Raw genomic sequence first — 142,807 nt, 5'->3', positions numbered from 1 at the left:
CAGGACTGGGTGAGCTCACCCGTTCTGAGGTCAGGACCAGCCCTGGGGCTGCCAACTGGGAGAGCCCAGGGTGTCACATGCCAAAACTGTGGCAGGGAATGTGTTAACAGTTAAAAATCACAGAGGCCTGCATATGGCTGCTTGAGGCTGACCATCTTTGGTTTACTGTTATAGATACTGTCACTGGAAATAAGAAGAGCTGACGGAAGCGATGCTCTGCTTATTTGTAAATGAGACCAAAGCTTAAATTATTGTCCTTTCCCCAGCAAACTGCCTGCCTATGCAGGCTGACTGGGGACAGCTTTCCTGTATTGCATGGCTGCCTGGTCTCTTCTCCGCCCCAGCCCCTCTCCACCTCTCCTCCCTGCCCACTCACCAAATAGATGGGAAACGTGGCAGAGCCATTGGGCACAGCAAGGCTTGCCTCTCTATGCCCAGGAAAGATGGCAATTTTACAGCTCTGCGCTGTTTACGGAGGAGCTTGCCATGGCCTCCCTGCTGCACCAGGGTTTCTGTCGCGTGGCGTGGCTGAACCCAATCCCGCTGGTTGAGCTGCATCTCCGTGTAATCCTGACGGCTGTGCGGGCAGCCAGAGTTCAGAGCCTGGCCGAGCTGCTTCGCTTGGATGACAAAGGCGTGAGTCAGTTACAAGCTTGGTGTAACCTACTTATTTATAAAGACTGTATACAAAGATGATTTTTTTCCCTCGGTGGCTACTGAGGACACTTCCAGCAGGGAGAAGCCTCTTTGCCGTGAACTCATGAGTCCCCCAGCTCTGACAAGGCCTCGCTTCTCTTTGTCTTTACAGGATCCAGTTGGACGATTTGCAATCCATGGAGTTAGCAAGTGAGCCACGCACGCTCATTTGCACTTTCCAATTAGCAGTACGTGCCCAAGGCAGAGCAATGGCTGCAGGAGTCGGGCTGTGGGCAAGATCATATTGTGCATGTAACTACCCACGGCATGACTGAGAGGGAACCAAAACTCTCAAGTCCAAAGCTGTGACCCCTCCAAAAAACCACACCCTTTCAGCTTCCACCTAACTCTAGAGGCAGTAACATTCACTTTTGACCTTAGTTTTTTTTAAGCGCTGCATCTGTGTAATCTGTGTAGTTCAGTAGACCAAGTCTCCCTCCTGCTGTGTGCCAGGTATCGAAATGACATAATAGGGCAGGGTTTCAGACATGCCAAGGCCACATTCATTTGCCTAAATGTAGTCACGTAGTGCTATTTTAAGCACATTCGTTTACCCTGCCCAGCCTCTAACTGGCTGTTTTATACATCCTAAAATACCTAAAACACCCGTACAGGCCTGGCATGTCTGACACGCAACCCATAAGAGTCCCACGCCCTTCAGGACTGGCAGGGAAAGGCTGAGTGGGATACACACATATGCCTAAAATAGCACTAGACACCTCTGCTTCGGCAGCTAAGTCCTTCCCACTACCACCTTCAGCGTCTCCCTGGCTGGTCTGCACAGTCCTGCTGGTCCAGCTGCTAAAGCCTTACTAGCAGGGGCTAATTTTCCATGTCAGTGCAATTTTAATTTGCCAGAGTTGCACCTGGTTAGGACTGGTTATTTATTGTTTCAGCAAGAGCAGGACTTGATGAAATGTTCAAAGGCATATATAATAAAGTTCAGGATAACCTGGCATGCACAAGAGCGTTCAACAGTATAGAAATGCCAAAAGCAATATAGGGTTTGATAGGACTTGGCTGGCTGCATGGTGTGACTACTTACAGATCATGGACCTGAATCTTTATGGCGCTGCATCTTGTGCGGTCATTTACTATAGCATAAAATGGGAATAAGTGTTAGCAGTCAGCCTTAGAAGTACTTCATAGCAATATGCTATAATAATAAATGACTGCAAAGCATGCTACCATTTGGTATTTTAAATCTACTAATGTAACAAGAACTTCCTACCTTGATGTTTATGTTTTCTCATAATCGGGTTCCAGTTACATTTGCCTTTTGGAGGAAAACTGGCAAACTATGGATATGCCTGTACGCACAGGTAAAGCGATAAACTTGCCTTGCCAATTGCATCGCATAAGTAGGTTTTGATTACTACGCACCCCTCGTGCAAGAAGTACTTCATTACACAAACCAACTGTTCTTGTAATAGAAGAGGCAAACAGACCCACGGTCTAAGTAGGTTTGAGCCTGTGGGACATCGCAGCCCCATGGGTGACACAGTGCTCGCTCTCTGGTCAAGCTGCTCCAAAATGCTTCAACTTCTGGAAGTTTGACATCAGCAGGAAGCAAAGGGGGAAAAGGGCAGGTGTGCAAGAGTGGCTCCCCCTTTTTAGCACCCTCTGTTTAGCCAGACTGACTTATACTGCTGGGATAGGGGGTCCGTGTTCAGCATGCAAAAATGCATCAGCACCTCGTGGTTAGGCACTGTGAGTTTGAGCACTCGGGCGCAGGGCCTGAAATCTCCCTCCAGCCACAATATATCAGCGATCTCAGAAGTCAAGACTTGAGGGCCAGCTGAGACAGCTGGCCGGCAGCTTCAGCGGGCACCTACCCAGCCTTCAGCTCCATAACTGTCTGCTGCGGTGTTGGTGTTTCAGAAGTGGCCAGATGGGCAGGGTTATGGGGTTGGGGGGTGTGTGTTACGGCAGGGACCCCAGCCCACGGCAGGAAAGCCGCCAGCGAGCAGAGCGCCCTCCGCACCGCCACCCCCAGCCTGGCCGGGCTGGGCCAGCACCGCTCCTGCCGCCAACCCCAGGGAGCGAGGCTGAGCCTGGCAGAGGTTATTTAATCTTGACAAAACAGGGCACATTCTGACCTGTGGCCTTTTACAAAGTCCAGGTATGCCTGTCTGAGCCTCTTGTGAACTGACACCATTTCTTGGGGATGCAATGACACAAATGCTTCATTTTTGCAAGCAAAAAAGTCAAATATTAAAGGTCAGGACTCTTCTCCCTGCCAGCTGAAATGGTGAAACCAGGAGAGGGAAAGAAGAATAAACTGCAGATTTAAACCACTATCTTCTAATTCAAGAACCCAGTTGTACGCTGGGTGGTGAACGTGTTTTCCGCAAATGCAACGGAGCCGTGAAATGTCAGTTAACATGACAACTGAAACCCGTGGCCTATGGTTCTCAGCTTTTTTTGTTTCCTTTTTCTTTTTACTCTGCATTTCCTTCCCTCGCCCTTGTTGTACAAGCCGTCTGACAGCCCGTCAGGCTTAGACAAGTCACTGGGGCCGCAGTGAAAGCAGTACTTCCAGGTTAGGACAGTGGCAATCGTTTAGCTGTTACACAATATCACGGCAATCGACGTGCTAAAGCCCTGCTTGTCCCCCCGCCTGGCCCCCTCTTGGCACCGTGTGTCCCCACTTTAGCCCGGTGGTGCCTACACAGCATCTGTGCCGCAGCGACGCTGCTCGCTGTGGGTCGAGGCACCGTCCTGCCCCGTCGGGAGGTGGCTGGCACGGCGGCTTTCGGTCGACCTGCTGGAGCCGAGCAACACCTCGTCTCTGAACGTATCCCTGGAGAAGGGTCACAGGAAAGCTGGTAGGCATATTTTCAGGTTAAATAGACAAAATGCTGAAGATGGGCACGTTTAAGCTCTTCGCACTTTTTGTGATCTAAAAATTGAAATGTATTATTTGTTACTGTTGGTGTTAATGATAATAAAAGTAGGTCCTGATGCAGCATCCCCTGTGCAGATCAAACCCATGTTTGTCACAGAAGTAGGACTCCTCTGCCCTGAAAGATGCTGGATGTGTGATTAGATCCTCTTCCAGCCTGAAACTTGTTTTCCAAAGGCCACTCCCTGCAAAAGAGTGAAGAACAGCCAAAGAGAGAGGGATGGAGAAGCAGCATCTGCTCTTCCTCGGTTGATTTATGGCACAGGTCTTCTTGTGAACGGCAAAGAGTCTTCACACTGAAGACCAAATAGCAAGGGAGCTTTGGATGTGTTTAAATAAAGCTAGGTTTAATTACAACTGTTCAAAAATTAAATGCAGAAACAGAGTGTACTTATGTTTGCGCTCAAAAATATATTAGATCCTCAGGCAGATCTAGGTCAGCGCAGCTCAAGTAAAATTACTGGGAAACGCAGCGTGTGGGAAAGTATTCAGTGTTGCCTGTTCAATGCGAGTGGGTTAACTCTTACAAGTGCTGCAGTACCCACACCCCCAACGCTGGCCTTTGGCACCGCGATGCGGCACAGCCGATGCCAAGAATTCAGAAATCTTGAATTATTGCTCATACAACAACTTCCGGCTTGTTTTCCGTTTTGGTTTGGCTTCTTTCTCTTTCCCTCCTCGTGTCTCCTTTATAGCTACCACAATTCATATACCTGCATAGTCAAGAGATCCAGAAACATTTTCCTTTTCTTTCATTAAAGCTGAGATTCTCTTATAATCATATGACTCAGTGTGCCATAGGTCTAAGAAAAACACCTGATTTCCGAGCTTTGAGACAAATCGCCATATATTGGCACCTCCAAGTTGCATTGCTAAGCTGTTACGTACTAAAAAGTTAAAAATAGTAATAATTTTTAAAAAGCTATTTTGTTCCCTAAGAAATACTCAGGCTTTTGATTATGCCTCCTGCCTTCCAAGCGCCAGCCTGCAGGTCTAGACTCTGCCTGAGGAAACCAAGCTCCTTAGCCCTGAATCACTATTTATGTGGATCGCCTTGTTTTGGTGAGGTGGGGACTAGCCGTGGCAAGCGTTGCACGAGGCTGGCGGCACGGCGGGAATTTGGAGGCGCCACAGATCGAAGGGCCAGGGAAGGTCAAATATTTTGTGTGGATGGGCTTTGGGATCAGCTGGGCTTGAGCTAACGCCCCGTGGCTGCTGCAGGGAACGGGAGATCTCTCTCCTGTGGGCCCAAGAGGTTCCTCCTGCTGGCAAAGGAGAGAGCGTTTGTGCTTTGCTAAGGAATCAGGGCAACAGTGTAAATTCCAGGAGTTGTTGAAATTCCAGATTTTTGTGCCAACAAATGTCAACATTTTCTAATATTATTTCAGAGTGAATCAGCAAAAAGTCCACAGAATTCCTCATTCTTTATTTGGGCTCGTTTGAAATAAAAGACTTAATTTACAGAAATTATAACAGACCTAAAGGAGCTATTTGAATAGACGCTTGGGATGTAAAAAAAAAGAAAATTTTTCTCCTGCAAAGCACCTTGGGTTTTTTGCCTGGCAACTATTTCAAAGGGGAACTGTGTACTCAGAACTTTTTTGACAATTCCAGTACATACGTAACACTTGATTCTGTGCAGTGCTGCAGGAAGCGGGTGCTCAAGGCATCCTGCGTTTATACTCTGGGTTTCCCTCTCTCGCCCAGCTGCTGGTCCAGCCCCAAGCACACAGCCACTTCCAGCTCCCTTTGCCCTCCCCCTCCACTGCTGAGCGCCTGGCTGTGGTTTGCATTGTCATCTATTGACCCTGGTATGACACACTACTGACGTCCACAGTTTCAAGGACCTTATTTGTCTTTCCCACCCCACCTAATTCCAGAAATACATCAGTGGGAGTGTGAAATGTGCTGCTTTCAGCCCAGATCTGTACCCTCTACAAGGCAGGAGCATGGCTTCTGGCCTCCTCTCACAGCCAAGCGCCGGCCCCTTACGGAGCCACTGCCCTGAGTGGCCCCACACACGGACACCACCCGAGGGTCAGTCGGCAGCGTGAAGAAGCCATGTGGTGCAGAGCTGTGCAACACAGAGCAGAGCGTGCAATGCAACGCAGGGCAATGCAATGCAGAGGTAGCACAATGCGATGCAGTGCAGAGCAGTGCAATTGCAATGCAGCGCAGTGCAAGGCAGAGCTGTGCAATGCAACGCAACGCCGCGCAGTGCAGAGCAGATCTCCGCAGCGCAGGGTGATGCAATGCAATGCAAGGCAGGGCAGGGCAGGACAGGCCAGGGCAGAGCAGTGCAGTGCAAAGCAGAGCAAGGCAGGGCAGGGCACAGCACGGCAAACCCTCCCGCACGCACCACTCCGAGGGCGGGAGGAAGGGGCCCGATCCCGGGGCGCGCCCTGCCCGCCGCGTCCCGCTGGGGAACGCCTCCCCGCCCCACTGGCGCACCCGGTCCCGCCCCCTCCCACGTGACCCTAGGGCCCCGCCCCGCCATGCAAATCAGCCGGGCGGCGGCGGCCAATGGGAAAGCGCCCTCCGCTGTTGTATTTATAGACCCTATTTAAAGAACCCCTGGGAGTCTCCGTGCGGCACTGGTCCGGGCCGGCGGCGGGCGCGAGCGCGCGGCGGCGGGGAGGGGGGGGAGAGTGGGGGGGCACGTGCGCCCGGCGGGGGGCGCGCGCGGTCCGGGCCGGCCGTTGGGGCGCGAGCCCAACGGCCGCCTGAGGCTGGGGGCCCGGCGGAGGGGGTGGGTTTTCCTCGTGGGGGACCTTCGTTTCAGGCCTGCCCGAGCGTCTGTTGGCCTGTGGGATGTGCCCGCGCTGCACGTACGGACCGAAAGCTGAAATCCAGGGCTCGGCAACGGGAGTCTCAGCGAAAAGCTACCGACTTTCCAAGCGGTGGTGGCTTTCCTCTCAGGTCCTCCTCTTCGGACAGGAGCTTAGAGATGTGAGCATCCTTTCTGCCGCTCCCCTCTCTACCTCCTGATTCAGTACAGTAATAGCTCTGCGCTAAAATAAATGACGGAGGCAAGCGAGTGGCAATGGTGATTTGAGCCTGATCTTCCCGATCTTGCAAGCTCGCCCTTACACAAGTCCTCTCTGAGCAATCGGGACCCGAGGAATTTTCTGTCAGAATTTAGGCATGAGAAGAACAGCAGCTTTGTGACTTGTGTCTCCATAAGTACTGTGCGCACGCACCCCCGCCTTATGCAGCATTTGAGATGTAGCTTGCAGTCCTACTGAAATCGATAGCATTTTCCCCTTCACTTGGAGATGAAGCCTTCTGTTATTAGGTGTATGTATATTCGTACAAATCCTCTCATCCAGGAGATACCTGCGCTCCTCTCCTTCCCACAGTACTGTTGAGCACTGACTCTGTAATAAGAATTGCAAGCATCTTTACTCCTGTTAAAGAAAAATTCGACAACGTGCTGTTGGCAAGACAGCTTGGTTACTCTGCTAATAATGCACAACTGAGAGAAAGATGGGGATGGGGACAAGAGCTGCTCCACCTCCTACTGTTCAGCCCACCAGAGGCAGAACGATAGGTTTCCCTCTGGCTTTTATTAGGATTTGCCTCAAACAAGGAAAAGAAGAAAAAAAACCCACCAAAAGCTTAAAAAACCCCACAACTCCAAAGCCTACCCCTGTGTTGAGAGTTGACTGACTACAGGGCTTCAAATAGCCTCAAATAGGTGCTGCTGCTTTCTAGCAAGTGGTTTACTTAGATGATAATGTAAGTGTACAGACTGACTTGACCCCTGTTTTACTGTAATGTTTCCAGGATAAAACCTAAATGGATCTGGGGACGGGAGAGACATTGTGAGTAAATCAGCAAAAAGGACAACAGATTATTCATTCTTGTGCATTTAAAACTATAACCAATGCCCATGCAATCAGTGCAGAGACTTACTGATTCTGGTAGGATTTGGGTCAGGCCCTCGAAGAACCTCTGTGCTAAAATATTGTGATGGGAAGGTGCGTTTTACAAGGGCTTTTTGAAATGCTTAAGCTGCCCAGTTTTTTTTCTTGTTAAGGATCTCATCACTGCCGCAGTGGGAGAGAGGAAGAAACGTATTTCATAGATGGAATGTGCTTCAAGTGAGCTGTTTGTGTTTGGCTGTTTTTTTTTTCTCTGTTTTTTTCTAACTGCACTTTTGTTGGCATCTGCTTGAAAAATGACTGCAATGTTTACATTCAGTTTTAAAGCTGTAGGTTTTAATACCCTCTGCAGTTTAATCCAGTGAATATAGGAAAATTTACATAGTGAACTGGTTGACTGCTTTAGTGTGTGAGGTTGACTAGGCCGGTAATTCTGCACCTTCTTCATGCTCTGAATTGTATTTCATAACAAATGAAAGCACAAAACAACCAGATCCAAAAGAGTGGAATTAAACTGGTTGTGAAACATCACCTGCAAATGCCATCTGCGTAGTCAACATAGGCCAGTAATAGAAAGGATTCTCAATTCCCCACCCCTCTACTTGGCAAGTACAAAGAAATTAACTGCTTTCAAATTTAAAATGACCAGGTATTGGGGTGAGGGAGGAAGGATGGAGGCTTTTGCACATCCCAGTTTAAACATCATGGAGCTGGGCAGCAAGGAACAGATATGCGTACCAGTCCCCCGCAGCTGCTGAGCAGAAGGCCTTTGTTCTGCGTGGCAAGATCAGGTGGAGAGGCAGGGCCTGTGCTGGCAGAGGAGAGGAAAGCAAGCTCCATCTGTGACAGTGCAGCCTGTGAGGGTAACTGGCTTTCTGAAAGGCTTGTGCTGAACAGCCCCTGGTGTGTTCTGGCAGGGACTCGTACTCGTTGGTGAGCTGCCTGAATCGGGGAGTGATACTGAAATCCCTCTGTCCCTCCCCCAGGTACTCACCTATGTGTGTTTGCCTACCTCGTGTTATACTAAAGACTCATTCTAGTTATAAGCTCCCATACAGTTGTGAGGTTTTTTTAATCACTACCCCTGAAAGCTGAATAGCGTAGGTGATGCCTCAGGCTGTCAGTGCCTTGTCAGCAGGCGTGCAGCTCCACTGGGATAAAGTCCCCAGTAGCTTTGGGAACAGCACACGCTTGCTTACCATAATTGTGTCCACACTGAGACTTGTGCCCATAAAAGTCTTTATTAAAAGATACTGAATACTAATCAGTGTAGTTATACCTATATATAGGTGTATGTATTGAGAGGTATGTGTATATATGAATACCAAGGTGTGTGTATATATGTAAAGGGAAAAATCTGATTTTGCCTCTTTGCAAATGTTTCACAAAGGTATAAATTTGGGATTCTCTAAACTTAGAAGTTGCCTGGTTAGAACCACATTGGTAGAATTAAAGCACTACAGGTCCTGTGACAGGCATATTGTTACACCGATGTTTCCTATTAATATTTATTCTCTTAGATCAAAACAAAATAAATGTGACTCTGGAGTTTGCAGTTTTGTGGCAGGGGCTGTGTGGGTCTAATGGCTTGTTGGCACCAGAAAGGAGGTGACCCACTGTCACCCTTCCCTACAAGGCTCCATGGTGGGTGACACTGGCCTGTCCCATACATACATTGTCTCTGTGGCTTGTCTGCCCCCAGGTAGAGCTAGCTAAATTCACTCACGCAGAGGAAGGCTAATAGTACTAAGGCTAATCACAGAAAAAAGTCACTAGTTCTTTGCTGGATTAATGAGCTGCTTTATTTCCCATGTGTTTTGATGAGCAATAGCAGCAGTGCAAGGGCCAGACAGGGCAGCTGGAAGAGGGAAAAGGGAATGTGCTACCTGTTTTGGAGGCCACAAGCCACTAGCTAGGTGCAGGATGAGGCTGGGCAGCACAGCTAAGATGTTTTTATACCAGAACTGCCACATTTGCCTTCCCAGTGTGGTCATTTCAGTGAGGCTGTAGGAAGATGTCATTTTTCACATACAGCTTTTTGGCTGTTTATAATTGTCTCCTGGCTGAAGACTGCTGTTCCCACCGAGCTGCCGGTCTGTGGGAGCACATTGTAATTCCTTTCAGGCAAAAATCAGGCAGGCTGGTTTGAATAGTTGCAATAGTCGGTGTGAGTTCATCTGAAGTGAAAGGAGGAGCGCTTGCTGGAACTGCGCCATAGGCATTTGGATGAGGCCAACATCCAGCAGAGGGGCTCAGGGTGGTAACAGATTTTACCAGCACAGCCAGATTCAGAAGATGACATAAGTTCACAGCCAAAGAAAAAAAACCCACCTCTAGATCCAAAATACATCATACGCTTACAAAAAGCAGCATTCAAGCCTTTGTAAGAGTAGCACTCGGACTACTTTAGTGTACTTCTTGTTAAATTTCTCTGCCTGTAAGTTGCACTAGCCTTCGGATCCTTATACCAACTTGAGTCATGTCTATCAGTAGTGGGTCTGAGGGCAGTTGACCATATGAAAAGGAGTCAGAGTACAAAAACTGGACTTTGAGTTGTGGAGTTCAGCTTGCCAGCTGCCTGCCAGCGCCAAGGCAATGCAGGAGTAAGGGCATGCTGAGTAGGATCCTCTAGGAAACAAACCCAGTGGAGCTGTTGAGGAAGGTGGTTGCATTTTTTCTCTTATGCTAGAAACCTGAACAGGTTTGGGGTTTTTTGTTTGTTTGTTTGCTTTTGTATTTTTATTTTTTTTTTAACTGAATGAGGTACACTCCAAAGGAACACTGCGGGAATGGATTTTGGCCTTCTGGAGGTAGCCCTTGATGTGGCTTTCAGTACGATCTTTCTTTTATCTTCTTCCTTTTCTGTCCTTCTGTCTGTCTTGTTAATTATTAATCCAGTGTGTTGAGAACTACATTCTTCTGAGCAACTCCTCCCATGTTTCCAACCTGGGCAACTAGTCTTGCATTATTAGTCTGTGGATTAAAATTGCTCCTTCATAAAATATTATACTCTGGAAAGAAACCTAGGCAGCAGGGTGTACATAAGGTGTGTCATCCAGGCCTTGTGGCGTGTTACACAAACTGCCTTCCTTATCCATTATGCTGCCTTCTTAAATAACCTCTGCAGCATTCAGTGAAATGGCCTCAGGTTGTTGGGGACTTTGCGGTCTTTCAGCACATGCAATTAATCAGGAGGGAAAAATAAATCTAGCATCAGAATGAGTATTTTACTGGAACCAAATTGCAATTTCTGTGCATAATTTAACACTTTGGGGAGTGAATGTTCTCTGCTTGCTTGAAATAATTTAGAGGCGGTTTTGAAATAGAACACATTAGCGTAAACACGTCTTGGGATTAAAGATCTCATATTTAGTTTTCTCCAGCATTACGTCTCTGTCTATAGGATGTGCCATGCAGTAATCCCAAAGCTCTGTTCTGCAAACTGTTCCTCTTGTGAATAGACGCAAAATAGTCCTTTTGGCATAATTTCTTTTTTTTCCCCTTAAATAAGGGACTGTAGGATGAGACCCAATGCAGGGTTATTCTGTGCCTGTGTTTATAGATGGGGCAACAGGAGAAGTTTGGCTGAAAGTGGCCTCAAGGTATGGTTCACATTTTTCAGTACTCAGCAAGGAAAGCAGCTGTTTTAACATGTGGGTTTCCCCAAAACTGCAACCTCTGGAGTTACAGATTGCTTTTGAAAGCTTTCCCAAAGTTACGCGATTAATCTATGGTGGACCCAAGCGTACAGTTCAAAGGCCAAGTATATAGTTCATTCTGTGTCCTCTCCTACATTAGTAACACAGCCCAATTTATGGGCCCTTAGTGAGAGATCCCACACTGACAAAGTTGATACTTTTTGGCATGAAATTTGCGTGAAATCTAGTGTGAAATTTGCAAATATGTTCAGGCCCATTGACACATGCTATTTACAGACAGCTCTGTATTGCCCTTCTTTCTTGTTTCTTCTGAGACTAGGTAGCTTATTTGGGATCCAGTGTTGTTGGACTCTCAACAATTGTGTTCCAGGACTAAAGGATCTCTCGGCATGCACCACTGCAGCAGGATCTGAATCTCGGGCAACAAGCATTAGTGATGGCATTTAGAGATCACTTTTTGCTGTGATGATGTTGTGACTAAGAATAAGTAGTTGTAATAAGTTTTCCATATATGTTTTCAATATCAGTAAACAAAAGCTCTTTCAAGTAAATGAGCAGCAGTATTTTTGGTTAATGCATTTTTAAAGCTGGGTCTCATTTATTTTACAGTTAAATAAAACCTGTTGGGTAGGTCAGGGTGTAGGTTGCCACACTTAAAACTACAGTAATTTACACTCCTTTGCCAGTGGCCTCAGCATTTACCTTCACACATGTTATCTGTAAGAGAGCAGAAATTTTTAATTTCTCCAGGACAAGGAACCTCCTTGGTTAGTACAAAAATGCATTGTCAGATTTCTGGGTCAAGCATATTTTCTACAGCATCAAGTGGCACCCTGGTTACACCCATTGCATGAACAGAGCGGTGCTGCCGTACCTGGTGGGCCTTTTGTGTTGGTGACTTGGAGCTATGCAGAGTGCAGAAAGCCAGAACCAGTGAGTTCATTCACTGGGTGAGACTGAGGGTTATATCCGATATATGGTTTAGGGGCCAAATGAGTGTTTAAGTGGAACTGAAGGGGCACCAATCTAAGACTCACCTGAAAGTCCCTTGCTGAGCTGCCACTGAACTCCAGAGGTGTCCACACTCATATCGCACTGCCCTGTTTGGCTGTGTGGTTTCTGGCACCCGGGGTTCTGCCTTGGGCACTTGGCCGTCTGTCCCAGTCTGAGCCATCCTGCCCCTGGCGGGGCATGGCTGAGCAGGGTGTACACATGAGGCAGCCCTTTGCCTAGCTCACTCTAGGGCCACTCAGGAGGCAGCCTCAGCTCACGCCCAGCACTTGTTGAGAGGGTCAGGGTGTTTTAGTCACCTCCATCAACTCTGCAGAGGGGACGTAAAACCCAGTGGTTAGAGCACCTGCGCAGACATGAGACATAAAGACGAGTTAAGCCCTCTCAAGCAAAGGAGATTCAAAGCCGTATTTCCCTTTCCCAAGAATGTGCTCTTACCACTGTAGTTCCACGTCTTCTGAATAAGAGCCCTCTTTTCTTCCTCTTCTGAAGGCCCTGTGAGTTTGATTTTCTTTTTACTCCAAGTCTCCAAATGTTCCTTTTGCACACAGGTGAGTAGCTTAGCTGTTGGGCTTGGCATTTTGTATCCCATTCCAGGGAGCAAGCCCCCGAAGATGAAGTGCATGAGACTTTCATTGGACCCAGCTCTATGCATTTCCATTTGATGCCTTGGAGCTGAATCACTGTTGCTCAGTAGAAACCTGCTGCTCTGAAGCCTGAACCCGATAGCTTGTTTGTGGGGTTACGCAGTCAGGTTCCTGGTTCATCAGATAAGGCTAACCTTATTTTCCTATCGATCAGCTAAGCAAGAACTTTCAGTCTCCTGTGTTCAGAGTACAGGATATTCAGGACTGCAGCAAGGCATGCTCCTGTCTGGGGCAGGATGGGAATTCAGCCCTCCCCTGCTTGTCCCCCTGCTCCATGGAGGGTCCCTGCAGGGTCTCCGACTGACCTCCAAATTAATGAGGAGCTGCTGTGTTTTGGTTTTTTTCCCTGTTTTGTGCCTCTGTTGTAGGAATATCCAGAGCTGGCTTTCCTTCTGCCCCACCCTTGGTACAGCCCTATATATACTAGTGGCCCATGGTCCCTGGAGAGGCCCAGAAGGGAACCACAGGATTGATTTTCCTATAAGTGATCAAACTGGGCATTCTTAAACAGGTGTCACAACTGCTACTAGTAATAGGTTTTGGAGGGGGATGTTTACTTCATTGTAAAGCGAGTTTGAATTTTGCCAGGAATTAATTTGGCCAAGTGTTCTTACTAAATCTCACAACTGACAGCAAAACACCAGCAGTACAAACCCCCGTTTAGTCTGGTGAGCTGTTATTAATATTCAGGGGAAAGGCACTTCTGCAAAACAGGCATAAGCTGCATTAAGCTACCTGCATGGAGTGGCACACTGAGAAAGAAAAGCATGTTTTACAGGGTAGTGAAGTGTTATCTCTAAAACAGTGGCTAACTTGTGAGATTGATTGAATACCTTGAGCGCTCTTCTCTTGCCTGGCTGGATTGTGTGCATGCACTTGGAGCATGAATTCTTGCACAGTCAAATCTGAAATTAATTTTCTGCAAATACTTACGTGTACAACTGAGGAGGTGCACTGCCTGAGCGTTTTTGCCCAAGAACCTCAAGTGTTTGCAGAAACCTACCACAAAAAAGCTGGTGAAGACTGACAAAAAGATTAAGTGAACAAACCAAATATATTACAATATTTGTATTTTCCCCTTAACCCCCCACTATAACAATACCTTGTAGCTGGAATTTGCATGAAAAATGTGCAGGCAGGGAATACAGAAACAAAAACACAGCAGTTACCGACTGCTTCAGTAACAGGTCACGCATACAAAAAGTTAAGGCTAACAATTTCACATGGACAGCTGCTCTTCTGTAATGTGTTATCCCTCATCAAACTGTGAAGTAATGAGAAAATGATATGCTGACAGTTCCTATCATTATCACATAACTCTTGGGTTTTATTGCTGGGCTGTTGCAGGTTTAACTGTGTCATCTTGGGCAAGTGATTGGAGCCTGTAGTGCCTTGGTTTCCCCTGCTGCAAAATGGAGGCAACGCCTACTGCACAGGAGTGATTTGACCTCAGGAAGCAGCTTGCAAAAGCAGCTTGAGAGTCTTTGTTGAAACAGCCCACCTGTATGTGAGGTGTTGCTGAAAGCCTGCCTCTGTCACGCTTTCTGTACAGCCATGTCCATTAACAGCTAGTTCTTCAGGCCCAAGGCTCTCACATCTGTGGTGTAAGACACAGCGTTCTTCTACTGTGTCTTCTACTTGGTTCACTTTGTATCACAGGATAAGTGGAGCTGACTTTTTCCTTCCTTCCCTCCTTCCCTCCTTCCCTCCTTCCTTCCTTCCTTCCTTCCTTCCTTCCTTCCTTCCTTCCTTCCTTCCTTCCTTCCTTCCTTCCTTCCTTCCTTCCTTCCTTCCTTCCTTCCTTCCTTCCTTCCTTCCTTCCTTCCTTCCTTCCTTCCTTCCTTCCTTCCTTCCTTCCTTCCTTCCTTCCTTCCTTCCTTCCTTCCTTCCTGCCTCCCTTCCTTCCTTCCTCCCTCCCTCCCTCCTTCCCTCCCTCCCTCCCTCCTTCCCTCCTTCCCTTGACTGTAGTTTTGGTGGGGGCAGGGACCCATTTCTGAGTTTATCAGACACTTCGATTCAACACATGTAAAAAGTGTTGGAAAAGTTAAATGTTTCAGTTAATTCTGAAATACTGGTTTTTGTTTTGGCAGTTAGCAAAATAAAATAATAGCCATATTTAGGACTCTGGAAGCAAAAACCTGTTCTTTTTGAGATTTTTTTTTTTTTAAAAAAAGGTATCTTTGATCTAAATTGAATGTGTTAGGGGTTTTTTCCATATCCATACAGAAGACAAATGAAAAAAATCAAAAAGCCATGCTAATCATTGTGAGACATTATAAAGTAAAAATTTACTTATGCCAATGGTAAAGGAAGACAGAGTCTGAAAATAAGAGCTAATTCAAACCAGAGCCAGAGCTCCAAACAGTGAATGCTTTTGAGTGCTTCTGAAATCCAAACATTGGTACCGCATACTTAAAAAATAAGGCAGAACCATGTGAAATGTAAAAAAAATGAGATTGTTTTTTAACATTTGGCATTCTGTTCTTCAACCTTTTGTCCTTTTTTGTCTAATTCTTTTTCAGTGGCCACTTGGGGAGTCTCTTCCTTCCAGAGAGATGCTACAGAAGTGAAAAAGAGAGGGGGACTGTTCTGTCAGTAGAAGATTTCCCTTGAATCTCTATGACATGGTGACCGTGCCACTCCACTCAGCAGTACTGTCTTCTGCTGCATCGCAGGTGGTCAGTCTGCTTGGAGTGGCTGTATCGGAGGGCATTACAATAGGTTTTGACATGGTCTGCACCAGGATGCATTACCACCCTGGCTTTGGGAAATATCAATGGAAGGAGCTTTTGATTAATTGCTTTTATTTATGCAGTCGTTACTTCAGAGCATTCTACCATAATACTGAAAACACTCCCTTCTTTAAGTTGTGGAAAACCTGCTGTATTAGTGAGGTTTTGGAGAACTGCAGGGATGATTTCTCTTTTATTGAATGCTCTTTTGCTTATCATATTATCTTGTGATTTTTTAGATAGCCTAGTCTCTACTTTTATTTATGTCAGGCCTTATCTACAGCTTTTCATGTGTTTTAGTTTTAAATGGAGACAGTAGCAAATGGAGGGTATGGCCTATCTTTCTTTTGTTGTTGTCTTTTTGAAAGCATAATTTAGGCACGATAAGGGAGAGAACATCACAGAAAAGTTCTCTCATGGGGACTTCAAAGACTTTCTAGCACCCTGTGGCATTCTCTCGTGTGGTTTATTTGGGGGTGAACATTGGGAAAATGCCTTTGGAGACCTTGTTAGAGTTTTGATCGCCAAAAAGAGAATGGATGTTTGACTCCAGGGTGGAAATGAGAAACAAAGAGACCAGTTTACTCTTCCCCAACACTGTGACCCTTTAATGCCTGTGAAGCTCTTCAAAGGGGACATCACATGGTAGAACTGGCTTTCTTTGGAGTTCCATGCTACAAGAGAAAGTGAAGCCAGTCACCGGCTGCCTGTGGTCCTTCTGTCTTGCTCCCAACATGGGTACATGCCAAGCATGGAGAGGGCAGACGGGGCAGAGGTTACACTGACAGTGTTTGCCTACTCCTTCAGATATAATCCTCCAGCTGTTTTAATTTATGCTGAACACAGGGCTGGTCCTGTGATATGCCAAACATTAGAGGCCACTGTGGTGGTCTAGAATAAGGGAGTTGCCTTGATGTAGTGTTTGATACAAGCTTGGAACAAATCATACGAAATCCTTTCAGCTCTTTGAGCTTAAAATAAAGGTACTAGGGGTGAAACTGATGTCATTAAAACCCTTTCTGCTTTCTTAGTTGCAGAGCAGGCTGTTTACAGCAAAGATTATAGACCATGGAAAATTGATTCAGGGAGCATTGACCTTGAATCACACTGCATTACTCTGTTGAAATCATCGTAGGACTATTAGAATCAAGTACTAAGTGCATGTGTTTTCAGTGCCACATGGGACATAAAGAGACTTTGTCTACCCAAAAAGAACAGTCCGGATAGATGCATTATAGAGCTAAATTTCCCAGGTAACGCAGAACCAGTCTGTAGTCACACACATATTTTTGGCAGCTTCTGTTATGTAACTTGGAAGCGCTAAGATATACCAGCTGATAGGGTCTTCTTTGGTGATGTAGCAGAAAGTGTTTTTTCCAGGGAGAGTTGCACTGGGAAGATGTGGTTTGTTCCCACATATCCACACAGAAACTCCTGCTCTTCTGTAATGATACTGGCTTCATTTTTAATTGCAGACCTGGACAAAGACTTAGCACTTTCACAATTAGCAGTTGTAAACAGACATGATGTAAGGACTAACTTTTACTCACACAAAGTTCTATTTTATGCCTAATTTACATGTGTAATTGCCTGTGTAATCGCATGTACAGGCAGAGAAAGTATATGAGCCTGTGCTTCTTAAAACCCATTCTGTAAGGTAAATTTTCTTCCCCCTTTTCCTTTGCAATGAGAGTCTGAGCCTTTTCACTGGGACTTCAACAGGCTGTGCCTGAGCCCTCAGAGGTTAGCACCAAAGCTGCTGATGTTTCCCAGATAGATAGCCTGTTGCAGGTGGAGTGGATGGTTATAAAGCTCAGGGATGCTCTGGTCTGTGTTGACTCTCCTGTCCTAGAAAGGAGTTGCTAAAAATGCAGACGATATGCCATGGCACTGATGCTGAACTACGTGAGCTCTGTAACTTTAACTTTGAGGCAATCTCATGCCAGTTCTTTGGACGTTGGCAATGTTGGTCTACCTGTTTAAGTCTGTTAAGTCTAATAGTTTTTTAGTTCTTGCTGCTGTTGTTACTGTTGCCTTACAGAGATGATCTCAAATGCAGTTCTAGGTTTTAACTTCCCCATTTTTTTTAGTTCAGATTAAAGTGCATTGTTCAGCCCATCACCACAATGGGTGGAAGAGTAGAGAACAAAATGGGACAATATGTTTAAACACAGGAGATTAAATACTTGATTCTTTGTCTGTGTGGTGTTCCATGATGGGAGAAATACTGTTGTTTGGTATGAAACATGGTACTAATGAAGGTGAGGGTGATGCTGTAGGGCAGGAGACTGATGCCATCTTCAGATAGTCTCCAAATATTTAGCAGTACTGTGGAAACAGAAGTAGATGCAGGAGAGGACTGTACAAAAGCTAGCAATGAGGGGTATCCATGAGACACTTAGGTGAATGTACAAAACTCTGGAAAGTAAAGGAAATGGGAAGAGTCATTCTTGAAGAAGACATCATTAGGTGATACAAGAAAGCTGCCTTCTGCCAGCAGCAAACACAATTCAGGTGGGGATGCATGACAGCTGGAATACATGTGCATGGTGTGTAGCCTTTCTGTTTCCTTGTGAATCTGCTCCTGTCTAGGAGGTGCAGTCTTTGGCTCCAGTGTAATAACTGGGAACACATGGGCAAGAACTGTAGCCAGTACAAAATTTCACTTAAGCTGCTGATGGCTTGTTGGTGAGGAAGTTGCTCGCCTACTTTTCATTACAGGATCTGGGCCTTATCTGGCAAAGAATTGCTACGGAATTCTGAACTGCTACTCCTGGAATCTGTTATTTCTCAATCTTTCAAACATGCCAGAACTTGGCTGGCAATATACTATTCTTGCTGGACAGGAGCATGTAAAACTTTAGTAGAAACCTCTTTGACCACACTGATCCCTTGATTAGATTGTCTCCCAGGGAACTGATTTGGTGTAATAATCATAGTGAATGGAAGTGGCTCTTGCTTCACTGAAACAGGATTGTTCTGTTGCAGATCTGCTCATTGGCAGGTCTCTGTGGACGGTGTTCAAGGGTTACACTAATGGAAGTTAGCTGGTGTGTAATCAGGTGTTGAGTAGATATTACACTCTCAAGTACATTTTTGATCAGGGAATGAAAAAATGAAGATGAAATGTGAGTCTGTTTTTGCTTGTCTTTCAAGTAATCATGGCGTTCTCCTGCAACTTTTAGAAAATCTAACCTCTGAAATTGTTTGCCTCTGAAATATCTGAAGTAATACACCCAGCAGAGATAAACAGGGAGTACAGGGGGGCAGCAGGAGATTAAAACAGCTGAACAGGGTTCTGTTTGCAGCTCAGCTACTCATTTTTATGTCCATTTAAGAAGTTTACATACAACTTCCTGTGCTTTATATTTTTATACAATGGGGATAATAGTATTTCCTTCATTTAATAATTTATTTTAAATCTATAATAGTTGGATAATGTGTCATTGCAGCTAAAAGTGCTGTCCATGCATATTAACATGTATAGCTCCTTTATGAGAGAGCATACATTCTTCAGTGTATTCTGGATGGGTTAAGTCATCTGGTACTCCTGCACCAAGGTACGGTCAGACCTCTCCAGTCCAGGTTCTGCTTGGTCTGAAGGGCCAGAGACCAGTCCAGCAGCAGTTAACAAAGTGATGACCTTTGCAGCTGGACTCCAGCTGCTGGTTCCAACTGCCAGCTGCAATGAAGGGAAGGGGCTGGAGAGAAGTGCTCCTAGTCCAAAGGTAGGAAAGGCTCCCTGTTGCAGAACTTAAAGGTCTCTATGCTCATTTGCCTCCTGTCCTCATTGTACTTCATTTGCTGCCTTGCTCCCTGGGGAAGGAAGAGCCCTTTCTAAACTCGAAAGTATCCTGGAAAAGATAGAAACCATCCTTTGTAATGAGAGCAAACAAAGCACAGACAGTGCAGAAGAAGTGCCTGAATAGGAACTAACTTTCCCATACTGAAGACCCACCTATGCCTGACAAAACCTTGGATCAGCTCTGACTTCAGTCTAAGCTAAAATGGGTGGTCTTTGTCCCCATTTAACCTCCATTCACTTAAATGGAAGCTTTTTTCCTAGTGACAACTGAGCAACTTCTTCCCTAAAGCTGTATTTTTTTCAGATATATTTCTGTAGGGGGTGCAGAGAGAACCTTAATTGATTTGTGTAAAGTCTAGGAGTCGTAAACTCTAAAAAATGTTCCAGAAGTAATATCATTACCCATTTTTACTGTCAAACCTTGTTTCCTTAGAGACCTAGAGGGCTGACAGCCTCTCTTTAATGTGACATTCGGTTTTTACATCTCTACCCAAAGATCTGAAAACAGACTATATGTTCACTGTAATTATGAGTCAGCCTTTACTGAGGGTGACTCAAATATGCAACTCTGGCACCTGTTTCATGTCTGTCTGGGTTTCGGATAGGGCTGATGGTGGCACGTAGTGCAAAGGTAAACATGAGTTTGTTCCTTCCCAGAAGCTATTTGCTCAATGTGTTGGATGATAAAGAACAAAAGCTGCTATAAAAAGGTGCTTGCAAAATTGCAGCTGTAATAGTGGGGCTTTGTAGGGGGTGCCTTATATCACTTGCTTCATAGAGGGAGCGGCCTCAGGACTGGAAGCCAGTGACTCTAACACTTCCTTTGGTGGCTCAGTTTGCCTGTTCTATGCACATTCAGGGGGAAGGAGGAGGGATAATTAAGTTAGCTAATTGTATTAACACTACCAAGGCTCCTTGTGGATGAAAAGTGCTATTTAAGTGCTCAATATCATTATTATCAAGGGAAAAAATTTACTCAAGAGAGTCACACCACTGCAGACATGTGAAGGGGAAGAAAATCAAGGCACCACTTCATAGTTGGAAACAAGGAGGTACCAAGTGTTAAATATAGGTACACAGCGCTGGTTTTAATATACCCTGGCAAACTTACAGTGTGCACCTGCAAATAACAACCCCAAAACCAGAATTGGTTTCTCAGCTTTGCCATGTATATTATTGCCTCAAGTAATTAATTACTGTTGTGCGAAATCTCGGTCAGGAGCCAGCACTGCATGAAACAGGCATAGGTATCTGTCTGAAGTGTAGTTGCTGATGTGCACGTTCATGTGAAAAACAAGTTCAAGTGTAGGGAAATGCTCCTCACTGAGTATTGCGCTTTGTCCCACAGGTGAGAAAAGGCATTCTGCAGCTCCTCAGGGAGAGTGATGACACATCAGGCCTGGCAAAGGGGTTAATATTTCCAAAAAAGGTACAATTTCAGGAGGTGAAGTTTGAAACCAGTTCTTTAAGAAGAGATATATCATGACTGGAACCAGGGCCAAGATGGGAGAGATGTGGGATGTGAATTCAAGCAAGTCCCCAGACGAACCCCAAACAAAGGTAAAACTACAGAGCTGGTGTGGTTCTACCGCTTGCAAATGCTGCCCGAGGGCAGGAGTGTGCACAAGGATGAGTCCTGACCATGCAGGTTAAAAGTGGATCTACAGTTTATCAGCTTACGGGGGAAGGGGGAGAGGAGGATGATTTAAGGGTTTGGTCATGTGATAAATGGTTTTCTTTCTGTCTTCTTTGTCACCTCTGCCTTCATAAATATTTGCAACATGTTATGGATTCTGGATTTTGTACATAAATGCTCTTATTTGCTTTTACCCTGCTATGGCTTATGTTACAGGCAGTTGCAAGGTAAGAGTTTACCATCAAGATATACCCTACCTGCATGAGTGGCAGTCTTAAAATCAGGATACTAGAATACTATCACTGTGGCCAATAGCTCAAAACCTTTCTGCAGGATATCCAAAAGCTCTCCAGTAGATCTCTAGTGATCCACATGGGCCTGTTTATGTCTCATAATTCAGGAGTCCATGTACAAGTGTACAAGCCAGTGGTGGCTGGCATTAATGCCAGTTAATTAATGATAGTCAGAACAATGCCAGAAGCCCAGAGCTATGGAAGGGATTTTATGATTGTGATAGAATTCCGTAGCGGCTTTGTTTGCCAGTTAGCATGAATCACAGTCTACTCCTGATAAGTCCAGTAATAGCTGTAGTGTTTCAGTGACAGAAAGGGAAAATCACAGTAGTTTTGTTTTTTCTGTTTATTTTCAGTGTAACACCTTTGCTAGCAGAAAATACAGTTTCAAGAAGCAGCATTCTTCCAGGGAGGTGGGGCTCAGTCACAGAGGAAACCTTTGGGAGGGAAAGGTATGCTTCTGTTTATCCTAAGAAGCGCTTGTTTTGGTTTGTCAGGGAATGGAAGATACTATCTTGCACCTCCCATGTGTCATGAAGAATATTGTAACTGGGGAGGAATAACCCCATGCACCAGTACAGGTTAGGGGCCAACCAGCTGGAAAGCAGCTTTGGAAAAACGGACTTGGGGCTGGGGGACAAGTTGACTATTAGCCAGACATATATCCTAGGGACAAAGATGGCAAGAGCCTCCCTGAATGCATTAGGAAGAGCATTACCAGGAGGTTGAAGGCGGTGATCCTTCCTTTCTGCTCAGCACTGGTGACACATCTGGAGTGCTGGGTCCAGTTCTGGGATCCCCAGCATAAGCGAGACATGGAAATACTAGAGTGAGTCCAGCAAAGGGCCACTAAGATGATTAAGGGATTGGGGCATCTGTCAAACAAGGAGAGGCTGAGAGTGTTGGGCTGAGGAGGCTTGGTGGATTTTATCAACGTGTATAGATAACTGACAAGAGGATATAGAGAAAATGGAGCCAGGGTTTTCCCAGTGGTAGCCAGTGACAGGACACAAGAGGCAATGGGTACAAATTGAAACACAGGGAAAATCTACCTTAACTGTAAGAAAAAGCTTTTTTACTGTAAGCATGATCAAACACTGAAACAGGTTGCCCAGAGAGGTTATAAAGTCTCTGTCCGTGGAGATACACAAAACCCAACTGGGCATGGTCCTGAGCAACCTGCTCCAGGTGAGCCTGCTTTGAGCAGAGGGCTGGACTAGATGATCTCCAGGGGTGCCTGGAGAAGTGTTTAGCTTCCTGTAAAACCAGCCAGACAAATCATGATGTACCGTGTTGTGTGCAGTCAGTAAACCAGACTCAGAAAAATTTAGAAAGCTCTTCAGACGGAGAGGCATTGGTGGCGTGAGAAAAATGCATAATGAACTCAGAGTGTTGTTAATTGCACGTGACCGTACAGCAGCTGTTGGGTCACGTTTATCCCTGGTCAGTCAGCCATGATTTGGGATAGACAAAAGCATCTTTAGCTTACGTCTCTGGTTGTGTGGTGAAAGGGACTGAAATCAAAGCAGGTAACATGGCAGGCTTAAAGCTATTCTAAGTCAGATGTGGGAAAAGCAGATGCCTGCCAGAAAGCATCAGAAGTGAGGTTTGGGGAGGTGAGTGGAACTGCGGGAACAGGGACAAGGAGCCAGACAGCCCAAGTAGGACACGTTGCAACAAAGGCAAATTAGCATCCAGTATCTCAGGAGCAGCTCACCTCTTGCATCATCTGACTGTAGGGGACTGTGTTACAAGGAAGACTCCTGTCAGGGTGGTATCTTGCATCTTTCAAAAGGCTGGGTGTTGGGTCCATGTTACCTGCATTACCTCTCTCAATGAGAATCAGCAGGTTTGGCTGTTTTCAGTCCATAATGAGCATTACTTAGAGGAGCTCCTTTAGCCAAATTTTTGCATTGTTCCAGGGACATTTCACCAGAAAATCTGAAGCTTCAAGAAGCAAAAGGATGCGAGTATCATGGGAGTATAGGTTAAATTTCATATCTATGCTAAGAAATTACTTAATAACAAGACAGCTGTAAGGAACAATGCATTTTGCCTAAACAGGAGATGGAAAGGAAAGGAATGTGCGGTGATCTACTCTCTTCAAGAACACATTCAGAGAGCAAAAGCCCCTTGTTCTTTCTCCCTTCCCCACATCTAGCTGACAAGCAGTAGAAACTTCCTAATAAATACATTTGGACATTCAGTCCTAGGGTACATCCTGTGTCTTTAGATCATATTCAGATAGGAAAATGTCAGTCTGGGAAGACATTCTAGTTTCCACATTTCTCCCCACGCTTATTTATGTACCCTATATTTACCTCCAATTTGTATTTAAGGCAGGCAACTGGATTGAATTATTCCATTTCTACCCTTTTCCTCCCCTCCAAATATTGATCAGAGAGCAATTTCATCATTTCCCATTGATTATTAGCCAGGCTCAGTCACCTTATGGGCTTGATCCCTGATAGCCCATGAAGATATAAACTGCCCTCTGCCTTTCTCAGCAATGTGTTGATGTCAGTCTGAGGTGTGGCCTCCTTAAATGTATAGAAGTGTGAACCAATGACCATACTTCATGCACACTCACACCTGGGACCCATGCACCAAGCTCTGACAGAAACTACACCCCATGGCAGTCAGCTACTCTGGTTGACAAAGGGTGGGGGGTGAAGAACATTCTATTAGAGAGAGACCTCTACAAATAAACAGTTGGTGTTTGTGCCACATGGGTGGGCTGTTTGGGTGTTTTAAAAGGCTTTTTAGAGCATAGAAGTGTTTCAGAAGCAGTGGTGTGCTTTGCCCATAAGCAGAAATGAGAGCACAGGAAGTTCTTTATGTTGTGGAGACCCCAGTAGCTAATAAACAAGAACAACGTGCTCCAGATCGTGGCCTTGACCACACCTTCGCCTTCTGGGCAAAACCTAGGCAATCTGAGGAGGACACAAGGCAGCTCATTGAGCTGCAGTGTGCATGTGTGGAAAACTGCCATTAAAGTCATAATTTTTTGTGCTAAAACCTTTTCAACTTACAGAGAGAAATTTAATTCTTCCCATATACACATCAACAAACAACTTGATCCCACCCACGAATATGCAAACAAATGTATAAGTTATGCCAAGTATTTCTCCTTCTAGCTGCCAAATAAGAAAAGGAGATTGTTACTGTGACTTCTATTTTTAAATACTTGGGAGGTGTTCCAATACTACAGCTAGGGGGACTATATAATACCTAGACTCAAGCTGAAAAAGCTCCAGCAGCAGCTCAGTGGCCTGCTGGAATAGCTGAGTGGTGAGATTCTCCATCTAAACGATGTTAGCAGAACCATACCTTTTGCTTTAAGTGAACGCACGTATCAACTTCCTTAAGCGTAGCTACCTTGCTAATTGCAAACAGGCTGCAAATATCCTAACTGCTGTCCCACAGCTTTGTTGTGCATGAAACCCAGCCCATTAAAACGTAGCCCAAACCTTGCTCAGTGTCCCCCTCCTTACTCTATTCTATTTTGGGCTGTGGCTAGGTGTGTGGACCAAGCTGGTTTGTTGGACAGGAGCTTGAAGAAAAGGCCTGTTGTTCTGAATGGGAGGTGCACTATATGACATGCTGTACGAGGGATGTGTGCTTGGAAGGGCTGATGTGCAGAAATCATTAGTAGGGCGTGTACAGCACAGAGGGGGAACCCAGCCACAAGAGGAAGGAGCCAGGGAGGGGAAAGCAAGGGAGGATGGGGTGGGAGGAGCAGGGGTGGAGGTACAGAGACTAAGACAGTAACTGGGTCTACAAAAACCACTGTGGATATAAAACACCTGAAGAGAAACTTAAAGGCCTCACTTGGGATGCCTAAGAAGGTGAGAATTGCACTTAAATGCTGATCTGATCACCTTCAGGCCCAAATGAGCAGAACTGAATGCAGAACCTGTGGTGAGAGTTAAATCTGTTAGAGCCATCTTTCTTTCCCTTAAAACTTGGCAGGGCTGGGATCAAATTGGCTCGAAGATACTTAATCTCATAGTTTATTTAAAATGGTCTCATATGGGTGGTTCTGTTGCACAGGGTGCCTTAGGTCTGGCCCAGTCAGTGTTCTAAAGGGTTTCCTGGTCTGGGTTGGGAGCAGGTGGCATGAACCATCTTTATACCAAATCTGGATTTCACTTAGTGTCAAGCAAATGCCAGCTACTCTTTCAGGACAGCCCTTCACCTTGCTGGTACAACACAAGAAGATTAGCACTAGCAGCTAGAGCTGAATTTAGCCCACAATGTTAAAGGGAGTCTAAATCACAGAGGGGAGATTGTGCAGCAGAAGCAAACAAGAAGATGCAAGTTAAAGACCAGAAATGGACCCTCCTGTTTGCTCTGCCTGCTCCACACCTTTTCTGTCCCCCTGCTTAGCTATACCAGTGGTATAGCTCCTAGTCTCCCTAGAACCACTAATTCAAATCCTGGCAGGATTGACTCAGCCCCTCTGTAATTTTGAGGTTGAATGAAACTGTAAAACCGAAGATTTTGTGGCGAAGTGTTTGCCCCAGTATGCTTGACCAAAATTGTCCTCATGCTTTTTGTATGTGGCGTGCTGAGCCAATTGGTGTCTTCTCAGTGGTTCTTCATTTCTACTAATGTTTTAATTACTTTACTGCCTCAGTATTACTGAATCAGCCACATGTTTGAGGGAGCTAGTGTAGTATATGTTTACTATCCACATTCTCAGTGAGTCCTGGCTGATGTAGTTGTATTGCCATTCCTGGAGTTACGATGACTTACTTGTAAGAGCTGAAGGTCTGCTCATTAAACATAATGATTAAAATTCACAACAGTGCCTTGATTTCAGTTTTTAAGGCTTATTAGCTGAGATGGATTATTTACTCTTGAATATGAAACAGGCCTGTGGGCAATTTTAAAAGGATAAATCTGAAATACCTTTTATTATCTGTCAAGCTGGAAGCAGGTTGGATGGGGATTTTGTTGTTCTTCTTTAAGGGATAAAAAAGCAAACATGGGTGTCAAAATGTGACCCAACCCATGCTTTTTAAAACTCTCTCTTTAACTTTCTAAACTTAAAAACAACCTTCTATGTTTTTCTTTTTTTTAATAAAATACTGCTAAAAATATTCTCCTGACCTGAAAGCTCTGACTGCCAAGATTCAAGTCTTCAAGTATGCTTTTATAGCCAAGTTAAAAATCCATGAAAAATAGATTTATCACCTAAGTAGAAATTTTCTTGAACCTCCCTAAGCCAAGATCCACATGATTCCTTTATGTTTCAGGATGAAATGTCTGTTGTTCTCCCTTTTCCCTCCCAACTCTTGTAAAAGCTGTCTATAAAAGCTAGATAGTGAGACAAATGCTTTTTAAAAATATGTCATAACTCAGGTTGTTAACAGATAAAGCTCTCTAACATCAAAACAACTTGAAGCAACTTATCATTCAGTTCTTTCTCCAAAGGTCTTCCACGCTCTAAACGACATAATGAAAACTAACTTACGATGTTGCCAAATATGGTAGTGAGTAAGTGGACTCCTGAGCAATCACAGCGGCAGCAGCATTAGCATTTAACTCGTTGCTCAGGAGTCCGTTTAGTTGCCTTTCTGCAGATAAAATTCCAGGCCTGTGGGACAAAGATTTCACTCTCTAGGTCTGTGGGACTACTGGTGAGAACATCTACATCACTCTTTTGATGTTCTCCTTGGAGGTGGGGTGGTGGGGGTGGGTCCTGGCTGTGTACCAGAGTCTGAAACCCCTCAGATTATGGTGGTTTTCCAGAACATAAAGCTATCTTTATGGTACCTCGTATGCTCCACATCCCAGTCTAGCTCATGTTCAACTCTGAATTCAGAAGTGAACAAAATCATTAACAAGTAGCTTTGTGATGGATCTGCAGCTCACACAGGTCTTGGGGAGGCCCAGCGCCCCTGCAGCTGCTCCCCAGAGCCTGCTGCAGCAAGTCCTTTCAAATCTGTTGCTGAGGTCCCCGAAGTTCAAAGAGGCTCCACCAGCAGTAAGCAGTTTTGAACTGAGCTACTGTATTTCTAACAGTAAAAATGAGGATGAGAAAGGTAAAAGTAATAGATAGGGTAGTAGCATTAAATAACCCTAGTCACCCCCCATTAGACTGCAGATGTAACTGGGAATGCCTGGGAAGGAGTATGTCCCAGGAAAATCCAACTTTGAGCCCCAGGCACCCCAGCTATCCACCCATCTTGTCTCAGAGCCCTCCTGCACTTCCCAGCCAGAGCTCCCATGCACCGGTACTTCTGTTTTGGTTGCCTAACACCACCGGCCACAAAGAGGTCTGCCCCTCCTCCAGCACTGCAGAGCCCTTTAGCCCTTCCAGTTCCCCACTTCTCCCTCCCTCCTGCCAGCATTGTCCTTCCTCCAAAGCCCTTTCCCCACCAGTACACTCCACTCCTTCCTAAGCCCAAACCCCTTCCTCTGAATATGCCCCAGAAGCTCCAACCTCTCACTAATAATGCACGGCCCTGCCTTCTTGGCTTCTCCAGCTCTGCCTGCTGAAATGCTCTTGCCTCACATGTTGGATGTCCTTGCCTGCTACCTGCTGCTGCCATACTACTGCCTGCCAGGCTCAGCCGTAAATGCCAAAACCATGGACCTGCTCTCATGGGAACTGCAGAAGACTTGGCTCAGCTTGCAGTTCCTACAAGTGTGCCCAGATGGGTCGCTGGGGGAAGAAAAGGACACATCAGAGGAAAAACTGGATCTGTAGTAGCTCTCTTCAAGAGCCTCATTTGTTGGTTTAGAGTAGCTTTTTGGAGTTGTAAAAGCTGCAAGTATTTGTCATGTTTTTCCCCATCACAATGGCTGCAGATTAAAGCTGTTTACATTTTAAGTATTTCTATAGCAACATCTCATCAGCGTGAATTTTGCTAAAAAGCTGTGGTTTAACTGTAGTGTTACAGTAAAGTCTATAAAATATCACTCATTGAAGGCATTTCAAAATGCTTGTGGAAAAGGGAAATCAGGGAAGATCACATTTTATACAGTTGGGTAAAGTTGCTGGCAGTTGGTAGCATGAAACAGATAACAGCGACAAAGTAGATTTTTTAAAATGTAAAACTACCCAAGATTTAAGTAAGCAATTCCAGAGTGTAATTAGGGTGGGAATAGCCATCTCCACATGGGAAGCAGTAAGGAATACAAGCTATTACAAACTATTTTTCCATGTAGATGCATCCATGTGGCTTTAGTATAGGCTACTTTGAAAATGGATCAAATTAAACCACAAAAAAGGCACTTTTAGTACAGAATAAGAGTGTTCACGTGGGCACTTAAACCGCAACAACTAAATTCACACCCTGGCAAGTGTCACAATAGCTTCCCCAAAGAGTAACGCCTAATTCTTGCAAGCAAACTGCAGCTGAGGACAGAGACTTGAAGGACTCCCGTGATGGAGAGGTGGTTAGTGTCTGTTGTAGGCTAAAAGAGTTTGAAGCGACGGAAGAGGAAATGACTCAGGCTAAGAGAGGAAAATCATCCGATGGCACTGTTTATTAAAGGAGGTGGAGGAAAAATATTCATAATATCATCAGGTCCGTGCAAAATATTTTCAAGGTATCAAACTGCTGGTATAAATTACATATCAGCAGATCAGAGGTTCCTGTATTTAGAACATAGACAACAGCCGAAATGTTTCTTTTCCCCAGCCTCCCCTCCCTTTTCCTCTTCTCCCACCCACTCTTTTCCTTCTCTGTAAACTTTGGTGGTTCAGATAAACTGAAACATGGATCTTCCCTCATCTCCCATTAGAGTTTGCAAAAGGAAGTATCTGCAAGCAAGATGTTATAAAACCAGTACTTAGCCATGTGCATCCTTCCTTTATAGTGACTCCTCAGTTGTGGATTCAACCTTCAAGTTATGCGTTCTCAGTGCCAGTAGAATATAAAATTTGAAAATGAAAGTATAAATGGTTTCATTGTTATTTATTCATACCCCAATTTGTAAATGCACAACAGTGGCGTAACTGCTTACATTAGCCTGAGACAATAAAACACAACAAGAAATGCCTTTAAATGAACAAAAATAGATTTATGCATCATTTATAGAAATTCCTTCACAGAAAGAGATTTCAGAGCCATCGATGCACTGAACAATTTTTCACCCACTTTTGTGGCTATGTCTGAAGTAGAGCACATTTTGCCAAAGACTCAGTGCATTTATATTGTACAAACTTTGTAAAGCACAGCAATATAGAACCTGCAGCATAGTTTTTTCTAACTGAAACTAAGTATGAAAGCTAGGTAGGCAGAGTGCATTTATTTGCTGAAGTCTGGACAGGATTTTGAGACTAACACTACTCTGGCTAGACTAGGAAAGGCTGGGAATAGGCAAGGAAGTAGGATTTAGGTAAAAGGTACATTGATTCTTATGTAGGAGCCAGCCTCCTACATAACAGGCTAAAGGGCAAATAGGGAGTAAGCGTTCACAAATAAAAGCTCAATCTAAGCATAAAATTCTGTGTCTGGAAGTTTGCACTGACACAAGCACTTCACACGGGTTTTGGTCAGTCTTTGCATATGGGGTAGGGCATAAGTTTGAAAATTGTCCTCCATGCATTAGACACTGTAACACCGGCTTCTTTCCTCAAGATTCTGAGCTACTTATTTGCAACAAAAATAGAATGTGTAATTTATCCAAAGTTTTCTCTGTCTTTCATGCTTGTTTTTATCACAAGAAGTTTACCATTGAAGGAGTGTGCTTCAAAAAAGCATGTTTGAAAAAGACAATAGCATCTCTTAAGGGCTGAGGAGGCAGTCTTGATGTGACTTCATTAAATGCCACACAAAATATTTCAAAAATTTGTGAGAACTAGTTCTTGAAACACTGCTAAAGAAAAGATACATTCTTATCCTGCCTCCACATTGCTAAAACTCTGTTTTGTTAGGTTTAACCTTTGTAGCTCATGCATTCAGTGTAGGATTTGAGTACCTCAGCTTATGCTAAACCCCAGAAAATTCAAATAGTAAAATTCCTTCTCCTTTTCATAGAACAGCTTGTTTGAATGAAAATGCATGTTTGTTATTCTCAGCAAATATATCTTATTTCTACAATCTAATCCTCTACTTCTGTTCAAGACAGATCTCTCACTACCTGCTTCTGTCATAGCACAACTGTTAAGACACAAATGCATTTTAGGAGAGTGGCAGCAACTAAAAAAAGTAGGTATCGATTTCATTGTCAAGTGAAGCATGGATTCTTTTTTTTTGGTATGATCACGTACACTTCTGTGCGAATATAGTGTCACTCCAAGACTTGCATCTAAGTAAAATGGGTGTATCTGTAAATATAGGTGGAACAAATTTTGCATACAGACACGTGATCTGAAATCAAGGGAAGTCAGTGGAAAGACCAGCAATGACTTTACTATGCTTCATGTTAAGATTTACTTTTGTTAAAATTGATTCATTCTCCCTTTTGCCTTTACCGAGTTTCCAGGCAGGATCTATGTTTGTCTTTGTTTGTAGTGTCTCGCACAGTAAGCCTTTTGAATAAGATTTTACTATCTGAATACTGTATATTAATGTATGTGATATAAATTTATTCCTCACCTAGCCAGCCTTCACCTTTTTTCTCCTTGAAACAAAGGAACTGCAGCAGAACAGAACAGGCTTAAATAAAGTCAGCTGAATTAGATTTATGTAATACACTTTAACTGTACTGTTTGATCACATACAAGTACACAACCTTTATTTCTAACTATAATGTCAGATGATATTAATTCCTGGTCTGCCTTCAGTAAGTGAGTATTTTATTAATGAACATTTAAGGGAATGGATGGGCATAAGCTACAAAGTTCAGGTGCTAATATGAGTTTATATTTTCAAAAAGTAACATTAATTTTAACCCAACTAAGTTTTCTTCCAAATTTAAAAAAAAAAAGAAAATCACAGGAAAACGTTTACTTGAACATCATAGAAAATGAAAAATCCAGGCTGATTCCTCTCATGAAGTTCAGAGAAACTTAGATTTGAACTTTTTCTAAGGAGCGCCTCTCTGTTCAAAGGAAAACTTTGATAAAAATGTAAGAGTGATGTAAGATGATACTGGTCCATAAGGAGCGAGGGCTGGAGAAATATCTGTGAGACATTTGCAGACTAAAGAAGAAGAAAATCAAAAGGCTTGTGAAAACAAGTCAGAAATTACTCTTTCATTTAGGACTGTATGTGGCAAGGAGGAATTTTCATCTCAAAGAGAGCTATTGAGAAAAATAGCAAGCTAAGCTCATTCCCTGCTGCCTTCTGTCAGACTGACTATAGGCTCTCAAAAACTGTTTGAAACTGTAAGATCTTCTAGCTTTCAGATGTATCTTGATGTACCATCAAGAATGAAATGGAAGGGGAGAAGGCAAAAGGGAATGTAGGAACGTAATCTCGCATACCATGTGTTAGCTGTCAGGAAAGTGTGAGTTAAGTGAACTAACTGGATAGAGGTGGGATTTGATTTGTTTCTATGATCGAAAATCTGAGAGAAAAAGCAAGAGAGGAGAGAAATTATTCTATTGCCTTGATTATTGCCCACCACCCAAAAATGTCTTTGTTCTATTTTTCACAACCACAAGCCCTAAATAAACACCAGCATCCTCACTAATTATGTATGTCAAGGTGCTCTGAGAACTGCCTGGAGGCCAAATATATTCCATGGTGTCCTAAATGCTGTGTTCCACAGTCACTCCCTCCCCATAATTGTAGGGTGAGGACAGGGTAAGTCTTCAGGGTCTTATTTTTGGTGAACTACACCATTTGTACAATGACATCTTGCAGTCCTACATCATCTTCCTTTCCTGTCTCAAACAGACTTATAAGCTTTACCAGCAGTGATGCTCGATGGGATTTTTAGAGGAATTATTCAAAAGTCAGTAAATGACATTCCTTGTATATGAAGAATTGTTCTTCACAAAAAGCAAAACTATGCTTCTGCATTTGTCTTCTTCATAGAAAGTATACCTGTCAGCTCATATGCTTCCACTGATCTATTGCTATCCTTGCCTTTCACATCAGCAGGCTTTCACTCTTCCCTTTGCCTCATTCCTGCTCCCTGGTGAAGCAGATTGCTGTCCTCTCTAAGAGTTGTTCCTTGCATTGGCAGCAGTGGTGGCAGATGAACCCTCCCTGGCAAGCAAACTGGGGGAAAGAACGTAAGAAATTTCTTCTAGAGAGATGTATTTGCCTCAGCAGCTTTATCCCTTGATACCACAGAGCTTAAATCAGTCCATGGCATGAAGAAAGATTTAGTAGCACTAGTAGGTGGCTCCTTTACTGGCATGTAAAACCTCACAGACAAGCTCAGAGCTTGCTGCAGAAATGCCTGGGTGAGATTTCCTCTGTGTCTTGTGAAGGGTCACACTGGCCACCATCTGCAAACACGGTGAGTTCAAACCACGGTGGTCATATTGCTCATGCCTATTAACGGCTTACAGGATTACTGATTACAGAGGGCTGCTAACCCACAGGCAGAACCTACTGGGAACAGGGAGCATAAATGAATCATAATTGTCCCTTTCAGGCTGTTCTGTGAATGTGTGTAGCCGCTCCCTGTCCACAAAGACTAGAGTGCCACAGAAATGGTCTTGCCCTGTTAAATAGATGTGGAAACTTAAAGGAGGCTGTATGGAGCCTCAGAGTCCTGTGCTGCCAGGGTGTTCAGGCGCACTTATCTTTATGTGCCTTCTCAGCTCTTGTGAACAAGGCTTCCAAACGCTTACACAGTGCCTGTGATACATAGCTCATCCCAGTCAAGAGTGAGGTGGTTCCAGTAAGAAAAATAAAATATTTGAGGCCTTCATTAATTCTTTGGCTATACCCTCTGTAAAACTCTGCTCCTTAAACACCAGTTAACATTAGTAACCAGAGACTATATCTTCCAATCAGGCCAAGCAAAAAAGAAGCTCAGACAGTGATGTCTGCATCAGAAGCACATAGGCTATGTCTATACAGACAGTTTAGCCTGATTCTCAGTTCTCCAGATTGTTTTAACACTGTTTGCAATCGAATGGAAAAAAAGCTCCAAACTGCATAAACGTGGCATTCCCTAAGCACGCCTGTGAGCCAGTCTTATCTCCCCACATCCAAGACACAGCAAGCCTGTGTCCTCCCCTGTGGTCACAGCCAGGACTGAAGTCACCCATCGCACCACTGCCGGTGCCAATTTCCTGCAGGACCTGCAGTGCCCTGCAGGGAAGTACCCTGCTGCTCCTCACTCCCGGTAAGGACTCAGTTCAACCTTCCCGCAGAGGCCAGGTACACACTGGATTGTCTTACTTTATCAGGTATTGTCCCCTGGATGCCACTGCTCGTGACCATGGCACATGCTGTTGTCTCCACGATTGGCTATACCTCCCCATGGCTGCTGGGCTCAGTGGGAGCTGTGTGAGTCAGAAGCCCTGGCCTGTCACTGAAGTTAAGATCATGCCTCTGTGAGGAGCAGGGATGCCTGCCATCTGGACAGACTTCAGACATGGCCAGAAGTATGGCTTGGCCACAGCTCAGTCATGCTTGATCTCAAGCCGAATGTGGCTGTGAACACAGCAGTTGAAGAGCTGACAGGGTGACAAACCCAGTGACTCAAGCTTTGTCCTTAACCACAATACTTTTCATCCTTCTACCTGTTCAGGGAAGGCCCACTGACAAGGAGCTGTTCTAGTTACAGAAGTTCTCTCTGACACGAATTAAGTGACATGACAGCTGTTCACAAGGAGTTATTTCGATGTCTTTGGAAAGTGGGAATATGAATCAACAATACAAAGGGCAAATCTGGGATAGAGATGGGCCTTATGGCAGGAGGGCAACGTAAGGAATTATTGATGGTTGACAGGCTGAAGCATATGTTTGTAAAGCTGATTCCCCTAGACTGAGTCTTAGGAAATCTTTAAGTGTATTTGCATCCTCAGTACATCTCCTGCAAAACTAAATTGGCTTATTTATTGCATTTCCTCCAAAATATGTATTTCTATAAATGGCAGGTTTCTCAGGAAAGGCCAATCAAAATCTGACAAGTAATAAAAGGAAACGTATTAGAAAAATTTCATTTCCCCCACTCATTCTGATGTTAATGAAGTTTTGACAATTATATTATTACAGTTAGTTCTGATATCACTTCTGCTAGCATCATTCCCAAGTGGCTTCATTGACTTCAATATCCTCACTTCAGCTTACACAACCAGACTCTGATGTAAAATACTGTGTAAAAAGTCTAGCATGCTAATCCCTGTCTTCTGTTTCTTGTTTATAGTTGCAAAGTTCCTGGCTGCACTGAGATAGCAAAACACAGTTTAATGGATACGTGTAATGCTTCAGGTTGCCACACCTTTTCAGTGGCTTTTTTTTTTCTTCTCTATTGTAAAAGTGTACTTATATACTCTTTATAGTCATATTTTCCCAGGCGTCGCTTGGTTGTGAAGACGTCTTTAGAGATAATTATTTCAGTGAAGCTCTTTTGTGAGGATTATTGTCCCAAGCACCATGTCAGTTTAAAAAACTATGGTACAGGACTTTCTTCTGTAGGCTTTAAGAGAGGACGTAGACTATCTTGTCTGTTCTTCTGATCAACTGCAACTTTATCCTTATTTTGCTTAACACACTCTCTGGTGGTTTGTCTTGTCTAGTTTTAAATGAGTCATACAGTAATACTTAAGTATCAGATAAAAGAGCAGTAATTTCCTGGGACAAATATTTGGGAGCATAGATTTCCATTTTGAACAGCAATTAGTGAGAATAAATGAGGAATCCATAAGCTAATCAATTATTTGATCATATCCTTCTCGCTTTACTTAGGAAGCAGTTCCTTGAGGCTTGGTTCTTTTCTCATTGTCGCTTGTGTAATTATGGAGCAACTCCTCTAAGTAACTGGAGTCACCCCAGAGTAAAACTGACATACCTGAGAGCTGAACCAAGTGTGATGGAGCTACCTCTCCAAGAAAAACAAGCAGCAGTCAGGCCTTAGCTAAAATATTTCTGCCCCTTCACCAAGCGGCAGCAAATTTTGATGTCTTGTAGGTCAAGTTTCCTCTCTGAGAGCAGGATACAGAGGTGCTGACTTGGGTATTTCCTTAGGGTAATATGTCTATTTAAAGAACATACAGACACTTGCTGATTACCACAAGGGTGGTTATATACAGCACACAGTCAATTCCCCCTTGCAGAAACACCATGGCCTTGTCCCAAGAAACAGATGCTTTGGTATCCTTCCTTTTCAGGGCGCTCACAAAACCAAGAGGCAGCTGTTTAGACACATCCAGCAACCCTTTCTCCCCTCCCTCCCAGCCTCTGAATAAGGGAAACCTTTGCCCAAGGCTCTGACCCCATGGTGTGGAAAAGCAGCTGGATCATTAAGCCTGGCTTTTGTATCGGTGCACTGTTACACAAAGGACAGTCAGAAAGGTCTAAATGCTCAAAGACAAGAGGTTCAACCCACGGAGTATCCTTAACAATTTTGAGTGCGTGGTTACTGCTTGGGATTTTTAACTTTTCTGTGAAGAATTTTATCATGGGTGTGATACATCATGTGCAAACCATTAACTCCTTTCACCATAGCCATGTATTTTCACAAACAATAGTGCTCTTTATTAAAGCACTTAAAAATAGCATTCTAGTGCAAAAGGTTACCCAGTGCCTTTCTACTGTTGAGTATGTCAGCAACTCTTTCACAGTTTGCAGTGCATGTCAGTGATTTATTTGTGAAATTCCTAGAGAGCAGAGGCAAGCTGCATGAAAGCCTTGATGCGTCAAATTCAATGATGTGTAATAAAAAATATAACAGCTGATAATGCAAACATATTGAGGAAGTCGCAAAGAATACACTTTTGGTCTGCAGAGCTGTTGAGTGTTGGGATCTAAGGACAAGCAAACAGGAATCATTGTTGCAAAGCTCAGATTTTATTTTCATGTGGTCAGGAAGGGACTTACCGGAGTGGTGGAAAGAGAGGAAGAAGCTGATGGTTATTGACACCTAATGAGGGACAGGGGATGCTACCTGGCTGCACAGCCCTGCTGCAGATGAGAGCTGGATCTGATCCTAGGACACAGTCCTGGTCTTACCCTGATGCAGGAGTCTGGCAATGCTGACTCTCCTTAGGGCCTCAAATCACCAGCTAATGTAAATCATCATTGCTGTATTGCCTTCTATAGATACAGAGTGTGAGCTGGTTCCACTGATCTTAACCTAACCTGCAGATTTACACCAGCTGAAAACCTGGCTGCAAGCAGACTGTGAGGGAATTTCCTTGACTTTTCTCCCCCTTCCCTTTAGAAATAAATTACTGCTGCATGTTTTCCATTTTCATATAAGCTTTCTATCCAATGACCCAAACACTCCAAAATAAACACATACATTTCCTTCCTTGGTTCTCCATGTCAGGATCTATTTAACTGCCTCTGCAAGAGCAAGCAATCCTAAAAATCCCACCATTGTGATTAAACAGAAGTTTCTTTTATTTTTAGAACCATCTTTGAGTGTACGTGTTACACCTCAGCAATACGGCCCGCTGTATTCACATTCTTGCAGTGCTTGTAGGGGCATTTCCTAGGGCTGTACAATGCTATTGGACTTACTAACCACCATTAGACAAACTTTGCTATAACTTGGCTGGAGTCAATGCAGCCATTCCTGAATAATTCTGAGTGTGTAAGCTGATAAATGTACAGTGGAATCCCCTGAAATGAAACGGGATGAAAACTGAATTACAGTGCATCAAAGTAGGACTGGTGATCTCGACTACAGTGACCTTTTCTTAAAATGAAATTCTAGCATTGGAGTGTGTGTATGTGTGAGGAAGCGGGTAACCAAAGTGCTGCTGCTGCAGATACATATTACTTCTTCCTGTGTTTATTTATTATCGCTCATACTGTAGTAACAACCAAAGGCCTAAACTGAGATCAAAGAATTGTTTTGTAGGTTGCTATAAAAAACATATATTAACATACATAATTTATTTGGGCTGGCTCTAGATGTAGAGCGAGGACAGCAGACCAGGACTGTAAGGGAAGAGGCAGGAACACTGTGGCCCCACTGTCTTTTTTGCACAGGGCTGTGACAGTGTGTGGAAGCTGCTGTCCCGAGGAAGAACTTGGTTAGCAACCACTGCACCGTTCCTTCCCATGCCCTGGCAGCAAAGGGAACGGACAGTTCAACTTGCCAGAGGTTTTGTCCTGGTTACACATCCTTGTCTCCCACCACAGAAGTGGCAAGGCCCTCTCTGCCTCTGGCCAGTGCATCATTTGAGTTGCAAAACTCAGTTTCACCTACAGCCTTGGGAAACCCAGAACTGGCTGCAACAGGGTATATTGGTATCACTCCACACACACTGTATTCCTTTATGCTGGTGGAGGATCTGGCTGAATAGGTTGCCCAAGACAGTTTACCATCTGACTTAATGCATTATGTAACCAAGAAATGTGAGCACAAAATTTTATATATTCAAGCTTAGTTTTTGCTTTACAGAATAATCTGCTCAGTGACCAGATGTGTTCTAAGTCCTCCATGACTGGGATCATGGGTGCATTCTTGCCACTCTCCCTGTGTAAAATCCACCAATTTGGTTTAGTGGCCTTGTAAACGCACCCCACCCACACAGATTTTGGCACTGGTGTGCATGAATGCAGAAGTCACAGGGCACGGGGCATCCAGTCCTGCATCATTTGGATGGTCCAAAAATACCATTCAATAGGCCATATTTTAGCCTTTGGGACAGCAGTGAATGAAAATCTCTGACAGGTCATGAAGGTACTGCAGCAAGATACACATGCTTCTTCATAGATGGTGCAGCCCCACATCTGCCGTGGGAGGGGCTACATATGATGAGGCCAGCATGCTCCTTGCCATCTGTGTTCAGGGTGTCCCAGCCGGAGTTTACACAGCCCTGTGCTGACCAAGCTTCAGCTGGCTAACAGATGTATCCAGACTGTGGCCCCAGTCAAGAAACAGGGATTTGCCAACAAGAACTTCCTCTGTGCAACTGGTGATTTCAGTTTAAACTTCTTGTTTGCCTGTCCTTTGCCTTGCCAGGATCTTGGGCTCCAAACCTGCCAGGCAGTTCCCTGGACTGCAAGCCCGGGTGCCTCAGCTTCTCAGGCTCTGAGCTCTTCTGATGCCTGAGAGGTCTGTGGACCACTGAGATCAGAGGCTTCCAGCCTCCACTAAATCTGAAAGTTGTCCAGTGTCTCCAGTGGCTGAGTCTCCCAGGCTGGTTTATATCCCTGAAATAGCTGACTCTTAAGCACCACGGTTTGTGAGGAAGGCTGCCCTGGGATTCTGCTTCCAGTTTCCCAGGGGATCTGGGGAAATACATCCTGTTCAAGACAAATGTGAACTGCTACTGCTGCTGGAATGCTTTTTACTTCTTTGAAAAACGTTAGGTCTTCATGCGTTGTCCTGAGCTGTAGCAACGCAACGTGCTCAGCTTACAAGTCTAGGCAAAATAGGCAAAAGACTGTTGGGGTGGAAAAAGGGATGTAGTTTCCAAAGTGCTGACAACATTTTGATTTTTTTCCCTGAAGTAAAAAGTCTGCAGCAAAAGAGTAGCTGTCTTGGAAAGAAAATATTTCATTCTTTTTCTCTTTATGCACCATTTTAATATTTTTCCATGTGTTTCTGATCATCTCAGGGAGGTGTATAGTTTTACTAAACTCCAGAGAAATAAAACTCTTGGTAAGCTTGAAATCAGCTAGTTCTCAAAGATTTTAATAATACCAAGGGATAAGAGTGGATGCTAGTGATGCTGAAGGGTAGGCAATGCTAACTTGTAAACCCAAGCATAAGCAAGTGGCAGAATTACCAGCGACTGAGGGCAGGACTGAACTTTAGGCCATGCCAAAAGGCAAAGTTAACACAGTGTTTTACTTCAGTGTCACTCCCAGTCTGGCTGAGCCACACGTGCAGGTTCCTCTCACCTATGGACATGGTGCTTTTAAGCAGGATGGACTTAGCTGGAACCAAAGGTTTTGCTCAAGGCCTCTCAGCTCTGCATTGAGAGCACAAGCTCTCCTAAGGCACTAGTTATTCTCCACAGTGCTCTCCAGTCAAAGAAAGAGAGACACAAAATTCATTAGGGGAGCATCAGGGAGCAGCTGACCCTAGCACGACACAAAAAGCATGGGATGTAGCAAGGTATGACGCCATACAGCACCACCATGTTTCCTCAGCTACCTGATTTCTCCCACCAGCTAGAGCTGAGGGGCAATTTGCAGAGCTGGTCACTGTGCCGTGCCTGACACACTGACTCATGAGAATGGCAAGAGAAGAACACACAGGAGAGAGGTGGGAGCTGCTTGCGAGGAGTGGATCCTGCCAGGGCTGGCATTCTGTGTTCACCTCCTGCAGGTTCCACTTGAGGAGCAGATTTCTGGTGTCTCAAGACTACATTTTGCTGAAGCCAACCCAGTTGCACTGCAAGTGTGTGGAGCCCCCGGCACTGCTCTTCCATGCCGTCTTGGGTAGGAGAGATCTACTTACTGAAGTCCTTCTTCTAGTGTTTCTTTTTGGCACCCTAAAGGCATGGCTGCAGCGGGATGGTGAATTTGCCCTGTGTCTAATGCTCTCTTTTTCTCCCCACAAGCTAGTCTTCAGTCCCTTGAGAGACCTGTTAGGTCTGCAGCATTATATACTCAGTTTTGGGTCCGAGCTGCGGGTGCCAATAATAGAAATGAGGCGTCTAGTCGCTTGGTTTAGAGATGCAATTTGGACACCCCACTGATTTTTCCAAACATTTCTGGGCCTAATCGGAATGAAGCCCATTAACTTCAGTGGGCTTTGGATGATTTCCTATATACACAAAACTTGAAAAATTATGCTTTAAAAGGAATACCAAAGTTAAATTGGGAAATTTTAACAATTCTCTTTGTATTTTAATTTAGTGGCTGTATGCTGACAATATAATTAGAGAGATGCTATGTTAATTAATGCCAGATGATATTAGTGGCATGGTGAAAGCATCCAGTTTTCTAAAGAACAGTTCACAGTTGAACTGTTTCTCTCTCCCCACCCCATTTTTAGCAGAGAACTATATTCAAAGTCAGAGACAGCTGAATTAAACCAAAAGTCAAACCATTTGCAAATACAAGTAATGTGGTATATATCTTAGTATGTTACTTTCAAGCCAAATCTAATGTTATTGCAGAAAAATACATTAACCGTGTTTCCTTAGTGCCTCCATATAAACAAGAAGGAAGGTTTGCAGGACCTTGTGCTATTCTTGTGTTTAAAGTGGGTAGTGGACAACCTAGCTGCCACTGAAGCCAAAGGAACAGAACATGGACTTGCGCTTCAAACAGCCAAGCATTTAAAAGGTCATTTTTGGTTTAGGGTTTGTGGATTTCTTGGGGACCATCAGATAATTTGAAAAGAATTTGCAGTGACAAGGCAAGGTACGTTCACATTCAGTGTGAGTCATATATGCTGTGTTCATATACTGCGTGAGTTCATCTATGTTAAACTTCAATCTATACATGTCAAATCACTAGGAGGTCCATACCACCACAGGAAATTTGATCAGGCACAAAAATTAACACCTCATGAGAACATAGACTTTATTTTGATATAAACTTACATATTTAAGATTGCATATATAGAGGTATTTATCTATGGGTGTAAATGTTTATTTAAGTTCACTGTAAGCTGTCCTATATGTGTCTTGTAGATCCTGTCTTGAGTAGAGTTAGTGAGTTGAAAGTCTTGGGGAATATGATTGTATCCTGCTGTGTCAGCAGACAAAAATTTGTAAGGGCATTTGTACTGTGCTAGATAGGACTTAAGAAGAAAAATCTTCTGTAGGTGGTCTTAACAATGTTAGGGCAGCATAACGAAGTTGGCAGGACTTCCTTAAAAGTCTTAATTTGTCTGGGAGAAGAGGAAAAGGCAAAAACTGAAGGCTGGTACATCCCAAATGACAGGAATGTCCCAGATGCTGCTCCTGGGTGACACATGGAATCTTATGCCAGAGCAAAATAACGTGCCTGCATCAAACAAAACACACAGCCTTTATAAACTCACCCAGCCAGGTCAAATGTCTTCAGAAACTTTCTCATGTAGATGCTTGACATGTGCAGGCTGATCAGGTGGTGTCTGTCATTGCTCGAAGTGCCATAATGGTGGCCTAAAAGCAGGAAACCACCATTAATGGCAGTATAGTGGCCTCTGGCTAAACCGACTGAAATGTAACTGTGTGCTTTTGCTTGGCCAGGACCGAATTGGTGGTTATCTGATGACGTATGCATTGCTACTGGCCATACGGGCTGGGGACCCTTGGCCTATCTATGTGTGACAGAAGAATTCTCTTTACTAATATTCCTAATTCACAGGAGGCAAACTTGAAGTTGCACAAACCCACTTATCTTCCTGTAGTAACTCTACATTGGCTTTGCATCTGCTTTGCATAGAGTTCCATGCCAGGAAAAGCCACAGGAAAGTTAACTCTTGTCTCAGCTTGTCTGACACTCTCTGTTACAGGGAAAGCTCACTATTTATCTTGAGGCTGGAGCTGTATTTTACATTTCCGCCCCCCCACCTCGCAACAGCTGACGGGTGGTGAAAGCTCATACATTCTCAAAGTTAGAATGTCACTGAATTTATTGTATAATGTTCAGGACTGGGCAAATCTGAGTAGCGTAAATATGTGGCTGACGGGATTGTACTTGGCCTAGTGCTTGATATCATAAGGGAAGCATCTGGTCAGAGTAAGGAGCTGTGACTGGTGGCTTGCCCTCAAAGATCCGTATCCACAGAGGATCCAGAACACTGGGACTGGAATATTTTAATGCAAGTGTGAAGAAGCCTTTGAATGGATAAATATGCTTTAACTTAACAAAAGTATTTAGCTCTAGCACACTGGAGTGTCTCAGGATTTGAGGACGTGCATCTTCTTTGCCTGCGTTCTGAATTCTCCGTGCAAATTACACTGAAGAAACAATCCCTAAAACAAAGTCGGAACAGCACTTCTGCAAAATCTAGGGGGTTTTGCAGCGCTTTCACTAGCTTTCATATCAATGCAGTGTATGGGTTGGCACTTAATATTTTTGATTGGCTCATTTATTTCAGCTTGTTTTCAAACCACTTCACACATAAGCCTGAGAAGCTATTTCTAAATAAAATTTAATTAAAGCAAACAGCAATTTCATAATAGACATTTATAAACAAATCTGTGCACACACACAAAAAAAGAAAAAAATCAAGCTTTTCATTCTGCTTTTTTCCAGAATCCTGGAAAACAATTTACTTTCCCTCCCAATGATATGTGAAATGATTGTTTGCACATTTCATTGAGATCGTATGGAGATAGGATTCCAGCTGTCATCAGGACCCAAAGTTTTCACAGAGAAGGTTCTACCAAAGGCAGCTGCTCTCCGGATACTCTTCTGATCCCAGTGTGACTGTGTGGGTTTAAAGATGAACAGCTTCTCCCCATATAAAGCCCTGCAGATGAGAACAAACCATCCAAGCTGTTTGTGGAACACCAGCATTATGTGCAGAACTGGGAAAGTTTTCCTGTTACGCAGGCATTTTCCCACTGTGTTAGGAAGAACCACAACACTCAGTTTTCCTTGGGGGGGCAAAATACAAAAGCGGGAACCAGCGATACTAAAATTGCTGATCAGGGTGTTCACCTCAGTTACTGAACATCTGCATTCAAATCCTTTCTTTGCCTCTTTCACACCACCGATGGGAATGTGGGTTTCCCACATCCCAGGCTTGTGGTTTTACCACCAGGCTACTTGTTCTTTGAAAGCAGGTCTTTCTTTTGGTTTTTACATCTGCTCATGTGAAGTAGCCTGCTTAATAAGCAAACTGAATCACTCTCTTTTGACTCTAATATACGAGCTGATTTCACGTTACACCGTCATATGTATTTTTGTCGTTCTTTTTTACCGAGGCTGTTGGGAAACAATCTAATAAGAACATTTAACACAAAAATGAGCAGGTTACTAACACCTAAATCACTGGGAGGGGAGAAACAGGGATCATAAAGAGTTTCCCGATTTCATTTTCTCTACAGTTCATGACCATATATACCCTCCCACTACATACGAGTATCCTTACAGAAGCTCCCATAGGAGTCCATAGGATTTTTGTCACCGACTTCAGTGACAGAAAAGACTCGTTTCAAGAATACAAGAAAAGCTCTTGTCTCTGCCTGAAGCGACACCATGTTTCATACAACAGCTCGAAGATGTGTTTCTTTTCCAGGGAGTCTTAACACCTTAGCATCAGGGGGTAGTGCTGAACACCCCCACAGGGACATTGGGTTATTTACTTGAATTAATCACAGGAACACACTTTCTAAATTAGGCGGCGTAGTCCCGGAGGGTTGATGCCTTCAATGCTCAGCTGGGTACGGCCCAAAAGCAGAGCCCTTTGGATGCAGGCTGAGAATGAAAGAAGCTGGAAGTCATCACACGCAGTTGCAGAGAACAAAGCTCCAGCCTCTTAAATTAACTCTCGAACACCAGATGTGTAGACACAACATATTTATTTTTGAGCTTCCAATTTAAAGAGGGAGAGAAAAACCTGCCAAATTAATCCCTTGTGTGAGTGCCAGTTGACGTCGCTGGAGCGACCCTCAGAATAGGCTTCATTAGGAATAAGGTTCACTACCTTTGTCTGAGACTTGGTGATGTGTTTTGAAAAAATGTTACTGCTTGGGATGTAACACAGGCATGTAAATGACATTAATAGTATATTAATCTACACATTAGAGCCTCTCCATTACATGGAATTATGTTTCTTGGCTTTCTAGTAAGTAAACAGGCTTCACCATGCCATTGTTAACTTGCTTCCAAAAAAACCCCTGCGTTTATTAACTTTTGTACAGAGCATCCCAGTAGCTAATACCAAAACCTTGCATTTTATTTTGAAACGAGTGAAAGCCGACCGACTTCAGCGGGCACCTAAGTTTTCGCTACAGTTCCGCAAGGCCTCTGCTGACATTTTCGTGACCGGCCACGGATAAAAGTGCTTTTTATGTTTAGCCAGACGCTGCCTTACGCCTGCCTGGGCCGAGCGCTCCCCTCAGGGTGAACCGGCAGAAAAAGCCTGAGGGCGGCAGTTGAGCCTCTTCCCCCTCAGTCGCCCGGTCCCCGTCGGCGATGGGGGGGGGGGGGGGGGGGGGAATGGCGAGGAAACGCCGGAACTGTACTTATTTCCCTCCATCACCCTCGAGCGGACGCTTCCCAGCAGGGCTTTCCCTCATGCTGCCACACAAAACACCGCCTCGGAGCCCCGGTGCCCGCGACGGGCGGTACCCACCCCTCCTCCCGCCGCGCCGCCTCTACCGCCCGCGGCCGCGGGAGGAGGGGGAGGAGGAGGAGCCGGGTCTGCCGCAAGGGGTGGGGGAGCGCGGAGCGCATCGATCGCGCCCGTTCATCCATCCATCCATCCACCCTCTCGGCGCTCGGCTCCCTCGGCAGCTCCAGCCCTCCTCGTCCCCCGCCATTTCAGACCGGGACGGAAAGGGACGCGGAGCCACCACCACCACCACCACCGCCGCGGCGGGGCGGGCAAGGGAGGCGCCGGCGTGCTCCCGCGGCCCGCTGCAGCGCCAGGCAGGTATCCGCCTAACCCTACGTCGCTGAACCGGGACGAGCCGCCGCGCTCGCTTTCTTTCCCCCTTTACCCTTCGAGGTGGGGCAGGGGGAAGCGGTGCGGCTTCCCGGAGCCGGGCACCCCACCCCCGTCCCCCTTTTTCCTCCTCCCGGCGTCGCCCAGCAGAGGGACAGAAACGCCGGCAACCAGGCGGGGGCCGCCTCCCAGCTCCTGTCCCGTTGCCGCCCGCGGGGGGCTGCGCTCTGCCCCGCTTTCCCTCTGCCGGTATCCTCCGGAGCAGCCGCCCTCTGCCCCTCCGCCGCCGTCCTTCCCCGCGGGGCGGGCGGTGGCTCGGCGGCTGCGGGAGGGGGCGGCGGGACAGGTGGCCAACGCCCTCCGGGAGCCGGGCGCCCGGCGGCTTATGCCGAGTCAACCCCCCCCCTCCCCCCCATTTTCCTCAAACATTATTTAAAAAAAATTTTTTTTTTCCTTTGCTCCTCCCAAACCCCCTTGAGCGGGGCCGAGGCGCCGGGCCGGAAAGTTTCGGCAGCGGCGGCGGCCCGGCCGCGTCGCTGCGTCCCGGCTGAGGGGAGGCGGGGCGGGGCGGCCAGCGGCACCCCGAGCCCCGGGGCAGGCGGGGATCGCGCTGGGCTCGTCCGGGGAGGGGGGGGGGGAGGGCGGGGCGGGCAAATAGTTGGGGAGGTGAAGCCATCCCATCAGGTGAAGCGGAGCCTGCCCGGTCCCCGCCGCCTGCGGGAGGCGGGTTCCCGGGTCTGTGGCGCTCGGTTTGGCCCGGAGGTCGCCGAGAGTCAGCGGGGCTTTGGGAGAAAGCAGCGGAGAGCGGAATCTCAGCCCTGCAAGAAATACTCTTTGACCTTTTTTTTTTAGAATTTAGTGTATCCTTGCTTTTGTACCTCTTTGTAATCGGCGCCTTTTAGCTCAGCGCCCGCGCTGCGTTTCCGATGTGTAATTTTGTCTGAGAAATAGCATTCCCTCATAGCTTTTTGTCTTGTCTTTCAGGGAGGGAGTTGCTTTCTGGTAATAGTAAAGGAACGTGATATTGAATGAAAACGCACCAACAGCATCCTCATTAGTCGGAGCCTGACTCTTTCTGCTTAATGTTGGTTTCTTTGTCATCAGGTCTGCTAAAAAATGACAGAATATAAACTTGTTGTCGTTGGAGCTGGTGGTGTAGGCAAGAGCGCCTTGACAATACAGCTAATTCAGAATCACTTTGTGGATGAATATGACCCTACAATAGAGGTAAACGCTTTCATCTTGTACTTTTTGCGAAGAGAGATTATCAGTAACAATGGTAGTTGTTTGCTTTTGGACAGTTACCACAAAAACATAGAACAAGGCTTTATCTTTGAGCAATTTTTATTTTAATGGTCAGCACCGGACCAGCATTGGAGAGGAAATTGCTCTGCTTCTTGATCTGGCTGTGCAACCACAGCTGCAGTAAAAAATTAACAATTTTGATCAAAGTATGGTATTAATTTCCATGTTTTTTGGACAGTTTGGATACATGTTTTCAGGACCTCAGTGACAAAGTATTTGCCAAATTCCCTTGAAAATGCTTGGCAAAACTCTTCATGGCTTTGCATGCTACCTCTTAAATGTGACTTTCTGTCTTAATATCAAGGAGGAAAATTTGTAGTTCTGAAATGTATGTGTCAAGCTTTCTCAGCTCCTATCATTAGGATTTGTTTCACGTGGTGAGAAATGTGTCCTGGAATGTTATGGTGAATGAAGCAAAAATTTGGAGACTGAATTTATTTCCTTGTTTGTTTATTTATTTATTTTTAAACACACCTATTTCTGTATCTAGAAAAAGTGTTGTAAGATAGCTGCTGTAGTGGATTTTTTTAAAATACATGCCGCAGTTCCTCAAAACCTGAAATTGTATTTAAGCTTTAAAAGTTGTGATATTTTAAAGGCTTTTAATGAGCAGGAAAACTTTGTCTTTTAAATATAAGAAAATTACTGGTGTTGTCTGAAATATCCAGTGGATCATTGGATTTAATAACCTCAGACCTTATAAAAGGAGAAACGACACTATAATTTACCCAAGATTTTTGTGTTCCCAGCACTGAAGCTCTGTAGCTTATGACTTTATTTATAGTTTGATACGAGGCACTTGAAGGAATCACAAGGATTTAAATCTAGGCTTAAAATCACAAATTGGAAAATGGCTATGTAGTCATTTTCAGGTAGACCCAAGCGATAGGAGCCAGTGCCCTGAGATGGTGGGAAGCCGTCCTACTTCAGCAAAGTATGGGCCTGACAGTGCCCCAAATAGAGATGTGTTGGCTTGAGTTTACCTTAATGTGCCTGTATGTCTCTGTGGCATGGCCAAGTAACCTCATGCGTGCTTGTAGAAGATCTTGTGAATAGACCTACGGACAGAGGAAGAGCATTTGACTTGCGCTAGAGGAGGAGCTTTTTCAATTCCTAAGATGTGAAATCTTAACAACCCAAAGCACACTTAAAAAACCAGAAAACACACAAAACTCTCTGAGAGGAACAAGCAAAATGGGATTTTACTTTTTCTTGCAAAAGGAATTTTGGAGGATGTTGGTCTTCGTAATGCTTATTCATGATCATCTGTGTTCCTCGTAAGTTCAAGGTGTGTTTACACATTACAGAAGGTACTGTGGAGGTTCTGTGTTGTAAGTTGTAGTATAAAGCCAGAATGGTGTAAACAGTTGAGGAACACAAAGACTTAAATGCCTCTTCTGAAATCACTTGAAGGATTTTGCTAATCAACAAGCAAAATATTTTGAGGAATACCAAATACTTTTTAATGTAAAATAATAAAATGAAAATACAGTTCTTTCTAGAAAGAACCTAAAATCCCCAAACTGTGGCTTTTAATCAGCAGCGTGCAGGATTACTGTAACACAGTGGTGTGGTCCAGAATCAGTATGGTCTTCTGAAAGAAAGAAACCTTTAACCTAATGGGTTTTACCGGCATCCCCAACTTGTTGCATGCAACAGTATTAATCTTCTGCAACTCCTGCAAGTTCTTGGTCGAGTACTAGTTAACCATTTTTGTCTTGTATATTCTGAGACCTTGAGGATGGAGACTGTACCTTCCCACTCATGGTAAATCGCCTTGTGTGAGCGCTCAGTGCTATAATCATGTAGGGAAGAAATAATTCTGTTATAAGAGTCTGTGATTTGGAGTGGCAAACTGGTTGCAGCGAATGGCCTTCTAATTGGGTTTAAATGCTTCAGTCCTTGACTGAGCAGAAGCCCATTTGGCTGAGAAGGGTTGCTTGACACTGCTTCCAGTATAGATGCAATTGTGGTGGTAGGGGCTGATCAAAGAACAATAGCTGTAGAGTGATTTTTATGCAATATGAGGGAATAAGGCTAAAGTTGCTTTGACTGATAAATAATAACAGTTAAGATAGTTCAGTAGTGTCACTAGTATTGTTTCTCACTTACTGCTGTTTCTTTCGTTGTCACACAGGTGTTGCCAAAATACTAATTTTCCCTCACAGATAAATAATCAAGCTAAATAATTTGGGGTAGACAGAGTAAAGAGTGTTTGTTATCTGTAGTGGATTCCATAGCTACACAGTTATTGATCACAGGAAAGATTTAAAATTACTCAATAAAATGAAACTCAACACTTCTAAGATTCTCATGTTGTGAAGACATGATGCAGTTGAGGAGAGGAAAAAATATACAAGTTACTTAATCACAGATGCATTTACAATGTTAATGTTGTTGCTGTTTTCAGTGGAAGAGACTTAATGATTCAACAAATAACTTGTTTGGAAAACATAAAGTTTCATGGCCTGCTTGAGTATTTTATTTGCTTAAATCTAAGCATAGCAGATGACAGGGGGCAGGGGGAGGAATTAAAATGTTTGGGCGGTTACTGTTATTCAAATATACATGCTTTATATATGTTTCATAATTTCATATCTTATTTGAAGTAGATGTCCAAGCGCAGATTTATAGCCAAGAAATTTTTAGTGTGGTTTTTTTTAACTGTATGTACACTAACCCTTGTGTATCTGGTGTAATACACAGAACAGTTGGACTAATGCCCTCTGCTGGTCGATTGTTAAATCTTTATTTGCGATATCTTGTGTGATATGCTGAAGCTGTTTTAAAAAAAATTCTGTTGTTTTAATGCTAAATATATGTAATCTTTTAAATAACCTAGAGAAAGAACAGCTTTCCTAGTTGCCTATCAGAGGTTTTTCAATTGGATTAGCAAAATCCCTTGGCTGATTTAGAAATACTGATATTTAAGTCTGTGTTCTTAAATGACCTGTGCACCTGTGAAATTCCACCAATATTTAGTAATAGCTTAGTCTTAGTAGCTGTGATATTTTAATATTAAATCACTGGTATGACAGGTTTTTATAAAATAATAGTTACTTAGATGTCATTTATTAAGCAGTGGCGGTTTTTTTAGATAAGTTCCATATGTAGTTCATAGCTGAGATTTCCTATCACATTTTCTTATCAGTGCTTGTGAACAGATGGAATTATTACTCCTTTAGCATAACTCATGCTGATTTTTATGGCTTGTGAAAGGCCAATAAAAGCAGGTTAAGTGTCTAATGAAATTAAAACTTTTTGATATGTTGAGTCTGTATACTGGGGAAAATTGGAAATTCGTATTTGGAGTCAGGTAATACTTTGAAATTAGCTCTAGTCTTCATTTTGTTTCTACTTAATAGCCTTCTACTGGATGTTTCTTCATTGCATTCATTATTGTATATCTTCCAATGTGCAGTAAAGCTACTGGATTTCTATAAGTTATGAAATGTATGGATTAGAAAGTTGTTTTTTTCATGGTTGAAGGGGAATCTAGCCACTTGGGTTCAGCAATTCAGTTTTGAAGCATAAGTGCCACAAGTACTGTAGTAGCATAACTTTTTGGTATATCCTACATTCTGTTTTGCAGGACTTGATAATTTTTACAGTATGGTAACAAATTTTATCTTGGGTATGTTTACATTGGTATTCACCATGATGGGGGTGGGCATCCTAGTCACTTGAGCTTTTAATATGGTGCTTCAGTTTTCTTTCCTACGGTGACAAGTGTGATTTCAGGTTTGTTTTGCAGGTGGGGTGGGGAGGAGGTTAAAAAGCCTTTATTTTGGTAGCTTGGAAGGAAATCATAAGCTTGAATTTTCTCTCCCACATCTTTTCTGCCTCAATTCCCCCTTCTAGCTAGTGACAGAATTTTCTCCCCAGAAGTGGGCAAAACAAATATAATCTCAACGTGTTCCTTCTTTTTGTACCTGTGCTGTGCTTTTTGCTGGTGCATCTTTGCTACTACTGCTAACATGGTAGGCATGCTAAAGCCAGCAGTTTTTAAAAGTGATTTTCTTTTCTCCTAAAAATGACTTTATTTTGTGAAAATTATTTAAAGCTTTTGTTTAGAGCTCAGTTGAGGGGAATTTCTTTTTCCTTTGAAGTGATAAGATGTAAAGGAATAATACAAGCTTTTCAAGAACTGTTTTTCATATTTTTAAACCAGCAGTCAAATTGCAAGAGAAAATGAAGGCTTTGTAAATATGCCTAGTATAATGATAGAAGTTCCAGTAGTACTTCACTGTGAACTGTGATAAAGGTATCATAGGACGTGGGGATCTGCTGTTGCATTTAAGTGAATTGGAATAAAGATGTGTCCTTTTGGTTGGTTGTTTGGTTTTTGTTTGGTTTTTTTTTTTCCTGGTGTGTTTGTGTTTGGGTTTGGTTTTTTTTCCTTTAAGCAAGGAGATAGACTATTAACCTTATTTCAAAACACATTGGAGCTTTGTCTCAGTGCCTTTGTCTCAGCTGTATCAATATTTAAATATGGCTTATAAGGTTTCTAAAGTAGCTTACCTACTTCTTACTTGAACACTGAATTTGCACGTCTGTGAAATAAATATTTCCAAAATCATATTGGAGGTAAACTTTTATCTTTAACGTAAACAGTCAATATTGTTTTACCTGATACTGTTACATGTCACTCAAGATACAGGGTTTGTTTAGTTTAAGATACTGGTTGTATACAATTATCTCCTACTTGGCTTCTAGCACGAGCAACAGGAAAGAGAGCCTTTTGTAAAAGTACAAATAGATAGAAAGTGCACAGTAGTAGGTGTGCTGTGCCTTAAAATGGGTACAAAGGAAGGAGGGTCATTCTGAATTCATCCTGAGGTTGGCTAGAATTGCAACTTAAATTCTTTAATTCCCTTCCCAGTCGCTTAGGTTCACTTCTGTATAGTGTTAAAAAGAACAATAGCAATATTGGGGTAATCTCTAGCTAAAGGATCTGAAAGGTAACACTGAGATTTTGTTTATGCCTTTTATTTGTTACAAGTACTGTTTACTGAGAATAATTCATGGCACTACTCAGCAACCTATTTTTAAAGCTTATTGACATATTTTCATTTTGAATGTATAGATGTTTATAGAAAATAGAGTTACTGGGAAAGTGATGCTTATGTTCTTGTCACTAAAACCATGTAGTTGTAGAAGCCTAGCACCATAGAGAGCTGTAAATAGACATTAAGATCTAGTTGCTTGGGGCTTTGTACAGATTTTAGCCACTTGAATCAGTGACCTGAAAACTTTGAATTGATAGCATTGAAATAATTTATTCCAACATCTCTGTGAACCAGCTCATCAGGGCTTTTATATGACTCTGTGTTGGTCTGTTTTGGCTAAAAAGCTTCACCTTCAAATTTATCCACTTAACTTTCATAACAAATATGCACCTGCTTAGGCATGCAAAACAGATATCCTGTCCCAAACTGAAGGCTTTTTACATGTCGTCGTTTCCTTTTCAGTGGCATAGAGTTTTGGAGTTGTCTTTCTTCGGAACTCTGTTATTTTGTACATTGTTGTGGCACAACACTTTTGTAAACATCCATAGAATGCAGGTCAAATTTTACTTTTAACAAAAAGATTGTTTAAGCTCGCTCATTTTACCAAAGTCAAAACTTTTAAAACCAGGATTAGAAATTTTTTCAGTTCTTGTCTTAACAGAGACAAAGGGGAGATGCTGGATCCAGTCTGTACTTTTTGTCCATTTGTGCAAAATAAGAACACCATCCTTTTTCTGTGTCTGTGTACTCTTAATCACTGAAGAATCAGAATACAGATAACGTCCTTTCAGTGCTCTTTCTGCTTCTGGATTACTGTAAACATGTAAATATGGGACACTGTTTTCCTACTGTCACTTGCCCTCCTGTAAAGCTGGATTTTAACTCTTGAGTGTTTTCAGTCATGCTTGATTACTAGTAAACAACTTTAATATCTCCTGAATTATAGGCATTTGAAATCTTACTTGTTTGTGTTTAACCAAGGTTTATGTTTTTTTTTCTTTTCTTAGGATTCCTATAGGAAGCAAGTAGTAATTGATGGAGAAACCTGTCTCTTGGATATTCTTGATACAGCAGGTCAAGAAGAATACAGTGCAATGAGGGACCAATATATGAGAACAGGGGAAGGCTTCCTCTGTGTATTTGCTATAAACAATACAAAGTCTTTTGAAGATATTCACCATTATAGGTGTGTATATGGAAAGATAATCAACTAACTCTTGCAGTAGGTGGATAGGTTGCTTGCTCGTCCACTAGGTAATAGAATGATCTCTTATGAAATAGCATCTAAGGGGAAATTTGCAAATTAGCAATATTGCAACTTCTTTGTGTATTTGTAGGTCTGGAATTTTGGGTGATCTGAAAACCTGCTGCCTTGTTCACAAGTTGGGCAGACAAAATATCTGAAAGCTCTTCTGGTATAAACTGGTGTCTTAGTATTTCTGCATATTCATAGTGAAGACTTATCTAAAGGCAAACTCTGCCCATTCCATAGATAAATTTGTGTGCCAAGATGGAAGAACTTACACAATTGAAACTGTGCAGACAATAATGTCAGTTGTTAGCTTTTGTTCTAGGGGTGGAGGGGAAACACCTGGGGAGTGTAACTAGAAGAGTAATATGGGTGAGCCCTGATGTCTAAGAAGGGCAGACACACAATATCAGGGCTCTGGAATGACTGCTAAAAAACAACCTGTTTTCTTAAAATTATCTTTTTTACATGATTACTTAAAAATTTCAACTCATGCTTTTTTGTCAGCTATGCTAATATAGAAATAGAAGCAGTCTCTGGTGATTACTGTACCTGATAATTTATAGCTTACTATTACACTGAATTCTCCTTGGGTGTTCTGTTAGAAGGCAATGCAAATCCTGCCAAAGATCACTGAGTTTAGCAGCATCAGTTAAAGATTAGTCCCAAACACATAATGCGAGTTATTCATGGTTAAGCATTTATAATGCTGTCAGATCCATGTCACTGTATGGCCGAGGAGTGTTTTGCTATCGGTATTACCACAAACCCAACATCTATTCATAAGCTGAAGTTGCATTTTTTTCACTAATAGAAGTTACAGTTCTTCACATAAGGTGGTATACCATGATAGTTCCAGGTAATTGAAGTCAGGAGGTGCAACTGCCCTGGTCACATAGTTTCATTTTCTTCTGTATGTGAGCAAATCAGCTCATGTGATAGCGTAGGGTGTTGATGTGAGTAGCTAAGCCAGCAGTAAACTATTTCTGTAGGTAAGAGTCTACCTGTTTATCTCCCTGGAGCAGCTGTGGGGTCAGGGGAGTACTGTTGCAACTGAGGGGCAAAATTGCTGCATACTAACCCAGGGAGAGATCAATATTGGAAGTGTGGGCACTTTCAGGGCTGTTTCTTTTTTATGTTTAAATTGATCTAGCCAGCCTTTGTATAAATTTCATATATATAAAATATTTTCTAATTGAACATAGTGGTACAGGTGACTTGAAAAGAAATAGAGTTAGCTCAGCAGGGATGACAAATTAAGAAAACATATCTAATGCTCTCAGAAAAAACAAGCTTCTCTTCATTATCTAACCAGATTATTACAGATGAGTTTCCTCTGGTTGTAGAGGAAGAAGGGACAAAGGTAGCATAGATATTGATGTAAGGGGAAGAAGGACCATAGAGGTTTTCATGTGGAGTTTTTCCTTTTAAAGAGAGAGTTGCATCAGGCGGCCTTCCCAGTTTATTTCAAAGAATGTTGTGAGTTGAATGCTGGAGTTTCTACTGGGTGTTCACACACCTGTGGATGACCTTGCAGACTGAAACTGAAGGCTTATGAACAAATAACTGAAAATAGTGACTATATTAATTAAGGAATGTACTGCTAGATTATTTGGGGAGACAAAGGTAACAAAATTGATGATTGTTATTTGAGATTCTTGCCAAGTACATCTAACTGATATTTCAAGATGCTTTCTGACTAGCGTTTGAAAGGACTCCCTTATCAAATTTCTCTTTGTGAGAACCAGACCAGTGGTCTTTGCTGTTTAAAAACCCATCTAAATGCAGAGTTTGCAATGATGGCTTTAATTAAGAAATGAAAAAACCCCAACCCCCCAAAACCAAACCAAAATTGAGACAACAGGCATAGGGCTTTAGACAGTGTGTTATCTCAGCAAATGGATTGAGTATTATGAGTGCCGAGTATAAGAGATAAGTAGGAAGATTTATACCAGAGCTCCTTATGTTTATTCTGGCATTAGCTGTCAAACAAAAGTGGAATGACATCAACATCTATGGTAGTTTACAAAATGTCAACCTCACGTTTGTTGTTTTTTTTTTTAAAATAAGATGATAAACTTGACTGTGACGGGATTGGTCAACTTATTTTTTTGGTGGCTTCTAATAGTGTATGTGCAGTAAAATAACAAAGAATGATCTTGGACTCTGTTAACTTTGTTTCATTGTTTTAAAATATCATATAAACTATTAATATTAATACCTGTTAAATAAAATGTCTTGTTTGTTTTTCTTTTTAGGGAACAAATAAAGAGAGTTAAAGACTCTGAAGATGTCCCAATGGTGCTAGTAGGAAACAAATGTGATTTGCCTTCCAGAACTGTAGATACAAAACAAGCTCAGGATTTAGCAAGAAGTTATGGAATTCCTTTCATTGAAACATCAGCAAAGACAAGACAGGTAAAGCTGAAAACTTACCAGATACAAATGTAGAACTCCCTTAAATTATCATAATGTTAATTATTCTAGGCATTGACAATTGCTTGGTCATATCAATAGGTATATTTCTCCAGAGAAGAAATTCTTCTGGTGTCTCTTTCTGTCAACTCACTGACAGCTTGTAACTGTTTGTTAATGTGTGATTTGCTTCAGTTGCACAAACTTAAAGAATGAGACCTGGGCTTCTCTTACTCTTCACTGTCAAATGGCTGCAGCATTCTTCACGTTGTGATAGGTTTTAGTAGAATAAAAAGCACTTCTACTTAGAGGTGAAATGCTTTTTCTCTCAGCAAGAGGATTAAGCAGACAAACAGCTAATTAGTTTCTTCTGGTTTAAGCCTTTTCATTAATAACAAAAGGAAATTTTCTTTAAGGCATTGATTCAGTATTAGTGGACATGCCCAATATACCTTTTTATAGCTAAGCAATTGACCATAAGTCTTGTTTTGAAACTACTGGATTAATTGCTTGTGTAAACTGATAATCTTTGAAGACTTTAGAGCTCACTGTTCGTTTATTGCCCCACTGGAATAGGTGAAAGAGGCAGCATTTAGAGCCCTTTCAGTGCTTCTCTCAGGGTTTGTTGGGACAAAGGTGCACATAGTGGTACATCTTGTATTCAGGAAAAGATAAGCTATACAGATATAGATGAACTGGTTCTGTACTTCTGGAAGAAAGCATTCTTTTTTAAAAATGCTGATTTGTGGTTTTTCTTTTAAGAGTAGAGACTTACTAGCAGTACAGTTTAGATCAGGCCTGAGTGGCCAAAAAGCTCATAACACTTCAGATTATGCAGAGAGTATGCGCAACTTACGAATTGGGAATTAGGTGTAGCAGGAGGAGGCAAATAAGAGCAGAATACTGCAATTTGAGTAACTGCTCAATGTAATTGCTAAATAGAATCAGCTGCATCACTTGGCAGAATTTCCACATAGACAGTATGTAAGTTATTTTTGGATATTAGAAATGAATATTTTATTAGTGCAAATTTGCTACACCCACCCAAGTTCCTGACAAGCTGAAACCTGGACTCATTAGTAAAACTTCACAGAGCAATAAAAGGAATGCTAACTTTTGGCAATAGAAGGAGTATCTGTTGCGTAGTTCTGCTTTTTTTTTTTTTTTAAATACTACCTGACTTCAGTGGCTGAGAATAAATTAGGCCACAAGAGTGTTCTGAAGGATGTGGCATATAAGTGGACTGAATAATTACAGTGTTCTTGATTGGAAGGTCCTGTATTAGTGCCTGTTATCAGGATGTTAGGATAAGAATGAACACTGAAATTGTCTTTGATGTTTGAAATAATGGAAGTTCTGTACTAACATCTAGATTTTACTTTGTTCAGCCCGTTGTACAGAGCATCAGGCTTTTGTTTAGGAAATATTCCTTTTGCATAGCCACTTTTAATGAAAGTGGGTTGTTACGATGGGATATTTTCAAAGATCTCTTCTCCCTACCCACCTGAGTTTACTCCTACAAGCAGCCCCACCATGCCTAGTCCATACACGATTGCATGCTCAAAAATCACCACTCCAGTTTTATAATCTTTGTTTACACAAAGTACTATCTGCTTTTTTATCTTTCAGACTTTTAAGAGGTCTGTTGGAGGCTTGTACTTGTTTCAGGGGACAATAGATCAGACCTATAGGAACTGTTATTCTATAATTCGTCTTTTTATCTGTGACTTTATATTTCTGGAGGTGCCTGAAATGATGTAGAAGGGACTGTTGGCTTTTGCTTTTCACAGCTGAGCTTTACACCTTCTACAGATAAGCAGTCCCTAAAGGTGTCTCGTGGATTTTAAAATAAAGATATCCAAGAGGCTTTTGAGAATGTTGGCTTCTGAAAATTGGAACCACTAGGTATGGTTGCTGATTTTTTTGCAGTGCTGTTCATAACATGTTGTGTTATGAAACTGCCTCATAAGATGCTGTGATAATAAAATACTGTTGAGAAGGCAAAAGGGAATTGGAGGAAGAACCTGATCCTTAATTACAGCACGATCATCTACCTTAATTACAGCAATATCATCTAAATATGTGTATGTCCTTGTGTGTATACATTTGCATTTACATGTTACAATTTTTCAGTCACCCTGGCATATATAAAAATAAAGGCATTATCTAGATACACACACGTGCATATACCCCCATCTTCCAAAGTAGTTTTTTTAACTAGGGGATTCAACCATTTTGCTAGTTGCATGTGGCCTGTGGACTGTATTTTTATTGGGCAGAATTCAGTCCTTGGCTAAAAATAAAAAAATCTGGTCCTCTCTGATTACATGCAGAACTTCCAAGTATGAACAAATGTAGATGGTGCCCTGGTAATTCCTGGAGTCTGTAGAAAGTCTGATGTGAATACTTAGAAGTGGGAACCTTCTTTTCCTTTCCTGTACGCACCTACCACCACACTGAAACATCAGCACTAATGCCCTGTTGAAGGTGCCCTCACCATGTTCTTGCATCCTTTCCCATACCCCACTTCTGCCGAAGCTCAAAGAATCAGAAGGGTTTCTGGGGAAGGAAATGGGAGATGGAAACAGAAAGGAGTTGGCCGCTTAGTCTGTTTTGATTGCCAAGGCACTTTTTTTTTTAAACTATGGCATTGAATACTCATGCAAAATGATACCTTGGTTCTAAATAATTCAGTCTTTTAAGATTTTTTCAAAAATTCATAGACAAGGTCAAAAATAGGTAAGATGAAAAACACTGAAATGAAGGGCAGAGATAAGTTGTTCTAAAAGTTAGTGTATTTGGTTTTATTTGGTTCCGACTGGCAATAAAGATGTAAACTTTAAAGTACCACAAAAAGGTTGTGTTTTAAGCCAAATAAATCCCTATGTGAATTTTCATACAATTCATTGAGTTCATCGGTGAAACATTAGCTTAGCGGACCCTACAACATGGGTATAAGGCTATAGATTATTAATTTTTTTCAATTAGACCACTGACTGAAATGAATATAGTGTAATTTATGAAAATAATCCTATTTCTAAATGTAAACACGTGTCAATACTGGTGGTTTTGTAAGGCATGTTGCATCACTTGTACTCATCCTTTCACAATTACGCAGAAGGGTGTGAATTTCTTAGGTTTATTTTGATAGCTGTTTTTGCTTTTTCTCTGACATAAGCTTGAAATTAAAATTCTTCCCTGTCTGCATGAGCGTATAGCTCCAATATTATCAATACTATCAAGGAGAGATGAGAGGCAAACTTGATTGATCCACACCGAGGCTGCATCCTGTATTCTTTACTGGGCTTCCATTTGCCTGTGAGTTACACAAGGAAAAGCTGTAAGGCTGTACCCCAAATGTGATTTGACTGGAGGATTTTGTTTTCCTTGGAACATTTCAACTGTCCCACTAGTATTGAATTCAAAAAAGAAGCAGCTATGTGGGCATTATTGTAAGAATAGTAAAGGATTCACCAAAGCATTAGGTCTTGTTGAGAATATATACTTAAACACACTTTTGAAGTGTTCAATGAAGAAGTTGACCTAAATCACAAGGATGCTGTTAAAAAAGCGCTACAGTTATTTCAGCTGGCTGATGGACAATAGGTGAGGCCCCAAAGTTGTGACAAAAATAAGTTGAGAACCTGTGCCTGGTCTGATGAAGTAATCAGTGCAGTATTTACAGAACTTCATTCCTGCATCTCAGTTAAGATTCATGAATACATGATAATTTAGACAGTTTGCTTGAATCAACTTGCCATATTTTTTTTCCTTAACATTTGTCATATCTGTGTAATGATACTGTATGTGTTTCACTCCAAGCCATTTTTAGTGTAGTTCATGGGTACAGGTTCCATTTTAAAACTTTGTTTTCAATTACATATAACTTTGTCAGACTTCACAACATGGGTTGAGCTTTTTTCATGTCACTTGTTTGTGTCGCTCTTCCAAAAAAAGTTTAGTCCCTTCCAAGAACAAGTCCCCATGGAAAAAAAAATAAGTTTCTGTAATGTTGAAAAAAATTCTGGCATCCAACTTGTGTGCTGAATGACTCCAGGATGCCAAGGAAATAGGTTTGTTATTTACCTCACCTAAAGATAAATAGGTGCAGCAAAAAATGGATGTGTACAACAGATGAAATTCAGGCAGGACAGGCAGCTGTAATTCTGGCACTTCTTAACTTTGGAGTGACTAACTTTGCAACTTTAATCATCATTTTGTGCAGTATTTAATATAAATTTACTTATGTATGTCTTGTATTTTACCTTATGATGGTTACATGATCAGCTTAACGTCCTCTCCTTCCCCAACTAGTGGAGGTTCTGCATGTGGCTGAGTTGTAGAAACTGTTTCCAAACAGTCCTTTGAAGTATTACGCCTGTTTCAGAGACAGCAAAAAATCAGCTTTAACTTATAAACTAAAAGTTACACAAGCTAGTAGACTTTTGCAGGTTGTTTATTCTTCAGTATTGGCTAAGCTGACCTTACCACTAGAGTCTTATGCTGGGAGTGCTTTTATGCAAGTGAGTAGCATTCTTTTTGTTTCCATCCTCCTGAATAATTTTATGTGAGACCAACTCTGATAAAGCATATAAAGGTGGATACAGAACACTTCTGAGATGTCAAGGTTAATTTTCATTAGTTTCCTTTAAGCGCCCTTTACAGAAGCGGAGCGTGTGAAAATTCCCGTTTGTACTTTAGTCTGTATTTGAAATAGTCTTTCTTTGCACATAGCCATATTTTAAACTGAATGTTTGGCTGTCTCCTAGGAATCAAAAGCATCTTGAAAACACTGCCTCGAGGCCATGGGTTCTTTTGGCTGTTAAAGTAAATAGCAGTTTAGATTTTGAAGCTTTTCATATCTGCCAAAGGATATTTTTGCTTCCCATTTTGACAGCTAAAAGAACTGGTTAATCATATTTTAGATACGTGGTCCAATGTCATTTAAGGGAAAATACTGAAGAATCTTAAAAGAAATGGGTATTAAAATGACTTCTTAAGCTTACAAGACTGGCACCTGACTGTTTAAAATCTCAACTTGTGCTAATGAAATTAGCAAGCATGTCTCTACGGATTTTCTTTCAGAATAATTTCTTTCAACAGGATTCATAAACTGTTCTTGGTGATGGCAGTAGTAGTATTTTCTTTTCTCACTCTGTCTGTGTCTCTCCCTCTCTCCGCATTGCTAAAGCAAATTACAGCTCCTGTTGGTGATGGGAAAGTTGGTAATAAATGTTGAGTGAAGAATTGTTATCTAATTACTCATGTGAAAGCTCCATAATCAAATTACGTATTTCTACTGCAAAACAGTAGACTTGCAAAAACGTTGATTCTTGTACAGCCTGTGCTTTGGCCCACAGCAGCTGATCAATGTTTACTGTTTCCTCTTCAAGAATAAACTTCAATTCCTTACAGGAAAACATGAAAGTATGAGCTTTACTTGGGTGTTGCTGGTTTTTAATAGCTTCCTTTACATCTTGCAAACTCTCAGACCTGGAATGTAAGAATACTTGTCACCTCATCAATACTTCACTACATCCTAACAGAGCCCATCGTACATACCAGAGAAATACAATCCAAGAAATAAATCTAATTCATTTAATCTTCACATTCAAGTGGCTGTAGTTCAGAAGAACCCTGGGATAAGCAGTAGCATGTTAAGAATGAGTCTTAAATGTGATAACCTATGGCACAGTTCATGCAAAATGACCCAGTAACTGTGGCAGTAAATGTTCCTATTTTTCTTACTAAATAGGCGCATAATAGGAAGATGGGTTGGAGAGATAATTTATGGAAAAATCTGCCAAATAAAAGCCCAGATTGTGTGTTTGGGTAGAAATAAAGTTTTGTGGCTTAAATGGCTGTACTGTTTTCCACGATCATCAGTCTGTTCTGTTTTTACTTTCAAATAGTGAGTTTGTTTTAAATTGACAACCCTGTTGATCTGACTGAGGAGACAAGTAATGAGATGGACAGTAAGGCAGAGATTTGCTCTCCCCTTTAAAAGCTGCAACTAAACATTTTGCATCTTGTTAAAACAAGAACATCCTCACAGATTTGTCTAAATGTTTAAGTTTATGCACAGATATAATCACTTTAAAATAACAGATATTATAATTTAAAGCTGGTGCTGTACTTTATCTTCGATATGCTTAAAGATATCTTCAGCTGTCATACTCTTTTTTTAATTATTTCTATTTTTTTAAAATGCTTATGGTATCCTCATCTCCAAGTGGCCTAAACACAAAGCTTCAGAAGGGTGGGGTGAGAGACCAGAGAAGTGAAACAGGTAGCTCTGTGTCATCCCTTGAATACTTGAAAAGCTCTGAGAAAAATCTGAGCAGCAGAACTTCACAAGCTTTTTGCACTTAGCTGTTCTTATGGGACGCTAAGGGTTGCCTGAGTCTGGCCCAGAGGGAACAGATTAGGTGTGCCTTGTACATTGATGTGAACCAAGCTGATGTGAACATGATAATAATGAACTTGTGTTTTCTGCATGGAAGAATAACTTCTATAATTACAATAAGTAGTTACTCTTGAAGGTTACTCTGAAATATCATATACTTAAGGTGGTGCTTAAAAGCACTTTGCCATGACTCAGATATCCCTTTTCCCAAATCTAATAGTACAGTGCTTACTCTGTAAAGTAAGTAGCTTTAAAAACAATATTGCCCAAAATTTTGTATTCTTAGAAGATTTTATTCCGTTGTAACCTCTTAAGAAATTACCTGTTCAGACTTTTTTTATATTTTGTTAGTTTGTTCCACAGATTTTTGCAAAGAAAGTAGACCTTCTTACATAAAGAACAGAACATAAACAAACCTACTTTTCATTGCCTGCCCAAACCAGTAACAGGTTCTCAACATGGTTAAGAATTTAAAAGGTGGTTAACTGCGTGTTTATAAGTATCCTGTGGTTACCAATATAACAATGCTTTGTGCCTACTAAAAACATCCATGCCCAGAAAAATGTGTGAAAAGATGCAGTAACACAAGCAGTGTTATTTTCAATGTGGTATACAGTGGAAGAAAATAATTCTTATTTTGTCCAAGTATTACCTTGTGCAGAAAAAAGGAGGGATTGAAATGTAGATATTCACAATAATTGATAATCAATACATTGAGTTTGACTCTCTTGTTTGCGTTAAAAAGCATTTATCAAGCAGCAAACGTGCAAGCCTAGCATTTTAAACATATAAATGAAGATCCATATACTTCTCTCAAGTAAAGCTCATAATTTCAGTGGTTTTGTCGTGTTTTTTCCCCTGCGATGGGTGTCCCAATATGTCAATTGTTAATGAAGCAGTTTTTAAGGAGTTGTGTTTTACAATGCAGAGAGTGGAGGATGCTTTTTATACATTGGTGCGAGAGATTCGACAGTACAGAGTGAAAAAAATCAGCAAAGAAGAAAAGACTCCAGGGTGCGTGAAAATAAAAAAATGCCTTGTAATGTAACAGGGTAAGTTTTGTAATGTCACAGGGTGAGTTTTACAAATCACTTGCTAAATGAAAATGATTGACAGTGTCTTGCAAATCAGACTTTTTATGGTTAATTGATGACATAATCTAAGATATAAAACCAATCAGATTTCAGTATAGCAGTCCTGAATAATATTCCTGCCAAACACCCAAGTCCTATGGATTTGCTTTGTTTCATGGGTTTTTGATAAATAGGTTAATAAGACATCTTTACTGCATATCAAGTTCTCCATCTGTGAAATGGAGAGCTGGTTTTGTGTCAAGAAGTTAAGAGGAAAAAGTTTTATTGCAGATACTGTTGAAGTGAATATTGATTGGATCTTCAGGTTGATGAACTGAGGGGAGAGGATCTAGTATTTATAGTCCTCCTCAGGTGCAGAAACAGGTTTCTAATCCAGCAAAACAGTATCTGGCTAGCAGCTAGTATTCAGGATTTAATTGTCAGGCCCTTCCTTATGCCATGCCACTTCCCCCTTGTTTTTTTCCCAGCTTAAAAAATCCTATCATCTGGAGAAATATATTAGCTTTTTTTTTTTGTCTACCCTAATGCCATGAGTAATCCACATTTGGACAAAATGGTAGGGTTTCACTTTTTTTGAGAGCTTTGACAGGGGGTGGGGATGGGACACAATACAACAACAAAAAAAAGCCACCAAAACTCCAGTACCCAAATTCTCACAAAATTGTTATCTGCAAATTCCACTGTAAGAAAAAAAAGGGAGGAGGAGAGGGAAGAAGTGCTAGTCTAAATCACTTCCAGTGCTTTTTGAACAAGCCATCAGAATAGCTCCTTGCATGTATTACTGTCCTATTAATTCTCTGCCTCTTACTGCACCACTGCAGAGAGTGGGTTGTTATATACTTGCTCCACAGGAGGATGACCTGGAATTTCACATTGTGTAAAAGGAAAACTGCTTTTCAAAGTGATTTTTTACACTTCAGAACATCTTGCAGAGAGATAGTGGAATTTGACTTGTATCTTAAAGAGACTCTCACAACTGTAGGAATATTCCCTTCAATAAGGGAGTTTTATGCCCCTTTCCAGGGGAGGGAGGAGAAACTGTATTTCATATCAGTTTTTACTAGATCTTCTCGGGCTTATTATATTCTCAGCTTTTAAGTGATGAATGACTGCTCTGAGATAATTCTTTAGATGTTTGCTTAAAAAAAAGATACGCTTTTGTGATACTGTTTGTATCACAGGTTTCCTTTGCAGGAAGTTGGAAATTTCAGTTATGAAGCTCCCCAGTCTTGTATCCAACATCTTAATAAAATGGATGCCATCAAAATACCTTGTTTTATTCTTTCCTTTTTATCAAAACCTACTAACAGCAGTTTGGCAAGATTATTTTTGATGAGAGCAATATGAATTAAATTGCTTAAGACTTCTTCCTGTAGCCTTCTGAAAACCAACTTTGCCATTTCTTGCTGTCTTACTAACAGCAAGTTAGCAAGTAGCGGTACCTCAAAGTCAAATTTCTTTTTGTATACTGGGAATTTAAAGATCCTGAATTCTGTCTGCTTTTCCTTTCTGTGGACTTCCTTGGGGGAAGGAGAACAGGACGGCGGGAACTGTGGTTTTCATTATTTCTTCAGTGAAAGCATCTTTTCAGATTCTTTTTGATAGCTCAGCAAAACATATGCTTGCTTTCTGCCAGCTTGCTACTTTCTTTCTGCCTGTGTCTGAGAGAAGTATGTTTTGGGGCTTTTGTGTGGTGGGTTCTGTTTTGGTTCCCTTTCCCATCCCCTCACCCCCCACTCCCCCCCCCCCCCCCCCCAGATGGGGGAATCTCTTTTGTTAACAATGGACATCATTGGGGTTTTGGTTTTGTTTTGTGGTTGGTTTGGGTTTTTTTTCTCCTCCCATGCCTTATTTAGAAAGTAGTCTTCGATATAAGACTCTAGAGCTTCAAGAGCATCTACTGAGGGGAGACAACACTTGTCTTTATACTCAAGTGAATTTTATGTAGTATTGATAAGTCATTTCAGCAACTTTGTGTTTAGGAGGTTAAGCTGGAGAAAGCACATCACAAAATTATTGTGGTACAGCTCCGTAGAACTGTAGTTTAGTAGTGATTCTAGTGGAGTAAGAAATCTGGCATTTAAAAGAGTCTGGCTTGTATTAGTTCATATTTATTAAGAAGATATGTATTATTTCAGTCTGATGTATAGCAGATAGCCAAGGAGAGCAGCACCTAATGATGTGAGTCTTTCAGCTGGGATTTGAGGCTTCAAAAATATTCTTTATAACACAGCTTGCTGTGATAGACAGTATTTTCCTTTTTGTCTGTGGATAATCAAACTTAATAATTCAGAGTGTTTTGCTACCTCTTGGAATATACGGTTTATGTTCTTGCTGCTTATGGGATGCCTTCTTGTACAAGATTAATAAAACTAAGGTATCTGAAAACTTTACCCAGATTACCATTAACTACTGATGCTTTCCAAGAGGTTCGTTCCTTTGGCTGTTGCACAGTAAGGCAGAAAGTACATAACTTCTTTTGCTCCGTTTGTCATTTCCAACTAGCAATAAGAAATTCCTAAAACTCAGTATAAAATCCTCAAAAGATCTTTCTTTGAAAGCATTAAAGTTTTTTCGTAAAAGGCATACTATAACAAAAAGTTTCTCTAGGGTATAAATTAGACATCTAGATAATGTAATTCAGATTGATCTGGGTTAATAGTAAAAATTTTGCATTACAAAAGTTCTAGATTGGAATTTTTAAAATTCTAGATTCTTGATTAAAACTGTAATTTAATGATGATACCGTAGTACTAGAAGTGTACAAAATGTAAAAAACTTTTTTCTACAATTTAAAACCTGTTTAAGGATCTATTTTGGGGGCTGGGGCATTAAGGGATTCCCAATTCCTTGTGAATTTAGGGTTTCCTATTGATAGCCAGGTTAGTTGCCAAGTCTCGTGCATGCCTGTAACCATGCAGCAGCATATCCAGACTCCTGTATGGTCATGGGACCATGTGGTGCTTCAAAGAACAGTTGTAGCCAGCAGCAGGCTGCCTCTGTGGGAACAGTTGTGATTTTTCTGTTCTCTCTGCCTTTTGTAGTTGCTCTTTGGAAAAACAAGTGCCAGGAGCAAGCTCTTGTCAATGCACCTTTATTGAGGCAGTGTGGTATAGTTCTGAGCATGCACAGCAAATTTTGCGTTTTTAATCCTGGGCCTGGATTTAAAGCATTCATTCAGTACATCTTTTGCTTTCCAAAAAGCTTGCACACAATAACTCCATTGTTGGAGGGAGGAAGGTCAGCTGCATGCAGTCCTTTCTTACTGAAAGAAGTAACTGGAAAGGTTGACTGCCTTTGATCTTACAGTACTGATGCCTTGAGGGACCTTCTGTAAACAGAGTATCCACTCTTACGTTTAAAATTTAATCCACAGACTGAAAAGTGAAAGATCTCAGTTTGAGTTCTCCAGTTCTAATTCACAAATATTCTAAACGTAGTTTTGTATGTCACATTATATTCATTACCTGAATTTAAGAGGAATTGTGGCAGGACCAAACTACTGAATACATAATTAATAATTTTAAAGGCTTCATCTACAAAGGTGTAAATGCAAGGGTGAAAGCTAAGTCAGTTCCCTAGTATTTTGCAACATGGGCTGTATTTAAAAGATCGTCACCTTACTAGGTAGAATAGAGACTTCAGCCTTAATTCTGAAGTCATGTGTTTAAAGGCCCATCGCAGTCTCTGGATATTACTTTATACTAGTTATTTTCTGTGTTTATTTTAAAGCCAGTTTAATGAGGGAGGGAGGGATGCTCATTTGAAGAATTAAATTGCAATTTTTGTTTAGCGTGTCTCATTTGAAGACACCGCTGAAAGCCAATGACTGTCCTCGTAATGGTTATTTTTCTAATGCATTAATGATGAGCGTGAAGTACTGAAAGGTAGTTTTCTAGGGAAATGTGAACAGTCTTGTAGAAGAACGTTGTGCGTCTTATACCATTCTTGTGTTCTAAGAATGAAACTCTCCTTCTGTCTGTTGTGACTGATGTCTAATTCTTCCCTGCTGGCTGGCTGAGAACTGCAGTAGATGCACTTTGAACCGTCACTACTTCTAGATCATTACCCTGCATGAACATTGCTAAATGTTCACTTTGAGTATTAATGCTGAAGTTACAATGAAAATACAGTAGCTCTCTGTAAAATAATACCAAGCGTTTCTAATTCTCAAATGATTCATGGGGGACATGATCTCTTCCAGAAACAAGGTTACTCTTCCATTAGGCATGCTACGTCAATTTCCTATTGATGAATAGGATTTTAAAATGTAGAATAAGTTATTCGCAATTGTATTTTGTATATTTCAAGACCCTGCAAAAGTGTGCTATTAGTACTGGGAGATAGGCTGCCAAGGACTTTGATCGAACATCAGTTATCTGTAAATGTTTTATGATCTCAAATGTAAAGATTTTAAATTTGGGTTAGACTGGGAGCATTACTTTATAAGTGAAGCTATTGAACACCTCACTGTTGTTTGGACTTGCCATATTAAGTTTCATCACTGTTTGGTGTTTGAAGCAGTCATGAATTAGGTGATTTTGGGCTTTTTGTTGTTGTGCTTTTTTCAGAGTTCACTTTCAGTTCTGTTACTGAAGCAAGGATACAGGAGTAAACAGACTGTTAACAAACTTTGTAGCTGACAAGAGGTAGGAAGCTGCCTGCCAGTTGTAGGGCTAAATCTCTAGACCCAGTTCTGTAGTGGTACAGTTGGCTGCTGTTGTATGTTAACATTATACAACTATTTCTGATCTATCTAAAGGCTAATATAAGGAGTAAGGCAGTGAAGAATCAAGAGAACTTGTTATCTTAATGATTTTGTAACTGTCAGTATGCAAACTATTAAATGTAAAGGCTGATGGAGAACACAGGGACTTGATTGGAATTTGGAGCAACTGGAAAGCTAGGCAATAGAATAAACGGTTACATGTAAATAAGTTGTTACGAAGTATACCGTATGACATTGTACTTGATAATGGTTCATATCAGGCTTTTAGGTATGCTGGTCTCTTTTGACCAGAGTTAATTTTTGTCAACTATTATTAACCCCCCAAAAATGAAAAGCTACTCAACATGAAGAAACATTAGCTTTTGTGTCCATAGCTTAACTATGGGAGCCATGGAGATTTGAAGTTGACTGTACCTGATACAGCACCATAGATAATGTGTTCCGTGTGTGTTTAACTAAATAATTTGAATAGAATGATTTATCAAATAATAATTTATCATTGGAATATGGGTTTGATTTGATTGATTTGCATATGTAAAGATTTCTAAAACTGTGGTGTGATTACTGTATCAGTGTGCCTGAGAAATGACCTGAGTATGTCGAATAATCATAACTTACCTCTTTGGTATTGAATTCTTACTACAAATATTGGTATTTACTTTTTAAAGCTGTGTATAGATTATTAAGGCATAAACCAAAGCTAGCTAATGCTTCAGAACTTTATTCTGTAACAATAATATACATAGTTATAATCTAAACATGGTACCTACACTTTTCTAGTTTGAGGTGGAACAACACATGCCCTCTTCAAGATGGAGATGAGGGCAGTACACTGAAGTACTTTCCCTCCCACATTAGTAATGGAATTGGACGGATGGGGTATCTGTGGTCAACCCCTGAGCAGTACATCACCTGCAGGCTGCTGTAAGCCCAGTTGGTGGAACATCTGAGAAAGAGGGCAGGCAAGTGCTAGCTCTTGCTGGCGTAAAAACAGTTCATTCAGACGAGGAGCATCTCAGGGATCCTCAGAAATCAGGAGAGGAACAGCCAGGGTTAGTTGTTCAAACGATGGCAGCCCACTCCCCAGAGCTGCTCTCCTGCAGGCCCTCTGCCCGTGCACAGTGACGCAGTCAGATGCGTTCCTCTTGGGCGGCAGGAGACAACTGTAGTTCCCCTTCCATATGAATATGTTTTTCCCAGCTAACCCCTTCCCAAGGAGGAATGCTTGAGAGGACTGTTGCCCCTGCAGTTCCCCCAACCCAGTCTACTTGAGGGAACATTATAAAAGCCTCAGCAAGGACAAGACAGTGTAACCTCGCCTGGCAGGCAGCAAAACAGACTGACTGCTGGTTGAACACTTCACCTGATCAGGTCGGGTGAAAACAGGCTGTACCTAAGCCGGCATGTAATTTTGTTAGTGGGATCTTAATGTATGCATGTATGTCTCTTCTCAGGGTGTTGACGATGCCTTCTATACACTAGTTCGAGAAATCAGAAAACACAAAGAGAAGATGAGCAAAGATGGTAAAAAGAAGAAAAAGAAGACAAAGACAAAGTGTATAATTATGTAAATACAATTTATCCTTATTAAGAAGTACTTAAGTAATTTTTGTACATTACACTAAATTATTAGCATTTGTTTTAGCATTACTTTACTTTCTGCTTCATGATCCTGTTAGCTTTACCTGAATGCTTGTTTTAAATGACAGTGGAAACTTCATTCCTCTTAAAGTGCCAGTATTCTTTGACTGTTGGTTCTTGAACTAGCAATGCCTGTGAAAGAAAAAAAAAAAAACCAAACAAAAAAACCACACACAAAAACCTGAGAATTGTCTTAGGACTCGTTGGTGCATGCACAATTGCTAACTTCCTATTTTTCTTACTGATTGTGAACTTCTGTTCTGTGTGCAGACCAAACAATGAAATGATGCTCTACTCATTCTAACATCCCCTTTAATTTTCTGGTTTTTAAATCTGATTGGGAAAAAGGACTAGTTAGCAAAAGAGACTTTCATTTCAGCCTTTCTTTTGTTTTAGACTGACTGCAATATAGAGAGACCAGAAGCCTTTATAGTCTTCCTGTAGATTTTGCTTCTAGGCATCTAGTCTTGTAGCATTTCAGATCAACTTTAATGAATGTAAAGATAAATCACAAAAAAAATTTCACCGCAATTTGTCATGGTCGCTCCTTAAATACTCTATTTTTTCTATAAAAAATAAAAAGAAAAAATAAAAAAAAGACAACAATGCACATCTGGCAATGGAAAAAGTAAAAGTTCTAATTAGGTTGATTTGCTATTGTTAATGCATTGCTTTAAGACTTTCACGAACTTTTTGTCTGAAGACCAAGGTGAAATCCTAGCTCTCCTGACCCCCAGTGGCAAATCTCTACATAGCTTTGTTCAGTAGGTACATGATTTCACCCTTAGTGTCTCTAGGAAATACTAGAAAGCCTTAACAGATAAGTTGATTCAAATTCTTAGGTTAATTCATACATGGACCCAGAATTTACCACACAATTAAATCAGAATGAATCCTAAATTATCCAGTGAAGTAAAACATTCTCTTTTCCCCCAAGAGCGGCATTAAATATTTCCAAATGCCCATTTTGTGCAAAACAGGATGAATTTTAAATTCTAGGAACATCAAATGAGTGAATGAATGAGTTTAATTTAGCTGCTTCATGCAAATAATTTGGAAATCCACTATGCCATACGAATGGTGTGGAATTTGCGTCAGCATAGAACATGGTTTCCAGAGTCAGTGTTGTTTGTGTGATGTTCGTGAAGTACTAGTTTTGTTGCACAGATTAAACGGTTGGCGAGTGGCATTCCAGTGTCTAGACCGTCATGAAGCTAGACCAAGATTTTAATGTTGTCTTTCTCAGTGATTAAGTTCTTCTGATTTCCCCACCTGCCCCACCCCTCACCTTTTTTTTTTTTTTTAATTGGAATTAATGCAGAATTAATTAATTTTTGCAGAAGCTTTCATTTTTGGTACTGCAGTAGTCTAGTTATTCTGCACTAAAGTAAGAGCCACTAATTCCAGTGTTGCCAGTTTCTATTGTCTTACTGTAAATGTTGCATTGTTTGATCGTTTCATTAAGGCCTGGGTTCCTGAAGGTACGCTTCTTCATAGTACCTGACTCAGCTGCAGAGTAAAATTTGAAAACGTGACTCTGGTGTATCGAAAAAAAATGCAAGACATTGAAGTAGGATAGTTCAGGACGCTGGAAAGTTTGGAACAGGGTATAGCAGCGTTGCCCTAACCGAAGGTATACCTAAACAAAGATGTGGAAGTTTTACACAGGGTAATTTTTATATACCTGTGTTACGTGGACCATTTATAGGACGTCAGAGGTGCAACTGCATGAGAAGAGTGTTCTTTTGCTTCTATGAAAAGAAAACCCCACAGTGACTTTTGTAGGTGGAGAGCTGCTAAGCTGGCAGGGGACGTATACTGTTGGGATTGCTGTGTGTTCTTTAATTTCAATGTGGCTGAGAGAAATAATGCCTTGCCCTGCCTGCGCCCCCAGCTCCCCTCCACCAAAACCCAGACCCGCTCCCCTCCTTTCAGCTTCAATATGAAATATACTCTAGATGAGGAAATATTCTGAAAGACAGCAATAGGAGAACCTAACATATCATACGGACCAATAAGGAATAAAACCAGATTCTTAATGTTGCAAAACATTTTATAGCTTCCAAGGTTAGAACATTTTGGAAACAAGTTAGTTATTTGCACGTTTTAGACACTCTTGATTATAGTTGAAGAACGTAGCAAAAGCGGATAGTATACCTTGAGCAAATGGAAGTAGTCTAAAGATTACTCGAAGGTTTTCGGTAACTGAGTCACACTGCATGTAAAATTAGGGCTGGTCTAAAATTCTTATGTTAATTTAACTAAAAACTGTTAGGAGGAATTTTAGCTGAAATGTCTTAGTCATCAAATGTGGATTTATATAGCTCTAATATAAAGCTATATATAAAATAGGTCTTTTTTTCCAGTAAATGTGATCTGTAGGTACCAATCTAATTAAATTAGTGCAAGACCTATTTAGCTTAGCCCTTATTTACTTTAAAAAAAAAAAAAAGAAAAATACACATCCTTGCCACTGTTGTGCAGTTTTGTCTTAATATTTGTTGAGATTTGGTGAAGCATGTTGGATTGCAGCTTGCACATGTTGATCTTAAAATTATTCTGTCTTTCCCTATTTGAAATGCTTTCAAAGAACACAGTGGATGCTGTCTGTTCCGACAGCAACTACTAAACGAACATGTGAATCACTTACCACGTTAATACATTAAATTGCCATGTGTCAGGGAGTAACACCTTCTTACAGTAGCTTTATGTAACTCTGGTAACTTAATGTAACTTCTATCATTGGTTTTCACAAAACTGAAATGTAATTCTTTTCACCAGTCTCATTGCCCTAAAATTTTTGCTAACTTGAAGTTTCACTGTATAGATTTTGTTACAATGACAGGATCTCTCTAATGGGTAAATCCAGACACACAATCTTCTGCTCTTGTCTGTACTACAAAGCAATACAATTATTACCTTCAAAGACCATCAAACTGTAAAGAAATCATTTTGTCTCAAGTTTACATAAAGCTACATAGATGGTAAATCTTTCCTAACATTTCTTTATTCCACTGTCTTGTGTTTTCATGTTGAAAATACTTCTGCTTTTTCCTCTTGAGTGCCAACTTCTTACTAGAATGACTTCTTAATGTAATATGTTTACCTGGAATGTATTTTAACTATTTTTGTATAGTGTAAACTGAAACATGCACATTTTGTACATTGTGCTTTATTTGGTGTGGAACATATGCAGTGTGATCCAGTTTTTCCATCATTTGGTTCCGTGACCTAGGAATGTTGGTCATACCAGACATTAAGTTAAAATAAGGAGGGGGAAAAAAAAAAAAAGACGGTTTGTTTTAAAATTTTTAATGTTTTTAGGAGTATGTGCTGTGAGGTGATCTGGAATTTGTCATTTTTTTTGTCAAGCTGTACTGCTCCTATTTATTGTAATGTAATAAAAAATAGTTATTGTGAGCTTCTGTCCCAGTTTGCTTTTTCTCTCCAAGAATTTCAGCGCCTCACCTCTGTATCGGAGCATCCCATGAAGTGCATGCGTTTGGTAGTTGTTCTCAGTTTATTTCTTGTACTTCTCGCTCCCTGTCACAAAGCCCTTGCCTTTGCCCATGGGTGTTCCCGCCCCGCTAGGACAAACTCGTACAGATCTACCTCCTCTGGTCCGTGCTGCTTTTGCACGCTGGACTGTGCCGTGAGCGGAGCCCCACTTCAGGTGAGGTCGTGCTTCCCGCTCACAGGTGCGTGCTGCTTGGGCTGTACCGCCTTCAGTCACACCCCAGGGAACTTGTTTTTGTTTGTCTAACAGCAAACTCGATTTGAATTAGGCTATGAGTTTAAAATACTCTGAACAGATTCTGGGTTCTTTCCCAGGTGCACGTTTGTTTTCTTCTATCAAAAGCCTCCCACAAACTTACAGAAAATATGAAAGACATTCTTTAGCACTGGTTTTGCCCTGTGGGGGGAAAAGGCATGAACCTGCTGCTGTTCTATGAACTTACACTTTAGCCCCATTACCATGTGTAGATAAATCTTCTATCAGTTATTGAGAAGGGTAGGTTAAATTTTGTACATAGAGGCTTAACCACCATATTGTAGAGGAGTTAAGTTGATGTGGAAGGACTGTTTTTCACATCAACGCGGTGCTGGAAACTTAAGCACATACATTTCAACACAAGGTAGTGTACTGTCTAATTTGCCATCATTTTCTTTTCTTATTCTGTTTCTTAATTTCTTATTCTGTTCTTAATGCATGCGAAGACTTGCTATTGCCACCAGTTCGCCTACAGCGATTACTTACCTGTATTTCAAAGATTATTTCTGTTCTATCGCCACTGTCACTTAGTTCTTGGCGGGGGTGGAGGGCAGAAACACCAACCAACCCTGGTATGTGCGGAGTATCGGTTCTGGCACAAGTTTGTGCTAGTCGAGCCAGGGTCTACAGAGCTAGCCACGGAGCAAACTTCCAGGGCAAAGGATCAAGTTCTGTATTCCTGCTACAGCGGTTACGCAACATCAGAAATCAGTAGTAGCAGGAGTCGTCTTCAGGGTTTAAGTGCTTAAACTGCTGTTGTTGAAATTCACCCCTTTCCTGACCCGGCAGTCGTCTGACACAGTAAGAGCACGCCTCCGCCAGCCTGCCAACGTGACTCTTGCACATTCAGCAGATGTAGTTAAAATCTTTAAGAATTTATTTTACTTCTGAGAAGTTGCTCATTTATGCTAGAAATGAATCATAAAATGGAGAAGACACATAAAACCAGATTAATCTTCTAGGTACCAAGAGAAGCAGTGTCTTGAGTCAGCCTTCAAACACACGGCGCTCGGGTAAATACAAGCGTAGCTATCTGTTCCAAGATGCATATCGAAGTGAAAGAGAACAGCAGCATTTACCACTACTTCCTGCAAAATTGATTTTGTACATGCAGTTTTAGTTGAAGGAGGTCAAAAGTAGTTGAGAAAAACCTATTACCCATGTAATACAAACCCCAAATCCTTCATGCGCGTGCTTACGGGGAAGCAAGGTCCTAAGCTGTACTCTAGATGGGTTGGAAGGATTTACGTTTCATTTCTTCTGAGGTTACAGCTCTTTTATTGTTTATTTTTATGGATTTGTATTGTTACAGGCAGGGTCATTACCACCGGTTACTTATTGTCGTCACTGTAGTAGCGCTGTTTCAGAGCTCTGTATTTTCTGAGAAAGTACAAAGCCTCCAACTCTTTTATAACAAATTCTCCTCGTGCAATTAGTTGCTTAATTTTTTCAGGATCTTTCACATCTTTGTTTTTTAGAAAAGCTGCTTTCAAACGGCTTCTAAAGTAGTCTGCTCCTTTGGGATACTCCCTTCCAAGGTACAGCAGCTTGAAAAAAAAAAAAAAAGATGATTTATTTTTTTCTTAATAGATTGAGTGTGCAGTGAAAGGGTTTTGTCTATTTAAGGAAAGTGCTCGCAGCACTTAAGACACTTACATTTTTGTACAGATTCAACACTTCACCTCTTAAAGAATTGGCCATCCTCCCATTTCAGTGAACTCTCTATTCTCGTCTGATTTTTTTTTTTACCTGAAGAATAACCAGTTTGACATTAGCCTTCTGCAGGAGTCGGTGAACCCCAGCCTCATCCTCCCTGGGACCTGCACAGTTTCTAACCAGACCCCTTTATCTTACTGAGCCCTGCTTGCTCCAACTCTCTTACTTTCTGGCTCTACTCCCCGTCTCTTCTGCTTTTTGGCTGCTTTTAGTTTTTGTTTCCACTTAGCTTCTCCTTCTCTTCCCCCTGCCTTCATCTCAACCTCAAGCATAAACCGAGAAGCCTCCGGGGCCCCCGGGCTGCTCCAGCACTTGTCTCTGTGCTGCTCAATGGCTGCTCTCACGGGCTGGCGGTTTTCTGCTTTGGCTGTCGCCTGCTGAGGAAACATTGATATCTACGTACGCACAGGGGCAAATATATACATATAGATGAGGACAGAACTGTAGGAGTTCCTCCAACTTTCGCGCTCGTAAACTGTGCTTTTTTTGAAACCGTTTAAGCGCGTCACGAATCGAGGCCGGCCCATACTGCCAGAACATGAGGTAACCAAATAAAAAAAAAAAGTTAGTAACGAAGTGACCCGGTTTTTATTTTTGTCAGGGGAAGCAGCGGGGGCGGCGCTGGGGGAACCGGCCGCCCCCGGGAGGCCCGGCGGGGCCGGGGCTGCCGCCTCGCCCGGCTCGGCCCGCGGGGCGCCCTGCCCTGTACCGCTGGCGCTCCCGCGGTCGCACACGACGACCCCCGAACCGACGGGACGGGACGGGACGGGACCGGACCCTGCCCGGCCGGGCCCGGCGAGGCGGGGGTAGAAGGGGAAGGTCAGCGCCTCACCAGCTCCACGTCGCGCCGCAAGCCCCGCTAGCGCCGCTTTACGGCAAAGCCGTAACGCGAGACACCGCCCTTCGCCCGGCCGCGCCAAGGGGCGGGGCGGGGCGGGGCGGGGCGGGGCGGTGGGAGGGAGGGAGGGAGGACGCGATTGGCGGCGGGGAGGAGGCGGGAAGCGGGGCTGGTCGCCAAGGCAACGCGGCGGCGCCATGGTGAGACCGGGGAGGCGGCGGCGGCGGTGGTTCCTTTTCCCCGTCTTCGGGGCGTCTCCTCGTTACGGCTATTTGTGCCGGGGTCCCGCACCACGGCCCGGCCGGGCCCCCGCTGCCCTGGCCGAGTGACCGAGCTGCCGCTGGTGCCGCCGCTGCTGCGGGCGGGCGGGTGGGTGGCAGAGGCCTGTGCCCGGGCGCGGGCGGTGGGCCGGGGCGGTTTGCCGGTGCCGGTGTAGCCGCAGGGCTTTGGGCTCCCGCGGGTGAAGGCCGGAAGGCAGGAGCAGCGGTACCAGGCGCCTTGAGGCGCTGAGTAGGTGGGGGGAAGGGGGGAAGGGTCGGCCTGACGTGTTCCGGGTGGGCTGCTGAGGGACCGGTACGTGAGAAAAAGATTTAAGGCTTTGAAAAACCACCTGAAGGGCGCGTTAGCTTTTCGGCAACCCCCCGATCTCGTGTCTTGTGCTGCGGTTTGCGGTACGGCTGCTTGGCGTGACGCCCAGCGTGGAGGTAACGAAAACCTTGTCGTCAGAGTCGCTCTAACGCCCCAAACTTCGCTGCGTTCTCGGCTGCTTCGCCTGCTTCCCCCTTCTCTGCCCCGCGAGGAAAGTGCTCGCGTGGGTAACTAGTCACGCCGAAGTCACGCCGATTCACAGGGCGATACGTAGAAGCTGCATGGAAACGGTAATCGTTCGGTGATCGAATGAGGGATTTGTTGAGGGACGTTTGGCTTTCTGGAACCTGTTCTTATTTCCTCTCGTCGTCTGCTAATCACGTTTCTTTGCTTCCTGCGCAGTTTCCCCACGAATGACAAAAGACCCGGTGATGTCTCTGTGTTCTTCCAGGTCGCCGTGTGATGTAATTTAGTGTTATTAGGAGTGGCACACAGTATCAGATGATGAGTTCAGAAAACACCAAAAACATTTTTTGGCAAAATTAAGTCTCGGATTAAATTACATATTTGATGCCCATTAATTTTTTAACAGTGGGAATAAGCAGCTATACTTCCGTAACATTAAGTGTAATCTAGCCCGATAAATTACAGTGGTCTGGAGTCATGTGCTACTGGCTAATTTTCTGCAGTATTGAAATTACCGTCATTATAGTTTTTCAGTAGTTAATCTTATCCTATTTCTAACAGAATACTTGTATTTTCTTATTATTCCTTCATACTCGATACCCTATTCTCTGATGCTCACTTTCCTTTCTTTTTTTTCCTCCCTGATCTTCTAGGCTCCAAAAAAGAAAAAAAAGGTAAGTACACAGAAATACATTCCAGTTCACGTACGGCATTTTGACCCTTGCAGTGTTCATTTAGAGAGTGTGCCGGGACAGTTCTGTTATTTTGGAAATTATATGAGTAAAATTACAAAGCACTTCATACTGAAATTAAAGTAAGCATCAGCTACTTCTGGACTTAATGTCTACAAAACTTATATTTAAGAGGTTTTGTCATAATAGAGGCGCTGTGACACTGTAATTGTATGCAGATGTTCTTTTTTAAAGGAAAAAGGTGGGGTTTTTTTGTTTTTTAATCTGTCTCTCTTCTGAGCCAGTTGGTCAGGCTCAGTCGTATCTGAAAGAGGAACAGGCATCTCCAGGACACTAAGGTTATGTGCCTTTTGCAAGGAGGCTGAGCCATGTTCCTGCAGGACTACTAGAGAGAAGGTGGCGAGCGCAGCTGCTGTGTGTTTTGCTTGGCAGCGCATGTCCAGGCAGAGAGCCGGCATCCTGGCTTTGAGCTGCCAGCTGGACACAGAACATGATGGGCCCCCCCGCCCATCATGTTCATGTTCATGACAGACAGAAGTCCACAGGAATCTGGATTTCATAAATTCTCGTCTGTGGACTATTCTTAATTCAGTGATAAAGAAATTATCCACCCCTCCTTCAGAAAAGAACACATTCAAATGTATTCCTTGGAGAACTGTGCATCTCAAATTTGTCAGTACTATGTTAAGTCATAAGTATGTGAAAAGAAGTTGACTAAAAAGTGATTATAAGTAATTGAAACAATTAGATTTTCCATTTTCACTGGAAAAAAGTAATCAACGATATTTTTTTTAAAAAACTGGAAGGAACAGATTCTTCCTTGAAATCTTAACGGGTAGAGCTGTGGTTTTTACTGGCTCTCTTCTAGGAGAATTTCGCAAATAAATGCTCTGGTAACAAATGTGATAAGATGCATGCTAACTCTGGTGGGTGTGCATTTGTTGGTGGCACTAAATGTTCAGCATTGTTTTTGTTCAAGCTTCGTGATGACTTTTGTATTCGAAGTTACATTGATGTATGTATTTATTGCCACGCAAAGTAGTGCAAAGTAAATAGATTTCCAAGCAGTTCTTTATATCTGAAAGTATATTAGTCAGAAACAAAATGTGAAATAACAGTATTTGTAACACACTTTTTGTGTGACGAATGACAAAGGTTCTCCTTGATTATTTCTAAGTTCCCTATCAATTGGATTACTTGTAACAATATTTACCGAATTATTAGGAATACTGGGGTGGAGTGGGTGGGAGGGATTCATAATACCATCGTGTTCATTTGCAACTGTCTGGACTTAAGTCCTCTTTTGTTGCCTCTCCCTGTCAGCTTTGTTGGACCTCTTTATTGCCTTATTTACACATCTGCAAGATGGACACTGTGCTACTGCGCTGGTTTGGTACCATTCTGTAGCTGTTCCTCTGCGGAAGAGGAGGACTGGATTCCTAACAGATGGCTTTGATCCTTAGTGCTTATTTACATTGAGATACCGTCCAGTTATATTCTGTTTCTGACACTGTGGATGAAACTCATACTGTTTTAGCCATTTTACCTTATCAGACTGAATCCTTCTAAGCCCTTGCCTCTTGCCCATGATGGCATAGGGACTTGGGATTCAGCTCTCTGACATGCAACATCCAGGTTAGATGCCTAGGTAGAGGATGTGTCTCCTCTTCTCACATTGCCTCACACTCTGAAACCTTCTACATTCCATGTTTTCTCTGTTTTTAAAAAAGTAAACATGCGATTTAATTTAATTCTCTTTCGTTTGTGTGTGTCAGTGGCAGAATACCATTGTTCAGCCCGTACATAGATACACTACCAAATGCAAGTCATTTGTCTTCCTTGACAACTTGTCTTTTGTCATCGTACTTTTCTTTCAACCTTAGTTTAGGCTGCTGTCACTTTGTTTTCACCATATACTGGAGCCTATGCAGAATATTGTGGTTTATTTTCTCAATGTGTTAAAAAAAAATAGCCTTATCTGTCCCACTCATAAACAATAATGTTGGCTGTGAATTAATTTTGCAGTTCAGTACAAAATCAGCCTCTTCACCAGCTCTGCAAACTTGTTTTGATTTACCTCCTGGTCTATCTTCCTCCCTATGTGCCCCCCCCCCTTTTTTTTTTTTAAATCTCTTGTATTGAGGCCTTTTCTTTGCAGCGGCTGCCCTCAGGAACAGCACTCATCCCTGGTATCATTCCATCAACCCCAGACGAGGTCAAGGCACATTGACTGCAAGTTCGTTATGCGTGCAATGCAATGGCAGTGTTACCTGTGTAAACACTGAGTAAAACTGAACAAGGATAACTTAGTCCTTAGTCACTATGCTCTTGGCGAGGGTTGCAGCCGTAGGCTACGTTTGCTACTGCATTAACAGGAAATCAGTGTTTTCCTCTTGCGTGTCCTTAAGTGCCGTTTTCTAGTGACAGCGCTGATCTTACATGTTTGATTAAATATCCCAAGACTGCATCGACACAAAAACCATAAACAGAAAAACACAAAACCCAAACAAAATTATAATAAAAAATTAAAACCCATCCAAGAATCTTTTGTTTTGCTGGTGAGGTGAAAAGTGAGAGGCCATTAGCAAACGTCTTCAAATCCAACGAGAACTATACTTTGAATGTCCTAGATGTTCAAGTCTCTTGAAGGCAACATGGCTTCATGTGCACAGCTCCAATTATCAAATTTTTGTGTGTGTCATCAGTGAGGAATCTATGAATTACAGGCTAAAAATAAGTGTTAATCTGTTACGTGACAGTAGGTTTTGCATGATACTTACCTTGTCTTTTATTTTTTTAAAATGTATATCCAGATGGCAAAGAATTGATTAGGAAGATAATTTCTGAGAAACCCAAATTTAAAATATAGTTAGTCTAGAGGGTTAAACAGTTAACGGTCTTGAGCTGCAGTTAATATTTGACAGAAAAGAGAACTCTTTGTTAGTTGTCTTGTGAATTAGATGCTTCTAAATGCCAGGCTTGCCTGTGTCCCAAAATACATTTCCCAGTATTTCCTAAAACGACTGAGGTTGTAACATCCACTTTCTTAGCAGATTCAATTTCTACATTAAAGTAAGAGGTTTTAATATTCTTCTATTGTGGCTGTGTTCAGGAGCATCTGGCATAGAGTAATATATTGATTGTAAAAGTATACATTGCATTGTGAAAATGGGAAGAAAATTGAGTCCAGGGTGTGGGTTGCCATACTGGAGGCTCCACTGACTGCATAGGGAGTCTAAAATCTTAATTCAGGATCAGATTAGAAGGGCAAAGTTATGGTGGGTGAATACCTCTCAAAAACATATTAAAGTAATATTGACTTTTTTTTCTTTTACTTTATTGCAAACAATAAGTCTGGTGGCAAAAAGAAAGTTAGCAAAGCTGAACAACTGAGGTTACAGAAGGAAGAAGAAGAAAGGAGGCTGAAAGAGGAAGGTACTGTGCACTTCATTTACAGAGAATGCGATGGCACAAATCAGTTATTTTAAATAAATGGACAGAAAGTAATTCCCCAAACTATGCGTGCACCAATATCTATCTCTGACAAATAAAGGTGATTCATCCCTCTTTTCTTGTGTGGGCCAAGTTCTGTGTCACTAGTTACCACCTCCCACATCTCACTTTCCTATTAGAGCAATACTCTTCTCTTTAGTTACTTCTGCCATCGTTAGGAACTTGGGAAGGAGGGTGGCTGGAAGAATTATATTTTTTTTACCTCTCTTTCCATTACCTTTTGAAATATTCTCAGCAAATTAGAAATGCAGTGTTTTGTTGTTTTCTTCCCCACGCCCAGTTCAAGCCTAGTTATCACTAGACAAGAGAAATTCTCTGAAAAGGACTTTTTCCAAAGAAGGCCAAAAGAATACTTCTGTTGGCAGGGGGCTAGCTGGTGTTTCAAAGGGGTAGCAGATAAGGTGACTACAAACTAAGATAGATTAAAGTGCAGTTTGCTTGGGCTTAGTTCTCCTGTCCCTATTGAGTGACTGATTCTCCACCCACTTCTCTGAGGTCTTTCTATTGTATGTCACTACTTCCCTTAAAATGAAATCCCAGTGGCATGACTTACCTGTCCTCACCATCTAACTGCGTCTGCAGTTGAGTATCACACCCCGATACCCCTGTCTGAACATCAGATCCAGCTCTTGTCTTTCTGCTATTAATCCATCCTGGTGGGGGTTTGGGCATGCTATGACTGCTAGTAATAGTAAGTGACAACTAATCACTAGTAACCTCTGTGGGTGGGGGTAATGGCACAGGCGAATACAGGCAGACTTGGGAACTGCAGTTGTTCTTGCCTCTGTGCAACACAGATATATTTGAAGTGATTTTCATGTAAGCAGTGACGTTCAAGCCACTGTTTGGGAACATCTGGAGTGATGCATAGGTTGTGCTAGGTTAAGATGAGGGTTTAGAGATCAAAATCAATTTTAGTTTTCACATCCTCTCTGATTTTCTAGTCCCTGTGGCAGCAAAGAAAAGCTAAAACTGATCCAGGAGTAACTGATCCTGAAGAGGATTTTAGTGAAGAAGTAACTATAAGCTTGAGGTACCCACCAAAGGTTGTAGGAAAGGAGAAGACTAACCTGGGACTGAACTGCTCAGGCAGTTTCACCATAGACATTGGATTAAGAACCTGGGCCTGTTCAAGCTGTAGATAAAGGGAGAGGGCACTCCTGCTGCTGCTTCTGAGGGGAAAAAGATGACTTGCTAATCCTTGTCTCCACTCATATTGCCACAGGCTGATAGGGGTAGTGCCATAGATAGTGTGTCTTTGTACTATGATTCAAAGTAATTTGGCTCATTTGGAACATTTCTGCACAATATAAGACACGCTTCGGTGTTGCTCATTATTATGGTTGTTTTGTCATTACAACTAATAACAAAATAATTTGTTTGGTTTTATTAAGCAAAATATAATTATACCATTGATATCTCCCAATCTTCAGAGGAAGCCCGATTGCAGGTTCAACAAGAAGAAGCAGCGAGACTTGAGAAGGAGAGAATTGAACAAGAGCAGATGGAAAAGCTTGAGGCAAAAGTTAGTTCATACTCAATAATTACTGAAAAATTCTAATCCTATTTCTAAACTTGTGACACAGTCTGTAAAACTACGAATTTAGTGTGAGAATGGAAAGGAATTTCCTATGTCCTTAGTGTTGGGAACAACGTAGAGGAAATTTTCTAGCATCACTAAATTAAAATGAATAATGAAAAATCTAGCCAAATCACTGAAAAGTGCTCTTGTATAGGTTCCCACAAGCTGAGAAGGTAGTGAGCTGGATTAGTAATCAAATAAAACACAATACATTTAAAGTGAAGAAAAATGGTACTAAATTTTTTCTGTACTATTCTTTCACTAAGCCAATACTTGGCTTAGTGTTGCTTTGATTCAGAAAAATTCTCTGAGACAAGACAGTCTTGCCTGTTTTTGATACATGAAGATGCTGTGGTTAAATACATTAACTTTTGGGGTATGTGATACTCCAGTTTGAATAAATACTCCTTTTTTCCATTCCTACTATACTTTCAATTGCATATATTTTTTGTGTTCCACATAATTACATTTGGTACAGTTGTGGCATGAAAATTTTGGTATAAATTCTAGAAGCGGTCACATATTAGGACCAATGCATTGATTTGTGTGTGTGCACATATATATGTGTGTGTGTGTGTATTTGAATATGTATGGTTTTTTCCCTAAGAAGACGGGAATTCAGAACAAAAACTGATTGGTAATATCTAAATATTTTTGTGTTTAAAAGAAAAAAAAAGGAGATTTACAATAATTTATTTATTTTCCCCAAGAAAAAAGGCACTTTGCCTATGCCTCCTGTCCTTCACAGCGTATTTCCCCCCCCCACCCCCTGCCCTGAGAGGAGATAAATTTAAAATAATAGAAATTGTAAGGAAGAAAACAATCATCTTGCACACACTTTTCCAACAGATGCTTGCATTTTTCATCAGCTCTCATTAGAGGTAGTTCCAGGATGATGATACGGAAACTGTTCAAATGAGAGGTTAAAAATCATATGACATGACATGTTTATCATATGGCTCAGCAACTAATGTGATGACAATAACATATTGCAAACTGCTGCAGTCTTCTCAATGAAATGTTTCATAAAAAAGCAAGTTATCAGTGTTTGGGTTTGTTTAAGTGGTAACTCATTCAAATATCCTAAATTTTTTCTTTCATATAAAATAATTTTAAGTAGGAAACGAAATATTTAACTCTTCTGTTTGATGTGTGTATGTATATACATGTATAAACAGGATCAGGAACGAAGGGAATCTGAACTAGCAGAGCTTCATTCACTGGAACAGAAGTTTTTGTCTGCACAGCAATGGAAAACAGATTATAGGGCCCATGCAAAGGTACGCTTTCTTTCCAAAGCCTGCCCTGTGTTGTAGAGGTTCGACAATGAAGAGGCTTTAGGCTATGTCTCCATTACAGGATCCGGGAATGCTTCTGTTTCTTGAACTCTAGGTGTGTGCTATGACTGCATTTCAAGTTCCATCTCAAGGTAGTAACTGGCTATCCTCACTCTCACCTATCATCTCCACTTTGGTCTACACAGGGAAGAAACATGGGCAAAGAGAAGCCCGTCTGTCTGATCAAAGTGTTAGGGCCCCGCAGCTTGCCTCAGCTGTCAAGAGGAATTGCAGTTTCAGATGTTCTGCTATTTGTCCTTCCTTTCGTATTTGTTTAGTTCATTCTACTTTTAAATATTCCATAAAAATAGCTCTACCAGGGTTTAAAAATACTTTTGTAGAATTTCAGACATTTGACAACTTTTGTTCCAGTGGTTCCTTGGATACAACAGGTCGTCATTCAGAGAGAGGCTGGCCAAAACTTTGAAAGACATAGTACAAATCTGGGTCAGATATCAGGGCTGGAAATAAGTTAAAATGCAGCTAAGACTTAATGTCTGCAGTTTAGGGTGTTGTACATGGCAGTTGAATCATCACCCTATAGTACTATATGCCTGTAAAGTTAAGTTTTAAACAGTAAGGTATGGAAATACACTAGTAGAACATTTCACTCTTGTGAATCCATCTTGCATAAACATCATTCAGTAACAGTCTGGTATGAGAGTTGGTCAGTTTGGTTCCAGGTAAAGTTAAATAGACTTGTGGACACAAGGATTTTCTCTGTCTTGTATATTGTTTATTCCTTTGTAAAGAATCTGCAGAATGAATTCAGAATCATAGGATAAATCACATTAGAAGGGACTTGTGAAATAAATATAGCTCAACCTGCTGCACAAAGTAGGGCAAACTCTGAAGGTAGATCAAGGTGCTCAGTTGGGTTTTGAAAATTTCTAAGGATGGGGATACAACAGTACCTCTGAGCAACCTTTTAGGCAGCTCTGCCACTCTCATTGTAACAATTTTTCTTTAAATCCAATTGGCATTTCCCTTGTTACAGCTTGTGATCATTGCCTAATTGTCATGACACATCATCCCTGTGCACCTCTGAGGAAAGTTTGCCTCTGTCTTCTCTAAAACCCCCCTCTAGGTACTGGTAGATGGCAATTAGCGCCTCCCTTAGCTTTGTTAGTCCTCTCCAGACAAACAAAGCTCAGCCTTTCCTCATGTGTCATTTTCTCCATAGCCCTACATCTTAATGTCCTTCCTCTGGGCTCTCCAATTTACCACTCTTTCTCTTGTGTCGAGGCACCCAAAACCGGATAAAGCACCCCAGATGTGGCCTCGGGAGCCCTGCAGAGGGAACAGTCAGTCCTAGGCACGCTGGTTACACTCCTCCTGTGCGCCCTTAGCGTTTGCTGCCACGAGGGTGCAGCATGATAACTTCACAGTTACGTCTTGACATCTTTGGATTATTTTTAATATTTTATTTTTAAATTATTTTTATTTATTTTAGAGTTATTTTTATTTATTGCCTTTTATTTTTTATTTACTTTTAAATTTATTTATTTATTTTATTTATTACCTTTTTCAGTTGATGACAAGCTCTGTCTTTATTATCCTTGTGGACAAGAGAATCTGTCAGTAATTTTCAAAGGGGGTAGTTGTTCATGGATGTGTCTGGAGAGCATTTCTTGGAAGGAGAAACATAGGAATTGTTTTGTTTTGAGAAGTAATGTCAGAATAGAACTGTTATTTTAAAAATAAATCTTCAAGTAAAATATTGGTAGATTTTGGGAAATACTAGAGTTTATATTAGTGTGTTGTTAAGAATATTTAGGGCAAAAGAAATATAAAATACCAAATGCTGAGTTTCCACATCCATTTCTGAACAATTTCAATTAATAGATATGCTTACAAATTTTCATGAAATGTATCCTTTCTCTCAAAGAACAAGTGCTATTATTCTTAAGGATGTGCTTTCCTGATGATGAAACTGAAGCTCTCTTTTAAGTGCAAAGATGTAAAAAAAAAAAAAAAGAGAGATCAGATGTTTTAATTATGGGAGACTCATCAGTCTTTCATACAGAAGTTTCCAGTGCACTGAGCAGTCACCTATTATTGCTGTTTCTGAAGTCAGTGGAAATGGTTATGGAAGTCGTTGGGAATGCAGTTATACAAGTGCTTTTGCTTTAAAAGATCCATTTTACATTGTAATGCAATCTTCGCTAACATTGCGTTATTAAACCTCACAGTAAACAGGGAGGCAATGTTTCCTTAGTATCTTACTCTATGGATGAAGAAAATTACATTATCAGTGATAAACTGATCCCACGAGTCAATGTTAGCTTTGTGTAGAGTTAAGTGGGTTGTAGCCTGTCGCAGATTCTTTTTACTTCCCCCACCTATAAGAATGACCATTAATTGATTTGAAAATAAAATTATTTAAAAAAACAACCCAAACCCTAGGATTTCACATTCCTACCAGAGGTTTTTGTAACAGCTGAATTGGTGCTGGTAAGGAAGATGAAACCTCCTTCAGGGTCAGAGAAAGGAGGAATAAACATGTTGGAGTAGAAGGCTGTAAAGCAGCTTTATTGCCAGTGTAGGAATTTTCAGTTTTGTTGGCAGTATCTGGCTTGAGAACCATCTGCCTCTTCCACCTGTACCAGTTCCTCATTTATGTTCTCAGTAATCTATTCTTTCAGCCCCTCATTTGTGGCAGGTACTGAATTTATTAGACATGCAAGCTGTACCTAGCAGAACAGAAACCACTGATAAATGAATAAGTATAAACAGCAAATGTTAGGTGGGCAGAAGTGTCTCAACACATTAATATCAAAGTAAACCATTTTTTTTTCCTGACATAGTGGTAAGCCAGGTGGTGTTACAGTCCTGCTTAGATGCAGGTGTGAATGTATCACTACCATATATTTGTCTTTCAGAATCCTCCTTTTTCTTGCAATAATGATAGTCATTTGTACCACATGCCATATCTACTTTTCTTTGAACATTTTCTGTAGTGGGAACATTACCTCAGTTGTGATGGAAGTCCTGACCCGACTGTACTGCAGGAGATAAATACTTTCATGAGCTTATGGCGTGAAGATCAAAATGAGGACATTCAACTTGTGATGCAGAAGGGAGAACAGGTGCTAAATGTAAGTGTTAAAATGGTATTTTTCAGGTCAAACTTACCAGAACATATCCTTAATATCCCCCTCCCCCTTCCTTTTTTTTTTTGTTTGGCTTTGTTGTTGGTGGTGTGTTTTTGTTTGGTTTTGTTTTGTTTTTTCTGCCGGACAAATGACTGAAATTGGCTAAAACCTTCAAAAAACAGTAGTTTTTCTTCAGTTTTTACATTTTTTTAATTACAGGTCTATTGTTAACTCTAAAGAAGAGGACTATTGACTTTAAATATGCAGTGCATTTAAGGGATTTGTCTGTAATGTTTCTACAGTGAACTCCAGTATTCCAACATCCATCTTCCCTATGTACATTGTAAGCAGCCTTGTGCCAGAACATATAAGCTCATGTCATTTACAGATGCTTCAGTGCACAGCCTTACTATGTAACATTTAACAGCCAGTAAAGATTGTGTAGGAGCAGGGATTCCCAAAATACAGGCCACCAACCATTGATGTTTTGTGAGACAATTTTAAGCAATTTGTGGCTGCTCTGAAAATGAAGGATTTTATTTTCATTTATGCTAACTTTATCATGTTTTTCAGAAAGTTAAATGGGGTCTTCCAGAAACTGGGGCTGAAAGTTGCACGCATAATACAAGTTTCGTTGGGCTGGTTTGGTTCCAAGTGTTAGATTTCCTACCTTGCGATGCTTGCTGGGTGCTGCAACTTTCACTTTCTGCATACTACTTTTTTCTGAGCCAGTGGAGAATGTGCTGGTCCTTGCCAATAATTTCAGCGGATAACTGCTCCCTTTCTCTTCTACACTGCAACCCAAGCAAAAACCGGGCAGTTGCCCGCTTCCAATCCTTCTCGCCACTCTTCTCCCTGCTGTCATGTCTTTCCCACAAACACACCTCCTCCCCCCTGCTGTATGTTTCCCATCCAACACTGAAGCAGTTACAGCTATTTTAGGCCCTGTAAACATATACTCCCGTGTCCTGTGTGCTCAGTAGTGTATTATGTGATACTAGAAGATAGGCATATTTGTTTCGCCCCTGCTGGAAATGCAAGGTGACGTCAAAAAGATTGTCTTCCTTTGGTCTAAATACTTGAGCATCTCCTTCCTGTCCTACATGTTTTTAGAGCAAACTGTTAAACACTCCACACTGTAAGATCAGGTAGGTCAGCAGCTCAGTGTTGGCACGGACCACCTCACTATTGAGGCAGACTGTGTTAAAGGTGCAATACGAAAAAGGCAGTAATAGTTGCAGTACTGCTGCTGCTTTGCCACACCTTCAACGAGCAGTGGCGCTGAGATTCCACAGGCTAAGAGGATAAAGAGTCTGGCAAGTCTGAAGGGAGGCATAAAATGTCACCTGATCCTCCCTTCGTCTCAGTGCTGCAGGTCACTTGGGCCAGCTAGGAATTTCTGAGTTCTGTATAAGCATTTAGATGTTAAGATATTAGCATGCAGTGGAAGACAGCAATGTAATGATAGAGTTCCAAATGTCATGCTAAGGATTGTTCTGAGAATTAAAATGTAATTTCTGTATGTCTTCCTATTATTTTTTTTTTAAGATTTCATAGTTGAGATTTTTACTATAGAAAATATGGTTCCAAAATAAAGCTGTAAGCTTTTTATTAAAAGTAATTTTTGACCAAAACTTTCTTCATATGAACAACTGGTTCAATAAATGATCTATTTCATAATCTAAGATTTCACAGCCCACAGGTTAAGGAATGAAGGAATTTGACTAGAGGAATGAAGGAAGTTACACTTGACCCTGGAATTTCCAGCACTTTGCATCATTGACTGTCTGATAATGCTGGCTTAGCACGATTTCTAGACATATAATAGAAAAAGGTTATTTCTGTGACCAAGATATGTTTAGGTACAAAGGAAGGAAGTTTGTCTTGTTTCTTATGACAGAGCACACAGGTATTAAGGGTGGTGTCAAAACAGAGGTACTTTTCCCACATGTAATGTCTTCTAGTTAATTGAGAAGTTGCAGTTTGTTTTATTGGACACACCACCAAACGAGATAACAGAAAAAGAAACAGTCCAGTACCAGGAATCTATTCTGGAATTGCAGAATCTGCTTCAGCAGAAGTACAATGGCGCAACAGAACACCTGCTTAAAGTAAGTAAGATTTACTGCTTCGAAGTTGTAATATGCCCAATGCACGTAAGGTTAGCTACAAACGGCTTGTGGTGGTGGTTGGTTTTGTTTGTTCTTAAATCCTTTACAGAGATTAGTATCTCAGTTTCCAGATCTAGTATTTGGGTTTCCAAATCATGTGTATAGCAGATATCGGACTTGTATTTCTTCAAAACCCCTGCAAATCTTAGCTTTAAAGTGGAAATTCTCATCATTAAGACATTTAATATTAAACTATTGTGACATTTGGTGAGATTTGGAGATGCTGAAAACAAGGGGCGCTGTATGAAATTTGTTTCCTCTTTTGTCTCAGTGATTTAAATTAAAGTTAGCTGACTATATAAAAAATTGTAAATGTGAAAAGCAGGTCATAAGGTTAGCTTGTACACATTTTTTAATACAAGTTAATATGACTAAAATACTTTTTAAACAGATCTTGGGAAGAGTAAAGAGTAAACAAGAAAATGAAAATGTACTTGGGAATCAGTTTTCTCGGTTACATGTATAGGTAGTGATCTTACTTGCTACTTTAAGTATTTTAATCATATATGTAAGTATGTTTAGCAAAAGAATATTGCTAAAGGAAACAAAAGAAGGCAAAGTGGTAAAGGAAATAGTGAATGAGTTGTGTGTTTGTTCACAGTCAAAACCCTCTGCAAATTAAGAAAAGTTAAATTCTTAATCATCTTTATTGAGTTTACGGTTTAACTCCTAAGGTAATTATCATTGCACAAGTTGGATATTGACAGAAATATAAAATAATCTGTGCAGTGGGTGTGGGTTAGGCGGTGCTTTATTGCTCACTAAGTCCTTTGTGGTTTGGGGGTTTTTTTTTTCTTTTTTAACTTGTTCTGAGAAGTATTTTTGAGAGCACATGATGAAGGGAGGTAGGCAGTACCATTGAAGGGGATAATGTAAGATCCCATAGTTGGCAGAATTTTGACTAACAAACAGAATTGATTAAGTCAGAGGAGGAAAAAGAACATAGTTCAAATTTTAACAGAGAGATTTAAGTTTATAACTGGCCTGATTTAGTACATAAATACAACATACCTGAGCTTGGTCCGGTGTATTTTTATCCCTACGTGTCTTTTATTATTTATTCAAGTGTAAATGTAAGTAAATAAAAACGATATAAATAAGAAGAAAGCATGATTTAATCTGCTTTTTGTTTGTAGACAGCTAATATGCGTGAGGATTCTGACACTGGAAATATGGAGGCAGTCATAAAGGATAAAAATGTTACCTTTTGTCTTTGGGCCAATCTGAAGAAGAAAGTAAGGTACAGCATACTGAAATTCTTAATTTGAAATGAGGCCTGGGCTTGCCTACCCAAGTTAAGTAAACACCAAGAACCAGTTTCTCATAACGTGTTTCATGTTGAATAGCTTTTATTCTACAGGCTCCCAACTGCTGGATTTCATACCAGCCCTTGGTAAGGAAGATGCTGGTTACATCAGAGTTTTATTAAAGAGACAGGAGTGTTTTATATATGTGGATATATGTGTATATGTGTGTGTGTATATATATTGTTTCTTAAAATGCTACAGTAGAGCCCTGTTACTGCCAGAACAATTTTTAAAGGAAACAATAAAACTCATGCAGAGAATTGAAATTCCTCTGGAAGTAATATTTCTTGCTGATGCACTAAAATAGTTTCTAAGCTGTTACAGTTTCTTGCAAAGCGGTGAATGATGCTTTGTGGTGGATGTGTGTTGGATAAAAGATTCTAGAGCCTGGAGTGCAAATAACCTTTATAGTGGGTTCTGAATCTAAGGTTTTTAGCAGATTACCTTTTAACAGATATATTTTTCAAAATAAGATTTTTGAGCAGACTTCCTACTCCTGCTCTGCAAATATGAAAAATGAATCACCAAAAGGACTTTGCCTTGACTAAGGACCAGTTGCTGTAAGCTTGGCTAAGATAACTAGAAGGCTGGGTCCTGAGCAGTGTCAGACTGACCTGCAGGAAGAGCCCATTTGGGTTAGTGTTAAAGCCTTTCGGTCAGCTCAGACTTGCACTTAAAATTTTCAACCAAGGATTAAAAAAGAAATTATGCTTTACTAGGAGATTTTTAGAATGTGTGACTAGCTGATCTTATCAGAAAATAAGTATTGTTTGAATTGTTCTGGTTTTGGGTGGGCAGGAATTGCAGTGAGCAAGAAACTTCCATATCTGATGGAAGAACCCAAGTTCACAAGTTAGGTACTTGATTTGATGCAAGTTGGCCTCCTATGCCTGCTCTTAACCCCTTTCCTACGCTGTCATAAGGATCGGTGGCTGTGTAATACTGTTGGTTATCAAAATTAGCTTTACGTCTGTATATGTCTCTGAATTTTATGTGGAGGATGCTGAGACTGATGTAACACAGGCAGCTGGTGACTTCAGTTGTGTAGGAATTTGCCCATTAAATTAGTCTTTTATACCAGGAATGTACTGTGTAGAAGAGCTGCTGCCTGATTCTGCCTCATTGTCATCCTATCAGGGCCGTTATTTTTGCAGCTCCTGATCCCCTTAATGCAGTTACAGCTTTTCTGGACTGGCTTACAGACAGCTGTCAGTACAAGACAGGAAGAGTATTGTGACATCCCTCTCTATTTCTTAAGCCGTGCCATGCGACAAAAGAGAATCTAGGTGACTTCTAGTGTAGAACATCAAATTGAATCCTTATGAAGAAATATAAAAATAATCTGCCAATTTTACTAGGGAATCTTATTTTTTTAACTGTTGTTTACAGGTTCAAAAGTCACATGTTTTGTGATACACAGCATGGATTTGATCTTCCAAAGTCACTGGCTGTGAGCAGTGTTGCTGTTCGCATATTGCATACTCGTTATGACCATGTATCTCCACTTTGGCTGCAGTGTCAAAGCGTGCCAAAATTGGAAGTGTTAGATAGCACAGAGTTAACTCAGCATTCAAAAGACAATGTAGAAGAACCAGAAGAAGAGGAAGAGAAAGCCAGAGAAGAGCCCAACACACCTGCTGAAGAAGAAACACATTCTGATGGGAGAAAGGTAATTTAAAAAATCTCACAAAAGGGTGTTCTGCAGTGGTGCTGTTTCTTGAGGCCCACTCGCAGTGTAACAGCTTTTTAATGTGTCCTGTGCCTGAGCGCGCCAGGTTCTTTATTGTTTTATAGAAAAAGGCAACTTGTGTTAACACTGTGCCATAGATCTTCTCAAGGAAATGGACGGATGAATAACCAGATTGTCGTATAGAAGATAGAAAGGGAAGTTTGGACAGGGTGTGGCAGTTGCCATGCAGTTGGCACGCGTGAGTTGGCTTTTGGTTGGCAGTTTAAGAGTAGGATCAAGCCATGAGGAATGTCAGGTGCTGTTGTAAGAGATTTCCATAAATCTGTGACGTATGTCCAGATGAATGGATTCTGCTTCTGAGAAACTAACAGCCCCATAAAAATCACTGCAGGAATCCAGTGTTAGGAAAATTTGCAGTGTGCAGAATAGGATTCAGAGTTCAGCAGGTTGTGGCTGTGCAGTTACTTGGTTGCTCCGTGTCTGTACGCTGAAGCTTTGCCAGTCCTGTTTCTGGCTGCTGGATTCTCTTCATCAACACTCTTCAATGGAGTATGCTGGCTTTAGGTGCTGTGGAGGTTGCCTGGGTTTGTATTCTTCTTACTGGGTTCGGGTTTTTCACTTTTCGGTATCATCTGTGACCTGCAGATAAATGTCTTGGGTTCTGTAGCTAAAATTTTTGCACAAATCACTGCAAAACATCATGGCTTATGCCTTCTTAATACATTTGGAGCAACGATCTTGGCCTTTTTCCTTTTCGCTCCCCAACAGCTTTGTAGTGAATCAGTGCCTGAAATCCCATTTTTCTTGGTTCCTTTTTTCTTTTTTGTATGACAAATCTCGTCTTTTGGCAGTTTACACCTACATTTTTCAGACTTTCTTCAAGGTCTTCATATCATTCCTTCTCTTTTTCTTTCCCAGGTCTTACTCTTGTTGTCTCAATCCAGTTTTGTGAATTTTCCTGCTCTCTATGAAGACTCCACTTCTCTCAGCTACTGCAGTCTCTCCTCCTGTCTGGCTCTACCTTGTGTTCTCCCATATTTGTATGTGTAAACACTTCTTTCCCCTCCCCTTCTGTCCTCTTTCAGGAGGTGTGTGCTCTTCCCACACACTGGCAGGCACAGCACAGGGCACAGGAGGTGCCTGTGTCTCCAAATGGATGGCTCGTACACTGAGCTGCCATTTCTCTACTCCTGCTTCCAGAGGAGTCTGCTATGACAGGGATGAATTCATATCTGGGTTGCAAATTTGGCTGGAAATCTAGGATAATGTTTTGAAAATAGAAAATTGTGAGAAAGGGAATAAATATCACAGGCAAGGCACAGCTAAGACTGCAGGTGCGGGTTCTGGCAGAGTGTCAGTACGGCTTTGGATTCAACAGTGGCTTAAGGTTTTTTTGTGTCACTCCTTTTTGCTGTAAAGACAGAATAAACATAATTTTTGAGTTCGGACACTGCTAAAAAGGTTAAGTGCTTGTATGGTACTTGGGGAGCTCGAGGCAGAATTTGCTGTGGAAATCAAGTAAGTATTTTATGTTTATTTATATATCCGGTTCCAAAATGGGAGAGTACCTTTAATGAAAACTGGTTTTGCTAGCTAGATAGAAATGATTTCTTCTAAAACCTTGACCCTGTGGCAAGATTGGTGCAAATGTTGCTGGAGGAGTGGGACTGTACTCTTTCTCCTTGGGCCTCCTTGAAGGAGGTGATAGTCTCTTCTTTCTTGTGTCTGTCTCTGACTAATGAAAAAATGTCTTTTGCTTTTTCTGTAGAGTGCTATCTCATTCCAAGAAAAGAGCAGTAGCGCAGCTGATATAAATGAGACGGAGGAGGAAACTGAGAAGAAATCTGAAATCTTGGACATACCATCACAAGGTATTTGGTTAGGTTTTATGTATGTGCAGCATTACAAAAGTACTTATTCTAAATATTTTATTTTATATATGGAAACATTGTGATATAGATCTCTATGCGAATGGAACAAAGTTTATAAATGTATTGATGTTCTGATAACGCTTGAGTTTTGTTGGCATTTCTATTAATGATTGTTAAATGCAAGGAGAAAATAGGACAGGTAGGAAAATGGATTTTGTCCCCACACTTATTTTTTTTATTATTTATATTTATAGAATTATAGAATCATTAAGGTTAGAAAAGACTTTTAGGATCATCAAGTCCAACCGTCAGCCCAACACCCCCATGCCTCCTAAACCATACCCTGAAGTACCACGTTTCTTGAACACCTCCAGGGATGGTGACTCCACCACCTCTCTGGGCAGCCTGTTCCAATGCCTGACCACTCTTTCAGTAAAGAAATTTTTCCTAATAGCCAATCTAAACCTCCCCTGATGCAACGTGAGGCCATTTTTGTTATGTTTATGTACATTTGTGTATTATTATGCATATGGTTATGCATGTTTATGGGTGAGACACACAATCTTTATGAATCTGCCAGGCTGCCTTGTGAGATTGCCTTCCTCAGAAAAAAATGATTCAAACGCGTGTAACGGTAGGCACTCAGGTAGTATAGGTATTACTGAGTATTACTTAAATGTGTGCTTAAAGCAAGATACATGCTGCTACACTTTGCTAAAAGAGGGTCTAATTCTAGGAACTAAAACTGTGTCTCTGTCCCACATAAGCTGTTACAAATGTCTTCAGTGTTGTGTTGCCCTTTGGTTTAATAGGAGTGTGTTTTCTTGTAGTACTTAAATAAATAAAGCAACTGCAAACTATTCAGTGCAGTTTAGCTAAGCTGTACAGCCTTTTCCTGATTGCAAAAAACCCCCACCCCACAACACTTTCTGCTGAGCGCGGTCCAAGCATCCAGATGTTAGACTAGACCATAAAGACCACCCAAACAAGGTGTTTTTCAAGGTTTTCAAGAGAATATAAAGAACTTGGGCTTCATTTGGAGGAATTTGCTTTGAAAATCCCTACCATGGTGTTAGGTGAAATGCATGTGCACGGAAGTGTACTAATTACACCTGAATGTCTTCAAGCTTGTTTATCTGCTTTAATAAGGAGAGAAGGCTCATGAAACTATGCTTTTACTGGCATGCTAATGATTTGTAACTTTTCAGAATGGAGTTTGAAAGGCTACTCAGTTACCACAAATTCAGTGAAAACAAACAGCCAGGTAGATGAGAGGAAAAAACCCAGGAATGCAACAACAGGGAAAAGACCAAGAGCTCCTGCAGTTCTCTGGATTTAACTTCATTGTACCAGTGTTAAGAAGTTAATTTAGCTTGGGAGAATGAATAGTTTTGTTTAGAAAACACTTAAAGATTTTTGTATTATTATTTTAAAAAACAGGTTAAAGTGCAAGCTTCCACTGTGGCTGGTAGTGAAGTGGTTTTTTTACTTCCTGTAAATTCTTTGCTCAATGTAACTGCAAAAGGACATTATATTGTTTTGTGAATACAGCAGAAAAACCGCTGCATAATGCAACTAAAGCTGACATTACAAAAGTAATACCATTTTCAATTTTTTCAAAAAGCTTGAAAACCACTTTTTAATATATTTGTAATCTTTTGAGATGCTCTCATGCTCTAAAAGCAAATTTCATAACACTTACAGTAGCTTTTTTTCAGTGTTGAACACTTTTTCTTGATCTCTGTCAATGGTAACTTCCATCCTCCTTCTGTAACATCCAGTGCAATTTATTTGGGCTTGGGTTTTTTTTCTGTTTGGTTTAGTTTTTAAGAAACTATGTCTAGGCATTTTTGTCCATGGCATTGACTCCTGATAACATTTAAAACTTAATTTCTTATACATCTATGTAATAGATGCATAATTATGTGTAGAAAAAAATTTATCTTTGTTACCTGAAAAATTTTTTCATGTTAAACGCCTCTTGCTCTTCCTAAATATCATCTTTCACCTTCAGCACATGAGTTGTAGGTGCCCTATATCTTTTTACTTGCCTCATTTATTTTTGTACCAATACAATCTTACTAAACATGTCCAGAATCTACTGTACTGTATATGCGTGAAATTATTCTGTGATTATTGATGTGACTTATTTTGGCAGTAAAATGTTATTCCTATATAAAGCATTTTGAATTGACAATAAAGTTAGAGCAGCACTTAATCTGTCGAAAAGCTTAGTACCAAAAAAAGAAGTGGTTTTCATTGTCCCACTGTCTGTCTTTCCCCACATTTCAATTAGTTGTTACGAGATTTGGGGAGCACCAGTAGATGGTGCTGAAATGCTGCAGAGCGTAAAGCCCTTCAAGCGCATGGGCTTTTTGCGCAAAAGTGAAGAATAATAGATGTGGGAAATGTCACTGTCATAGTTTAAGTGCCAAGTTGTTTGGTTATTTTTCAGTTCAGGATCCACTGCTGCAGGAAGAGGAGGATGAAAAAGAAGAGGCGGTAACTGATGAAACCATTGTTGATTTGCAACAGTTTGTACCGGTGGGTGGTGTGTACCACATTGACGTACTGCAGCTGCCACCTCAGGTCAAACAAATCAAGGACTGGAGCATGGTGGAGGTAAGGGAGGAAAGAGGTTACACCCTATGCAGGCCTCTTCCCTGTCATATCCTTGAGGAGCTCTGCCTGCAGCGTGGCACTACTGTACACATGCAGCATACGTGATTCCTTGGGCAGCAAACTAAAGGACTGAGTTTTCAAATCATTTTTCAATTACACTTGGCCAGTTTTTGGAGCAGCTGGGAGAGACAGATCGGCCTGCACTTAGAGAGGTATGCACTCAGCCAGTGCTCCTCAGCATGCCTAGCACAGGTTGTCATGCTCAAAAATGCTCTTGGCCAAAGTTAAAAGCAAAGAGAGAAGTTCTTAGTTTTTTGTATGTGAAAGGTACACTTAGAGGGCTGGCAACAAAATTACCTCCCATTCAGTGTCAGGCTCTGCAAGGTATTTGAGGACTACAGCCTGGTGCAGCACTAACCTACATCACAGTTTTTACTGTGAAACTGAAAACCTTTAATAAGTGAAATTCCCATACAAACTGAGAAAGCAGGCCTGTGGGCAGATCAAGAGGTACAGGAGCTTTGTTCCCAGAGACCTGCATTACCTGTCACATGTAACCTTGTTCATTCCCTTTGACACTGTGTGGCCAAAGTGGAATTATATCCTCACGGGTGCTCTTGGTTTTATGGAAGCTGTGGAGCTATTAAAAAATCACTATGCCTGTTTTGTGGCGCTGCCTTAAGACTGCCATCAACAGCACGTGAAGGGTTCAAAGGCCCATTGATAGTCAACCTTCTACCGTCTTCAATGATGTACTCAGAAATGCACAACATTAGCAAATCTTTAATAGTAATAAATTTTAAATGGTGCATTAGGAAACTCTGCAGGTGATTAGGTGGACTTCAAAGGAGAAAAAAACCAGTACACTACTGCATTTTCTAATAAAAATGGTATCTGTCCTTTTCCCATCTTGCCAAAGGTACGCGATGTTGGGTTGGAGGCATACCCGTATCCCCCAGAAGAGGCTGAAGATGCCACACATCCACCAGTACAGATGACCCTTAGGCTCTCTGACGATGTGATGTATTTTGAGGATCCTGTGATAGCCCGATGGGATCCTGCAGGTTCAAACCTAGGACATAAATTTATTTTAAGTTTGAAAAATGGAATTTTTACCAGAGTTTGACTGTTTCCAGAATCAGCTGTGACAATAAGAGCCAATTCAGAGTGCAGAAGTATTTTGGGGACTTTACTGTTAATTGATTTAAGAGTTTAGGGTTTTTTGGGGGTGGTGTGTTTGCTTTTTTCTGGTTCTGTTTTGCTTCTGCATCATATCTAATAATGGATGGCTTGTTGAGGCTTTTTTTACTGTAGCTTTTTAGTATGAATGGAAAAAAATACATGCCATTTAATAGGCAGTAGTACAACTGTATACCACAAATCAAGTTTTGCTAGGGTGAAGCCACGTGAAGTCCACTTTAAGCCAAATTAGCTCCTAACTACATGTATTAGTATTAAGTTAAAATATGAAAATTAAATGTTAAAAAACAAATTAGGTACTCATTATTAGATAAATACAACAAACTGCTGACTAGAAAGGTCATGAAAGACTAGAACCTATTAAAATGGTTTGAAGTTTGAAGTAACTCTTGAAAATGAGCTTGTGGGCTACTGTATAGCAAGTAAGAAATTACAATTACATTAGTATGTTTCTTGTGAGATTAAGGAGACACTCTCCTGTCAAAATAAGTACAAGATTGGGCTAAAGGGATTTAAAATGAGGGGAGTGTTTGCCTTCGACAAATTTTCTTTATTTTGTGCCTAATATTTTATCTTAACTATTACTCACAGTTAACCTAGAACGTCTTTACTAATTCTTCCCCAGCACATATCACAAGCAGAAGCTTTACATATTTACAATCTTTGCAATTTTGCATACCTTTTGTAGGCCAACAATGGAGAACCGATGGCATCAGCAACATCACATATGAAGCACAAGAAAAGCTTATCACGTTTGAGATGGGTACTTTTTATACAATAGCACTTCTCCAGGATGCTCATCTCAACATGCCCTATCAGGCATGGGAATTGCAACCTGCTGGTATGGATGAAGCACTACTTACAGTTACTACAGTCTTTGCAACAATTCAGATACAAATTAAGGTACTGTAATTTTTTTATTAAACATTCACAGATTTAAAAAAATATAGAATTATTACAGTGTCCTTTATTAAAAATTTGGGACGCTTCCACAAGAGCGATTTGAATCTCACTCTGCACCAGTGAAAATGAGGGAGGATCTCTTCCTTTCCAGGCACTGTAAGAAACAGTACTAGTGATTTAATTTCAGTTATTTTCTGTGAACTGGTCAGAAGAAAGTGGCTGTATGATAGTTCTGCAAAGTTCCGGTAAGTTCTCTGCTATTGCTACTACCTTGCTGAATTCAAGACTGTTGTACCAGTTCAAGACTTAAAAATTGTTCCTCTCTCCCTCATTTCAAGCAACCTACTGCTAATGCTACTTGCTCCTTCTAAAGGTTCAAGTTGCACAAGATTATGCATGTGCTCATTGCCATATAAATCAGTTCAGTAACAGATACAATTTTAAAAGAGTCAGTATAAACTTAACCATGGGCCAGTACACCAGTGTTGTTTCTGAAATCTGACAGAAAACTGGCTTTCTTCAGGATATATGAATGCAAGTTTACAGCCCAGAGCAGTAGATAATGTATGCAATATCCAGAAGAACAAAGACATTGATATTTGATGCCTGAAGCAGAAAGTAGCTTTCATGACCAGTAAGTTGCTTTCACTGGTTTGTACAACAGGGTAATCAGTGTATGTTGTCTTCAGTAGTGGTGGAAGAGAAGGATGTGCTTTCCCCCATCACAGGAAAATGGATAAGTCCAGTTGGCTTAAGAGCAGTTTTGAAAAAAGCTGGTGTGAATATTTTCCCAGAAGCATATTCTCACAATTATGTCTCTGTGAACAAGAAGGTGAGCGCACAGTCAATGGTTTTCCTGTTGTTTTTTCCACCTATTTTTCACTTAACATTTTCTTGTATGAAGAGCTGTTGTGTAGAATCAGATGGCAAGTGGAGAAGTGTTCTGCCAGCTTAGTCTGTGGATTCTGGTTAAAGCAAACTTATTCTTATGTTTGTACAATGCAGGGAATTATATATGTATTTTCTAACTTGTACTTTTGCATTGCAGGCTCCCCTCACAGAAGTTCGGGCCTATCAACAGATGGCACTGGTTGCATCAGCTTTCACTTTTGCCTGGAGCAAGTGGAATCTAGAGGCAGGTCAAGAGCAAGTAGTGTTCAAGGTTTGTAGATTTAGACTAAGCTTCTGGAGAAAACACAGTTAAAGAGACATAAACTATTAACTTCTCTAAGTTAGGCTCATCTCAAACATTGTCCTCAACCCCTGCCTGCTCTTTCAGTGCAGCAGGTGTAAGATTTGAGGCTGACTACTTAGTGTTCAATGTGTGTCAGTATAACCTCAGATCCTGCTTCTCCACTGCCTCACAGCTCATGCATTTGAGATCTCTAATGGGACACATCTCAGTAACAAAGGCATTTGCTTATGTGCTAGGAATTGTAACTGATAGGTCAGCTAAATTCAGCCAAAGCTGGGATGGGAGCGCTAGATGCTGATTTTCGTGAAGTATCCTACTGTAGAGATCCTTTGAATAGCAAGCTGATCTGCAAGTTTTGTAATTAATATCTGGAAATTTCTTCTTGTCCATATGCGGTTTCATACGTTCCCTAGTGTAAAGGGGGGAATAAGCAACTTAAGCATTGATTTGTTCCCATCTGCGAACAACACACACATGATTAAAACTTCCCCCAGACAAAAACGCTCCCAGTTGTGGCTGTAGATACAGAACATACCATACTGTTGAAGTCTTGAGAAGCTCTCCCACTCTCAAGTTAAATGCATGACACAGAAATATTTAGCTTAATACTTAATCCCAGGAGCAAGAACTAAAACAAATTATGCCTGTTGCACTTAGCTACTTCTCTCCACAGGAGTCAGGAGCAGCAGCTGGAGTGGCCAAACCTTGCATTTTAGAGGCAAAATAGGTGGAAGATTTTGGTGTTGATACAGTACCTGGTATACAGTCTTTCAGGCACAGAGAGCTAATACTGATTGAGGGGTTCAAGCAGCACCTTGCTTTTGTTTCTGTATTACACTTATGAGTATACTAACATTTAGAATTTCATACTAGAGTTTATACTCTGCCAGTGTCATGGGCTACATCTTACAGTGCATTTTTTTCCCCACAATAGGTAAGCGAGCAGCTTAAAGCAGATTCTGTCAAAGACTGGTCTCTTTACATGTTTAATGGTCAGAAAGCACAAAAGCTCAAGATCACTGAAACCAGTGAAGCTTTCTCAGAAGAGCTAGAAGATGATTCTGAATTTCACTCCACACTCTACCATATGCTTAAGGACTCTGCCAGCAAAGAAGCAATTGATAAAGTGGAAACAGCTAGCTTCTTGTTTATTGATGTTGTATATCAGCTACTACTTGCTACAAGAGTTTTAACATACTCTTAAATACTGTATACTTCCCTTTAAAACTTTATTATCAAAAGCTTTACTGAAAAGTTACACTTCAAGTCTTGAATCCTTTTCTGTTCAAATCATTGGAACAGCTTCAATGACTAAAATGCAAACATTCTAATTTTTGTTAAAGCAAAATAAGTTCTTTATTCTCTTGTGGCTAGACCACTTGGTCATATTTATGGTTAGCTATGTTTAAAATTACTGTTTTATTGTAAACCTGAATGGAACTGAGGCCCTTTTAGGTACTTGGAATGATGACTTTTGTCAGAATGGGGGGAGGGAAGGGGGTGGATGGATTTTTTTTTTCCAATTTCAAGTCAGGCTTTAAACAAACAAACACACACACACACCCCCACAGATCTTTCCCTAAAAAATACCTACAACCCAACAAAACAAACCCAAACACGTAACCTTAAATACACTATCTCAGCTTTTCATACTGTCATCCAGAACTTGGAAGCATAACTACAAAAGTCAGAACCTTTGTTATACTGGGGGTGGTCCATTGTGTTGAAGTCCTGTATATGGCCACAACAGTTGCTGTAGTGAAGTCCAGGAGTCCCCAGTTCCTACAGGTGCTGCGTCTGCTGGTCTTTGAAGAGACAGCCCAGTGAGGAAGCTTGTAAGAGCAGCAAGCAGTACCAGGATGGATACAGAAACCCAGAGAGTTTTGTTAGCGTTGGAAAAGGAAGCCTTGAAATGGGATGCCCACGATGACATTAGATTGCATCTGCACAGAAGAGTAAGTCATAGAGTGGTTCAGTTTTTCTTCAGAACTTGGAAGCTCTCCTCCCCCACCCCAGAAAATACCCTAAAGCAAGCCAGGCCCCACAAACAAACTTACAGATCCTTAAATATCAGAAGCGACAAGGTTGTTACTGTACTGGGAGCTATGTACAATCATAGCTTATGTTCTGGGTTTAGAAATGCTGACTTTGATAAGCAAGTTCTTGATAAGCTATTTAGGAAACTGACCCAACCCATGAGCCCAGTTCTGGCATCCATACACCCTGTTCCCTGCTGTCTTTCTGAAGAGGATCCACAAAAGCTGCCTTGCAGCTCATGAAGAAATCTTGCTTGTAGAAAGTAATGAAAAGTGCTGGCCTTATGTTTTGTTGTTTACCAGGGCTTTGGTGCCTTCCTTGAGATTAGGGAGAAGCCTTACCCTCGCTGACTATCCAAATCCTAGACCTCACATGACATTGGGTACCTCCATCAAACAATAGAAGGAAATATTTGTTCTTCTCAGCCTTACACACTAGCATAATTGTATTGTCTCCCCCTTGATCAGGAATGCTCAAAATGGAGGCTTCGCATTAGAATAAGCAGTTTCTCTGCAGAGACAGCAGATCTCCTTTCCTGTAAGGCAGGGGCTTCCAAGGGATGCTTGTTTGGGAGAGGACTCTCTCCCTTGAACTTGAAATGTCCAGAGGAATTAGCTGGAGTAGTCTGGAGTTAGTCTTGATAACTGCTTGTCTCTCAGCATGTGCCAAAACTGCTGTTAAGTTTTGCACGTGCCTCAAATCCTTGACCGTTTTTACAAGAGTAGATGTTTGATGACCTAGTAGCCTAGCCATAACAGCTGTCACAGAACAACCTAAAGAGGGGGGATCATAGCATGATGCTCCTCTTTACCTCATCATTTAGTTTTAGTAACAAATCCTTGGTGGGGCAAGTCTCTGGCACCTGAGATTACTCATTCCCTGTTGATATGTTTAAGAAGTTGACATTAACAACCAAACCAAAGCTACAGCTTTGCTTCCTCTTCCCATGTCCACCACCCAAACATTGCTTTACCTCACGATGATGTTAGAAAACTTACACTGACTCTAGGTTCCATTTTGATGAATATTTTCCTTTTTCAGAGATACTTTCCTTCCTTGATGGTTCTTCTTGTACTTCAGTAGGTGATTCTGACTGCTCATTTCTGTAAGCAAACATCAACAGTTCCAAAGCTTTTCTTTCCATCAAGCGTTCAGTTTGACAGAGCTCACAATAGCTTGACTTTATAACCCTGATCAGGTGGTGGACAGTTAAGAGTTCATTAAACAAAACCAACCAACCCTGCACACACACCTCCGAGGAGGTTGCTGTTGAACTTACTTTGTTTCAGCATGTTCGCCTTCATACTCTGCCCAGGAATATGTGCTAATGAACCGCTGTAGCGAAGGACGCTTCTCATTTTGCTTTGCTCCAAGTCGTCCCCTGTCATATTTTAAAGACATTTGCTTTCATTTCCCCATCACATATATATCAGGAAATGGGAAATGCAGCAACAGCCTACTCATTTGGGTAGGCCTTAGACAAATAAGTTCCAAAATCAGTTGCCTAAAATTAGGCTTCTTTAAAAACAAAAAAACCCCTCAGATCCATCAATGCCAGCTGCCTAGATTTTATATTTTAATTCTAAAGCAAGAAAGTCAAAGTAATTTTTTAAAACTCTCAACCCTTAATAAAAAAATAATTTATAAAAAAAGACTACCTGTAACATTTAGTCACGAAGGCTCATTTACCTATTGAAGCATGTAAAACTAACATGAAAGGTGTAGCCTAAACGTTATAACCTTCAAAATGCTCCATAAACTGCTTAACACAGGCACAGTTAGAGTTGAAAAATATTTAACCTTATTCAAAGACAAGCCCAAGTAACTTTACCAACTGCTTGATCTCCTGTTGAATTTATCACTCCGTTCATCTCCATCAGGTTCATGGAACTGGGCCTAGAGAAGAAGTTTGACACGCTTACTGCGTTGGTATTTTCACGCTTCAGCCCAGACGGTTTTGAGAAGGTAAAGCGCCTCACCATCTGGAAACCCTTACTTACCAGCGGCAACCCAATACCTGCACTTCCAGCACTCCTAGGCAATGTTGCAATGCTAACTCTTCGTAGGGATGATGATGGCTATACAAATAAGAGGCATTACTGACTCTATCAAGGAATGACTAGATTACTCACTGATCACATAAAATACCAATCTGTTTTTATACAAACTATATATAAAAGAACCCTTAGATGTTAATACATAGCTTGAAGTGACACAAATCATAAGCACAGCCCAAACCATATTCTTTAAAGCAGCACCCTTCCACGTTAACTGCTTTTCCCCCCTCCTAAGCATCTGAAGTGAGGCTGGCTACACAGCTTCCAGCAAAATACTGAAATTGAAGCCATCTAAATTCTCCTAATGGTGCTCACAGGAATTCCTACAGTTAATTTGAATTGCTCCCATCTATTTTTTTCCACCTTTGTGCTAAACCCTTCTTCTGTAGCCCCGATGAGAGAACCGTACATGAATAATATTTCTTAACCATTGCATAAGAGCACAGCCATTTCAGCTTCTGCAAACACTTCATCTTCTAAGTGGGACCACATGCAGTTCCCTCAGGTTGGTGGGGGTGACTGAAAAATATATCCTCGTGTTTGAGGACATCGGCCCATATTTGAGACAAAAAACTGCCAGAGTCAAGCATGTACCAGAGCACCAGCGCTTCACAAGGCAAAGAAAAACACAAAAGACACACATGCTTAAAAACACACTTGAAATTTCACATTACGCTGTGATGGCCATTACCTTAAAGTTAAAAGAATTTGGTAGCTTTTTATTTGTAGATTCATCTGTGAAGAGATCAAACATCAAAAAGGCTTACAGGAACGCAGTGAGCTTTATTTGAAACTAAAGGTCTGACTTTTTGCAATATCTGTTTAAGCAAAGAGCGTATCAGAATGCTCTCAGAAAGCAGATGTGATTTCAGGATAAAGCTTCCTATTTCATTAGATAAGTTCATAATATTCACACATTATACATCCCCTACAAGCATCAGTTTGTCGCTATCATTAAATGTTTTCTTCTATTATCAAGGCAGTGTCCCGTAACAGGACAATCTTTTACAGTCAGAAGGGAATAGCCTGTGATTCAGAAGGCTCCCGCAAGGATTTTACTGGTGTGCAAGACTGTCCCTTCTGTTCTTAAAAAACATGCTCTGTTTTTCAGAACTTAATCCTTCTGTGGTAAAGCCACAGGTGCACAGCACCATCTGAAAATCCGACCACTGTACCATCTGCTTGGAGGGGGAAATTCAGAACACCTGCACTTAAGGAGTTTATAATTCATATTTAGAAAAGAGCAGGAAGCATCTGTAGAGAGCAGTCAAAGCTCAGCTACCTAGAAATAGCTACTGGGAATGCTCCAGTGTGAGTGAACACCCAAATTTACTGCTCACAAGGAATAAAATTATCACCACCATATGCAATACTCTTGTCTAAAAGCCAGACCTTTACTGCTTACTTGCAATATTTCCCCCCTTCCCCAAGATTCATGACAGTTTATCTAAAGTCTAATTTCAGAGTGGTTTTTTTCCTAACAGTGTTAAGTAAATTACTATTCCCCCCCCCACTTCTATTTTTAGGAGAGAAGATACAACAGTCATATAACCCCCCCCACCTAATGTGTTAAGCTTCCATTAGATAAGCGTCTATCTGGCAGGTGCTAGAAAGAGGAGAGACAAAGCAGCTTTACCTCGATCTCCAAGAGAATTAAAGGATCTCTCATTCTGGAGCAGGACCTGTTTCAGCTCCTCAAGTTCTGCATGTTCTTTTGCGTACATGCGCTTCAGGTTTTCCACATGTTGAATCATTACTTCCACAGCCTTGCTGACACGGCTCTCCTAATAGAACAAGTGCGACAGCAGTAGATAAAAGCAGCAGCTCTTTGAGGAACTGCATCATGTTTAGAGTTTAAGACTTCCCACCCGTCCCCCCCCTCCCCAACCATCTACGCTCATCTTGTATCATCACAATGCAACATCCTCTCATTTTTGCCCACCTTTCCAAAGTTTCACTACAACCCCTTTCTCAACACTTGCCCAAGTTACAAGTCTCATTTCTCCAGTGATTACTCTTACTTTAAACTAAATTAGTCTCCATTTTCTCAGCCCTTACAACTCCTCCTCATCTCTTTCTCTGATCTACAGTCTCAGCTGCCACCACGCATTTGCTAGTATTGCCAAGTCATATTTTCATGCTGTTCTTTGGCATTATATACAATTACACATAACATTTGAGCAGGTCTTTGTAAATTTCCGTAGATTTAACTCATTAGCTGCCCTTTCCACAAGGCACAGAATTACCATTAGAGCATCAAGGCTATCGTTACCACGTCGCATTCTTGTGCTCTTAATTGTACACAACGCTCTGATGCAAACTTTTTTCTGGATTTTTTTTTTGTTGTTGTTTGGGGTGGGGTGGTTTTTTTTGTTTTGTATCGGGACCATATTTCTGTTGTATGTTTTTGCACAGCATTAGTGCAACGTAGCTGCTCTCTGTAGTGCCTGGAATTCCTTATAACACCACAAAGAAATCCGAGAAAGACGGGACTAAGCTGTACTGGTCAGCCTGCTTTACACACGCAAGATTCCCAAACCTAGTTCTGGAATCGGAAGCCTAGCAAACCAACAGCTATCCCTTTACATCTAGGAGCTTTTAACTTTGTAGAAAATACATTTACATGGAAATAGTTACCTGATTAATAGCTCCCAACATCTCTGCTCTACTGGCGACTCGGGCTGCATACTGGCTAAGGAACTGCAAGCTTTTCTGCAACTTCTTAATGATCTCCTGCGCTTGGTTATCTTCTTCGCACAAAGGAACTAAAGCCTAAGAGGCATATTGATAAGAAAAACAGTGTGAGCTATTTGTAAAGAAAGAAGGGTGAACCCAGCTGATGACACCGTGGGGCTGTGTTCATGACCACACGGTCAAAAGATCAGCATCCAACATCCTCAGTCAGTGTAACTTGATGCAGACCTCCAGTGGGCAGAGACTTCTGTTTACCTACCATAAAGTCAGCTGAAGACAGAGGCTCTTACCAGATGTTTGTGCAACAGGAAAATTCCCTGCTGCCTGAGCGCACAACACTCAGATGAAGGTTACCCCTCAAATGTTACGTCTCCCATATTTCAAGTGCATCACATAAGAACTTGGTTCAGATTTGCTTATACCATATTACACACACGCATTCCAAGAAGAGCTGTATTAAGAGAGACACTTTCACAACTGTTCATGCCATCCACCCTACCAGCCTTGGCTAATACTAACCTCTAACATCTTTAGGGCATTTGTGATCTCCTTTTTCAAATTTTCTTCAGCCAAGTCTCGGGACCTTTCTTCAAGCCTCACTCTCTTGTCCAAGGTAAACAAGTCACATTTAAAACCTAAAGACAGCCTCAGAAATTCAGCCTGTTGTGGGAGAGGAAAAGACTTCAGAGTAATCCAATTGATGAGGCAGCTTTTAAAGTAGGTTTGGATTCTGACATGGCATTTGGGACTCTACCCCACAAAGCTATAGGAGAGATACAGGAGAGAAAGCAAACACAGCCCACTTCCACAAAGCCGGTCTTCCCATCTGTAGTGATGGGGGAAATAATCTGCAGCCAGAATAGGTGATATCCTGGCAGCACACAGCATGCCATCTGTGCCTTTTCGCAAATCTGTCTTGAATAAGCATGTTCTGCCTGGGAGGAGGTCACCGCCATGCTCCTTCAAGCTTGCAAACAAATGTTTTAGTAGTGACAAATCTTTTGTTAAGTTTTACAGATTGCCACCTTTTCCCATCCCACCCCTTCCAAAATTTCCATTGGGCTTCAAAAAACAGGTTTCAGAAGCCAGCTCATGGAATTACACCAAGTTTAAGCTACTCAGCATCATTCTTTTATGCAGGAAAAGATATTAATCAGGACTCGTCAACAAGATCTTTCTGTTGTCCAAGACACTTCAGGATACAAGCAGTCAAGACTTACCTCCACTTCTTTCTCATTAGGAGAGTCACTGTAGGGTAAGAAAAAGGAATCATGTAACAGACTGAAGCTTTAAATGCATACCGTCAGGTAATCATTGAAAGTCAAAACACTTACGACTCATTTTGCTTTGTTTTATCTCCTTTAATGCCACCTGCAGCGGGTGAACTCCCTGAGAAGAGAGGGAAAAAACACCCCAATGTTCTCAAAGTGAAAACACAGAAAGTCTTTTAAGCTCCAACAGAAGCCACTGTTAAAGATTTCCAGTGTTAAGCTCTTGCTAATAAAAACAGTTTGTGTACCTCAGAGTACATTAGGGTTAGTGTCAGTAAGACAGCACAGCAGTGTCACTTGTACAAAGCCCCAAAAGTTCATCGTTTAGTTGGCTTCAATTGGTGTTTAACTAGTGCAGGAATGGTTAGTTATAGGCTTTGGTTTAAGTCGCCAGCCAATAGGTCCGGGATGTTACATGACTTACATCACTAAAAGTTAGTGAACTCCAAAGACAAAAGGTGAGGTGATTAGAAGAGTAGAAATGTCTAAACACAGTTCAGTAGAAACATCATCCCGCTTGTCTATATCCTATTACTAAGCTCTAGCTAGCAGAGGATGCTGCTTTCAAATCTTTGGGGACAGCAGGCATGCCAGAACTGTTTCAATATTGCAAGTCCTAAGAAATGTTCCCTCCTGTCTAGAGGAGGATGGAGCTGATTAGATCAGTATCTGTAGAAATCAGAGAAGCAGGTTTGGCAGGACAACATTTACTTCTCTCCACTGCTAACCCATTTTGATCTCTAACTGCAGCTACTATTCCTTAAAATAAAAACCTGTCATAATAATTGGTGCGGGGCAGGCAGCTCTCTGCACCTCTTTACACAGGTCTTGACACAAGGGACCAAGATACACACTCCAGTGAGTTACATGAATGTGTTCAGCAAAAACCTCTTACCTTTCTTACTGGGAACTGCAGCTGGTGCTTCCTCACTCTGCTCTTTGTTTTTCTTTTCCTGGCCCACCTCCTAAAGACATATGAGAGAGTAGTTATGGGAAGGGAACAGCCACCACACCACTGGAGGGACCTGTCCCCTCCTGCAGTGTTTTTCTCTGTCACTGCTCAGCCAAACCAGCTCCATGTTTCACTGTCACTGGGGCTCATACCGGGTCTTGCTTTAGAACGTTTTGAAATGGGGTTTTGTGTTCTTCCGTCACAGGGCAGAATTTCTTCTTGGTCAGATCCGCTTCTGGGGAGAAACATTCCCAAAACCAAATGTAACTATAAAAATAAAACCAACCTCCAACACCCAGTGCACTAGCCGCAGACCAACAGGGCTAAAAAAATTGCAGCAAATGCCGGGAGAGGACGTTAAGAAGGAGAGGCAGCAGCAAAGAACAGTACAGAGGAATAAAGAGAGACGTGTGATAATTGTTGGCTTGAAAAATATCCCAGTAAGAGGTGTTACATGTCTACAAGTGAGACTATTACTCCTGGTTGTAGTTGCTGTAGTTGAAGTTGCGAGAGTTTCAGTAATATTCCCTTGGATAAGTGAATTTCATTATTTTGCTACCAGCACAGGGGATTTTTAGTTTGTATGACTGCTGTTTAAAGAGACAGTTTATAATTAATTTTTATTTGGAATTCTATAAGCACAGTAATGCATTAAAAAAAATCCCATGTGCAAACTAACAGGGGAAGTGATGAGTATTTGTAATTCTTTTCTTTGACATTACAGAATGCCAGATGAAGCCAATAAATAGATGTTACTTCAGCTGCCATTACAGAGGTGCTTGAGCACAATCAGATCATGAATCACCACAGAATCACCGGTTGGAAGGGATCTCAGGCATGCCTTTGTGGTATTTCAGACGTCCATAGCTTAAAACATAGTCTGACACTTGGACTGTCCTTTGTACCCAAAAACTGAACTAGGAGATGCTGAAAGAACCAACAAAATAACTCGTTCCCAGAAGATGAACCAACAAGTTCAGGAACTGATAATGAAAGTTTATATTCATTTCAACCGGCAAGTGCTGCAATTTAGAAAAGTTTTAGAAAGTATTTAAGAAACTGAAGAAAGTCTGAAAGTCACACTAATTTCTTGTGTAACAGTAACTCTGGTAGCTATTTATACCTTTTAGAATATCTAGAATTTTTCTTCTTTTCTGTGTATGTAGTCATACACATACACCCGCACAGATGCGGGCCAAAGAAGTGACACAGGGAAGGAAAAAAAAATAAAAACAACCAAAAACACTCCCCCCACCTGTCCCCTTCAGGTTTGAAGTACTTTCTCTTTTCATCCTTCACCTCTGCTTAGCACTCCCTTTTGTCCCTGCTGATGTTTGCAGCAGCCCTACATATCTGACCTGGCTCTCAAGCACCTTTAGAAGACATTGTGTGATACTAGCAAAAACCACAAGTGGAGATTCATCATATCTCCGTTCTAACACTAGAAACACTTTCTAGTCAGAGATGTACAACAGGCAGCAGGATTCTCAGACTTTAAAGGTATTTGGACTCTTTCTGATGTGTTTTGCATATCTGTTTCCTCCTTGCCAAAGGCACCTAGACCACATATGAAAATTAACAGTAGAGGCAAATTAGTAGAAAAAAAAGGTTTAAGTGAACAGACTGAATTAGATTTCAGGAAGGTAGTACTAAAGAAAGAAACAAAACCAAACAAGAAACGATGACAAAAAGTCTTATATTTAGGTAAAGGTTAAAAAATGGTTACAAACAAGCATGCACATGTATTCTGTGCTGCTTATTCAGATCAGGTTTTTTAAAAATAGCTTAAATACACTGTGTACGCATACGCCGGTTTTGTTTTGCTTTTAGTTTTTAAGAGGAAGAAGCACCAACAATGCGGTAAGAATAATTATTCTGGGTGTTGGTGGCTATAGCAAGAGACGGCACCATACACAAAGGCCTCTATCCTCACGTCTCCTCTTGACCCATCCCAGCTTCTCTTGCGCTGAGCATCAGTTTTCATTCTTTCAGTCTAGCTGTGCCACTAAACATTTTAAAACCATGAGAACATTCTCTCTGCTCCCAAAGTCACCTGGGGTTTAGTACCCACCCAACATTTTGCCAGCTGACCAGAGGTTAAGATTTCATTAAGTTACTTCATGTTTACTTCTTGCAGTGCCGCAGGCTACCAGCCACCTGCAAGTAGGTAAACCTTTATTCCTGCTCAGAGTTTCAGGGAGGGTAGAGAGCACTTGCAGGCAAAAGGGTGCTCAACAACAGAAAGTCACAAGTTGTCATTAAGTTATTGTTCTTACTCAGCTTCCTCACTTCAAAGGTGTGCTGGAAGCAAGCTGTTTCCTCACTGCATGAGTGCCAGCGTGCTGCGGCAGTTACTGTACCTGACACAGGACCAGCCGGATCCTTATCGTTGTTTTTCTCCTTTGCTACAGAAGTTGGCACATCTTCCTCTTTTTCATGTGAGCGCTTGGGTGATTTTTCGTCCATAACAAGGCAGCCTACAGATCCAGGCAACAGAAGACAGAGCTCTTACTGTTCAACAAAGGCGCAGACTTGAGCATATCTATTTCAAAGCCTCTCAGTGCAAAAACTTCACACATCTGTGCCCCAGATTAAGAGCTTACCCGTTACTGGTGCAGTGCTTTCCAAAGAGGAGGTAAGAACTTCTTGGGGTGAAGTTAAGTGATCACTGCCAAAATAAAATTCTTTCAGATACTTATCCATATTATACAATCTTGATAAAGGCTTTTAAAAGCTTGTACAAAGCCTGACCTGGATGGGATCAGACTGGCTGGTAGTGTTGGCTCTGCACAGTCAATCTTAATGGAAAGAGAAAAGAGTTAGTATCAGGGGAAAGGTTGCCGTGTGAACAGCAAATTTGTATGTCAGTTTTAATAGTTCCCCCAGCTGTTCCTAAATTATTTCAGAGTGAAGAACTAGATGGTAACTGCATACAGATTCATCCGCTAGTCTAAAGCCACCCATACACACAGTATGTAGCTTAGCATGTTATCATTATTAGGAGTGATAACTATGTTTCTGCAGCAATCTTATCTCAGGAATATCATACTTAGAGATGTAGTTTGGTTCCTGACTTCACGTTTTGCTTCTAACGCACATTTTTGAAATGAGCAACATACATGTTACCACGCCACTGTTCTACCTTAATGCTGTACATCAAGATATATCCATTTTCAAGGTCTTGACCTCAAACCCCACAAGTGAGGTGCACAGGGCTTCACTCAGCTATAGATGTCAGACCCACTTAGGTAAAAAAAAAAAATGCATTACTAGTTACAGCTGGACCGAGCAGATAATTCAGAACACAAAACTTTCATGTTGCATTGTACATTTTAGTGTGTATCTTTGAATGATGCTGGTTTTCAATATTATATATAACAGTTACTTAGCCAGTTCAAAAGGCTTTGGGCCTCCTCCGTTGTATGCAAACAGCAGAGAGGAATTCAGCAGTTAAAGGCTGGTACGTAGTTTTGCTCATGTTCCTCTAGCCGCTACAGTGCGGTTCTGGACCCGAGTCTCATCACATCACAGACAAAAACAACATCCTCTTAAGTCTTTTAATGCAACAAGGGAGATACCGAATGAGAAATATCCCTCTCCCTAATTTCACCCTGGATAACTCCAGCTTGCTTACTCAATTGATAAGTTGATCTCTTTATGGGTGAAAATACAGGGTGAAACAGAGGTTTTAAGGGTTAAGTCAGTAACGACTTGGGATGAACTCCACCCACTCCAAGAGGAGTGCTGAATAGAAAAAAAAAATCCCAAACCCATCTCCAAGCAGAGAAGCTATGAGGCTAGCCAGCTTTGGGTGTCTCCCTACATATCAAGTGCCCAAGAACACTATTGAAGTGGGGGAGACACAACAGAAAAAAAAAAACATCAGTGAGTGATCTATGTTCTGGTACCTTCCTTTCCCCCCCAGTTGTCCCCAGAAGACCCAGGAAACACAGCAAAGTTGAAAAGGAGGTGACCAAGACCCCCCAGTCACTTCTGAGAGCAACCGACTGCTTCCAGCATCAGTAAGTGCCTTCTCTCTCTCCCTCTCCTTTCCAATCCTCCACCCATCAGAGCCAGACTGCATTCACAGAGCCTTGCCCCAGCCAACCAAATGTTTCCTCTAATGCAAATCCAGACTATTTTTATTCTTATTTGAATTCTCTATTAAGCTTAAGGAAGTAGAGCATTGCATTTGCCTTGTTCAGGCCATTAGGTCGACAGGACTATTGGAGAAAGGTGAAGATGAATAGCATGTTGGAATGAAAACAAAAGAAGTCTAAAAGGCTTTAAAACAAATGCTCACACACCCCAACACACCACCCAAACAAAAAAGCCTTGCATCACCTGGAACTGACTAAAGCAATACGTTATTCTACATGCCCTATCCCTCCCCAGGTAACCACATGGTCAGTGGTTTCTGTGTGCACTGAAGGAAAAGCCTCTGTTCAGTTTTTAAAACCTCAGACTAGCTATTTAGGACTCTGTGAGCTCCCATGGATTGCACAGGGTACACTTAAAGAGAAGAAGAAAACAAACATCCCACACACTATATTTCCTAATAAAAATCTCTTTCCACAGAGCATTAGAGAATGGTGGTTCTTCCTAATAAAAGGATTGTGTCAAAGATAATCCTGCAGTACAATCCTAATTACTTTTTTCCCCCTCCATCCCTTCGATGAGCACAACAATCCAAGGATCGTCTATCACAGCAGACAAGTTCTGACCACAGTCTTGTATAACTCCTCCCAAACAAGCACTAACATTTGGAAGGCCTGTCATCTGGGTTTTGGACTGTGATACAACTTACAGTTTATAAATCAAGTATAAGAAAACCCCAAGCTTCATCTGGTTCTCACAAGAGCTCCTTTATTGAATAGCCCCTAAAATCCTACAGTGACAATGCTTTGACAAAATAATTTGAGTTACTTACATGCTGGAGGGCTCCGTCTGCTCAAACATCTGCAACCACAGTGTAATAAAAAAAATAAAAAACCCCAACAAACTAGGGAGACTTTTCCTGTTAAACAAGGATATCCAAATTTTGCTGCACATCACAGCAGATAGAACAGATACTGGACACAGCCTGTTTGCCTTTTCTCTGGAGCAAGCTTTAACATTTTAATTTTCCCCCTCTAGAATATTCACATGGAAAGTTTATATAAAAAGGCAAAAATGGAAAGTGACATTTCTGAGCCCAGCTGGAATTGCAGAGAGCTCCAGAGCGATGAAGCACAGGCATTTCAAACAACTTTGCAAGGCTGTGACTTTCCAGAAGGACTGGATAAAGCAAGAGCCCTTGAGATCATCCTCTTTAAGGTAGCTTATGTAGAAGCAGCACAAGCTAGGAGTTCCTTACCTGTTCTACCCCAGCCAAGCAGTCTGCTGAAACCACAGGCAGTCCCCATCACTCTTTTCACCCTCACTACACTTTCTGCAGCAACCAGACCACTGCTGCGCTTGCAGGTACCACACGCCAGCTAGGGAATGTCTGAGGTTGCCTGTTGTTAGCCTTGCAAACGTTATTTCCAGGTTCATAGAAACCACTGACCAGTATTCTACCATCATCACCACCAACACCAATACTGGAATTTGTAAAGCCAATTCGAAGCCCTGTGCGGCAGGGCTGAGGTCTGGATTTCAATAGTGAGTTTTGTGGCACTGAGCACAAAGCACAGCTAGGTTTGCCGAGCTGCAGCTCATCTTGCTGTTGCCATGAGAAAACCAACTGACAGCTCGAGATGTAGATGCAGGATTCAAGACAGCAGTAGAGGCATATCTGGGCACATCAGCTGAAAGAAAGTTTTCATATAGCAAAGATATCATTTTTCAGCTGTTACATGGTAGCCATGGGAGAAAGCGCAGAGAAAGCCAGCATTCACAACTAAAACATCCTGTGGCTTCTTGCAGGTGGATAACAGCAGCAAAAAAAAAAAAAAAATCACTCACTTCCCTAGCAGAACTGAGTATTACTGCAGAAACAGCACTGTCTCAAGCCTCGAAACCATGTTTAAAATGCTCCCCAGCATGACCCAGATGCATGTGAACATCAAGACATTTGGGTCTATAGCTACAGCATTCCAGAAGCATGCCCAAATAGAAGGGACTACCTTACACAGAACAAGATGTCACAGCACCCTGCTGACTGATGCCAGCTCCGTTCGCCGTGGAGCAGTGCTGATTTTTAGCTGCTCAGTCTGGATCTGGGTCTGTGTAAGGCACTAAATGCTTGAACCCATTCAAAACCACATTGCAGGCACCAGAGAGCACTCACCTCTGCGAGCGAAGAGTCCATCATTGTAATGGAAACAGGAAGGTCTGCATCAGTATAGTTACCAGCAGAGCATATTTTCCACCTGGCAATACACATTTTATTTGCATATTGCCTGAACAACAGAGAGATATAGTGGCCATTTTCCTTAAGCATATAACAACTGAAGTCAGCATTATCTCTATAGTCAGACAGCTGGTGTCTCAGAGAAAGACAAATTCATCACTAACATCAACCCGTCCTCCCCCAAATAGCAAGAACCACCACCAGTCCTCCCAGCCTCCTCCACACCGCACAGCTCTGCGGAAAGCCAGTGGCAAAAGCTTCAAGATCTGCCGAGTCTTTTGCTGCAGACTGCCTGCCTCTGCATCTTCGGGAACATCCTTATCTTTTAAAATATTCACTGACAATAGTTAGCTAGCTTTCATAATCTCAAGTAGTTCAATCTCTATTTTAAAGATCTAGGGAGGCAGCTCAATAAGCAAAGACCTCAGAACTCCTGCTCTAAATTCTACCCAAAAAAGAGTGACTGCTCAAAGCCAATAGGATTTGGCTCCTAAATGGGAAGTGTCAGTTGCGAGTTAAATACTGAAAACATACACAAGAATGCCTACATCGTGCCTCAGTTCTCCAGCGTGAAATGGAAACACCGTCACTGTATTTGGCTGGTGGTCATACCAACAGTTTCAGTAAAAAGTTTTAATATTACTTTTGTGAATCGAAGCAAAGTGTTAACCCGTAACACCATTAGCTGACCACTGGGCACCCAGTATTTCCTATAAGATATTCCCTCCTGTTGAACTCAACATGTGCTGAGGGTACAACTTTCCCTTGGAACTTGCTAGATCGCACGGACTCTTCCAGCCTTTGCCCCAAAGAGGTTATTCTGCTGTCTTACTTGCACCTCACCGACGTCACATCTGAAGCATATGCATCTCCCAGGTTGCGGCTTTCAAACATGCAGCTGCCAGAGCTCTGTCTACAACGCTGATCCCAGCCGTGCACAGGACAGTTATTTGGGCAGGAGGTTTCCAAGGTCAGAGCATCTGTTAAGAGACAAGCATGAAGAGTGGTGGTCATTGGCAAAGTTGGATTTAGTCACATATCAATTTTTTACTAAGTCTAGATTAATCAAGAAGCAGATCAACCAAATACAGATTTATAGTAAGGCAGCTTCCATCTTGGTACGAGTGGGTTAGGTTATGTGGCCTTAACATATTTTGTAGATGGAGAGTCTGCAGCACCTGGGGATGGGGTTTTCCATCAGCCACATTATAGAAACTTCCACATAGGACAGCTTCGTTGGAGTGGATTATTTTATGTGGCAGAGGGGGCTGGGAAATAGATCCTTTTTTTGTATCAATACTTGATTGGTGCAAGCTGAGAATGCCTGCCTTATTTGTGGCTGGATTGTGATATTACACCAAGTTGCAAGAACACTCTGAGTCAGCCCACTGAAACAGCCCTTTCAGAGCAGCAGAGTGGTCTTATAAGGAGCGAGTGCAGTCAAGCAAGATCTTCTTCCATTTCTCCCAGTATGGCATAGAACTACATTCGAGCATTTTATAGTTTGCATGAGAAGAGACTGTGGTGTACCAGCTTACTGCTGGAAGCAACACTTTGTCTATAAAAGCCCAAACACGCTCTGCAGTTCTGTGGCCCTGCAATGCGTAGATGTCAGGAGTTGTTTTAAATACTCGTAAGGCTCAAGAGTTGCAGGGAAGTATGAACACCTTATGAATGCAGGAGAAATCAACAAATACACTTATTTGATTCTCAGTAGCTACATTACCCGTCCAAGTTTTTAAAGCAGGTCTGACCTCAGCTCAGTAGCAAAATAGCAGGACATGGCTTGCTATCTGAGTGTGCGCCAGTTAACAGGGTGAATGGGAAGAATACAACTCAAGCAATCTCGATCCAGACTGGAAAGCGTCTTGTCAGGAATACACTTGGATATATGATTTATAACAACAGTTCCTTAAGCTTTTGGGGACTCCCGTTAGGCTGACAGGCAGCCACCTTTTCAGGCCTTTAATTGCAAGCATTATAAACATGGTTCAGCCTCCTGGATTACATGCAAAAATAGACTAAAGCCAACAATAGATTTTTCTACAACTTACCAGTACGTTTAGCACCAGTGATACTGTTCTGTACCATCTATCAACTCCTCTGACATTTCAGGAGAGAGACGGAAAAATGGCCAACAGCACCAGGTCTTACCTAGAAGAGACGCACTATGCTGGTATGAAATATCCAAGGGCAGTGTCCTGGGAACTTCTGAGCACAAGGCGGGTCCTTTGCTCCACAGTTTAGAGCAATGGAGCTGCTAATAGAAAAAAAAAAAAATAGCAAGTGCTGCTGTTGTTCAGTCACGCTGAATACATTAATGCCACCAACTCTCCCCCCCCCCACGCAGTTGCATCTGCATAATGTAATACTAACAGTTATACAAATACCTCATCTGTTACTTTTTTGTCTACAAAAATCTCACATCCTTAATGGACAGAACAGATACAGGAAGAAGTAGAATTATTCAGTTTTACATTTGGAACAGACACATTGGTTTAAGCTAGGTCTGGAACTAGATACTACAAAACCAGGCAAGAAGAACAGGACAGGACAACAACAACAAAATAAAACCAAAAACCCGAGAAACCAACAAAACCTTGTTAAAGAAACAAAACCCTAAAATAAAACCCTCCAGCCAAGCCAAGCAGACAGGCTGAGGAGGAGAACGTTCTTCCTGTGTCCAGCACCTGCTACACAGGTCAGCTTTCCCTAAGCAGGAGCTTGGCCGCATGGAGACAAAGCGCTGCCCCCCACATCCCTTGCCCCTGAATGCACACCACTTGCTTGCTGTTTACTGCTGAAGAGGTGACATCTGAAGATGGCTAGAGGAAACTTCTGAAGCAACAATTACGCAGCTCCTTTTGACATAATGTTGCTTAAGAGATGAAAAACGGCAAAGAAATCGGAAGATGCAGCCCCATCTTCAGCTTCTGATCCTTCTCAAAATGCAATTTATCAGACACCTGTGTTTTATCACAGTGACTTCAGAAGTAACAGGAAACTGGTTTTACAATAAGGTTTTGAATATACTTTTGTATGTGTGTATACATGGACATGCATATATCCATAAATATGTATCTCCAATTATTTTTATTGGATGTTTACCTTGGCAAAGTTTCTCACAAGGGAAGTTATTTATTTCCTTCAGGTCGCCAAAAAAAACAAACCACAAAAACAAAACAAAACTAGTGTCATATTTTAACAGGCTTAGCAATGGTCATAGCAAACACACTTACCTTCCCTTTTACCGGCTCAGCTGATGTGGGCAGCAGACTGTAGTCAGATTCTAATTCTGCACAGCACTGTTGCAATACAGAAATAGTTTAAGGCAGGCAGATGTAGAAGGAAAAAATAAAAAAGGTAAAAGAAGAGATAGAACACTACTACTGATAATGAAGAAATTGAATTTTATCTTTCTAATTAAGCCATTTCCAGCTATCATGAGAACTATGCAATTGTTTCCCCTTGCGACTTTCAGCCTTTAATTCTGCAGACCTTTATGCACAAATACAAGTTTTATTTATGTGCAGCTTGTCCACAGTTTTGATTCTGCTCCTCTGATGCCCCTGTTACAACCTAGAATACTTTTTAGGAACTTCTGTTTGTCTTTATAGATACCTCGTTATTCTATGTTAAATCCAGAACATTCAGACCCTGAGCTATAGAGCTCCTTACTAGAGCTTGTTGGGAAAAAACGTCTTCCCACAACATCTCCCCCTCCACCCCCTTCCAAACTTGGAGAAAGTATTTTTATGCAAAGCAAAGCACTCCAGAGTTATATAATTTCCAACATATTTCCACAGAGGGGCACAAAGGTAATAACTGTTTCACTGCCTATTCCAATGCCTGGATACTGAGAAAAATTTTAAACTTTTGTTTTCAAGACTACAGAAGAGAGCGTTGGCCGGGGGGGGACAAATCACACCAAGGCATCAGGGGAAGCTGCCCTCAGCCCCATTTGATATGATCACCAACAACTGTTTACAGTGAAGACCAACACCACACCTGGAAGTTCTAGTCCATTTTTCTCCAAAAGGCTGAAGGAGGAAAGCGATAATGCGCAGATCAGTACACACAGTTTACTGCCTCCACAGTTATGCACATGTTAGAAAAGAAGAAAGCAGATGCTGCCAAATTACATGCAGTTCATCTCAGCTGTAGATGCCCTTCCACCAGAGCACCACCTGTGCAAGCCTACCATTTCTTGTCCCCCCAGACAAACATCGTACCTGACACAGCAATTCACAGAGTCGCCTTTGAAGCAGTTCCCATCGAAGTGTATTAACAGTTGCTATGAAGAGACATTTGTAAGTCTTACAGGGTTCCTTATAATTTGATAACAAGCCATCTACTGCTGACTACTGCCTATCACAAACCCATTGCCCTTCGCTTTAGTCTAGTTATACCCACATTGTTTTTTTCCACAGGAAAGAATTTTAAAAGTGCAATTTGTTTTCAGGTTCCAGAAAACACTGGGCATATTTTCTTCCCTGTGATTACATTTCCCCTTGCCATAAAGAGGGGGGAATGCTACCCCTCATCATCAGCGTTAAGGTGCCACAGTTCTCTGTGGAAATGGAGACTCCGTTACAACTTATTGGAAGAGAAGCATTTGTCCTTCCAATCTGACACCACGTACAGAAGTTTTAAAGTCAGTGGGCCTTACATTACACTTAGAAACATTCGTTGTTCAAGTTTGGTAATGCCAGGATTTGCCTCTGGTGACTTCTACCTTGATATAAGTCTATTATAGCTTTTACACTGCAGCTTACAATGTGTGTGTGGGGGGGGGCGGGAATGGAGATTTCATTAATGCCATCACATCAATGCCCAAGGAAAAATTGAAGGCAGCTCTCAGTAGCTCATTCAGCTTTTTCACTAGACGAAGGCTGTAGGAATTAGCAGCAAGGCACAGTCAGACATCTGAAACATAGAAGGAGCTGTGCCAGGCTGACTTAGATTGAAGTAACTTCCTTGGCCAACAGGTTCCCTCATTTCTCATCTATTATCATGTGGGCGGGGGGAAATACAGGAATGAAGTGGGTAGGTGGGTGGGGAAGAGACCACAACCCAGCCCTTCAGTCAGTAGGGGCGCTAGCCCTGTCTGACTTTCTGCAGGAACCAGTATAAAGTATTGCCCTCCCCCACTCCCACCCTTGTTTGTCATCCCTGTTCTTCCTAACACCTTGCAACTTCTCTACACATTTACCAGTTTGTTTCTATTTATCTACAGAGAGATATTTCTGCAAACTACCTGGAGTCCTTTAAAGCCAAAGTCTCAGGCATTTCCAGGGTGGTCATATTTTCTCAGGGTTTGTTTGGGTTTTGTTTGGTTGATTTTGATTTTTTTTTTTTTTTTTCAGTCAGAGTGGCACCAGCCTCTTCCACACGTCTGGGGTTCTCTCTCTTTTCATTTACTCTAGCTCACTTTGCAGAAGAGCTTTGTCTATTCAGAGTTGGAAAATGACACAACTATTTCCATTGTTATGCCTCTTGCTGAAAAATCAACCCCACAGTTTGAAAGAAGGAGTAAGCATGAAAGCAACATAAGCACGCACACGTGAACCATGCCAAAATATTCATCAGAAGTCAGCAAGCACAGTCTGGAGCTGTTTCTGCCACATCAGTGCATAACAGTTGTGTCTTAAACATAGAGCTAAGATATAGGGTCTCATGTAATTTTTCCTACAAGACAAATTCTAGTTTCACATAAAGTTGTTTACAATGCACATATATGTTGATCATCAGTCACATTGCCCTGGGAAACACAGGGTTGGCCTGAGGCCAGCCATTCAGTGGGGCTTAAGACAGTCAATGTTTTTTTCCTGTAAGTGATACACACTCCAGAATTTTGAAAGAAAAAGCTGCATGTTCTGGTATCAAACCACTGCATTCTTTAACTGCCCAAGCTTTTGAGGTGTTGATGTTAGCAAGCGAGCAAGAGGTAGTATGGAGTTTCCATGGTTCTGTAACAAAAGTTGCACATGTATGACACAATGACAATTGCTTTCCACTAAGGAGAACAGCCTAGTGCCATGCAGTTATTCAAAAACAAAGCAAATACAAGCAGCAAGCAAAATGCAGAACACAGAACCCAGGTCTCTCTGGGGCAGGAAGCTTAAGAAAAAGGGATGACTCTGTTAGGAATAGGGTGGGCTATTCAGGTGTGGGAACAGCACCTTCAGTAAGGGAGTACCAGTGCCACCCAGAGAGTTACTAACCCTTCCTCCTAGTACTGGGGATTTTGTTAGGCAGTTCTGCAGCTTTTGTCCAGCCTAACACCTACTCATGAGGATCCCACCTGATTCTCAGCCCAGATGCCATGGTTGCAGATGTCAAAGGAGGAAGAATAAACAATGGGGAAAAACAAAACCACAAAACCAAAAAAAACCCCACTCCACAGAGCATCTTACCTGATTCCCCCCCTTGGCATAAACTAAATCATAAAGGATTTGCCTGTACAAGAGTGAATGCTGGCACACTGCCAGCAGTTACTCACTTTTCTGGTCTTCCACCTTTTCTTGAAGAAACTGGCAAACGCTTGTTAAAGCTGCATTCACATCCTTGAGTTTTTGCTGCTCAGAAATGGCTTCCTCTAACTTGCATTTCAAGGATGCGGCTTCCGCACAAGCCGAGTGAAAGGCTTCAACTTTATCCTCCGCCTAAGCACAAAACAATATTTAACAAAAAAAGAAGGAAAGAAAAAAGCAGCCTGGTTAACACAAGAAGCCTCTACAGTTGATGTAAATGAAACCAAACTGCATCTGTTCTTTCTCAGGAAGTGATAAAGCTCCCTCTGAACTTCTGCATTTTTACATTGGGGTGGACTGTGTATGGAAGCTATTTTGGGTTTTTTTCTTTTTTTTTTTTTTAAGCCACCACAAATATGCAATGCTGCCTCTTTCATCAGCAAACTGTTGTCACCACCCCCTCAATTTTTACTTCCTCTGCTGGTTCCACTTTTGCAATGAGGCACTCCATTCCGAACATGCTATTTCCTTCCCCAAGAGCAGTGATGCATTGTACATAGCCTCTTGCATCTGCTTGCTTATTTTCTGCATAGAGGGAACTAGACTGTCCCCTTACCTGTTTTCTGGCATCCTCAAGCTGCTTTGTAGCTTTTTGCAGCTCTAAACCCAGGGTTTCTGCCTGGCCAGCAGTTTCTTCTTGTAACTGTTTGACAGTTTCTATCTCACGTTGCCTGTGGGGTGAGAGAGCACAAACCACAATCCGTTACTGACATTTTAGAGCAGGCATGGCTGGAAGATGACACACACTAGTTGAGACATGCATCAAGAGCCACATTCAGCTGTTACATTTTGCAGGTCCCCAGGATCCAGCACCAGGGACTTTGTTCTTGTTAAGCACAATTCACCCCAGCAGGAAGATAAGGCTTTTCTATAGCAGCTCCAGAATTAGGAAGGGAATTAAGGTTTTCCCTGGTTTCTCCCCAGCTGAACAGTGGAATGGCTGTGCCAGCCCCAGCCAGCTGGGTACCATAGTAGGAGCTTCTGGAATATCCAGAACACTCCCAAAGAGCAAGTGCTTAGTGGGACAAACTTTTGCAATTTGGTCAAAAAAAAAAACACCCAACGTTGTCTCATGGTTTGGGAGGAACAGTAATCAGATAGAGAGTCAGTCATTCTAGAAAAGGTACCCTGGAGGTATTACTACAGATACTTTCTGAAACACTGGGAAATCAACCTGATGAAGCTGTGTATTTCACTTGACAGCAAGCAGATGCCATCAGAACCAGTGCTAAAGATGGCTTTTGAGGAACCCCTTTTCTACTGCAGAAACCCTTTGCCTATTTCTTCTCTAACCCACCTTTTTTTCTTGTTGCTACCACCACAAACAATTTTGATACAGAGAATGCAGCTTTAAGAAACCAAGCATCAGTTTTTTTATCAGCTCTTTTCCAAGTGAAGGGAGAACATGTGGGAGGCCTACATTAACGATGTTAAGTGGAAGATATCAGGCAAAAGTGCAGTACGACTGCTCCACATTAGCTCTGAGGGATGCAAAGCCCTAGGAAGCTGCTTACATCCAAACCCAGGTAGACATGTAAGTTTTTTGCACACATTTAGCGTAGGATAGCAGAAGGCTGACACTATGAGTAAACCTGGGTTCCGCAAAGACAACAAATTCAGATTAGTTGTTACGGCAAAAACACCCAACCCCTTGACTAGCCATTTTCCTGAATGTCTGAGGAGAGGAGGGAGGGTGGACAGGCAGAGGTTTATACCTGCTGTCTTTTGCTGCCATATTAACATCATCAAAACTCATAGCAGGAACCATGTGCCAATATACTGAAATTTAAAGTTACATTTTGATATTTAATAAGTCATTGAAGCTATACCCTTGAGAACCAGAGACATTATATCATGTGGGGCTAGCAATTGTCTCCCAAAACAATAATGCCTGCAGGCATATATTTTACAGGTCTCTGCTTCACACAAAACCAGCAGTTTATTTAATGGTTGCACCTGCTAGATAGGCAGTGCCCTCTTTCTTTAACTGCTCAGCCTGTGGTCTCCCTAGTGTTTTCAAAGGCATCTCCAAGATCATATGTTACTTCATACACAAACCTTAAACTCCCACATAGTGTAATGTTATGCTAAAACCAGATCCACTCTCCAAAACAGATAATTTCATCTGTAAAAAAACCTGCAGATTTCTGAAAACTTTGTTCCACAGGCAAAAAACTCAACCCAAAGAGAGAGACACACACACACACTTTGAAGAGGTACCTGGCAGAGAGCTCTTTCCTTAGATGAAGTTGCTCTGTCTTGGCTCTCCTCAGGTTGCTCGCCGTTCTAATAAAATCCTTATCTAGGGTTTCTTTGTATTTTTCCAAGAGATGAAGGTTCTGTATCCAAAGGTGTCTTTTTTCTCCTAGTTCTTGCTTGAGAACCTGTAGAATTTGGAAACTGAGTTGCTATGTTGTTACATGAGGAGCAGAGCCAGAGAGTAAACCAGAGCCCCAATTTACATGGTGAGAATTGATTTCCCTGCTCCACCATTTAGCACCATCACCTACATGCAAGACTACCAGCAGTAAAGAAGGTGGATGATTGACAATATCCTGTAATCTACTGACACAGCATCTGTTTGGGGGAAGGGGGAAGAGAGAGAGAAATGAGGAAAAACACAGTTTAATATGGAAGATATAATAAAGGAGAAATGAGTTTTTGTACACCTATTGTACCATTTTATACAAAACCATTGTATTTTGTGCAGTCTAATAGGTTAACAAAGCTACCTAAACTTCAAACCTGTGTGCTCTAACTCCTGAATCTGAAGGGATGTGGGAACAGACAGACTAGACTGTGTTAGTACTTTAAGACTTTTTAAAGATGGAGCAATGCATAACACCATTTGCACAAGAAAACATAAGCCTTCCGCATACTAGCTCAATCTGACCTTTTTTCAAAAGGTTAATTCTTAGTCAAAAAGCCACTCTCAGCCTTTCTTTCTGGGCAGATCTAGGGTACACAAATAGTCCTCTTCCTCTTTGCGCCTTGTAAAACAAATACATGGTCGGAAAGTACTTATGGTAAGCATGGCAGAAGATTGCATGGCCCATGATGGAGTATTTACAATTTACCCCAGAAAACCTCCATCACAAGACACCCAGATACAGCAACAAAGAACATGAGAGTTTTAGTAATGACCACCTTGCAGAAATCCCTAAGAATTTATAATTTAGACATCTATGACTTTCTTCAGGGTACAACTAAGTCTGTTGGCACCAATCTGAATTTGTATTGCAGCAAAAACAAAACAAAAAACCCACCCCAAACCAATAAATCCGTATTTCAGTTTGTCATACATTCCTAGCAGATGAAATCTGTCCAAGGCATGACCCCTGTGACAAAGGCTTCCAGTTTTACCTCTGACTTGTAGGGAGAAAAAGGGGAAGATGATAAAAATGAAGTGTTAAGTAACACTGCATCTTCTGTATTTCTCTGAAGAGTGACTTGCAGTATAACGGACCGAGAAAGAGGAATCCTGTCCTCTTTCCTGGCCTTGATCAACCGAACATGCGAAAGAGTCCTCACAGCTTTTAAAGAGCTGTTAAAGAGAGTCAAACAGTGGTCAAGTAAGAATGAGGCTCATATTTCTGCAGTTTTACATTATTCAAAGGGGAAAACGTCAACCCTACAAACATGGGCCACGTTACCTACTTGCAAGTTAGAGTTTAATATTGTTCGTGAGCTTCAAACAGAATAAAAAAAAGTATAGCACAGCAAGTACCATGCTACAAAGAGAGAGCGCGCGCACGCCCTGAGCAGTATTGCTAGATAGGTTTACTGGGATGACATGGGATGTGACCATGTGCAAATGACCACATCCTGAAGATCAGTTTCTCAGCCAAGGAACAGGCAGCCCTTGCTCTTAGAAATAGCATGGTGTTGACACATAAGCGGTACAGGCTTATCAGGTCACATGTGCCACAGTCTTATCTTCTAGCAGGAAAAGGGTGAAAAAGTTTTTACTGTCACCATCTACACATGCTTAAATATATGTATATACTCACAAAAACACAGGCACACTTAAAATTTACTTATAATATGCTTTAAAACATACTTAAAAATACTAGAACGCAGAAAAACACGTCCATAATATATTTGACAGGAAATGGTGGGAAGTGTTTAGGCTTCAAGTGATAGCGCATGGTCCAAGATTTAATTCCTTTTTTTCTACAGAAGCTTCCTCTGAGGGTGGAAGCAGCTCCTTTGACTCTTTTTCTGGATTTACTATTGTTCATCTCCATATACCGTGTTTCCCACGTATCTGGCTTGTTCTAGCTAGGTGAAGACAGTGCACTTCCCATGAAGTCACTTCCCATCCCCACGTGTCCCAGAAGGACAGGACTTTTTATTTTAAAAAAAAAAAATAATCTTGTTCTCCCTTGATCCTCTGTTAGCTGAGTTTTCAAATGCATTGCTTCCTAAGGAGCCAGAACAGAATTTATTTGCCAGATCAACTCCAACATCCACACCAAAAGTTTTCAGCTTCACATGTTTAACAGGAATGATCCCAACATGAATGTAAGTTAACAAGCATTTTTCAGCTGTGACAACTTTAAAGGAGGAAGCTTTTAGTCAAGATCAAGGAGTTACAGCACTGCATGAGCCAGCAGTTCCCTAGAGTCTACCCAAAGTCACACCAGGGTGAAGAGACAGACTCTTGCACATTTTCCAATGGGAAGCTTTCAGGATTTACACAAATAAAAGAAAAAAACTATAACAGCTGCCTGCAGGACTGGATGGCTCCAATGATTGCTCCCACCTGCCCATGAAAGATGAAGAGGACCAGCTACCACATTTTGCAGCACTTGATGAAAAGAAGGGTAGCTTTCTGCTAAAAAGCTAACAGCTTAAAGCACCATATACTGTGGTGCCACCTGCTATTACCCAGGTGGGATGAACTGAGGTTTTTGCATCTATTAAGGAGCCGAAAGACAGCATTCATATGCAGTTTGGTGGAGTTTTCTGTAGCAGTGTTTTTAACAGATTAGTAAGAAGGAGCAGGTTAGATAAAGAGTTACATCCAGCAAGATTAAATATTTCAAAAACCGTGCTGTTACATGGGAGGGAAGAACAAGAGCAAGAGAGTCAAGCTGTGCGCACCTACTGCTACTACCACATGGGGAAGTTATTTCTGCCAGTTACCTTGAGCAGAAGTCTTTAATTTCAAGCCTTGAAAGAGGTATGAGGAATAGTAAAAATACATTATGCAAAATTAAATTTGAAATAAGTTTTTGGAGAAACTTTTCCTGTTGAGTGTGTCCAGCAAAAGAACATTTTGCCTTTCAAAAGAAAGCAAACCCTACAAAGGCTGTGGTTTGGGATCTGGTTATAAAGCCACCTCCCTCCTCTTGATAGTGAAACCATCCACTATCGTAGTTAGATTCAGAGCACAGGGGAAAAGGGGTGCTTGAGGCATACAGAAACATGCCATGAGCAGAAAAAGCTTCATAGCTCACAAAATATAGCATTGTCATCTGACCTCATATTCTTCTTCAAATCAACTTGCTTCAACTACCCTTTTCTTCAAGCATATTTTAACAAAGTGAGATCTCGCACAAGACAGGTCAGGAGAAGCAGAGTATTTAAGTAGAAAAGTAATCACACCCTTCCTCCTCAGAAAAAAAAAAATTATAAAAGATATTTCTCTCCATACAGTCATCTCTAACACCCAGGCAGACTGCTACAACCTCAAGTGATTAATATACATAGCATATAGCAGTAAGATACCCGCCTTAAGTTTTTGCACATAAAATGGCTTCAGAGAAAGTGTTACTTACTATAAGTTTTCTTTCCCAGGCCTGTTGCATGTTCACATCAGGATCTTTTACCCATTGTAAAGAAGTCATGACAAGGTCCTCTGCTTCAGAAGCTTCCTTTTGCTGGGGGGATGGGGGAAGAAAAGAAAATTAAAAAAAAAAAAAATCAAACTCTGGCATTTCTAGTACTAGTCTGACACAATGTTGCCCAAGATTACCCAAGTTACAAGTTACAGTATTAGAGTAGGAGCCAAGTGATATTGTTAAAGTATGTCCCCCTCTCCACCCCGAAAGAAGCTATACTTATTTTTTTCAAAAGGAGTAAACACGATCTGATTATCAATGCTTGGAGAAATCCTAATTAAAAGGCTGACAGAAAACCACATACTTATTCACATAAGCTCTGCCACTGACCAGGTTTTGCAAGACAGACTTAAATTTTTCTCCAGCATATTCAGGTCCCTGAAGTAAAAACAGCACTTCACGGTCCAGTGTTTCATCCAGGGATGTCCATTCAGTCTTGGTAATCTTTGAAGAGATGGAAGAGCCAGAGAGCTTATTTTGACAACTCCTTATTACAAACCAGCATCAGTGACATTTAGACTTTTCTGAAGAATCCCTGCATCGTATTTACCAGAAGGTCAGAGCTACCGAAACTTGAAGCTTGTAAGAGCTTTTCAAAACCATCACGTCATGGGGATTTAAAGAAAGCAGGCCAGCAAAGCTGCTGAGTGATCCAACGTAAATTTTCATGTCAGGAGTAGGCAAAAGGAAGTCAATAAGTTATCTTTATTCAGACGAGGCTTTACCAAGTGATGAATAAGCAGAGCCCTTATGTGCTTTACAGGTGATTTGGTGGAATTGTGTCTCATTACAGTATGAGAGGTAAACACAGTGACTCACTGTGTCTGTGGGGAGCTGCAACAGGGGACAATACGTCACTCTTGAAACAGAGCTGCCTAGCCAAGTATCTCTCTCATTTCTGGGCTTGTAGTTTTAGTCTATTATTAGATTATTTTTTTTCCCTGTTGCAAATACTAACACTTTGCAAATGTACCACATACAAAAGCAGGTAGCAGCACGATGAAGCCTTACAAGAAAAATCATCGCAATAGCATACATATGTTACCAGCTCTGCTGCACAGCTTGCATCTGAAGGGAAGACAGCACTGTAAGGAAGGATGGGACTCCCTGGAATGTCTTTAGGAAAACGGGCACAGAATAGCTCAGATGAAAGTCTGAGCCAAACCCATAACGTACATGTAAATTGATTTTTTTCCAGTAGCTCTTCATTGGAATGCTGGAAAGCTACAAGAACAGTAAATTAGAGACCAATATTCCAGGGTTACGTTAAGTATGTCTGATCAAAAAATGTAGATCCCAAAAGTCACCAAACCACCTGCAGAGGTGTTCTGCAGAGGACATGGAGGACTTTACAACTCCAAACCAACAGGCTCAACTGCAGTACTAAAACTTCTAAAGATCAGTCTCTACTGTACCTACTGAGGGGTAAGGGAATGGTACTACGGACATGTGCTTATCAGTTTCTAAAGAATAAATTAGATGCAGACTCTACAACCTTGTCAAGAGGCTCACTGTAATGCTTAATTTTCTTTTTCACTACATTAGAATTCAAGGAAAAAAAGAATCTCCCCTCCTGCAACTGAAAAATCATTGTTTGTGTCCAGTGGAGGCAGTGTTACTTTCTTAAGCATAGTAGCCTCTATATATTTGGAAACTCATATCGTCTCCTATCAGTCTGTTCTTCTGCCAGCTAAATGCATTACTTTGTAGGTCTCATTTTTTTTTAGATCCGAGTGCTTTGTTTGATTTTCTTTGGACTTTCTCCAATGTACTTGGGACAATATTGTAACCTTCACATTCTGTGCTTGTGTGCTAGGATTAATGGCTTCACATTCCAGGGTTATCTAATTATCTACAAGGAATGAGCTTTGTTCTTCCTTTACTGATGCAAGACAACTGGGGAGAGATTCAATAAAGATTTGATTCATACCTCAGAAGATTGAGCAAGTTCCAGTTCACAGTGCAGTGAATTCATCCCTTCAGGAACGTTACTGTTAAATTTATGCAATAATGGGAAACTTGACCCATTTCTGAAAGAAGCGGGGGGGGGGGGAAGAACAAATATATCAGCCCTTTATGACTTTTGATGAACGACATTTCCTGGGGCCTGTTCACAATACTCACGAGATCAGTTCTTGCTGCATGTGTTGCATGTTCTCCAGTAGCTTATTTTTTTCTGCCCGCAAAGTCTAAAACATACATCATACCTGGTTAGAGTGCTAGTCTGCCATGCAGAATAAGCATAGGGTATGCATGCTTTCCTCTCACATAATCAAAAAACTAAACTTGGTCCCATACCTCTATTACTGAGGAACACTCCACGATGGTTAACTTCAGTTCTTTGATGTCCTGCTCCTTCTGCAGAGATTGTGGAGAAAACCTTTAAAGCACACAACCTGACATCTAGCACATTGGAGTACGTTTGTAATACTTATGGCTATGATGCTTTGTAACCAAAGTAACACTATACTCAATCCTACGTCACAGCAGTAAGCTGTACGATTTAGGTTTGAGCAGCAACTTAATTACATAACAAAAATAGTTGCAAGTTTAAAAGAACACAGTTTATTTCCTTGCATATTGCCTAACAGAAAGTAGTCAGACCTTTTCTATGTTACTCCTGAAATTAAGACGACAAAAACCCCTTCCAGATGCTGTGTTTTGATTTATTACTTACCTGGTTTCTGTACCAGCAGGAGCAGATTCAACTAGACAGAAGCACTCTAGTTCTAGCTGAAAACCTGCACTATATTATGCATGGCATGAGTTTTAATCCCAGCTGACCCTTAACAACAAGTTGCAATGTTCCAAGTTTACTCTCTTTAGTTTTCATGACTAAAGGCATAGACTGTAGGGCTCTGCAGATTAAACACCACCTAGTAGAAGGCCTGATGGAGAATGTAGCAACCGTCATGGTAAAACTAAGGAGTCAGCAGAAGTAGTATCTTTCTTAGCGTCACCAACTAGCAATAGGCTTCAGTCATATTATGCCATTACAATAGAAAACATTGCATAGATGAGCAGAGAATATCTTAGAGCGAACAGGAACTTCAAGTAGGAGCTCTGGTCCTCTCGCCCCTTTAATGACTTCTTTCTACCCTTCCTCTTTAAAAATAGTTGAGGTATTTGAAAGATTAAATACAAAGAAAGCTAAGCAGGAAAACTAAGGTTATAGAGCCAGGCTTCCAGCCTTGGCAGAGACAACTGAAATGTTGTGCTGAAGGGTTTGTTGTTTTTTTTTTAAATTAAAGTGCTTTCTATCTTCACGTACTTTCTGCAGGCCTGGAAAAGAAAGGCTGCCATAATAATTTTCAGTGACCACCAATCCCATCCAATCTGCCTTTGGATAAAGAGCTATGAAAGGTTTTTTTAGCTTGCAGGTAAACCCTTATTCCACAGATCCTAATGCCAACACGCAAAGTCAGTTTTCCACACCAGGTTCTTCAAGATTATACAAACCACTCACCTTTATCTACAAGAACATGCAATCTAGCAGTCTGCTTTCAAAACTCTTGTATAGTTAATAGACTAAAAAGAACCTTTTTAAAATAAGAGGATACTATAGACATCACAAAAGCTTTGAATCATTCAAGCAGAAGAAAATGAGAACTATTTTTAAAAAGCTAATTACTTTGTGCCCTCAAGCTGTTTGGAGTGGGGGCAGGGAACAAAACACCACAAAAAAAAAAATCAACCCAAACCCACAATACTATTAAGAAACACTCAGCTACAGAGTTATCAGCTGAGTCACACTGAAGTTAGGTTCTCTCTTGCCACTGTTTGAATTCAGCTGCACTCATTTTTGTAAACAGCCTAGTAGTCAAATATTTCATCAACTGGTTCAGAACATGTTCTGCTAAATAGGAACTCCATTGACCTAGAAGGCTATTTGCCTAATTCATGAATCCAGACAATGTTGACACCCTTATGTCTTTGTTTTCTAATACAGAATAGAAATTTTAAAACAGCATCAAAAATGATCACTCTTCATCAAAGCCTAGATAATTACACTTCAAGTAATGAGAAAGGACAAATTTCCATTGGGCCCTGAATCACCATTTCTAGTTTGACACAAAAATTAAACAATTTAAGTAAAAGACATGAAGGGAAGGATCTTCTGCAGGCACCTTCTTTTACCAACTGTTGAAAGTAGCAGCCTTTAGAAGCTTCTGTACATTTTTCGGAAGTTTACAAGTTAGTTTCAACAGGTTGTGATTTTTTTTTTTTTTATAAAAGCAAAATCCTGAAACCTTTAATTATGCTGACTCATAACCAGGTCCTAAAGCAGATCTCTCCTACTTTGAAGCCATTTATAGAATCAGGTTCTGTAGTGTGAGAACAGTAGAAATAGAAGTGCCACAGTGAAGACTATTGCCTTGACTTTTTACAAATCATCCCATAGTTGGTATTTTCAGTGAAGACAGTAATGAAGTAAAAGCGACTAACCTGGATCAAGCTTGCCTCTTTATTCATCACAGTGGTCTCATAGATATGTGCTTGCATCTGAAGAATTAAAAGATCAAAAATAATTCCAGTCATCAGTATGCACTATAATGAGAGTCTGTTCCTTTCTCCTACTCGGAAGGGAAAGGGGGTATCGAGATTCCTTTCTTAGAAAAATTAAGTTCTTTGAATACCTTACATGGGGTCTTTCAGAGAGTTCAAATCCTGTACCCAGTTAAAAGTGAAAGCATTCTCAGCTTTCACAGTCACCTTTGTTTCCTCTTGTCTGTCCAGGCTAATAGTTTCAGCAACAACAGCCAAAGCATGACTTTCTAATATATTTTCTCAGATAGTGGTGAAAAGGTTTTGTAAAAGTTTAACTTAGGGGAAAGAATGAAACTTTGGATCCTTTATAGTAGCCCAGGTTTTAGCCTCCAGGCAGCAACTGTCTTAGTCAAAGCTGTTGCGCTGTCCAAGCTATGATTGCACTGCAGTTCTTTACTACAGACAGGTTCAGGACTGCCAACCTTCCAGAGGTAGAAATTCCCCTCAGTGAACCCATGTGAACCAGAGGCTGTCTTTTTGTTCCTCCTAGAACTGAAATGCTTACTTGAAGCTCTGCTGCATTTTTAGACATCTCCAAAATCTTCTTTTGAAGTCCATCATTGTCCATGCTATTCCTAATATTCTGAACAAGATACAGAGTGTTTAGGCACAGCTGAATGGATCGACAGCTTCTCCCTGAAGAGACTAGGCAAAATGACATCTCCACCCCCAAACTACTGCCTACTCTAAAGCGCTATCAGCATTTATGCACATACATTTTATGTGCTTGCCCTACTGAAACTGTTTGTTTCTTTCTCCGCCTCCCTCCATTTCTCCAGAGCAGCATGAAAAGACAAAATGTCAAAACGTGATTTATAAGCACTACCAGACCTAAAAAGCTAAAGAAAATCTTTCAGACCTGCAGCATGAGAATTATTTTGGAAAGATGCAGTTTAATAGCTATTTGGACTTAATGAGCTGTTCCAAAAGACTAATCTTGAGCATGGTAAACATGTGAAGAACAATATCTATCATGTTGTTAAAATAGCTAATAGATTCCTCAATCCATGAGGTGCTTCTTCTTGTTATTATGTATGATTTAACTTGTTTCTCTATTTCATCCTAAAAAGTCTAAACCACAAGCTGTACGCAAGTGTTAAAACATTTTATCACCTGATAAAAACTGGTTTATTAAAGAAAATATGGTCCTAGAAATATAGCTTCATTAACAGTGTATTCCCTACAAGTCTCCTGTAGGTCCTTGGCCAGTGTCAATGGATCCATACATGAGTGGAGCCACTAGCCACTGCATTTTTTTTGAGCTACAGGGCACCTCCTTTGGATCTTAAAGGAGGGAAAGATAAGCAGAAATTAAATTAAAAAGTGTTAGATGGAGATTGTTTCAATATAGAGTTAGTATATTTATAGTTGCGTTAACTAGAAATATTCGGAATTTGTCTATAAAGCTTTGAAAAAGAAGGAAGAAAAGCTGTTTGTCCCTGTCCCCCATGCTTCCCTAACCTTGTATCCTTACTTACCCAGCAAATGGAAAGTCTGAAGCACAGTGCAGCTTAAAGATATGAAGTTTTATGGTAAGTCATCCTTGTAAAATGTAAGATATTTTGATAACCTAATTAGCATGTCAGGCTTCAAAGTCTGACAAATATGTCATTTCTTAATGGTGAGCTTTTAGCTAGACTAGAACATGTACTTGTGAAGTCATGATTTATTTTACCTCTTCCTGGAGAGAAGTAATTTTGATGATGAGAGACTGATTTTCTTTTTCCTGATCAGATTTTTTTAAAAAGAAAAGAAATGAAAAGAAAAAGAGAGAGAAAAACAAAATAGTTGGTTTTAGCATGTCAGGTTCAACATTCAAAGCCAAACTAAGCTAAAAACAACAGAACACAAACACATCCAGGGCCCGATAAGAAGCTGTGGTGTGGCACTCCTTTGCTTCAGAGAACACAGCAAGAAGCGGGGTGCTGAGGCTGGTCCAGCTCAAACCCTCACTGAAGGGTTTGACACAGGCATTTCAAATCAGAGTAAGAGTCAGACCACTAGACAATAGGAAGGAGGTATTTAAGGCCAGATTTAGCAACTCTAGTTGTGCTTATGCTTGAGTTAAGACAAATCTGGAAAGCCTGTGTGCTACACTACACTTTTTTTCATATCAGACTTGAAGAAAGGTAGTGGTATCCCACCCGGCACCCCCACTGCACAGAGAACAGCAGCTAAGGGACTTCCAAGCACAACCACAGAACTTGTAACAATATTTCTCCCTCCTACCCCATCTCTTTTTCACAAAGTGAATTATGCATGTAATCTGAAGTTAAAACAATATGAAAATATAGACACACTGCAGCAGGACAGCACCAAAAATATCTGGTGTTCTTGCCCAGCATGGAAGACTTTTTTTTTTTGATTTCTAAATACCCACCATGAGCAGTGCACAGAGCTATGGAACACCAATTTACAGCTACACCCACGCAGCAAGACAGAGATGCCACTGTAGTGTGAACAACACACACAGCAGCGACGTGAACATATGTTCTCTGGAGAGCCTACGCTCTGGTGTCTGGCAACACCTGCTAAAGCTGCAGCCACATCAGCCCTGTTACCAGGCTGCTTTACACCTCTTACAGTCACACAGGCTTTGCTACTCAGGCACCTGGGGTGCCATTTAGACACTCTCATGTAGGCAACTTGTGCCCTTTGAGACACGCCAAGGTGTGCTGCCTGTCTTCCAGCTGTCAGTCCAGAACAGGCCTGATAAGTCCTTGTCCTCTCTGCCAGTCCATATGGACATTGACAATAACCTAGGAGTGTTTTGAAAAATAGCTCTTTTGTGTGGACATCTGAATGGAATTTCCTGTCCCTGCTGGCACTAGAAGAGTCATGTGAAATTCTGGCAGAACATCACCAACTTCAGAGCAGACAGGGCTCAATGATGGCAGCATGCACCGTTGTCTTCAAGCATAATTATATGCAAGATTGGCCCTTTTAATTGTTTTCTTCATTGTAACTGACAACAGTTTAAAGAAACTTCCATGCAAAAACTTAAGTGTTTTATAACACTAATAAATCACATTTCAAACATCCTCAAAAAGCTTCAGTACACACCCGTAGAGAGGAGGTCACATTGCTGATTTTTACAGTCTAAGCAGTCATACCTTGCTGTAACAATGACATGAGATGCTGTACAATGTAAGCTAAGAAATAAGACCACCTACTAGCTGTTTATTCTGGCAGAGAATCTGCTGCCTCTTCTCTTCTGAGAAGTTCAGGTTGTTTTTTGCTTCTTCTAGGTCTTCTTCCAGTGATTTGGCTTTCAGTACAGAATGCTGGATGCTGCGTGGGGGGAAGTAAATCCAGAGAAACTTCAGCAAGTTACTGTTGTTCATTAGATAGACTTTAAATACCAAGAACAGTATTTTTAGAAGCCACCAGGGACTTATTCTTTGGCACAGATTCTTAACAGAAGAGCAACAATCAAGTTTAAGCCCACCATTTTTGTCCAGAAGGTAAACTCTCATGAACTTACTCTCTATTTATCACCCCCTTCCACTCTCACAGTAAGGGACAAAACCCCAGGCAAACATAGCATCCAAGATAACATGCTTTTGTTTGCATTCACCCAACAATCTAGCTTGTTACAGCCAAATATATCAGGTTATCTGAGCACATAAACTCACCTTTACAATACTTCATTCTTAGCAGTTACAGAAACCATTTCTGTTCAGTTTTCAAGGGTAATCTCTGCATCATTTTCTTATCCTAATCTGATACCCCAAATAATGTATATTTAACCAATGGGGCAAGGCCCTTTTCCTGGGTAGCTCTAGGCTGCAGAGGACCCCAGAGAAATGTGGCCCAACATGAGGGCACATGACCATGCCAGCTATGCTGCAGGACTCTTGCCTTAATCTCCCCAGAATATACTGGGAATGGTTTGGCAGCTGACATAACTATATCACATTTGAATTAATTGGGTCAGATGAGCATTATGAACTCGCTGTAAAGACAGGCTTGTACTTGTGTCATTGATGGATCCCCAGGCTACAGCAATTCTAAGCTAGTGAGACAACTCACTTTAGTTCCTTAAGGGACTCGCAAAATAGCTCTGTGTTCATTTCCCCTCTGCTTGGCAGCAAGTGTGTGGTCTAGGATTGGAAGTCTTCCAGTGCTTGGCTGTTCTCTTGGCAATATTAAGCTTTCTTTTTTTAATTTTTTGATTTACCCTAAGATTTTGCCTGTGTGCACCCACAGCACCTCATGCTGCGAGAGCCAGGCTGTAAGATGAATGACTGATTTTATAAGAACCAGAAGGTACAGAGCAGAACAATCACGCAAGGGGGTTAAACCTTACAGATACTACGAGTCAAGAAAGTCACCATCATGAAGCACCAATGGGGTTAAAAACATAAAGCAAGTTTGGACTGCTTGGGAGATAGGTCTGACCATGGCCATTACACTGTAGACCTGGTGCCATCGCGTCTCCCACCTTTTTATTTGTTGCTGTAGATCCTCATTATCTGCCAACAGCTTATTGTTGGTCTCATCCACAGCTTCCAGTGTGAGCTTCAGCTTGTTGTTCTCTTCCTGAAGCTTCTGGTTGTTGTACTGCAGGTCCGCAACACATGTTATCAAGTCAGAAGTCTCCCTGTTCCAGTAAGAAAACAAGGAAATACTGAGAAAGGTGATTGGATCCAATTTATACTTTTTGGAAATCTTGATGCTGTGCTACACTGATTAGAGTGGTGAGAGGAGAGCTCACAGAGGGCTTATAACGCTGCAGCGTACAGAGATATCAGGTCATCTTCAGATCAGTTCTCTAATTCTATGGACACCAGGAGCTGTTTTAGTTTTAATCACTTTTTGTTATTCTTCCTGCAATTAAAGTATGCCACCAGACAAGTGCCACACCTGGAGATCTGCATGACAGTATCTTAAAGCCTTTGTTAGTCACTCCAAGGCCACCACTAATACTTCTGTACTAACTCCACAATTTCTGGATCCTTTCTTTTCCCCTAAACTATCCCCCACTTATGCTTTCAGCTGAGACTTGAACAGGATCACCCTTTTGAGATCCTGAGAAACAATAGAGAAGCATCAGAAAGCAGATATTAAGATTTTTGACTATGCATAAAATGCAAAAGTTCTTTGAAACTTCTGGTGTTTGTCAAGTGCTTTGCTATAACAGAATGCAAGTCAGAGTCATGACTATAAAAATAAAAAAACCACAAAAACCTGAAAACCAACCAAAACACACCCACACACAAACAAAACCAAGGACCAGTTTTTCAGGAGATAAATGTCATCTATTGTCATACACCTAAGAAGTTGGGAGAGGGAAGGAACCATTTAAAAAAAAAAAAAAGAAATGCCTGACAAAACTCTGACCACAAGGAATTAAAAAGGCAAATGGACACAGAAGGACCAAGATATCAGTAGGAAAAATTACTAGTGTGTTTTTTAGTCTGACAGAAACCGTGAGGAAGAACATGATAGCATCAAGAGCTAGTGCAAACTGAGATCAGCATTAGAAACTCTGCCAAGTTAGTTTTATGAAATAGTGGTTCTAGGAACTGCTCTCAAGTAATTCAAAGCCAGGAGTACTAAATTCTGAGGAGGAATTTCTTAAATGGACTTACATGTCTCCTTTAGACATATCACCCCCAAAGGCCTCCAGGCTTCCTGATGTAACATTCATCCGGACATGTGACTTTTTTGCTGAAAGAAGCAGGAGATTTGGTTATAGTTTAAGAAAATGGAGTTTTCCTGAAGAAAAACAGAATAAAATAGTCTGCACCTTCAGAGGTGGTTTTATGCACTTTAAATTCCAGGTCTTCCATGCTTACTGTCGGTTCCTCAGTAGCGCTATCTTCCCTGAAACAAGGAAGCACCAAGAATCACAAAATCAATACGACACTAGATTGCTTATCAACCTTGTAACATTTAAAAGCTTTCAGCCAAAACCCACAGGGCAGTCACAGTGTCCCTGATGCCGTCTTTGTTCCAGACTACAGAAAACACAAGCCATGGGGCAGCTTCCTACTCTGCTGTTTTGACTGAAGCTTTTACAAGATAGATTGATAAAAGGCTATTACCATTTTCTCTTACAGTCTTCAATCCACTCTTTCATGATGGCGTGATATGTTTCCAGGTCCACAGAGACATCTTTCTGATCTGGGTCAAGCATGTTGCACAGCTCTTCAAGACCACTGTCTTCCAATCCCCGACTAGTTGTGTGTCTCAAATAATCAATTATCTTGGAAACGGCTACTTTTCCTAAAATAGACACAGGTTTGCATGCACCAGACTCTGAAGTCCAGCAGGCCATTGTAAAAAGCTGTAAAATGGTGTGCTATTGATCTGCACTAGTGCATATTCAGTTCTCCTTGAGAGCTGCAGACGAGCAACTGATTCCTACAATTCTAGTGTGACCTGGAAAGGAACAGTTTAGAGCTTTTGGTTTTTTCCAAATACAGAAGTATAAGAGTCCAGACTACTAGTTTTGTCAACTTCAGTTTAAGAAAAACAAACTTGCCTCACTTGCTATACGAGTACTTTGAGGCCTCTCCTAAAACTGGGCAAACCCTGTGACCAACATTATCTTAGTCTGCTGCACTCCCTTTTCTACCACTTTTAGTCATGTTTGAGGTGGAACCCAGAAGAAATATCTCTTGCTCTGGAGTTTCCCAAAGTTCTCCTTTCTACAGGAAAAAGCCTAAAAGAAATAAACAGTCACTTCCAACAAGGTTGATTGCTAGAAGCATGTTGCTCTTCTACTTCCTCTGCACTAAAATACAGCAAAGATCAGCTGGGGGCAGGAAGGGGAAGAAGAGAGGCAGGCACCATACAAGAGGCAGACATTTATTCTGCATCTGCCACTCATACAACCACTTAGCTAAGGTAGCCAGTCAGTCCAAGCAGAATTAGAGATTGCCACATCTCGGGAACTGTAACACAACCTCAGCCTTGAAAATTTGCTGAGAGAAGATAAAACAGAGCAAAGAAAAGCCACTGGCAAACCTGTATGCTCTATATCGCATGCACAGAAGATGGTGGTCAGTAAGTCTTCTTCACAGATCAAGCTCACATCATACATGTTTCCAGCTTTGTACCCCCATGGCTGCTTCCATCCTATGAAGAATATGTTTGTTATTTTCCATCTTTATTTGCTCATAGTAACTTTCATGCTCCACAGCTTTTAACATAATATTATGTTTGTAATAGCATGAGCACACATAGCATGACACACTTCTTTAAAGTGATTAAAAAACCCTAACCATCCACACACCCCACCCCCAAATAAAAACAGAGTTTTAACTGCCAAATAATACCAGGAACTGTTCATAGCTGGAGCCTCTACTTCTACACATGCATGTCTGGGGCAACTCTGACTATTCTTTTGCATGAAGTAAACATATAAACCAGAACATTTTAAGAGGCCAGCTTTTTCTTCCCTCCCCCTCCAGATATATTGTAGAGAAATCAGAGTCAGATTAGGTTATTAGGAAAACAATCTTTTTTTAAAAAAAATCTAAACTACAAAAACCCCGAACAAATAAACACCACACCCAGGCCATATATCTTTTCATATTAAAGGCAGACTAAGTTAATAGCCAAATCTCTTATACACAAAAAGGAATAGGCACATTTAAAAGAGTTCTTTACTTGACTCATTATTTCCTTACTTTTTACACTCACATTAATATTTTTTACGGAAAGTTTAAGATTTTACTCAGCTTTTTGCAGTCTTATTAGATTTGAGCAATTCTAAAACATATTGTTAGTAGTTTAAGCAGTAAATAAATGTCATCTATGTAGGCTGAATATTCATATGTCTAGGATTTTGGATTGGGAGGTGTTTGTTTGTCATGTCCCGTCCCCGGCCGTGCACACACACACACACACACCCCCACACCCACCCCACCCCTGATTTTTACCTCTTTCACTCAAAGATAATCTCTTTGGCACAGGAGATTGGATCACAGGACTTTCTGACTTTTTATCAGATGCAAAGAAATATAAATTTGGACTTGATGTAAGATACTTCTGTTCACGAGACACATCTTTAGATTCAATATTTGATAAAGAGTGCAGTTTGTTCGGGGTATTAGCTTCTCTGGATCTGAAGTAGGATGGGGAACACTTCTCCATGGGGCATACTGGTATCCATGAGTTGCTGGATCTCTCTTCACTTTTAGTGACTGAACAGCTATCATCTGCAGAACAGGAGTCAGAGATATGGCTGAGACAAGGTGACAGCAACTGCAAGCCTGCAGAGAAAACACTGTCACTGCTGGGACTGATTAAGTGTGGATCACTACTATCATGACCTCTAAAAGTTCTTTTCTTCAGTATTTCTTCTAGATTTTTTTTGATAGTGCACTGTGGACTGTCAAAGTTCTGGGACTGAAGTTTTGGTATCTGCAGAGCAGAGTTAGAGGCTTGGTCCATCATTTGGATAGATTTGATCTTTCTGCATATACTGTCCACTGGGTTATGATGCCGTTTGTTAGTGCTGTGTTCTGAAGACATTATCAATTCCCCTCTCTTGCAAAGTATCTGGAAAGAATAGGGACAAGAGGTAAGAGTCAGGATGATCAACATACACATAGTCATTGCGTCAATTTTTCCATTCAGCGGACAACTTCGAGCTTTGGTATCAAGTGATACGTGGTCCAAGGTTTTACATAGCAGCTGTGACAGAAATCTTCAGTCATGATGTTTAGCTCTCCAGAGAACTAGAAGTGATGTGGATTTGAAAAAGGTGGGGAAGAAAGAAATACTTTCTGAGATCTCACTACTTGTATTTAAGAATAATAATCATGTTGGGGATGGGGGATAGAAAACAAGAAAATAAGAACTGAAGAACTCCCTGCAGCCTAGCAGTTGACTACCCTTTTAGGTTAAAGAACGAACTACGCAATATTACTCAGACCAATTTATCCCAAATTAGCTATTAATGAACACTTTTTATATGAAAAAGTAAAGAGAAAAAACTTCACACAAATTCTGTGGCTATTACTTCTGATCATATTTGTATCATGTATTTCCTTCCCTGGTTCCATGGCTTTTTGCTCAGGTCTAAGAGCAACAACCATCCAGCTATTTAGTGAAGATCTCTCTTACAGCTATAGACATTATCAGTCATTATCATTATTAGATCTCTTTCAATGGTCTCCTAGTCAAATCCTGCAGACACAGCTGCACAAGTCAGTTGATGTATTCTGAGCCTGCAGCTTCCTTGATACTATTTCGTGACAGGTTTCAGAAGCCAAGATTTGAATGAAGTTTACTTTCAGGAAAATAGGCTCTCTTTCTGGGTTTGCTCATTGTGGGTACTGGCTCAGGGGATGTGGGAAAAGTGAGTGCAACAAGAGTTTCAGCATTTCAGTGAAGCTACAAGAACAAAAAAACAAACCCCAGTTGTTTCTTATACTAATTAGCCACAACTACAGCTGCTGGCATGCTACCACACAGGGAATTACCCAAGAAACATACCCTACAGAGGCAGTTCAGTTCTATTTGTATTTTTATTACCTATTCTTCCAGACAATATTTAAAAATATATTTCCAATAAGGTAAGCATGTATGTGTGACCAAGGCATGGAAGGGGCATTTTGCAGGCCTAAAGCCACATTTCAAGTGAGACATCCATCTCTATCTTGCAATTTGCAACCTTCTCCTCTGAACGGGGTAGTTGGAAGCTTTCATCTGACACTGCCCCACTGTGGATTTCACTCAGAGTTCCTCACTCTGAAAAACAGCATCTGTTGAAACATCAGCACCGAGAAACACCATCTACCAGCCAGTATAATCCAATGAACATGGTCTGACTTGAACAGAGCTCAGTGACAACCATCAACAGCTTGACTGAATCTTTATCATTGAAAAGAAACAAGAGGGAAACAAGCAGTACTATTGGAAGTTAACTATAACATTTAGATTGTTATAAAAGGTATATTATTAAAAAAAAACCAAACCAGATAAATCTAGCTGAAGCTCCCGAGAATCAGATTAAGTGATATTTTGCACCCAATATTGCAGCTATATACCTACCTTCCACCACTCCCTCACTTTCAACTCCTCAATTCTGAAAATACACTGTACTGCTTCTCTCCAGAAGATTATACACAACATTAAGACACAAAAAAAAAACCAAAACACACACAAAAAACAGCACTTGCTTTCAAGTAAGAAGCAGGGGAACAGTCAAGCGTCCAGTGGATGTTAACTGCATAACCTACATGACCAGCAAAAACAGTGCTCAGATCCTCCAAGACTGGGTTTTACTCCTAGGCAGCCTATCGGAATAGCACCATTACAGACCAGACCTCTGTTAGAGGCAGAGGAAAATTAAACAGCAGCTTTATAACTAGAGCTCACAAGGTGGTGCGTGCACACGAGAGGGACCGACATGGTTGCCTGCAGGAGCAAAACACCAGACTCCTTGACCCCGAAGAGATTTCCCCCTGCATAGTACAAACGCCAGCTTGCCCCCAGAAGAACATAGACTTCACTGAACAGTGCCTTTTTACTCAAACTGTGCATCAAGAAAGAAAATGAAGCTAGCTCCATGCTTTTCTTATAGGTAGAAAAAAATAGCTCTTTTCTGAAAACCAGCAACATGTTTCACTATCATTTAACACAACAGTTACCAGTTGTATAATCCTGTGAAACAAAGAGGAAACTCACATTTACATATTTATTAATTTAGACTGCAGTAGACATAAACACTCAATGTTTTACTTAAATTGGTTTATTACAAGCTTCCTGCATGCCAGCAGCTTGGTTTTACATATGCAGAGCCAAGATCTCAAAGTTTATTTTACTACCAATGTTTCTCTAAGTAGTAACATTTACCTTAATGAACACATCCTTAGCCACAGGAATACTTTTTTTAAAAAAAAAAATTTAATAGTAAGAACATCAGAAAAATTTTAGGTAATTTCATTATTACGGCTGATTTAAAAGATTTACTCCTTAAAAATAAATGCCAGGAAGTTAAAGCAGTCGCCAATATTAGAGTCACAGAATGTCTTTTAAAAGAAAAACTTAAAGACATTGCAGTTAGATTTAAGTTTGTTCTTTAAGTAGACAAGAGCCTTCAAGCAGATATAAGTAACTCTTCATTTAAAAATATTGGTCTTTTTAACTACAATGTGTTTTTAAATATTGTTTGCAATTCCCCATTAAAAAAAAAGTCTAAGGCTTTTTAGTTACAATAAAATATGGAAAAATACCTTCTATTCCTCTCTGGTAGAAATAGCACAGGACGACAAAAGCTATTTTAGCTGTTCCTCTGAGGAGGACTAGCTGAATTAACTTTGGTGCTCAAGTTAGCAGAAGGCTTATTTGCTAGAAAATCAGCTTTACAAGGTACACCTGCTGCTGCTGGCCACCCAGCTCTCCAGCTGAGCGGGGCAAGGAGCTGCAAGGAGCTGCAAATCAACCGTCACTCTCCAGCTTTCTAAAGCCCTTCTACTTGTTTTCTCACATCTCTCCTGCAGCTGTTAAATGAATTACCTAGATTTTCAAGGCATCCTGAAATCTCCCTGCTATCCTACCCTTACTTTTAAAACTGTGAGGAAAACAATGATATAGATTACTGCTGTGTCTGAACTCAGGTAGCATGGGTG

The 142,807-nt window shown here is 41.4% G+C and overlaps 4 protein-coding genes across 13 annotated transcripts; 2 read left to right on the top strand and 2 right to left on the bottom strand.

Moving 5' to 3' along the window:
• The first annotated feature begins 44,644 nt into the window (after positions 1-44,644).
• On the top strand, positions 44,645-72,086 carry KRAS (KRAS proto-oncogene, GTPase). 7 transcript variants are annotated; one of them, XM_064460300.1, is made up of 7 exons: positions 44,645-44,806; positions 45,923-46,045; positions 52,140-52,318; positions 54,640-54,799; positions 62,131-62,246; position 62,857; positions 68,480-72,086. In XM_064460300.1, exons 2-7 carry the CDS (start codon positions 45,935-45,937, stop codon positions 68,594-68,596), a joined length of 684 nt encoding a protein of 227 aa, XP_064316370.1. In that variant the 5' UTR covers positions 44,645-44,806; positions 45,923-45,934; the 3' UTR covers positions 68,597-72,086. The 7 variants fall into 7 exon arrangements, with proteins under 7 accessions (XP_064316370.1, XP_064316343.1, XP_064316333.1 ...); XM_064460273.1 differs by lacking the exon at position 62,857 and adding an exon at positions 45,807-45,820 and having other exon boundaries at positions 44,647-44,806; positions 62,131-62,254; positions 68,480-68,580; XM_064460263.1 differs by lacking the exon at position 62,857 and adding an exon at positions 45,803-45,820 and having other exon boundaries at positions 44,647-44,806; positions 62,131-62,254; positions 68,480-68,580.
• A 1,208-nt stretch (positions 72,087-73,294) lies between these two features.
• ETFRF1 (electron transfer flavoprotein regulatory factor 1) lies at positions 73,295-74,207 on the bottom strand. The gene is made up of 2 exons (XM_009506898.2): positions 74,095-74,207; positions 73,295-73,985 (listed from the first exon to the last, which is right to left on the bottom strand). Exons 1-2 carry the CDS (start codon positions 74,137-74,139, stop codon positions 73,770-73,772), a joined length of 261 nt encoding a protein of 86 aa, XP_009505193.1. The 5' UTR covers positions 74,140-74,207; the 3' UTR covers positions 73,295-73,769.
• A 1,202-nt stretch (positions 74,208-75,409) lies between these two features.
• DNAI7 (dynein axonemal intermediate chain 7) lies at positions 75,410-100,202 on the top strand. Of its 3 annotated transcripts, XM_064460182.1 has the most exons (15): positions 75,410-76,440; positions 79,812-79,893; positions 81,405-81,496; positions 82,732-82,833; positions 85,851-85,988; positions 87,950-88,096; positions 89,293-89,396; positions 90,853-91,132; positions 92,922-93,024; positions 95,480-95,646; positions 96,566-96,710; positions 97,535-97,749; positions 98,414-98,581; positions 98,798-98,911; positions 99,879-100,202. In XM_064460182.1, the coding sequence occupies exons 3-15, from the start codon at positions 81,476-81,478 to the stop codon at positions 100,146-100,148; spliced, it is 1,974 nt and encodes a 657-aa protein (XP_064316252.1). In that variant the 5' UTR covers positions 75,410-76,440; positions 79,812-79,893; positions 81,405-81,475; the 3' UTR covers positions 100,149-100,202. The 3 variants fall into 3 exon arrangements, with proteins under 3 accessions (XP_064316252.1, XP_064316246.1, XP_064316260.1); XM_064460176.1 differs by lacking the exon at positions 75,410-76,440 and having other exon boundaries at positions 77,720-79,893; XM_064460190.1 differs by lacking the exons at positions 75,410-76,440; positions 98,414-98,581 and having other exon boundaries at positions 77,720-79,893.
• Positions 100,203-100,318: 116 nt separating this feature from the next.
• IRAG2 (inositol 1,4,5-triphosphate receptor associated 2) lies at positions 100,319-139,724 on the bottom strand. Of its 2 annotated transcripts, XM_064460160.1 has the most exons (39): positions 139,109-139,724; positions 138,192-138,302; positions 137,267-137,447; positions 136,969-137,045; positions 136,811-136,889; positions 135,661-135,819; positions 134,390-134,507; positions 132,892-132,942; positions 131,722-131,799; positions 131,115-131,171; positions 128,967-129,026; positions 128,793-128,857; positions 128,599-128,698; positions 126,999-127,112; positions 126,606-126,707; positions 123,043-123,206; positions 121,379-121,493; positions 120,792-120,954; positions 118,522-118,583; positions 117,529-117,594; positions 116,444-116,549; positions 115,122-115,269; positions 114,227-114,308; positions 110,707-110,753; positions 110,559-110,623; positions 110,316-110,432; positions 108,108-108,190; positions 107,899-107,968; positions 107,067-107,121; positions 106,953-106,980; positions 106,252-106,392; positions 105,676-105,810; positions 104,675-104,822; positions 103,730-103,773; positions 102,982-103,059; positions 102,813-102,877; positions 102,261-102,362; positions 101,980-102,084; positions 100,319-100,887 (listed from the first exon to the last, which is right to left on the bottom strand). In XM_064460160.1, exons 1-39 carry the CDS (start codon positions 139,701-139,703, stop codon positions 100,644-100,646), a joined length of 4,380 nt encoding a protein of 1,459 aa, XP_064316230.1. In that variant the 5' UTR covers positions 139,704-139,724; the 3' UTR covers positions 100,319-100,643. The 2 variants fall into 2 exon arrangements, with proteins under 2 accessions (XP_064316230.1, XP_064316239.1); XM_064460169.1 differs by lacking the exons at positions 118,522-118,583; positions 121,379-121,493; positions 123,043-123,206; ... (13 more) ...; positions 138,192-138,302; positions 139,109-139,724 and having other exon boundaries at positions 120,792-121,358.
• Between the last annotated feature and the right edge of the window lie 3,083 nt (positions 139,725-142,807).

The sequence above is a fragment of the Phalacrocorax carbo genome, chromosome 1 (genome assembly GCF_963921805.1).
Source record: "Phalacrocorax carbo chromosome 1, bPhaCar2.1, whole genome shotgun sequence".
Lineage (NCBI taxonomy): Eukaryota > Metazoa > Chordata > Aves > Suliformes > Phalacrocoracidae > Phalacrocorax > Phalacrocorax carbo.
This window is presented reverse-complemented; position numbering and strand designations above follow the sequence as displayed.

Coding starts and splice junctions, on each gene's coding strand:
- DNAI7 (XM_064460182.1), top strand. CDS start 81,476: ATGGAAAAGCTTGAGGCAAAA. Junction 81,497..82,731: donor TGGAAAAGCTTGAGGCAAAA/GTTAGTTCATAC, acceptor ATGTATAAACAG/GATCAGGAACGAAGGGAATC. Junction 96,711..97,534: donor AGCCCGATGGGATCCTGCAG/GTTCAAACCTAG, acceptor TACCTTTTGTAG/GCCAACAATGGAGAACCGAT.
- ETFRF1 (XM_009506898.2), bottom strand. CDS start 74,139: ATGGCCAATTCTTTAAGAGGTGAAGTGTTGAATCTGTACAAAAAT. Junction 73,986..74,094: donor TGTTGAATCTGTACAAAAAT/GTAAGTGTCTTA, acceptor TTTTTTTTCAAG/CTGCTGTACCTTGGAAGGGA.
- KRAS (XM_064460300.1), top strand. CDS start 45,935: ATGACAGAATATAAACTTGTTGTCGTTGGAGCTGGTGGTGTAGGCAAG. Junction 52,319..54,639: donor GAAGATATTCACCATTATAG/GTGTGTATATGG, acceptor TTTTCTTTTTAG/GGAACAAATAAAGAGAGTTA. Junction 54,800..62,130: donor CATCAGCAAAGACAAGACAG/GTAAAGCTGAAA, acceptor TTTACAATGCAG/AGAGTGGAGGATGCTTTTTA.
- IRAG2 (XM_064460160.1), bottom strand. CDS start 139,703: ATGTCTTCAGAACACAGCACTAACAAACGGCATCATAACCCAGTGGAC. Junction 117,595..118,521: donor TCTGTGAATTGCTGTGTCAG/GTACGATGTTTG, acceptor GTATTGCAACAG/TGCTGTGCAGAATTAGAATC. Junction 110,433..110,558: donor AAGCACTGCACCAGTAACGG/GTAAGCTCTTAA, acceptor CTGGATCTGTAG/GCTGCCTTGTTATGGACGAA.